The sequence below is a fragment of the Vigna angularis genome, chromosome 1 (assembly GCF_016808095.1).
Source record: "Vigna angularis cultivar LongXiaoDou No.4 chromosome 1, ASM1680809v1, whole genome shotgun sequence".
Taxonomy (NCBI): domain Eukaryota; kingdom Viridiplantae; phylum Streptophyta; class Magnoliopsida; order Fabales; family Fabaceae; genus Vigna; species Vigna angularis.
Window position 1 is genome coordinate 10,514,245 of NC_068970.1, and position 144,179 is coordinate 10,658,423.

General features: G+C 33.3%; 12 protein-coding genes across 20 annotated transcripts; 5 read left to right on the top strand and 7 right to left on the bottom strand.

Annotated features, from left to right (window-relative positions):
• Positions 1–11,651: 11,651 nt before the first annotated feature.
• Positions 11,652–13,830, bottom strand: LOC108331921 (uncharacterized). The gene is made up of 4 exons (XM_017566939.2): positions 13,241–13,830; positions 13,025–13,139; positions 12,809–12,923; positions 11,652–12,658 (listed from the first exon to the last, which is right to left on the bottom strand). Exons 1-4 carry the CDS (start codon positions 13,339–13,341, stop codon positions 11,778–11,780), a joined length of 1,212 nt encoding a protein of 403 aa, XP_017422428.1. The 5' UTR covers positions 13,342–13,830; the 3' UTR covers positions 11,652–11,777.
• Positions 13,831–24,738: 10,908 nt separating this feature from the next.
• On the top strand, positions 24,739–40,594 carry LOC108345034 (uncharacterized). Of its 2 annotated transcripts, none has more exons than XM_017583592.2 (20): positions 24,739–25,893; positions 26,676–27,162; positions 30,743–30,830; positions 30,939–31,120; positions 31,350–31,486; positions 32,226–32,292; positions 33,242–33,374; positions 33,507–33,624; positions 34,557–34,632; positions 34,729–34,911; positions 35,421–35,581; positions 36,238–36,343; positions 36,847–37,051; positions 37,150–37,436; positions 37,572–37,693; positions 37,988–38,132; positions 38,246–38,338; positions 39,212–39,285; positions 39,665–39,718; positions 39,796–40,594. In XM_017583592.2, exons 1-20 carry the CDS (start codon positions 24,908–24,910, stop codon positions 40,094–40,096), a joined length of 4,005 nt encoding a protein of 1,334 aa, XP_017439081.1. In that variant the 5' UTR covers positions 24,739–24,907; the 3' UTR covers positions 40,097–40,594. The 2 variants fall into 2 exon arrangements, with proteins under 2 accessions (XP_017439081.1, XP_017439089.1); XM_017583600.2 differs by having other exon boundaries at positions 33,510–33,624.
• A 1,344-nt stretch (positions 40,595–41,938) lies between these two features.
• LOC108329604 (putative clathrin assembly protein At2g25430) lies at positions 41,939–44,259 on the bottom strand. Its single transcript, XM_052877038.1, has one exon. It carries the CDS (start codon positions 43,931–43,933, stop codon positions 42,095–42,097), a length of 1,839 nt encoding a protein of 612 aa, XP_052732998.1. The 5' UTR covers positions 43,934–44,259; the 3' UTR covers positions 41,939–42,094.
• A 1,302-nt stretch (positions 44,260–45,561) lies between these two features.
• LOC108328489 (BRAP2 RING ZnF UBP domain-containing protein 1) lies at positions 45,562–50,224 on the top strand. The gene is made up of 11 exons (XM_052877046.1): positions 45,562–45,982; positions 46,058–46,166; positions 46,247–46,361; positions 46,475–46,572; positions 47,843–47,949; positions 48,099–48,354; positions 48,936–48,989; positions 49,315–49,458; positions 49,538–49,602; positions 49,719–49,773; positions 49,861–50,224. Exons 1-11 carry the CDS (start codon positions 45,708–45,710, stop codon positions 50,014–50,016), a joined length of 1,434 nt encoding a protein of 477 aa, XP_052733006.1. The 5' UTR covers positions 45,562–45,707; the 3' UTR covers positions 50,017–50,224.
• A 703-nt stretch (positions 50,225–50,927) lies between these two features.
• On the bottom strand, positions 50,928–60,375 carry LOC108344666 (topless-related protein 4). The gene is made up of 26 exons (XM_017583112.2): positions 60,146–60,375; positions 59,848–59,986; positions 59,575–59,754; positions 59,360–59,473; positions 59,106–59,264; positions 58,832–59,009; positions 58,625–58,748; positions 58,276–58,391; positions 57,010–57,178; positions 56,775–56,884; positions 56,603–56,672; positions 56,433–56,506; positions 56,189–56,284; positions 56,017–56,112; positions 55,045–55,172; positions 54,724–54,958; positions 54,478–54,642; positions 54,318–54,410; positions 54,087–54,233; positions 53,662–53,772; positions 53,395–53,574; positions 52,742–52,870; positions 52,445–52,540; positions 51,964–52,152; positions 51,677–51,840; positions 50,928–51,595 (listed from the first exon to the last, which is right to left on the bottom strand). The coding sequence occupies exons 2-26, from the start codon at positions 59,925–59,927 to the stop codon at positions 51,397–51,399; spliced, it is 3,402 nt and encodes a 1,133-aa protein (XP_017438601.1). The 5' UTR covers positions 59,928–59,986; positions 60,146–60,375; the 3' UTR covers positions 50,928–51,396.
• Positions 60,376–71,873: 11,498 nt separating this feature from the next.
• LOC108324595 (mitotic-spindle organizing protein 1B) lies at positions 71,874–75,893 on the bottom strand. Of its 5 annotated transcripts, XM_017557550.2 has the most exons (5): positions 75,736–75,886; positions 75,521–75,579; positions 74,860–74,941; positions 74,700–74,772; positions 71,874–72,278 (listed from the first exon to the last, which is right to left on the bottom strand). In XM_017557550.2, the coding sequence occupies exon 5, from the start codon at positions 72,267–72,269 to the stop codon at positions 72,048–72,050; it is 222 nt and encodes a 73-aa protein (XP_017413039.1). In that variant the 5' UTR covers positions 72,270–72,278; positions 74,700–74,772; positions 74,860–74,941; positions 75,521–75,579; positions 75,736–75,886; the 3' UTR covers positions 71,874–72,047. The 5 variants fall into 5 exon arrangements, with proteins under 5 accessions (XP_017413039.1, XP_017413043.1, XP_017413032.1 ...); XM_017557554.2 differs by adding an exon at positions 72,789–72,907 and having other exon boundaries at positions 74,860–75,893; XM_017557543.2 differs by having other exon boundaries at positions 75,521–75,889.
• Positions 75,894–79,376: 3,483 nt separating this feature from the next.
• On the top strand, positions 79,377–80,879 carry LOC108329599 (protein RADIALIS-like 2). The gene is made up of 2 exons (XM_017563888.2): positions 79,377–79,731; positions 80,020–80,879. Exons 1-2 carry the CDS (start codon positions 79,475–79,477, stop codon positions 80,042–80,044), a joined length of 282 nt encoding a protein of 93 aa, XP_017419377.2. The 5' UTR covers positions 79,377–79,474; the 3' UTR covers positions 80,045–80,879.
• Positions 80,880–89,986: 9,107 nt separating this feature from the next.
• Positions 89,987–92,722, bottom strand: LOC108323892 (uncharacterized). 3 transcript variants are annotated; one of them, XM_052878545.1, is made up of 3 exons: positions 92,497–92,722; positions 92,281–92,390; positions 89,987–91,479 (listed from the first exon to the last, which is right to left on the bottom strand). In XM_052878545.1, the coding sequence occupies exon 3, from the start codon at positions 91,419–91,421 to the stop codon at positions 90,309–90,311; it is 1,113 nt and encodes a 370-aa protein (XP_052734505.1). In that variant the 5' UTR covers positions 91,422–91,479; positions 92,281–92,390; positions 92,497–92,722; the 3' UTR covers positions 89,987–90,308. The 3 variants fall into 3 exon arrangements, with proteins under 3 accessions (XP_052734505.1, XP_017412194.1, XP_052734508.1); XM_017556705.2 differs by lacking the exon at positions 92,281–92,390; XM_052878548.1 differs by lacking the exons at positions 92,281–92,390; positions 92,497–92,722 and having other exon boundaries at positions 89,987–91,210; positions 91,326–91,479.
• Positions 92,723–99,101: 6,379 nt separating this feature from the next.
• Positions 99,102–99,908, top strand: LOC108329592 (uncharacterized). Its single transcript, XM_017563876.1, has one exon. It carries the CDS (start codon positions 99,102–99,104, stop codon positions 99,906–99,908), a length of 807 nt encoding a protein of 268 aa, XP_017419365.1.
• Positions 99,909–100,344: 436 nt separating this feature from the next.
• Positions 100,345–103,710, top strand: LOC108329586 (uncharacterized). The gene is made up of 2 exons (XM_017563861.1): positions 100,345–102,675; positions 102,871–103,710. The coding sequence occupies exons 1-2, from the start codon at positions 100,345–100,347 to the stop codon at positions 103,708–103,710; spliced, it is 3,171 nt and encodes a 1,056-aa protein (XP_017419350.1).
• Positions 103,711–111,611: 7,901 nt separating this feature from the next.
• LOC108323893 (auxin-responsive protein IAA29) lies at positions 111,612–113,007 on the bottom strand. The gene is made up of 3 exons (XM_017556706.2): positions 112,650–113,007; positions 112,146–112,526; positions 111,612–111,907 (listed from the first exon to the last, which is right to left on the bottom strand). The coding sequence occupies exons 1-3, from the start codon at positions 112,898–112,900 to the stop codon at positions 111,853–111,855; spliced, it is 687 nt and encodes a 228-aa protein (XP_017412195.1). The 5' UTR covers positions 112,901–113,007; the 3' UTR covers positions 111,612–111,852.
• Positions 113,008–126,194: 13,187 nt separating this feature from the next.
• LOC108342794 (uncharacterized) lies at positions 126,195–143,132 on the bottom strand. Of its 2 annotated transcripts, XM_017580601.2 has the most exons (15): positions 142,900–143,132; positions 142,556–142,723; positions 142,421–142,472; positions 142,230–142,337; positions 139,249–139,333; positions 138,647–138,701; positions 137,927–138,319; positions 136,622–136,681; positions 131,594–131,692; positions 131,386–131,496; positions 130,667–130,738; positions 130,458–130,574; positions 129,701–129,850; positions 127,325–127,425; positions 126,195–126,628 (listed from the first exon to the last, which is right to left on the bottom strand). In XM_017580601.2, exons 1-15 carry the CDS (start codon positions 142,960–142,962, stop codon positions 126,304–126,306), a joined length of 1,959 nt encoding a protein of 652 aa, XP_017436090.1. In that variant the 5' UTR covers positions 142,963–143,132; the 3' UTR covers positions 126,195–126,303. The 2 variants fall into 2 exon arrangements, with proteins under 2 accessions (XP_017436090.1, XP_052727456.1); XM_052871496.1 differs by lacking the exon at positions 130,458–130,574.
• Positions 143,133–144,179: the final 1,047 nt, after the last annotated feature.

A 144,179-nucleotide genomic window follows, 5' to 3' on the forward strand; every position in this document is an offset into this window, starting at 1 on the left:
CATGTATAGATTCCTCAATGCACAAAACTAGTATTTGTATTTTTCTTTTTCTATTTTAATATTTTAGGGTTAAATAAGTTTTTTTCTTTAATTTCAAGTAAAGATTAGAATTAGTTTTCTTTTTTAATTTTAAATTAATTTAGTTTTTTATCTTTAGAATTACGTGAATTTAATATTTTAACTAAATTTTATTAACTTTGTTTAAGATTTTAAATACATTTTTTCAACTAATATTAGAAAAAATGTATTAAACAATATAAAAAAACTCAAATAAATACATTTAAAATTAACAAAATTTAATTAAAAAAATAAATTTATACATTTCTAAAATTAAGAAACTAAATTTGAATAAAGTTATAAAGAAAAAATAATTCCAATTTTTACTAAAAAAAATAAAAATAAAATACATATTTAATACTAAAATTTATTCTTAGTACATAGTAAGCACAAACATTACATTGTTTGATAGAAAATGTGACAGTTAATTTTGTATTACGATTGGACGAGTGTGAAAGGAGAAGTTGATGATTGTAGGGACTCTCAGACTACACCAAAAATATTAGACGTCAAACGTGAAATAATTATATATGCTTAAATATTCAAGGAAAATTTTCAATGTTACAAGTCATAAAAATTTAACATAATAATAATAATAATAAGGTTTAATCATTCACTAAGTCCCTATTTTCGCATGGAATCTCAATTTCGTCCCTTTCTTTCTGAAAATATCAATTGGGTCCCAATTTTATGAAAATTGCAACAAATGGATCCTTTCCGTTAAATAGTGTCAAACGGCGTTACGGTGTGTTTGACGTGGCACGCTGTTGTGGACGTGTTATCTGACGTGGTTGATTCAAGCAGGAGCAGTGGAACACGTGGAAATTGAATATTTTATAAGTAAGAAGAAAAGAATTTTTCTTCTCCTCTTTCGCCATGGTTCGAGCTCGTAAAGCAGGGAAGCTTCATTCCCTTTTCTCTTTGTCTCACGCTGAACCAAGAACTCAAGCAATGGGAGTTGTGGCATGCACGGGAAAGTTCTTTCCCTTACTCTTATGGGTTCAAGGCTCGAATCAAAATAGGGAACTTCCCTCTCTTCTTCTCTGATTCCAGCGATTTCTCTTTGGGAGTGGAGATCAGGTTTGGTGGCTTAGGCGCGGTGTTTCCGTGACGTGTGGGTTCGCTCTCTGGCGTCTCTGTGGCGGCGAAGGTCTCTGCTTGTTGGCATTCTCGTGGTGGAGCATGGCGTTCACGTTAGGGTTTCGATTCGGGGATTTTGAGGTTTCTAATTTTGTGATTTTGGGTTGAGTCACGAGGAAGTAGACTACTGCGTTTTGGGGATTTCTGATCATGTTCAAGAATTTTCTTTTAGGTGTTTTGTTCTTGTTTTTCAATCTGCATTTTGAGAAGTTCCATTCTTGTTTCCCAGTTTACTTTTTGAGTGTCAAAATTCTGGTGTGGGAAATCTTGTGCTCTTGATCTAGTCGCGTTTCATTTTGAGATTCCACGTGCCCACTGCTCCTGCTTGAATCAACCACGTCAGATAACACGTCCACAACAGCGTGCCACGTCAAACACACCGTAACGTCGTTTGACACTATTTAACGGAAAGGATCCATTTGTTGCAATTTTTATAAAATTGGGACCCAATTGATATTTTCAGAAAGAAAGGGACGAAATTGAGATTTCATGCGAAAATAGGGACTTAGTGAATGATTAAACCTAATAATAACTAGTGAGAGTGCACTCTTAAATATATAAATATATAAGTGAAAAAAATAAAAGCACCGGTGTTCATGATTAAGAGGCCCAAATAATAGAGAATTACTTCTAGAAGAAACGAATATTACTTTTTGGTCAACGAGTTTTTACTTTCCACTTGTTCAAAGTCAAAATGAAGCAGCTATGCGTGGAATTTGAGTAGTTTTGTTTTTCAGCAACTCAAAATATTCAGCAAAACACGCTTCTTCTTTTTCCTTTTTTTTTCCAACTAATTCTGTGTTGGATTTTTTTATACACGCAAAAACCCATCAATATTATTTTATTACAAACTTTTTTTAAAAATAAAATCTGTGAACGTGTAAAGCACCTTTACATATAATTTTAAACAAAAAATAATAATTTTGCAAGAGCAAGTAGACATTATCGGAGACCAAAATCAAATAACTAACAATTCATTTTTAAAAAATAAAACTAATTAAAATTTAGTCATTTACATGACGACGACTACTACTACTAATACTCTCCAAATGTTGAGCTAACGAAAATAGAAAAATAACAGTAGTCTTTCACATGGGCCTTTCGCGTCCACCAAAAAGGCTTAGAATTTGGCCCACCATTATGAATTTTTAAAGCGCATTCAATGGAAGAACGAGACACGTTTTGGGCCTTTCACATTTATTATATTAACTTTGTGGAGACCTAATTCAATTTATCATATTAATTAATTGTGGCGAGCGTCATATATTAATATTGGTTGTAGGCATACATAGAGAAACAAAAAGTTTATTACTAGTAATAAATTGTGGATGCACATGACATGCTATTGTATTCTTTCGCTTCATTTTATACAACTTTATTATTATTGAGAGAACAGTGAGAGAGACTATAAAAATAAATTATTCAATGTCATTTAATTGTTAGATGAATGTGCAAAGAAGCATGAAGAATATTTGAGAAAAACAAAACTGTTTAAATGCATAAAATACCATCAAATTTTTATTTAACTAATTATTTTTAATTTTAAAAGTAAAAGATAGACAACTACTTGAAAGAGAAAGTCATCATGAACAATATTACCTTGTATATATATATATATATATATATATATATATATATATATATAATACTTTAAATGATTAATTAATTAATTTATACTTTAAACAGAGAACTGAGAAAGTAAAAGTGTACTTCCGTGACCTCTCCATGTAATAATTAATAATCTTGCAACAAGTTGTCCCCTTTACACTTTGTAAACACGGTTGACAGACTTTAAACAGTTATTTGTTATTTTAGAGAGACTTTGACTAAAATTATTAAGAGACTTCTAGAAAAGTGTTAAAATACTTATTTTTTAAATAGTTATATATAAATAAACAATGAAATATTAAATAAGGTATCATCTACATTAAACAATATATTATCTAAATGACATATTAATCTATATGATTCATTGACTAAAATTAATTGTTTTTACCATATAAACATTATTTAATATTACTATTATTTAAAGTTTATTTTGATTTTTTAATATTAGGATAATTAATGTAAAATCCTCAAAATTGAAGAAATTGTATGGTTTTAAAAAAATATACTTCATTATTTTATTTAAAAAATATCAACCGTATAAATAAAACTTACTAATAAGGAGTATTATCTAAGAAATTTTATCGTTCTAAAACTTCTTTATTAAAATTTCATCTATTTTCTTTCTAGAATCTCTACCTCCTTACTTATTTATTGGAATATCAGAGATTACCTAAATGTTTCTTGAGGCGAGATTTTCACTTCTAGTCATTTGATTTCAGCTATACGGAGCAAATGGAGATCTTGAAGCAGTAGAAGAAATATTAGAATTCTTAAAATCATCGGATCGTTAACCAAGGGAAGCTAATTTGTTTGGTTTGGATTTGGTATGCATGTGATATTTGACGTTTGTATGATGATGTGATGATTGATTTATGAACTTTAATTAAATCGTCAAACTTGGTATGTTTGGTGGTTGAAAATGGTGGTATATTGAATTGAAAACTCATGTATGTTGGTGTGTTTGGTTTGTTGTTGTTAAAATTTGTTTATTGATGAATTTATGAATGTAGATTTAGTGAGTTTAAGCTTATGTGTTGTTACAAAACTTGGGTATGGAATAAATTAGAAGAAGAGTGAATTTTGGACATCAAAGTGGGGGGTTTTAACAGGTACTATTTTGAAATCATGGTTGTTGGGAAAGTTTGGAGTTTTAGGAACTGTCTGATGGAAGAAAGAGCCAAAAAATATAACAACTTGACAAAGAGTAATAATGCAGCAGAAATTCAATCCCCCTTCTTGTGAGAATCTGCGAGGAGTACCAAACAAATAGAACAAAAATAGAATCCAAAGCACAAAGAGACACCAACAATTTTTAATGTGGAAAACTCCTCAATGCAAGGTAAAAAGCACGAGTGGTCCAGACCAAAGAAAAATCCACTATAATCAATAATAGAGTACAAAAGAGTCTCCAATAATAACACCAAATGATGTTTTCAACAAGCCAATTTAAGTAAGCACAAATGCTAACAAATAAGAACAAAGAAGATAAAAATTCTCCAAAATAGGGTTGCTAGTGCGGGATTGATTTCTCCAAATCTAGACCTCCTATTGACGATCCGAACGGTCAGAATGAAGAACCGTATGTCTGAATCCCACTGTCCAAAAATCAGCTCGATCCAACGGTGAAAGACTTCACAGCAACAAAAACACGAATGTAGGTTTAGGGTTATGCAGGAATAGGCTTTCTCCCTTCCTTTTTCTATCACTTGACTTTTGCCTCTCTTCGAATGACTCTAGTGTGCTCTACTAATCTGACCCATCTCTATTTAACCTAGTGAGACCTAATGGTCCACATTATTTGGGCCTATTCTTCACATAGGAAGGGAACCCAATAACCCAACATTGTCTTGGGACCATTTAGGGTTTAGTTAGTCTCTTATTATACAAATATATGGTAGATCGTCTGAGTAAGGGGTCGTTTGGTAAGATATCGACTAGCAAGGAGTCGTCTGGTAAGAGATCATCTAGCAAGGAGTCATCTGGTAAGAGATTGTTTGGATATATATATTACTCGAGTCAACTATTTTGTAATATTAAAAATGTGATATATTTTACAATAATTAAATGCTATGAAAGTTTGGATGTTACATAAGACAAATCATTATTAATTTTTTTAATAAATTTAGATATTAATTTATATTTATGAAATAAGTAGTCTAAGTTATAATCTAATATCATGATTAATTATAAATGAACAAATAAATAGTCATTTTTCATTATAATTCTCATGAGTAAATTTTCAATATAAAGTTATATTTTATTTGTACAATTCAGTCACAAAAGCTAATTATCATATTTATAAGTTTGTTGATTGAAAAGTTTCACAGAATATGATATTAATTTCACATAACATAATATTAATGAGACTTGACTTTAACTTATATATAAGAAATTACATCATTTACAATTTAAAATCTAAAACCTTATTATGTTAACGAGTCTTATTTTTATATATATTATTTAACTTTTTTATTTTTAATCATTTTAATATATGTTATTTAACTTTTTATTTTAATTTAATATAAATCTTAGAGTCGAATTTTCAACAAAATTTTTAATAGTTTTTATATAATATATTAAATAAGAATGAGAACTAATTAATTTGAAAGTATATTAAGAAAATAATAATGATATTCAATTAGAAGGTGAGAAAGTAAAAGCTATTATTATAACTGAAAGAGCATTCAGTTAGAAAGAAAAAGAACACTAAAAAAAAAAAAAAAAACAAGAACCCTTCATGGATCCATGTGAAGCCTTTGTGGCTTGCAGGTGTCCCTCATCGCCTAAAATAGAATACAATAAAAATCACTGATTTTTTTAACAGTTTTTGTCTTTCTCTTTCTAATTTTATTTGTTCTCTCATTATTGGCACAAAACATAGACGCATTTATCAATAAATTTCAAACATTAACCTTCTCTGTTCTTTTTAATGTTATTTTTTATAAGTTGTAATCTTTGTTCCCACTAACAGTTTTTTCAAAATTAGATGCATGAATCACAATAACTTTATTCATGGGAAATCATAAATGAAAGTTGAGATTCAGTAGGTCTATTTAAAGCAATTTTTTTTTTAAAAATCTCATTTTGATTGAAGAAATAAATGTAGCAGAGTTGCTCATTTCAGTCTTTTGAAGGTGGGGTTACATCAGTCTGAAATACAGGATCCAGGAATATTATTTATATAGATGTATATTGTCTGCATAATAACTTCATTAAGTAACATATATCAATCAATGCCAGCTTCAGGCTAAGAAATATCAGTTTGCTAACAACTGTAACACTTAATACTACATAATGATGTTCACAAAATTAAAGATAATATTAAACTTGAATATTGGTGTGGTTAATTTGAGACTCCAAGAAGATAGAGTAAGAAAATACACAAAAAGTGAAAACTAAATAAAATAAGATACAACGGAATGTTAATATGTGTGTGGTTAAACCATGGATCGTCTTTGACTGTCAAACTATAAATTAATCACGTCCCATAAAATTATTTAATATTTGAAGACAAATTTGTATAAAGTATTTTATCTTTTATGAGCTTCTATCTTATGGATGTTAGACAAATGTTTTAGATGGACTCAAAAAAATATATTAAAATTAACTGTATTTTAATGTTTAATTTTTATGTAAAATTATTAAAATTTATTTCCAAACAGTTTTTTATTAGATTGTGTTTATTTTATATATAAACAAATAATATGAAATAAATAAATCATTTTTAATCACCAATAAAACTATCCAAACTCTGCTTTAAAAAGAAATTCATAAATGATAAATTTAAGTGAACTGGACGGCCAAAGTTACCTCCATTCCTTATAACTAACAATCAATTTATTTGTGCTTAAATATCATACTTCAAAGAAAGTGTGTTCTACTTACTTTTATTGATATCTTCCTTAATTACTCCCATATATTAATAAATATCTTTTATTTTTTAAAGACAATATTAATAATTATAAAGTATAATTAATAAACTTCAGAATAACACATACTTAATCTTGAATAACTGCTTTTTAAATTCACAATTATTAAGTGTAACATTCCAAAAATACAGTATAAACCATATAAGAGAATAATCACATTAATAATATGACAGATCAGTCTTACAAAAGTTTAGAAGCACAATTATGGCCGAACGACATTACAAAATACTACAAAATTTATAACTTTACAAATTCTACCGCCTAAAACGAACGGTTTCCAAAAACACCAATAACGAACGGTTCTACAGAACATAAGTAGCAATAATAACCGAACGTTCCTAAGGTTCGGCTTTCACTTCCACCTCTTCCAATGCTTCTTCTAACAACTCTTCTCCTTCTGCTCACATCCACACGGATGATCATTGCAACAGGACAAACAACCGAACGCACAACACAGACAAGACAATAAATAGAGTAAGCTTATGTAATTTAATTAATTCAATAAAACATACCATTTTCGTGATTAAATCAAACAACAACCAAATCATAAATCACACATCATGGCATGCAAAGACCGACCACTTGACTCTGACTGTCTGGACTGTATGAATCCTCTGTAGCTACGACGTTTGTGCACCCAGGTGATGTAGTAACTCGGATACCCTCAACAGCTGCCACCTGAGGTTAATCCGTTCCGTCCAAGATAACCTTATGGACTAGGACCTCCTGCCATTCCCACACACGACTTACCCCTCTCTACGTGAGAATGAGTAATCACGGAATATCAGGATAAACGCCCGCTAAGCTTTGCCCACATTCATACTTTACCATTCAATAACCATTTTCTGAGATATTCCTCCCTTGAATACTCTTTCATAACCAAACTATTTGATTCGCATCACATTTCAAATTCCCTTATACTTCATCATCAATATATTCAACTAAAATAAGATCACACTTTCTCATCATAGCACAAGTCTGAATGGAATAACACTTCTTAGAAACTAACATGACCGAGCGCTATTTACAAATTTATCCGCTTCAATGAACTGACCCTTAAGAGTTCAAACCGGACGCCACGAAGCCTCGGCCGAGTACTAAGACTCTAGGCCGAAAACCATTTATAGACCAATACTGTTTGACACCAAATACTAATAACTGATGAGATACTATGAAGAAACGAACGCTATTGAGTTTGGCCGAACGCTCTTATTTTAAAAACTGTAATAATAGATTACTGAAACGAGACCGAGCGCTTGGTTTAAGACCGAGCCCTGTAGAAACCGAACACTATTGAACGAGCGCTGGTCTAAGACCACGCACTTATCAAGAACGAGCGCTACTGAGACCGAACGCTCATTTACATATATCTAATAATATAAAACGATTTTCATTAACTAAATTCTCTACAGAATAAGAACTTAGTTTAGACGGACACTCAAAGGAAAACTGAACGGTCAATACTGACTCTCGGTTATAGTTTACATAATTCTGCAGTATATTACAGAGTGACTCTCAGACAATATCCCTAAAGCATGAGAATTCAGTTAAGACCCTACACTTTCATGAAGAATCGAACGATCACGAATGACGCTCGACCACAATTACATAGTTTACTCAAAATACTGCAGTTTGAAGATCAACCCTATTTCAACTCAGTTCACTCCAAACATGCAGTAACACGAATATTTCATATTTATCAAAAAATCAAACAAAGTATCATACAAACATACAACCATTCAAAACAAGAATCTTAATCAAATTATATAAGCTTCTCTTACCTCTAAACGTAACCGAACGCTCACAAATGCAGAATATAGCTCACCACTACCAAAGATCTTAGCGTTCGACAATCACGCTTTAAGAAACTAAACCAAACAGAAGACCAGAAATACTCAGAATAAGATGGTCCACTCATGCAGCCAGAAATCTAGGTTTGCATGTGAAATGAAACGAACGTGCTAAGGAGAAAGTAACTCAACAGTTTAGAACCACAACTCGATCAGTTTAAATGAAAGCCTTTGACGCCGGGAGAGTTCAAACGGTGCCTGAGGGGTGATCGGAAGAAGAAAAGATGAGATTTTCTTAGAGAGAAGGTGGAGATGGTAGAGAGAAGGAGGAGATTCAGAAGGTTGAAGATGAATGGTGCATGCAGAGAAATGACACGAAAATTTGAAAGTTTAAGTTTTACTCTTATCGTCAAAATTGTTCGTCCAATCTGCATCACACACCTTTCTTCCACTTTCTGAATTTCAAACACTCCTTTCACTTACACATGTACTCTACTAAGTTAGGGTTTTAAGGGTTCTGACATTAAGTGTATGAATATTAATATTAAAAACACATAATTAATAATAATTTAATTTTGTACGAATATTTTTATCTTTTTAAGAATATTTTTACTTTTTTAAAAATAATTTGTTGAATTGATGTTTATACTTTCTTGATTATTATATTTATTAATTAAAACAATAATTATTACCATTTCTTACTTTATATTTTTATTTTCAAATAATCAAATTCATTTATCTAATATTTTGCAAAAAATTAAACAAAAATTAAACTATAATTATTTTTAATCAAATTAACGTCTACCATTAAACAAAAATTAAATAACATCTAATAAATCTTACAGAATGTAGATTATAAAAAAGTGAAATATCTATAACAAATTCTTGCACTAAAGTGCATTCAGGAATTTTGTTTTTTTAAACCCCTAACTCTTCATTTTCTCTGTCTTTGCTGTCAAGTGATGATGATTTTTTCTGTCATTCCTGCTGCAACGTGAACCATGAAATAATTACACTTTTTCATGTTACATCTTTTTTATGCCCAAGGTTGCCACATCTATAAATTATTATTATAATAATAAATAATAAAAAAATAAAAGGGTTACTGCAAATTCACCACTAAAATGAAGTGATGGGAGTAAAAAAAAGGGTTAAATATGTTTTTGATTTTTTAACTTTCAGCGAAAATTGGAATTAGTTTTTTTTTTAAATTTTGAACTAATTTAGTCCCCAAACTTTAAAAATATGTAAATTTAGTCCTTTTAACCAAATTTTGTTAACTTTATTTGATGTTTCAAACGTATTTCTCAGTTAACATTGAAGTAAAAATGTGTCAAACGGTGTAAACAACTCAAATACTATCATGAAACGCACTTGAAACATCAAATAAACCTAACAAAATTTAGTTAAAAGAACTAAATTCACACATTTTTAAAGTTTAGAGACTAAATTAGACCAAAGTTTTGAAGAGGGACTAATTCCAATTTTCGCTGAAAGTTAAGGAACCAAAAACATATTTAACCCAAAAAAGAAAACATCACATTTTAAAAAAATAATCTTTTCAAACAGCTAAAATAGTTACCACATATACTCAAATCATTAAATAAATATCAGAATATTAATTAAGATAATCATTAAATAAATATCAGAATCTTAATTAATTGACCTCAGGTGCTATGCGGAGATTAATATTTCAAACTCTTTATGCCTTGTCTTGGCAAAAACTACTTTTTTATATCATTTTTTACAAAAATTACTTTTTGAAAAAAAAAATCTCAAGAAGAATTGTGTTTTAGTTTGGCTACTCAGTCTTTGACACAAATGTAAGACACCCCCAGTCATGTTCAGCCGAGATTCTGCTAATGAACCCCAGATACATCTCAGTTTATGATCCTTTATGAAATCTGGAAACTCACTCCCTAATACATTTGAACAGATAGACTTCAAACTGATTCCTTGTCCATATCCAAGGAATGCATGGAGATGGCTAATGTGGTCCCTATATCCGACAAGTACACAGGATCTTGAGAAAATCTTTAGGCGAGCAGTTCAATAGTTGACAGGTGTAAAGGCATTCTTAAGAAATAATTGTATTTCTGATCCAAACAGCAGAACGTAAATGATGGTGTGGATCTAGTTTATGGTAGGCAACAATGCCTCATTCCATCATCTCATCCATTCATTTGTACACAAAATTCGATCAGTTTCCTTCCACCCCGGTCACCAACCTCAATCTTCATAGTATATCATCTGGTTGATGTCAACAGTAGATTTATCCTTTTTTCTTGGAGTTCATTTTCTCTCTGAATTGCTTATTGTTGCGTAACTCACACCCAAAAATAATTACTCCTTTTTTCTTGTAGTTCATTTTCTCTCTGAATTGCTTATTGTTGTGTAACTCACACACCCAAAAATAATTATGTACATTGAATATGTTCCAAATAAGAGAAATCAACCCTCGCAGTCTTGAGATGCCCTTGACAAGAAAATCATAAGTTTCACCATTTCAGTGTTATAGTGACTTTATTATTTCTTTAGTTATCCACTTCCTTTCCAGGATTTTAAAACCAAGATTCTGGTATTTGCCTTAGGGGGCGGCATGCTGTTAAAGGAGGTTGTCTACAATGCATCTTCCAATTCCACTTCAAGATTAGGATGATATTTAAATTATCACACATGAAAACTTTAAAGTCAGTGGTCGTAGAAACAAGTGCATTGACAGTATTTTAATATTGTAGAACCACTTCTCAGTGGGTGTGGTGTCACAAGCTAGATCACAGTTTTACTTGTGAATAGATAATAAAGAACACACCTTCGGACATGTAGTAGCTTGATAGTATGCATAAATAGACACTGGTGAATGACTATTTGAGGAAACAGATATCCAGATTAGAAGGTCAGGAGTTTGAGACATCATGAACCAGGCATGGTCCAGGTAACAGACCCGTCATATCACAGACATGCATCCAATTTAAATTAGTCTTGTTTAAACTTTACCAGGAATTATATGATTCCTTTTATACAGCCCCCATCACTTAAGCTCGCATTTTATTTCCCCTTTTTAATTATTTCAGACCCTGGCGGAAATTAAACAAAGCAAGCAAAGATTTATATACAGTTCAATCAGTAACTCAACGCCAGATTCTAAAATTTTTTCACAAGCAGAGCTGCACATAGAGTCTATGTAGGAGGATTACACAACATTAAGGATCATCTAAAATTGCAAACGCATATATGATACAAGAAAGGCTGCCTACGAACCTGGCCTACCAGTAAACCGATGGGATGGGACTCCTAGATGCCGACAAAATTGCCCATCCTCCATGTTGTTACCTAAAGGTGCTTTGCGCTTCCGAAGAGTTGCCTCTAAGCTCCGATCGTCTCCCTCTACATAACATTTAGAACTAGATTCAATGTTGCCATAGCCCATTTCTCTAGGATAAAAACAGAATTCTTTGTTTCTCTGCAAAGACAGATGACCAAACTTGCTGCCCTCGGGTGAAGCTCCCAAACCAACATCGTCTATTTCATATGCTGAACTACTCTTGCTGCTTGAACATGGATGCAGGCATTGACCCAACCTCAAAGACAAATCACACTCCCTGCCTGGTGCCACCCCCTGAGTGACCAAAGCATTTTCTTCTGCCAGTCTGCTTGCAGCGTGACGGAACTTACCATCGGAATAGCTTTGCCACATACCAATTCCAGAAGGCTCCGGGACTTGAACGACTGGCCTTCCAACAAAGATTGTGTCGGAGCACGTTGTATCTCGATGAGTAGTCCTTGGCTGAGGTTCTCTGGCTTCATAACCGTAGTACAAGGGATAAACTGAACCCAAGTTCAACGAGGGTCTAGCTTCCATTGTCAATGGCTGGTGATGGGCAGAAGGGAGACCTTCCGAGAAGTGGTAGCTAGGTGAACCCATCAGCTTGCTACTTTGGTGGGTAGAATCTGGCAGGGGAATCGGTGACACCGCAGAAGCTGTGACTTTGCCATAGTTCAACGGATTTCCAACAACAGGTTTGAGAGGCATAGAAGGGGGTGGTTGATATTTAGGAGAGAGGTATGTCCTGGGGTTATTGTGCCGATCGCTTCTGGAAGTTCTCACAGGCTTGCAACCCAGGTTAAGTGCAGCTGTTTCAACACAGATAAACAACCCAAAAATCCAAAAAGAGAACATCACTAACGGTTCAAAATCACTAATTTTGACTCTACACAATGACATGTCTAAAATTTAAAACACTCAAAAGTGCAGAATCCACAGTAGATAAAAAATCGAAGTACCTTCAACACATGGGGGCAGGAGGTCTCCGGTCTCGGATGTCTCGTCTCTCCGTATGATTGTGTTAATGGCATCATTGAGGCGGTCCCAGAGAGTATCAGGATTCAAGTACTCTGCCTAAAGCAACAAAATCACAACAGATTAAAAAAAGGGTTTTACCCAACACAGTGAAGATCTAAGAATCCACATTCCGCGAGCATAAGAGAAACAAGAAAAACCTCGGAATTGGCTTTGGAGTACATGATTTCTTCGGCCCTGAGAACAACCGCCGGGAGCTTCTCCTGGCATTCCTTGTTTTTCATGGTCGCGGGACTGTGAGCGTCAACCACGACCCTAATCAAACAGATGGCGTGCAAAAGAGTAAGAGGAATGCATAGTAGCGAGAAAAGGGGCGAGAAAAAGAAAAAAGGGGGAAAAGGCAAATAACCCGAAACCTGAAAATCTGTTGAATGATGGAACCTCTCACTGGTTGGTGGCGGTCGCTGTGCCATGCCCTCCTCACGCACTCGTAAGGCCTTGGCCCTGGGCGTGGCATCTCAGAAATGGAAGTGTTGAACCGGACCAAACCACTCAACACGCCCTTTGTTTCTTTTTCTTTCTCTCTTTCTCTCTTTCTCCCTTTCTCTCACTCTCACTCTCACTCACACTCACACACACCAATAACACTGACACACAACACACGAGAACAATATGGGAAGTGGAAATGGACAGAAATAATTGAGAGGCGTGTATGTCTGGAGGGGGAGTTTACATACTCCTATATACACAGTGACAGTGCTCACTTACGCTACAAATACAATTACATTACATGGGGTTATGTTTGTTGTTTGTTGGTCGATGGGTCAATTACTTCTCACTTGTCTCGCTGTTGTTGCCATTGCACAAATTGTAATGGGACGGTTTTGTTTGGGGGTGAGAGTAGAGCAAGAAGGGCACCCCTTGTTTCTCATTCTTTTGTCTTCCCCAATAATTTAGAGGCTATACCATTAACACGGTCACTCTTTTATTTGATGATGTATGTTTGTGTTCAATCTTTTCTTTTGTGTAATAGGGGGTGGGGGTGGGGTCTGGTCACACACCTCTTGGGAAAAGGAGAGTGGGAGAGTTAGGTTACTATCAAAAAGTACCTCCATAATAAAGTCCATTAAAAATTCTCCCCTTCCCAATGCTATTCCCTCACCCATATTTAATATTTGGGTTGGTTGTTACATTCCATGCATCATATCATATCATATCTTTCCCCCCTCTATTTCACATTATTGCACATCCATCCATCCCCTATTCCACACAACAACACAACACAACCCTTCAATTCAACCGCACCATCACTGCAAGGAAAATGACAAAACATAACCAATACCAACTTCGATACAAAGTAAGAGTAGTAGTAATCCAAGAGAATCCAATAACATCAGTTCCGCCCTTATTCTTCCTAAATAAAGTCACTAAGATTCTTTCGTCTCTTTTAATTCTAAAAACAAACCCCTTTCCTTGTTTTACCTTGGGTTAATCTTTGTTTGACAGTCGTGCTTTTATTCCGGGGACAAACATCGTTATTTCGGTTGGGGTAAGCTCGTGTGTGCACCAACAACGTGCACATGGTGCTCTTTCAATTGTTGTTGGTAGGTCAGGCTTGAAGAAATTAATTTGTATTGACTACGTTACGTGAGTGACCTTGGACCGTGTCGTGTCTATCCAGTACAGTAAATAAATAAATAAATAAATAAATGTGTTGTTGCATTTGCATTGAATGTGCAGTGAAGACATTGATGGGTAAAGAGGTACATTCTGCAGCCTGGGCGCTGTAAATAATTCCCTTTATGTGATGAAAACAGCCTTTGGCATAAGACTGACGCCGCATGGGCCTTCCCCACTCTCTCATGTCACGTCCACTCTTGACAACGGCTGCACAAAGCCAAACTCCTTTTTCAGTTTTTATGTAAGCCTCGAGCATCCCACTTCCAACTTCAATCTTTTTTATTTTCTTTCGGTACAGTACTTCTCAAAACCCTCTTCTTCGTCTTCAACAACTCCTCCACAAACTTCAAACATCAAACATCAAACATCAAACATCAAATAAATCAACACGGGACACATTTTTCCTCCCTCTGTGATTGTTCCAGTAGGACCACCACCCATGTAGTTTCATTTCACCATAGGATCCGATCCACCCAAGTACTGTTATATTTTGGAAATGAGTAAATAAATAATTGTGATGATGGGTAGGAATTGAAAGGGATACGTGCCTAGTCTGTGGCAGGAAATGAGTATCCACACGCTCAAAGACAGAGAGACGCAATGGGAGGGAAGGGAAAGGAAAGAGTTGAGAAAACGAGAGTATTTATTGATTTTGTTAATTTCTGTGGGGTGATTGATTTACTTGGGCAGGATGAGAGCAGATGTAACAGATGCATCATGCATGTCATATCAGTGATGGTGTGGGTAGTAGTAGTAGGGATTGTACCAACTTTGTTGCCTTTCAATTCATTTTTATGCATTTATGGCGGGGGTATAAGCAAAATAGTACCATGGCTAAAGACAAATTGTGCCCAGGAAAGCTACTTCCCAAACCTCAAGATTCTCCACCCATACCTCCTTTTCCTTTCCCCTCAATCCCACTCCATTTTTCATTTCCATTTCCATTCAACTTTTACAACACCTTCTTATCAATTCAATAATCATCTCATATATTCTATTCTCTCCAAATTAACCCTCTAAATAATCTTCTCTACATTTCCAATTCAATTTTTCATTTACGAATATACCCATCTTTAATCTTCTCCACTTCCTTTTACTCTCACCACGCATTTCTCACAATATTGTTTTTTACCTAAATACTGATGTGATGTGATGATTTTTAAGTGAGAAACCTAAGAAACGTTTTCTTGATGTTTGTAATTTTCTGTGACTTTCAATAATTTCGTCCATGTCTTATTCTTCAAGTATTCCCTTTTATTTGTCAATTGATTAAGCATCACTAGCTTCATTCTTCTTCTCAGTCCCACTATTAAGGCTTTTCTTTTTCTTGTGTCCCACTCTCACTGCTTTCCTTTTCATTAGCTCTTCCCACATTTCCTTCAAACCATACCACAAAATCCGTTCCAGTTATCTTCTTCACCTCAACTCAAATAGATATCAGTAACTCTGTAATTTGAGCTACCATATTCTTCTGGACTCACTTCAAGTCCACTGAGGCCAAATCAGACCAAGCCCAATGCAAATCTACTTTTCTCTCTTTTCCATTTTTAAAATATCTCATGTTAATTACAGATGGAAGATATGCACTGATAAAAATATATGGCAACTCTAATGATAGAGTTGACTTAAGTTCAGTACATATAATCTCAACTCAAACATGGCCATTTATGTAAGAATTAGCAACTTTAATATCATATAAAATATGAAACTCTCTCCAGTAACATAGTTTATCTTTGAAATGAATTGGAAAGTTTATCTCTCGAGGAATGAAAACATAGTTCTTGTCGCCAAACAATTTGAAATAAATTTATCTCTTTTCTTTGCCTTGCACAATTTACCATCTCAACCCTCTCAATTCAAATTTTATCCAAATGACATATGTAACATGGAATTCAATTGACTTATTAACATTCACTGTAAAATAGTACACATGGGTAACTAAATTTAAGAACTTTATCAGTACAGTACAGTAGAAATATACATTACAATAGTTGTAAATGAAGAGAAGTAATAATATCAATAAAAACATGACATCTTCTTATTGATTTTCGTCTATATTTAGTTATCTGTTTTACTTTCTGAGACATTCAGTTTGACTTCAATTTTATTCTCTTGAAGTAAGCTATAACCTCTCCTTATGAAAATATTCTTCATGCTCAAAAATGGTTGACGTTAATCTACTAATAATCAATTATACCCAAAACAAGAACCACATAATCCATTCCATATCTTGTTTACCAGGTACTCTTCTGTCTGAATGGTGTTGATGGTCAATATAATGACTTATCCTTTTCGTATGAACGCTCCTTCAAAGATTGAAAGCCACTTTCCTAGGATTAGTTATACAATCTTGCTCTTGCAGTCTCATTTGCAACTACAAAAAATAAAATAAAAATCATCCAAGTATAAAAGAATCAAATGTCTAGACTTTATTTTATATGCAGTGATTCACGTGTTCCACTCTGCACTGCTTCTACAGCATTTACCATAAGCAATGAGTGGATGAACATTCTACCTTTCAGAATCATTATCTATTCACATGGTTCTTTGCATCAAGCTCCACCTCAAGTGGATTATTCTACATAGCACAGTAGCCCATCTGCAACACATCATGACTCGTCACTATATCCCTATAACTACCTATCTCCTTTATACGTCTTCACCCTTTTTCCAATCAATCATTTTCCTTCCACTCAAACATTCTATCAAGACATGCTTATAATTATTGAATCGCAAGTTATATACACACATTATATAATTGTTGTGTTCGTTTCTGTATATTTACTGTTACAAGGAAAGGAATTGCGGGTAATTATATGTTCGCATTTAATGATTTACGGGCGATGATTTGCAGGATAGGCAAAATATTTATCTTCGCTATTGAGAGAGGATTTGCGAGTGAAGTCTATCGATGATAGACACTTTTACAAAAATGTCCATATATTATTTCACATTGCAGGTGCATGAATTTGTAATATTGGTTCTATGGGTTGGAACAAAAGATTCTATTGTTTGGTGAACAAATTTCATGGTATGCATATTTTACCTATTCTGCATGATGCATATAATTATTATTATTTTTTTAAGTTGTGTGTTGTAGTTCATTAATATATTTTTCTTTTCTTTAAATTTAATTTAAACTAATTAAATATATATTTTACAATATATATCTATATATAATAAAAATAATATTATTATTAAATAATAATGATAACATATTACTTTTAAATATCATTTTATATTACTATTATTATTAAGGACAATTTGGTAATTCTCATTTTTTATCTATTAAAATATTTTTTTTATCTATCATATCAATCAAATTCTACACTAATTTTAATAAACTTTACTTCCAAATTCATTCTTATTTATCTTTAAATCCACTCAAACAAACAACACTTAATTTACCTTCAAATCTCTCCAAATTCATCCGGTTGACTCTCCCCCAATTTCTCTCAACACACCCTAAGTGTGCATAATATCTCATCAACTAAATCATAGCATCAAAATACTACGGATAATCTAATGTTCACAGATATATATATCTTTTCTGGTAGAAATATCCGAGCTGCTATTTTTTACATCTGGCAGAATAGTCCATGTTTTTTGTCCAAACTTCGTTGTGAAATCAGAGATAAATTTTTCATTAGTGTTGATGAATGTTTGTAGCAATTTTCAAGTATATTGAAGCTGCCCTATTCACTGTATCATTTCAGTGTAATTTTGGTTCGACTGAAGTGACATTGCCGATACGATAATGAAATGGCAGAGCACATGGTACAGGTAAAGCATAAATCTTAAACCCCACATTTGGTCAGTACCATCACCAAAACGGAAAACACAAACAGCGTTACTGAAAGAACGGACAAGATTATTGTTAACAAATACGGGTTGTTTGACTAAATTTTACTGACTGAATAAGCTTATTTGACTAGTATAACCATGTTTAGTGAAGAAAAGTACTATGTCAGTGTTTTCGAAATATTATTTTTTAACATTTTATATTTAATTTATTACTTATTTTATAAATAAGTAAATAATATAAATAATATTTTCTAAATTAATTTATGTAAAATTTAGTTAAAATTATATTTTAAATAACTTTATATTTTCCAAATATATATATAATTAGATTATTTTTTAAAAATGTTACACCTTTAAAAGTATTTAAAAGCCTATTAAAATTGGTAAATTAAATATTTGATGTATAAAACATGTTTTGTTAGTGGGGTTCTCTCACTTCTTTTTAAAACCTTTCTAATTAATCTTATATTTTTTAAATATTAGTGTGAAAATTTAAACCCACAACTTTTTTTTATTTTTTTTAGTTTTACTCTAAGTATTGAAATAATTAAATTTATATTTTTGTGAAAAAAAATGGAATGAAAGTGTAATTTTACTAACTTTTAACTATGATAATATACATATTAAAAAATATCATGTGTGATAATTTAAATATTAAATATTAAGATGTGACATTAACAATATTACATGACACAATATTAATAGACAACCATTTTTAAATTAAGAAAATCTATAAAAAAATTAAGAAAAATTAAAAAAAAAACACAAAGTAACATATGGTGGAAGACCCTGGTAGATGATGCTATTGGATATTTGATTAGTATGGAAATCTTGTCAGTTTTTAAATAAAATAAAATAATAATTAGTTAAGTTAAAGTGAGAAATGTGCAAACTGATATACTTGAAATATAGATATGAAATGAGTATTATATCAGAAAATCAACTCGGTTTAGTGGTTTTGAGATGTGTGCTTGTTTGTATGACTTGTTTACCTATGTTGGATTCTTGCTAGAACAAAACTGTAGTTTTTTTATATTTGCTTGCTCTTTTTAGAGGGTTACTCTCATCTCATTTTAATCGCTGTACCACCACATTTTTTTTAAATTTCAAAACTATCCTTTATATTTTAAAATATTTTACACTCCCATCTCTTTTTTTCAACGGATGTCAACATTCGTGGAAGAAAAAATTATTCAACGGATATGGCAACATCCATTGAGTTTCTTTTCTTTTTTTAATTTTTAGTTTTTTAATTTATTGTATTTTAAATTAATATATAAATATTATTTAATTTTTTTAAAATTATTACTTAATTATTTATAAATTAATTTTATTTTATTTAATAAAATAATTATTATTAATTTTAGTTTATTTATTATTATTTAAATAATAATTAAAATATTTTTTATATATATATTAAAACGGATGTGACAACATCCGTTGAGTTTTTTTTTTAAGTTTAGTTTTTTTATTTTAAATTAATATATAAATATTATTTAATTATTTTAAAATTATTACTTAATTATTTATAAATTAATTTTATTTTATTTAATAAAATAATTATTATTAATTTTAATTTATTTATTGTTATTTAAATAATAATTAAAATATTATATATATATATATATATATATATTAAAAATATTAAAATGGATGTGACGACATTCGTTGAATTTTTTTTTAAGTTTTTAGTTTTTTTATTTTAAATTAATATATAAATATTATTTAATTATTACTTAATTATTTATAAATTAATTTTATTTTATTTAATAAAATAATTATTATTAATTTTAATTTATTTATTTTTATTTAAATAATAATTAAAATATTTTTTATACATATATATTAAAACGGATGTGACACATCCATTAATGGATGTGGCGACATCCGTTGAATTTTTTTTATACACATATATATAACGAATGTGCCACATCCCGTTAGTTGAATTTTTTTTTTCTTAAGTAAACGGATGTCAACATCCGTTGAAGGTGAAACGGATGTTGACATCCGTTTTATAAAGGGGCAAATTAGGTATGGAGTGGTGCAGGGAGCGGTTGGTGGTGGTGGAGGGAGCAACTCTCCTTTTTTTATTTCAGAATTAGTTTTCTTGGGTTGGGCCATGAGGCCCATAAGCTGGTTTTTGCCTCTCCTTTTGCCCACTTTCTACAGGGTCAGGGTCAAAAATTTCGAAGACCCTTTCTGCCCCGTCCTTCTGTTTCTCGTCCACTCTCTATTCTCCTTGTCTTTTATTTTCGACATGAGGAAGGGAATCCTAAGGTAAAGAAAAAAAGAAAAACGGACGAGAGGGAATTTATGGAGAGCAGCTTCTTCCTTAACCCTATTCCCTCGTTAGTTTCTACAACAAACCCTAGTATAAGTGAATTCGAGAGAGAGGTGAGGAAGAATCCAATGCTTAGAAGATTAACGGACTAGAACGAAATTAAGGCCTTGTTCTTTTGAGGGGATTTGAGGGAGTGGATTTGAGAGGATTTGAAGATAATTTTGTTGTCGTTTATTTGAGTGAATTTGGAGGTAAATGAGAATGAATTTGGAAATAAAATTTGTGAGAATTAGTATAGAATTATATTAACGTGACAAATTAAAAAAAATTATTTACAAACTCATTTTCATTTACTTCCAAATTCACTCAAATAAACGACAAAAAAATTTATCTTCAAATCCTTTCAAATCCCTTCAAATTCACTCAAAAGAAGAAGGCCTAAGAGAGCGAATATCAGTTACAACGAGAAGAAGAATCCGAAGTTGGGGGCTTAATTTCTAGGGTTCGTGAATTTATTTTGGGTTGATGGAAAGAACCTATATATAGGGCCGTATGGGAGAGGTAGAGAGGCACCACAGCAAGTGAGTTTCGAGACTAAGAGTGAGTTACAAACCTGGGAGTATTCGGAGCTAAGGATTCTAGAGTTGGAAGAAGTGTTCTTGGAGAAGACGAGCTAATATTCCAGGTATGGGGGAGCTATTTTGTTTGATTGATTAAATTGATTCAACGATAGCGTAAATTTTTTTGTTTTTCGGGTATATTTTGGTGGGGAAAATGGTGTTAATATAGGTTGAGTAATTGAGAATATAATGGTGAATTGGTTCTGTTAGTAATCTAAGTGAAAATGGGTATAATAGGATTCTGGAAAAGTTTATGGATGATGGATATATGATTATGTGGTACGTAATGCATTTTCTTACAGCTTCACGATCCTATTACTGGCATGACCGGTTGATCAATATGCAGAAAAAAAGCACATAACTTTTTTTCACATAGACTAAATCACATTAAAGCTTCTTGCAAAGCACCACTAAATTATCACAGCCAGAAACTTACTAAATTATCCATCCATAGTAGCTATACGGACTATGAGATACATTCTTAAATTGCCCTAACAAGAAAAAATGAAACATGGACCTATATATATATATATTATTAAACAATAGTTGAAGTAAAGGAGCTTTTGATATTGTTATCTTTCATCAGTGAGCCCCCTTAACAAAAACTTTAGAAAATAAAAACTGTCTAGAATTAAAGACCTATAACTGGAATTCTAAAAGAAATAAATAAAAAAGACAAAATAAATAATCGCACAAATGAATGAGAACATTGTTCTACAACATAACTTTAGAGATCCAAGTAATGTATTATTTAGACAAATTTTTCTATATACAAATTAGACGAGTTTATTAATACACTTTAAAAAAGTTTGTTCATTCAATGATTAAATGAATCCTCTAATAGACATTAGACAAGTATATTTATACATTGATTTGATGAATATAGTAAAAATATTATATAAGTTTAACAATACATATTAGACGTGCCTGTTAATGTCCATGTACTAATTAGATGAGTGTAGCAAAAAATATTAGACCACTCATTTCATACATTGATTATACAAGTATGAAAATATACATTAGACGAATATGTTCATACACTTGTTAGACGAATCTTGCAACATATACATTAATTAGACACACATATTAATATACATTATATGATTCTATCCACTTTATGACTATACGAGTTTCGAGATACATTGCACAAGTTTATCCACGAACTAATTATATTGGTTTAACAATACACGTTATGTTCATATATTAACTAGAGGAGTTTAACAACGCATATTGAACAAGTTTGTTAATGTATTTACTAGATAAAACTAACAATACATATTACATCAGTTTATTCATTGATTTATACTTTTAGATAATTCAACTCTACATATACTTTATCTTTTAAGTTAGTCAACTTCATTGTTGCACATGTTTAATATTATTTATATTTTTATAAATATATTGACTTTCTAAACATATAAATTATTTTTGAAATTAATTATATTCAAAACTTAATTATAAATTTATAAATATTTATTATTATTTTTTCTCTAATCTTTCTAATAAACGCACAAACAAATATCATTTTGTGCTTAGTATTTATATATATAAAAAAAAGCATGAGTGGGTCTGAAATAGGATCTCACCATCCATGACAGATTATTAGGTTAATTTATAATTTTTCTTTTGTAATTTATTTTATATATTTATTATTATACAATAAAAATGGATTCACTCGATTTATTTTTTATAAAAGATTATCTAAATATTATTATAAAAATGATAGTTGAAAATTAAAGTATCAATATATAAAATTTAACAAATAAATAAATTAAATATTTATATTATTCAAATATTATTTAATAATATTTTAATATTAAAAGAAATCAAATTATAAACTTATATAATTAAAAATAATAAATAATTATAATAAAAAACTTATAAAAAAATTGGCAAAATATTTAATAAAGTATTGTTTATGATGAATAATGGGTAAATTCACCGTCAACTTGATTAATTCATGAGTTAAATTAAAAACTAAAACATTTTCAATCCAATATAGTTTGAACTTGTGATAAAATAGGTGGACTTTCAATCTATTTTGATATTTTTAATATAAGGATGGGTGATCGTATTATATGGCAAGCTTTAAGGTGAAATAAACGTTTAAAACATCGAAAAAAGAGGATGGTTCTTTATTCTTTTGGGCCTAAGTCTAGGACCAGCTCTGGTTAAATCAAACTACCACACTTATTCCTATGTTTTTAAATTATCATTATTTATTTATTTTTTCATTTGGACTTAGGTTGATTATTTTATTATGCTAAATTTTGTTCATATAATTTAAATGAAGAAATCCAAATCGGTATAAATTATAATCGATACTTTAAATTATGTTTTTTTTAAATAACAATAAAGTGTAGATAATATTTTTAAAAATAAATTGAATAAAAATAAGGAATAAAATAATATCAATACATATATTAAATTTATCTGATATTAATTAAAATTATTGATGAAATTTATTAAAATCTCTTTATTTAATTATTTGGGTTAAAATTAATTGAAACTTGTATGTATTTACTGCTTTGTCATATAAATTGAAAATGGGAAGCAAAACTAAATAAATTATGTTGCCGTCTAAATTAATTAAACACAGAAGAAAAATAAAACGGTACACTATATAAGACTTTCATTATCTATCTGTATAAACATTTTTACATTTTGACAATCAACTCAAACCAAAATTAAAACAATATTCAAGATTATTATCTAAAAAAAAATAATTGAGCATATCTTAAAAATAATTAATTATCCAAATATTATTTCTAAAAATAAAATTATTATAATTAAAATATGAATAATAAAAAATTCTAATAAGTTTTTAAGAATGAAGTCATGAATACATTAACGGATTCCTTAATCCTAATTCTTAAAATTTTATCCATAAACTAGAGACAAAATTACTCTACTGTTTTATGAATAAACCTTGTTATCTGGTCAAACTAATTTTTCATCTATTTCTCAGAACATAAATTTTGTTTGTCAAAACAAATTAAAACCACGATTCATGTTTTGACTTAGCAAAAATATATTAAACTAGAGAAGCGTTTGACTATTAAATTCTTATACGTACTATTTTTTTTTTACTTTTTTTTACTTTAAAATTCATACTAATAATCTTGTAATTAATTGACAATATTACAAAATTTGATAAGGAAAAATTAAATTAAAATAAATTCAAATTTAAATTTAGTTTTGAATAATTTTTTTTTACACTCTCACTTAATTGAAAGTAACTTTAAGAGCATCATAAACCATGTTATTTATAGATAAGCTATTTTGCTACCATAAAGTTTTATAAATTATAACTTATATAAACTTTCCAACCATGGTTTCTTTTTCATTTTAATGCATAATTTTTTCTTGCGTAAAAGATAATTTTGTTGTTATGTTCAAACGAAATTAATTATTTTGAAATTACTTTCCATAAACATATATGCACATACAAAATTATTATTATTAGTAATTTATAGTTGATGTTTTTATCTATTAAAGAAAATGGAAATGAGAATTTAATAATTTAATGTTAAAGGTACAGTTGAAAGTTTTGATTTCATCAGCAGGAAAGCAAAGCAACGGAAATCGGAAGGGAAGATCAAAGGAAAACCAGAACGACAGAAGACGTTTCAGCGTAGAAATAGTGGAGTGGGTGGTGGCACGGTGTGGATCGAAATCGGAGTGGAGAGAAGTGAATTATGCTGGCGAGTCCGAGAGCACCACCAACAGTAACTGCCCAGCCGCAAGAGTTATGGGAATCAATGCTCCCAGGCCCACCCAGCCGCAACAACTTTGGATCCGCAGATCTGAGCCTGCACGGTCTCTTGGCATTCCCCTCCGGCAGCTCCATCACCATCGTTGATACCCGTTCCATGCAGTTACTCACCTCCTTCCCCATCCCTCCCCCGCCTTCATCCGTCGCTCCCTTCGTCACCGCCCTCCGCTGGTCACCCCTCCCTCTCAGCCGCCACCTTCTCTCCTCTGAGCCCTCCTCCAACCACCTCCTTCTCGCCGCCGGAGACCGGCAGGGCCGCATTGGGCTCCTAGATTTCCGCCTCAAGTCCGCCATCCTCTGGTTCGACACCGGCTCTAAACAAGGAGTCCAAGACTTGTGTTGGGTCCAGGCGCGCCCCGATTCATACCTTCTCGCTGCTATTAACGGACCGTCCACTCTCTCCCTCTACAACGCCTCCACCGGACGCTGCGTTTGGAAATACGACGCGTCTCCCGAGTACTTCTCCTGCATTCGCCGTGATCCCTTCGATTCGCGCCGCATCTGCGCCGTCGGACTCCGAGGCTTTCTGCTGTCTATCGTTCTCCTAGGAGACACCGACGATGCCGTAGTCATCAAGGAGCTTCAGATTACGACCGACTCAAGCGAATTTGTTAAGCTCGAGAGAGACGCTACATCCGGATCGTCCGCCTCTGCCGTCGTGTCGCCTGCGGCGGCGGCGTTTCCTACCTACGTTGCGAGGTTGGCGTTCTCCCAGCAGTGGAGGCACATTCTGTTCGTCACGTTTCCGAGGGAGTTAGTTGTGTTTGACTTGGAGTATGAGACGGTGGTTTTTTCCACCGCGTTGCCGCGGGGTTGCGGCAAGTTTCTGGACGTGTTGCCTGATCCGAGTAACGAGTGGATCTACTGTGCTCATCGTGATGGCAAGCTCAGCACGTGGAGGAGGAAAACGTGAGCATTTTTCGTCTTCAATTAATTATTTACCTTTCCTCCGAACTCGGATGAGTATATATGTAAGTGAAATCACGCATTGACAAAAACACTGATTAGTAAGTTTAGCTGTGTTGGTGGTAGCAAGAGAGTAACAGAAACGTGCTTTGGCAAGACGTATATACTGGCTATTCGTTTGAAATAAGATTGCAAATCTTGTTTTGCAAATTTTGTTTAACTTTGGTTGTTGTAAGTGTGAAGAATCCTTTATTCCATGTGTTTGAGATAACTGCATGGAGATGCTGCCATTTGTAATGATATTCTCCTTTTTTGAAGCTGTTCTTCCCTGTCCATGAGATCTGAAAGTGAGGTGGTCAAATGATCAGGGGTGATCATGAGATTTTGATGATAGCTTCCTTTATTGGCACTACATGCCTATTGTTTTTCTACTTGTAATTTTCTGTTTTAGTTTTCAGACTGGAATAAGTCTATTAATCATTGTTACAAGCAACTATATATAATCAACTTTGATTTTAATCTCTATTTCCTTTTTTAACCGCTTCAGTAAAATATTGGGTTTGCTCTGTTATAAGAGGTTTGTGATCCTCAAATTTATAATCATCATTAGGGTTTGAAGAAATTTATGATATTTTTTATTTACGGCTTTTTTCCCTTTCTCTTGAGCTATTTTTCAGTTACTAGCTAAGCTGTAAAACAGTTTTTCTTTTATAACTTTATATCAAAATAGTGTTACATTCTTTTTTTTCTGAAACTAAGATGCACTTATCTGCTTGTTGTCACAGTGGGGAACAGGCACATTCTATGTACTCATTGGAAGAGTTGATGCCCTCAGTCGGTACCTCTGTCCCTTCTCCTTCAATACTCTCTGTCGTTTTGTGCCAATCAGATTCGACATTTCAGAACATTGACAAGGATTATTCTGATGTACCTAGTTCTCCTTACCTTCGCGAGGATTTTGATAATCCTTTTGATTTTTGTTATGAGTCTAATATTGTTTCTAAGATACATTTGATCTCCATTTCTGATGATGGAAAAATTTGGAACTGGCTCTTGGCTGCTGAAGGGCTTGCAGACATCCAAAAGGAGGATAAGAAGTTAGATTTGGTCAATGATGACCATAAAGTATCACATCGTGGGGCCAACTCTAATACCTCAGCATCTTCTGTGGGTGGACGGGACCTACATGTAGGCAGACAATGGGAGGGTTGCAACAATAATAGAAGCCATTTGCAGAGCTCAATCTCCGACCAGGAGGAATTTTCAATGAAGGCAAGTTCATACTTACAGACTTGCTTTGCTTTGTTATGTACAGTACATTGGTGATTGGTGGTTCATAACATGAAATGAAGTATTGAAGTTTCAAAATGTTAATAATAATGCGGCAGAAGTACTTTGTTATTCTGGACAAAGAGGGGATCAGCCAAAATTTATTGATTCTTGATATATTCTTATGTATCTGTAGTGAGAATTTGTAGGTAAGCTTATTAGGCTGTTTAGTATTATAATATAATGATGCACCCACTGCAACTTTGAAAGATTGTGAGGGAACAATTGTTTTTAGACAAGGTAAAATGCATGTATTTTACATTCCTCATTAGCTTTACACTTTTATGGGATAGAAAAGTTCTTATGGCTTCGCATTGTTGCTCAGACAATGACTCTTTCAAGGGAACCTTCATATCTGATGTGTCGATAGGTGTAGGCTTCCCCTCTTACACTGATGAGAAGTCTTTCTGAGGAGGATAACTTATTTTATTTTCCTTGCTATACACCTTTCCTTCTCTCTCTAATTTTCCTTGTGTCTTGGTTGGAGTTTGTGTACTATAGGTCATATGCAAGAGCCATATCTAGTTGATGACATAGAGCTGAATTAGAGGAGTGATGATGTACTATATAGAATTTCTTACATTGAATACATATGTTAGGGATTGGAAGGTGTATGAGAGGAAAAGGTTTAGGAGAGAAGGAGAAGGCCGAACATTGGAGGAAGGAAGACCAAGCCGAACTGTGGGAAGTAGGGAGAGGTCAGACCGAACGGTGGAAGGCGGGCAAGGTCAGGCCGAACGATGGAAGACGGGGAGGAGTCGAACCGAACGGCCGAAGGCAGTGAGAGCTCGAGCGGAGCGATGGGGAGCAACGAAGACCATGAGCCGATCGGTTGAAGAGTGACTATCCTAACTGTTGTCCCAGTTAGGATAGGCGGGAAATATTTAGTAGTAATTACAGTAATTAGAGCTATATCCTAAGGAAATATTCAGTATAAGTTAATTACAATAATATATCCTAGGGAAATATTCAGTACAAGTTAATTACAGTAATATATCCTAGGAAAATATTCAGTATAAGTTAAATACAATAATTAGAGTTATATTCTAGGGAGATATTCAGTATAAGTTAATTATAGTAAATAGAATTATATTCTAGGAAAATATTTAATATAAATAAAGCCTAACGCTATGGTGGAAGGCATGCTTTTGATTATTGAGTTTGTTGACAGGCAACTATAGTCCAATGAGGGAAGTTATGCTTCCAACTATCTTTGTTACTTTTGTTTATTCCATTACCATCAATAAAAGAAATTCATTCAGTTACCGTTCTTTCTATTTAATGTGAGAATTGAGTGTTATCTTTCTTCCTACTGTGATCGTGGTTAGTTACGTCGCACTTTCTGCCTACTGTGATCGTGGTTAGTTACGTCACACAAAATTCTTCAGGTGTTTTGAATGGTCGAATGTAAAATGAAACTAAAAAAGAAATAAGGAAAGTTAGTGTACCCGATGCTGAAGGCTCTTTGGAATGTGAATGTATGGAGGATAACTGAATATAACATGCAGCCTTATCCTTGCATGTGCAGTAGCTGTTTCTGCATTCAAACCCATGAAAAATAAAACTGAAGATGGATATATTGAAAACCCCTTTGATGATGTTGGATCTGCTACTAAAATGGTATAGGGTGGCTGGAGGTTTTAGGTGGTGTATATTTTATTAGGATACTAGTCAAACAACGGGGGATAATGTGTGAGATTAGATATCTCCACCAGTCTACCATAGCTTCCCTGACGATATTCTTGGAGGTAGTCTATCTAACTCCGTGGAGGAAGAAGCAGTTCTTTTTTTTGTGTTTAATCAGCTCCTGAAGTAGCTCAAGAAGTAACTTTTATGACCCATGGTTTTTTGAACATAAAATATGGTAATGCAATAGTTGTGATTTCCTTATGTTTGAACATTTGATTCTATTTTACTTAAATATCATTTAACAACATTTGATCGAGCAAATCTGTCAAGCATTGATGTTGATGAATCTGGGGAACAAAGCTGGAAAGAAATTCCAGTTCTTCAAATATTCCTACCACCTACTATATATGGTCTGGAAGATTTCTATTTAACAATAGAAGCTCGAGATTGAGTTTTCTTTTCAATTGGAGGATAACTAATGTAAGGCCGGTTCAATGATACTTATACACCAATTCTTGACTTTACACTCCTTTTGAGAAATGTTGGGGTTATTTTAGGTAATTGGAAGTTACCTACACTTATATAGTCAAATTAGGTGTTCCGATGGGCTATAATAGCTGCACAATAGCCTAATATATTTTTATCTACATATCATATGCATGCAAAGAATAATAAAAAAAGTTTAAGTGTAGAAGACATTTGTTATGGGCTGTATTAAATTATGCATGTATTAATTATCAAATGTTGATACATGTGGGAAACAATAATGCAAGAATATGTTAGGAAAAAAGTTGTTTTATATACTTGTTATATAATTATTATATGAAATAACTATTTTTAAAACTTGGGCTAGTGGCCCAGTTTGTGAAGGGCTGAGTGGGGCTGGGTGAGCTAATTGTCGGTGTGCATCTAAATTGAATTGGTGTAAGTCCGGTGTTAGCCAAATTAGGTGTCACAATGGGCTATAATAGCTGCACCATAGCCTTATATATTTTTATTTACATATCATATGCATGCAGAAAATGATAAAAAAAAGTTGAAGTGTAGCAGACATTTATTATGAGCTGTATTAAATTATGTATGTATTAATTATCAAATACTGATACATACAAGAAACAATAATGCAAGAATATGGTAGGAAAAAGTTATATTTTATATATGTTTTCTTTTTATATAATTATGGATAAATGTTTAGCACAATAAATATGGTAGGAAAAAGTAGTGATATATTTTATATTTAGTAAAATAAAAAAAATACAGTCTTAGTACAAAAATACAGTCTCAGTTATGAATTCCATTCCTAGGATATCCTTGTTTTTTTTGTTATCTCCAAAATTTCAACCTATTGTATTCTAGGGCAACTGTTCTGGATCAAGTTTGGGTACCACTGAGAAGTACATCAAACATGATAGGCAATTACAGTTCTATAATGACATCAGTGAACAATGGTACAGTACCTTCAATTTTGCATCTAGTTGAAGAGGAATCAATTTCTGCACCGAGTGGGACACACTGTAAATATTAATCTTGGTGCATAACTATTTTTCCCATTGTACTCTGTCTCCCAAGAAAATAAAGAAGCTATAGAAAGATGCAAAATATAATATTTGGTTAAATTGTAATTAAGTTCCTGTCATCATTTATCTTGCATGGAAGTAAACATTTCATTAGTGGAATCTTTTTGGGAGGGCGATAGTAGGGTCGAATTTTCCAAACCTATGGTTGGAGTTCTTATTGCTTGACTTATGACTTACATTTCGTGTATAATCTGAATCCCGACTTTTATTTGCTGATAAACAGCATCTAAGCGCGAAATAACACCTATTTGGATTTCCTGTTTTGGTAGTTGACTAAATCTGCCAGGCTTCGCTTTTTTTCTTATTTTCTAATGCAGATTAGCTTAGTTGGACAGCTTCAGCTTCTTTCCTCAACAGTGACTATGCTGGCAGTACCTACGCCTTCTCTTACAGCCACCCTGGCCCGTTAGTTTATCTTCCCACCAATTTGTAAATTTGTTTGAAACTTTAAATATAGTGGTAATTATACATACATGTTTCCTGTGTTGATTAATGAAATAACGTTATGTGAAGGTGGAGGAAATAATCCAGCAGCAGCTGTTCCCCTGGTTGCTTTGGGAACCCAGAGTGGGACAATAGATGTTGTTGATGTTTCAGCCAATGCTGTTGCTTCAAGTTTATCTGTTCATAATGGTACTGTTAGGGGACTACGATGGTTGGGAAATTCCAGGCTGGTTTCATTTTCTTATACTCTGGTATAAATTCAGTACTTATGTCTGAACAGATTTTTCTTTATGTTAATTGCTGCATAGTTTCATTCTTTCTATTGTGGTTATTTATTTTTTTAATTATTTTTAGATCTTATCTCCCTGTGAGATAAGCTTAATGATTTGATCTTACTGCTTAATGCCTCCTTCAATTTAGAATTTCATAGAGGTTTTTTTGGTTGTTGACCAATTGTTATGCACATTCTTTTGGACTCAGGCTAATGAAAAATCTGGAGGATATATTAACAAGGTAGTTGTTACCTGCCTTCGAAGCGGCCTTAACAGGATGGTCCGAGTTATGCAAAAGCCAGAACGCACACCTATTAGAGCTTTGAGAACATCTTCATCTGGAAGGTGAAATCTCGAAGCTAAAATTTTGTTATTATTTACTTTGCTGTCTTTGTCTTTGCTGTTTAGTTTCTGAATCATCTTTTGCTTGCAAGCTTTTCTGTTCTATTTTATATCTTGTAATAATAATGTTGACAACTTTCTACTAGGAATATAGAATTTAGTAATTTTATAAACGATAGAGTTTGTATGGAACCATACTTTGTTGAGGCATAATATATGCTTCGTTTGTGTATCTCAGCTTTGAGATCTTAGTATATGTTACACCTCCCTGGCTGACTGCAAAATGGTGTCCTACAGAATGCTTTAATCCTTGCTGTTGATGGGGCTGTTGGGACTGGCTCAAAACTTATCTTTTGTTGCTCAAATGCTGATATCTTTGTTGGTGTTAGTGAACAGTTTTGGTGTTTAAATTTTTTTAAGAAAAGGTTTGCTTCATTTATGTCCTTTTTTGTTTTTCACATCCAGCATTTTGATTGATTGTAACTGGTTTGTGAAGATTTTCTATCCATCAAATATTCTAAAATTTCTGTTTGATAGCAAAAGAAACAAGTTCCCCCCACGCTCTATCTTTTTGAAGGGGGTATCTATGCCAAAAGTATTAATTCAATTTTATCGAACTCTTGTACTAAATGTTTATATTTGCTTTCCATCCTGGATCTGTTATCTTTTTCCACCTTGTATTAATATATAGATTTGTGATTACATCATGGCTTTCAATAGTTGGATATCCTTATTATTTCAGGTATCTTCTAATTTTGTTTCGTGATGCACCTGTGGAAGTTTGGGCTATGACTAAAAATCCCCTCATGGTAAGTTGGTTTATGTACTTGAAGTCCCTGTGCTTTTGCTCTCTTCTAACCTGCTTTTTCCACCATTATCTCCCCTTCTTTTTCCAAGTTTTCCTTGACTGTTGTTCTATGGCACCTTTTTTCCTGTCTTTTACTGGAAATGTCTTTTTCCCCTTGATATATAAAGGAAAAATTTATTAAGAAGGAAGGGAGAGATAACAAAAGCTAGAGGTAAGAAATTATGATAATTATGCCAAGAAAGAGGATGGCTAAATCACAAAACATGTAAAACAGCTCATCAATCTCACTAAATATCTACAAAAGACCCATTCCCTAGAAAGACCATTAGCAAACACCAAGAAGCTAAGTAACACTCAAATGAACTTGATAGGAAACAATCGCCAAATAAAAAATCTAGCATTTCTTTCCAACCAGATACACCAAGAATCTGCAAATTGAAAACTTTGCCAACGCCCTTTATCATCTGTATTACTTCCAAAGCCTCTTAAAATTAACTCAATGGAACTTCTGAAGATCCTTGGTGCAAACCTATTCACTGCTAAAAAACAAACAATTTATTCCATAGAATGGAAAAACTACTGAGCAACGCAAAAACAAATGAGTTATTTTCAGAATTTGACTGCATATATCACAATAATTAGGATTCCTGAATTTGAAGTAAGACATTGGTAATATTCCTGGAGATCTACATACCTTCTTGCAGATCTACATTTTCCTCCTAATATTCCTGTTATGAATGCACGCAGAACTTGGTTTTCATGAATTAATTTCCTGCTTCCTTTATTTCAAAGCCCTGCTTTTGGAGTGTTTTCCTTTTAAATTAGGAAGGTTAATTTGGACTCTTCCAAATTCTACATTTTCCTTTGTTCTTTATCTGTAGAATAGTTATTTTCGTTGACACTACATTTTCTCTATCTAGATATTTATAATGCTTGCTCTATCTATGTAGCTTAGATCATTAGCTCTTCCATTTACTGTACTGGAATGGACTCTTCCAACAGTTTCACGTCCTTCTAAAGATCAAACATCTGGAACATCAGATGAAGCATCTAACCTCTCCAAAACTTCCTCTTCTGATTCCCGTAAGTTGTTTGCTTGAAGTTCCTAGATATTTATCAGCATAGCTGCTAATATAGAATTAATGATTCCTTTCTTTTTTGTCCATGCATGATTAAAGTAGCTTATGACTTATGAGTGATGTTGATTTCGTTCAGCAGAGGGTTCAAGTACTGAGGAATCTCAGGATGACGTGTCTGAAAGTTTTGCATTTGCTTTGGTGAATGGGGCACTTGGAGTTTTTGAAGTGCAAGGTCGAAGAATTCGTGATTTCAGGTGTGAACTTGTTCAATACTGAAAAAAAGTTTATTACTGCAGTGGTGTTGCTTTAAATGATATATGGGGCCGTTTATATGCATTGTTCATTATTTAATCATTGTCAAAGCACAGATAACTTTCCTTGTTTTGTCATTCTTTTTGGCAGGTCTTACTTATTAGTAGTTGATCTCTTTTATAATCTATTAATTTTTAGTGCTTTTTCTTTACTTCAGAATAGTAGTCATTAGTGTGCTATAGTGGGGTAGCGATGTCAAGGGGGGCTAGGCTGCTACATGATTCAAAGAGCAAAGCGATTTTCAATAGCAGCCCTTGTGGAGGCAAAAGTTGTTTTTTGCACACTAGTGCTGCCACTTATATAAAAGTTTTGAAAACCCATTTTTAGCCATTAAACAATGTCAATAAGGTTTTTGGGGGTAGTCTATTGCTTTCTTGCTGTAAAAACTTTGTAGAATTTCAAACCCTTCTTCCTTGGCCATTCTTACAACTAGTTACCTCTATTTTGACGACCCTTTTTCCTTTACACTTCACAGACCTATTTTTTTACTGTGTTCAGCTCTTTCTTCTTTTCCAACTCATTTTTATAATTTTATCAATTTTCTTGTGTTCCTTTTCTATTAGTTAAACATAGTTTATCAGTTCTTTAAGTTTATTACTTTGTTCTTAGCTTGATGGTCATTGAGAGTGTAAATTGTGACGTGACTTATTATATATCATAAATTTCTTTAATTTAGGGTTTTTCTTTTTGACTGTTTGTATTATAAGTATAAATTGTTGTATTATAAGTTATAATAGTAAAATAGTGACAACCTGGTTTTGCTATCCCCGCTATAGTGTTTTAAGAGCTGGCCGGTATGCCTGTTTCTGGGATTGATAGATATGCAATCCGTCCTTTATGCTCGCGTTCTCTGATTAAGTAACATTTTCCACAGACCAAAATGGCCTTCTTCTTCATTTGTATCATCAGAGGGATTGATAACAGCAATGGCCTACCGTTCGCCTCATGTGGTATGCATCATTACTTCAGAATTCATTCTCTATATCTCTGTTTAATTCAGTTTTGATATAAATTGAATGATGATTTTAACCAATTTAGTTTTACAGGTCATGGGAGACAGAACAGGGAACATAAGATGGTGGGATGTGGTGACTGGACATTCTTCTGCTTTCAACACTCACAGAGAAGGAATCCGGCGAATCAGATTTTCACCTTTTGTTCCAGGGGACCAGAGTCGGGGGCGAATTGCTGTTCTTTTTTATGATAATACTTTTTCTGTATTTGATTTGGTAAGATGGGAGTTCACATTTTTATTTCTGTTTTTATGGATCATTGGTGCAATTTAATTTTTCTTTCATGTTATATTTGGCATATATATTTGTACAGCTTATGCTTATGATTATTTAAATAGCTTTGGTTAACTTTTATGTAACATTGGCTTTTACGGGGGATCGAATACTGATAAACTTAATATTATTATGTGGCTTAAATATGTTTTTAGTTTCTAATAAATTACCGAATTCTTTTGTTGGTCCCAAAAATGTTATCTAAATCACTTTATTTCATTATTTAAAGTGCTATTTAATATGCTTTAGGTAGAAAAAACAAAGTAAAAATTTTAAGGACTCAAGCAAAATCTAATAATTTATTAGGGCCAAAAAGCTTGCTGGTTTTCATTTTTCATCAATCTTATCTGGGGCAGAAAAAATAAAGGTTGGAAAAAAAAATTCCCTTTTCGGAATGCTGGAAACATATATTGTAATTGTTTGATCATAAATCTCAACATGTTTTTTTGCAGGATTCGCCAGACCCCTTGGCCAATTCACTTTTGCAACCCCAATTTCCTGGAACCCTTGTATTGGAACTAGATTGGTTGCCCTTGCGAACGGATAAGAATGATCCACTGGTATTGTGCATTGCTGGAGCAGATGGTAGCTTTCGTCTTGTTGAAATTAATGCGTAAGTGCCACAAATCACTCTCGGATAAGAAAATGAATTTCTTTGTATTATTGTTATTATTGCTATTATTGCTATTATTTTTTTTATTATTACTATCATCAATGTAAACATATGATTGGTGGTTGTCATGGTGTTCTAGTGACCTGTACTAACTTTTAGCAATTATGAAATCGTTCATCTTGACGTTTATAAATGTCTTGATCAAAAACTATGTTTAGATAAATGATGTGATGCCACCTACTTGTTGTATTTAAATTTGTCTGTATTCAATCTATCCATTTATGTTTTTGACTATGTAGGGAGACATATCTTGTAATTGCACGACACGTGAGGGAGAGAGGAGTTAATCTAAGTCATATAATCACCCATGGATGGATAATTTTCAGTTAATCTAATCTTATCCTCCATTTTAAATATATAGCCTGGTATCCGTCCTCTGTGCATGCAATGTTTAAAATATTTGTGTTCACATGCAGTGCAACAGTGAGGGACATTTAGTTCATTATATTTCTAACCTTTTGGAGTTTTAGTATTCTTCTCAAGGTGAATGAATCACAAAGTATTTGTCATCATCCAGATGAGAGCTAATAATAGTTGTCCCAATTTCAGGGGTTTTAAAAATGGACTGACTGTGAATTACACGTCTTTTCCTGCAGAAATGATAAACGATCTGGTTATGCAGTCCACATCAGAAATACAAAGGAGAGATTCCGGTCAATGCCTATATGTTGTCCCATACTACTTCCTTCACCACATGCCCTGGTAGTGTACCGTAACTAAATTTACTAATTCTACAGAATGGACTAAAATATATTTTCTTTGCTACGAAAGTTCTATACCCAACACCCACAGTGAATGTCTGCATTTTATAGACAAAACACATTGTGAACACTAGATTTCATGTGCAATGATGGATATGAGAAGTAGCATGAAAATATTAAAGAATGAAATGAAAATGATTTCCTAGAAATATTTTTGAATTTCTCATCTCATGGCAATATGATATCTGTTTTCATTTAACATCAACAAATTTTCTTACTGGAAAAAAAAATTTAAATTGCATATTCCACTTTCCTTGAACTTAAGTTAACCATAGCCCACGTTTAGTCTGTCTGTATAATTTACTCAAATGGGTTTTCTTTTACTCTTCTTGCAATACTTATACAAATTTTACTAGTTTTGTACAAATTAGGATTGCATTGGTCATCAGCTCTTTGTGATTTATTTATAGTACTACATTTTAATATGTATTAATGTTGCTACAGGCGTTGCGCATGATCTTACAATTGGGTGTTAAACCTTCTTGGTTTAATACTTGTAGTACGACCATAGAAAAGAGGCCTCACTCACTTCCAGGAACTCCTACATCTACAGGGGATCTTCGCACATACATGATCAACATTCCACCTCTTGGCGACTCGGTGGTGCCAGAGATGCTTTTGAAAGTAATGGAACCATATAGAAAAGAAGGTATATATCTCTGTGGTGTTTAATAATGAAAACTATTCTGTTCGCCATTTTTATACTTTTTGTGTTTTAAAAAGTTACCAATATGTCCATTTCTGAAGGTTGCATTCTTGACGATGAGAGAGCAAAGTTCTATGCAAGTATTGTGGATAAAGGTTGTGCTGCAAGGTTTGCTTTTGCAGCTACTATATTTGGTGAATCCTCAGAAGCTCTGTTTTGGCTACAGTTGCCTCGTGCACTTAAACATTTCATGAACAAGTTATTGAGAAAGCATCCACCAAAAAATTCCACAGCGGCACCTATCTCTGATGTTGGTAATGAGACATCTCTACTATCTCGGATATCATCAAAAGGAAAACAGACAGAAGAAACAGGCAGAGATGTATTGGTATGATGTCTTACAGTTTCCTTTAAGTTTCTATCCTGTGATATATCTTGTAATGCCGCACGTTCCAATTGTTGAAAGTTGCTGTTAAAGTTGAGTGTCAGATTCTTTACCTGACTGTAGCTTTCTGGTTTGCAGAGTCGAGGACAACTACGGTTAATGGCTTTTGACAGAGAAGAGCTGTGGAAAACTGCTAGTGATCGAATTTCTTGGCATGAAAAATTAGAAGGTGAAGAGGCTATTCAGAAACGTATTCATGAGTGAGTAAATTCATCATTTCTTTTTATTGATTTCTTGAGAGTGTCAACATATTTCTTAGTGTGACATAATGTTAGAAGGTATTTTAGTTGTAGTCCAAATCCTTTGGTTTTTTAGGACTGCATAATTTGAAATTACAATATCCAGATATTGAATTTGTGGTCCTTCATTCCACAAATTGGTGTCTTGTTAACAGAAAAGGTACTGCTGTGATAGAAACCACTGAAGTTTCTTTTCTTTTACTATTTTCATGAGATTATACTCTAATTATAATACTTACTTTTTGGTGCTACCAGGCTTGTGTCTGTTGGAAACCTAGAAGCCGCAGTTAGTTTGTCACTTTCTACACCTCCAGAGAGCTCTTACTTCTATGTCAACGCTCTTCGAGCCGTTGCTCTCTCTTCTGCTGTCTCAAGGTCTCTTCATGAACTTGCAGTGAAGGTGAGTATAACTGTGGCATGCATGTGTTTAGACATCAAAATACAAATTCTGATTAGTATCCAAGAAAATATTTGATATATTCAGTGTATCATAACATCTGATGTATTTTTTAGGTTGTTGCAGCCAACATGGTGAGGGCTGACAGGTCACTCTCTGGCACGCATCTTCTATGCGCTGTTGGAAGATATCAAGAAGCATGTTCTCAGGTCAGGCTGCATTGATAATATTTTTTGTTTACTTTCCCTGCTTTATTAAATTCACCATCAAAGGGATACACATAATTTAAAAGGTCTCGAAGCTGGTTTCAGTTTGGAATTTTACCAACTTGTAAACAACAGCCTGGTTGCTTGATGGTTTCTCCATTTAGATAATAACCAGATGCATGATAAATAATTGTATCTATCATTAAAAAAAATTATGGGAAAGAGCGGCTGCTGAATTTTAGTGTTAAGAAGTGAAACATCTTATTGTAAGGTTGTTCCTTTTCTGTGTGTACTATATGCTCTACTCAGTAGCACATCTGTCTGAATTCAGTGTAAAATAGTCAAAACAACAAATGGTTAAACTGTTAACATTTGAATGTAACAGACTTCCTTGCATTGCATTCTCTTTTAATATGAATAATTTCTGGAAAATCATATAATGTTTGTTTAAGATATCTTAATGGATGCTTTTCAAAGTTGATGGATCACATTAACGACTGAAATCTGCAGAGGCCAACTTTCTTTGCGGCAGGAGCTGCTAAGCATGGTTCCAACATTAATTAAGGGGTTTTCTATCTTGTACCTATAGACACGTGATAGGAAATAAAAAATACAAAACTGAATCTTTTGTCAAGAAAGGATTTTCATTTTATGAAAAATACAAAAAGATAGATCTATGAACTTAAAAAATATACTCTTATTATGGAAGTTCAACTGAGGAAGCTTTCTGAAAATAGATCTTAGTAAGAAATCCTGGATTTTTTGGAAAATTCAATGAATGCTTAGATAGCTTTTGCAAATTAAAAATTAATAGTCAGGTTATCTCTATAATGGGCTTGATTTTCTAAGAGAAATGCAATGCCATATCTTATGCAGCTACAAGATGCTGGGTGCTGGACTGATGCTGCAACCTTGGCCGCTAGGCACTTGAAGGGGTCAGATTATGGAAGGTTCTTACTTGTTCATAATAACATAATATTTGTTCACATTAACTTCAATATGGGACCAAGCATAACGTTGACTGACTGAATAACCTACAATCCACAGGCTAAATGACAAAATTATCAATAGATAAATTTTGCACTAGTATTTATGATATCATACATACATCTCTAAGTATTCTGTTGTCTAATTTCGGTAAAAATCTGAATTCTCCCTCTAGGTTATTGATGACAGGCAAAAAAATTTCTAGAACCATTTTGAATTTTACAAAAAAATTAACTTTTACATTCCAGTGGCTGCTGACTCCCCCATTCATATTAAAAATAGCATTTCAATTGAATATCATCATGACTAGAAGATCTTCCCTACGTTTTGTTATTCTTTCAGGGTGTTGCAAAGATGGGCCGGACACGTGCTGCACACTGAACATAATATCTGGAGGTACCAGCGCTTTTCTTTCTATAAATTTGACTTCTTGCTGGACTTTTCTGTTTTTGATCTCAAATGACCCGATGCAGGGCCCTAATTTTGTATGTTGCTGCTGGTGCACTGCAAGAGGCTTTGGCTGCTCTTCGTGAGGCTCAGCTGCCTGACACAGCTGCAATGTTTATCCTTGCATGTCGTGAAACACATGCAGAAATAGTTTCTAACCTTGGTATTCCTGCCGAAGAATCAAGTTCATCAGTCAAGGATGAGCTACTGAACTTGCGCGCTTTAGATCCAAAGAATGAAGATGTCATTGCAGTTGATGAATATTTTGGACAATATCAAAGAAAATTGGTGCATCTATGCATGGATTCGCAGCCTTTCTCTGACTAAGTGTAGGAGGAGCTATCAAACTTGAGTGCTTTATGAAATGAATTCGATTTTCTCACTTATATTCATGGAAGAATTATTGGATTGATCAACTGTAGCCATGAAAAGAAGTATTGGGCTGATTCCCATTCCAGTACCACCTGGAGCCTGCATTTGTGTCAAAGGATGGATATTATTGCCTATGATGTTGTAAAAAGTGTGTATAATTGCGAGAGGGATGGCATAGAGCGACAAGGAGTCTTGGAGGGAGGCGGATACCAGAGTCCCCTACGAAACACATTGCTATTAATTGCAGTTAAAATGATTTACCTGAACTTTTTACTTAAAAGTTGGAATTACACGGGGTAATTGGCCCCTTTTAGCTCTTATATATAAAATTTTGTAGGCAACAAATCATTAAATTGTATTTGTATTTGATTAATAGGAGACTCAAAGGGTTGCATCTGTATCTGCTGCAACGTGAAAATAGTATGTTAATTCTATTGTGTTGATTAATTGTTATACTCAATTTTTTACTGTGTTTGATGAGTTTACGTGCTTCTCTCATTTATTTTGCTTACCGACGCTGATATGCTACCAATGTTATGTTGCCTTTAGACAACAAAAGAAGTATATTATACTAATAAAGGATAAAGTATATATACGCTATTGCAAGAGGAGAGTTTTAGTTTGTTTAATTTAACAAGATTTTGTATAAATATGATAGGTTTACCGATTTGAAAAATCCAAAAGAAGCTGAGCTTGCATGATTATTTTTTTCTTCAGTTCAAACAGAAAGTCACGCATAAAAGAATCTCATATTTATTAGCATTAGTGATTTTTATCACAAGTTATTTACAGAACTCTTCTATTTTGTGCTCAGATACTACGCTGAAATAAGTTAAGAAAAAGTTAGAAAATAAAAGCATTAAAGAATGTAAAACACGCAAAACGAAATAGAATTGTAATCGTGTTATGCGAGGAGAAAATGATTATATCAATATATCCTCTATTTAATTATTATTTTTATTTGTACAATTATTTATAATATAATTATAATTATTTTAATAACTGTGTTATTAATATATTATTATATTACAATAAAATGAATAATTAAATAAAACTATTAAAATAATTAATAAAACAAAATAAATAAATTAATATTTTTGTTAATATATTTTATATTATACAAATAAATAATTAAAATAAAATCTTGAAGTAATAAATAAAGAATTTAAATTTTAATATTTCGTAAAGAAATATATTTTAAAATATAACTTTTAATTTATTACGATTTAGTATTAATTTAAAATTTATTTTAGCTCTACTTTATATTTTAAACCTATTTTTGTATCAAATTATTTTTAAAAAAATTATATTTTAAATATTTATTCTATTCAAACATTCCCATTTACTGCAACTTTTTACTTATTTATCGTTATCTTTCACTTCTGCATCCTCTTCGCTTCCTTTCTTTTTGTGCTATGCTTTTATGCCCGGTACCCATCAAAGGGTTTTAATCCAAACACATAACTGAAAAAGAACATAAAATATCATATTCTTACCTCAGGAAGTCCATCATCCATTAGAGAGAACAATTATCGAAGTTAGGTCCTGGGAATAAGATAAAACAGACAGGTCTGTTTGAGTTTCAGAGAGCAAAAACATAATAAAACCACAATTCAGCTCCTCCCACCAAAAAGACAGTCAAATAAAAAAAATCACAGCGAAGAAACGTGTTTAGGTAGTGTGACATTGTCACACATTATATATGCTACGAGAATAAATTACACTTCATATTTGATACCAGAGCGTCAAAATCATCTTAGTGGCCATGTCAAAATTACATGGCAGGTAGAGAAGGAGTTATGGATTTAAATATTTGATTATACAACATATTTTTTATAACATGGCGAGCGAGTATGTAACTCTTCCAATAGTTTTTCAACATATATGTTATCCCAAACGCAAAGATAGAAAAATAGATTTCGATCGCACAAAACATCCCTCCCTCACTTGAATTCAATAAAAGGGTGCTTGGTAATAATAGCCTCCAGGTTGCCCAATCCCACCAAATTGTGGCATTCCATAAGGCATCAGAGGTTGTGGTGCAGTGACATAGTAACCAGGAGGAGCACCACCAACTCTAGTCAAACCCACTTGCCCTTGCATCCCATCCATCCCATATTGCTTCCACACCTGTTGCTCCTGCACAAGCAACTGCTGCTTCCTCTCCATGTCTGCCATTTGCACGTATGAAGGTGGCGGCACCGACAACGATGCTGCAAACGGATCCTGCGCTCCCACAGCTTTAACTGTTCCATCCGGAGCAGGCAATGCCAGAATTGGAGTGCCCCTCTTCCCAAGTCCAGGCAGTGCCACACTACTAGCACTGCCGCCACTTAGCTCACTTGTGCTAAGGTGTTGCCTCACAGCCCCTTGATCATACATCCCGTTCAGTAACAACGGATCAAATCCCCCTGCCAGTTCAGCCTTCTGCTTTGACAACTTACTACTATTCTCCACCAATGCCACTTCCCAATCTGCTTTACCAACTTCACCAGCTGCTGTTTCCCATGCAGATTTCACTTCTGATTCCTCATTTGAAGGAAACGCCTCCCAGGAACCTTCCCCCCTCACTGTTCCAGGCCCAGAGAACAATGCCAAAGCCATCTTATTCCCTTGCTCGTCAGCTGAAACCCCATCATCCCTGAGATCCACCAGATCACTCGTCTCCTTTTCAGAACCAACCACCTTATTCGGCTGTGCAACTGCAGGTGCTTCTGGAGCTCTGAAACTCTCACTTTCCGGTGCTGGAAGAGCCTTCACCTCGTTCATATCTGCCTCGGGCTCTGACTCATATACAGTTATTACCTTCATCTCTAATTTCCTCTCCGGGCTCTTTGACCTGTTACTCATCTCCTTCAAGAAACCCTCCAGCGTCCCCAGAAGCTTGTCAGTGATCCTCTGCACTTCAGGGTACTCAGAAGACCTTGCGATCCCCATATCCTTACACCAACTATAGAACCCCACCAACTCATCCATCATCTTGGCAGCACCCACATAAGAATCAAACGCCTTCACACAATGCACATACTCCATCTCCGTGAATCGATCCAACAACACCCCCAAAACATCACAAACCTCAATATACAACTTAAAACTATCCCTCACAACCTGGTAAAGCGCAACTAGCACCAACCTATTGTTCTTGGCAGCACCAATGGGCCTACAGCCCAAGACACGATCAAGCATCCTCAGCAAATGCTTCAACCTTTCCAAAACCCTCTCAGCTCTCATTTCCCTCACAGGAGTAACCTCACTCCTCTTATTACTCTCGTCCTCTCTTTCTTCCCTAAACTCCTCAGATTCAACACCGCCTCTGAGCTTCCTCCGATACGCCACAAACTCAACCTTCTCATCAAGATACAACGCGTAAAGCCTCACGAACCCCGCGTGATCCCAAGAACTAGAATGCGCCTCGTCTCTGAAATCAGACATGTTGAGAATCCTGGTCCCTCGGCCCGTGGCATGCACGATCTCCTCCTCAAACGCGGGATGGCCATCCACCAGGAGTCTATGAACAAGCATAAGAGCCTTAACAGCCACAATCCAATCACGAGTCTTTGTAAGCCTCTTGGAAATGGTGATCAGAGAAGCACTGATGTAGCCTCTGGAATGCGATGTCAAAGTGAGGATTTCTCTGATGTATTTGTCATCAGCAGGAACCTCTTCATGGCTTGTGGCTTTGACGATCAAGACTTCGAGGTCAGGGGCCAAATTACCTGCGACTTTGGCTATGCTGATGCTGGTTTGGTCCTTCACCACACCAATCGCCTTGCGGATTGTGCTCGATGCCATAATGGGTGCTTGATTCGCTTTGCGGAAGCGAAATTCAGATCAAATTTCAGATTTTTATTTTTGTGGGATTGGTCTTAAGGTTACCTGAGAGTGATGGAGACAGAGGGTGGAACAGTCTGCGAAGGGGACGGAGGATTTGTTGTCTTGTGTTAGTGGATGAAGTGGTGAGTTGTGTTTCTTTGTGTGCAGTGTGATCAAATCAATGCAGCGTGCGTATGTTTGTTTAACTTGTGACCTGTGAGTTGTAACAGAAACAAAGTGAAAGAGAAAGAGAAGAGAAAGGGAAGAGAGAAGCCCAAGACAAAGCGGAGATTGCGAAACCGCGTAATAAATGGGGGAAAGGATTTTGATTGTCTACGTTTTTTTATTATTTTCACTTTATTTAAAATTAAAGTGACCAATTACTTTATCAACCACTTAAATGATCTGGTATTATTCATATAATAAATAATTTAATTAAACCATTATTTAATATTGTGTGAGTCTCTATGTTTTGTATTAATAAATAATTAGGAGTAAATTTTTCATAACTAATGAAAATATGGTATATTGATAATATTTTATAAAAAATAGTGTTACGTGTTATTATTATAAAAGTAAGATAAAATACTAGTATTCTTGAATATTTACGGATAAAAATTAATATAGTTGAGATGTATGGATATTTATTATTTGTGATAATAAATATTTTAATATTTATTTATAAGCAGATATCATATTATTAGTAATTCGTAGTTATTTATTATTTGTAAAAAAATTAAAATAAAATTTAATGTGTATTTTATTAAGTTAAATTTAATTTATATTTTATTAAATTAAATTTAATTTAAATTATATTATAATTTTATTTAGATTTTCTCTTAAAAATTTATAAATATATTTTTAATTAGTTGTCGATATTTACATACATTCACTAATTTTAAAATATTTTTAAATGAATATATAAAAGGTTTGCGTCATGAAATTTAAGTTATTAAAGATTGTGTTTATTAATTTTCGTTATTATTATCTTAAAGTACTTGCTTATATAGTTACAACTTTATATATTCTAATTAAATTGTCTAATGATATGACGGTGTCGGCGAAACGGGTCGTGCTGACGTTGTTATCCACTTAACGGATGAAAAGTATAGTAAACACTTTTTTTTTTTAAATAGTAAAGACTTAAAATATCTTTTCCTTTACATGTATTTTTGCTGTGGGATCCTCCACTTTTTGCAAAATATCTGCATATAACTTATTTCATTAGTTTAATTCAACCTCCTAACTCTAAAACCTCAGTTATATATATAACATTGATTAATTTTTAACATACTGTACTGACGTTATGAAATGTTTGTTTAACATTTAAAATGATAGAATTATTATTTATAAAAAGATTATTTTAAAATTAAAAATTTGTGGAGAGTTTCATTTAGCATTTGTATAATGATTTTATTTGATCACATATCTTAGGCTATAAGAAATGTGGAACCATGACTCTGTTTCGTGTTATGATAGCATCTAATTGGGCATGGGAAAGCCTGTGGGACGTCCGATCAAAGTAAACGTCAATCGTCTTAAGATACTTTGAAAACAAATATTATAAATCTTTAAAAGAAAAAAAGACAAAAAATATAAATTTAAAGATAGAAATTAGTGAGAGTTCCTTTCAATTAATCTTCGTTTTTCAGACGAACCTATAAAAATGAAAATGATTGTAATCTGAAAAGCAATCTTCATCATCAGTGCACATTAACGGACCCGCCGTTGAAGTTTAGAATTCCGGCGAGCCATGTTTTTGCTCCGCGTCCACTCAGTGGACGCCGACCACCCTCTCGATCCCCAAACCATCTTCCGATCCCATTCCCAATCCAACAACCCTAAATTCAGCGAACGCAGAGGCGCACTCCACTTGTTCCGAACCTCTCCCCGCTCCTCCCTCCCAACCCAAACCTCCCCCTCCACTCTTCTTTTCATCCTCGCCGTCCCCAACTACCTCTCCTTCCACGACTTCATTCCCTTCTGCGGGCCCCACCTCGACAACTTTTACGACCTTCTCTTCGTCAGGTTCCCTTCATTTCCACTCTCTCACCCCCTTTCGTGTAAACCCTAACTAACCATTCACTTTCTTGTTTCATGCAGGAACGACGGGACGGAAGATCGCTATAGCGTGTTGATAAAATTTGCCGATCAGTTCGCCGCCGATGAATTTTACAGCTATTTCAATGGCAGGAAATTTTCTCCCGCCGAGGTGAATTAATCTTGATAACCTTTTCTCATTTCAATTTTGCTTTCTGTTTCCGAACATTTCAAATGATAATCAAAGTTTAGGCAGAGGTGTGCCATATTTTGTTTTTGCAATCCGTGGAGTATTCGGAGTATGCAGAAGTTGCTGGGACTCCTCCTCCTGGTTGTACGGAAATACCAACTTGCCCAGTTTGTCTTGGTGAGTTTAGAGACTTTTTTTCTCTCTCTCTCTCTCTGTTTTCTGTTTGTCCCTGGCAATGATGTGAGGAATTGGTTATGGGTTTATGTATTTTACTTCTATTTTAACGCTAGAGAGGTTGGACCCTGATACAAGTGGAATAATGACAACACTTTGTGATCACTCATTTCAATGCCCTTGTGTCTCCAAATGGACGTACTTGTCTTGCCAGGTATTTACGTTGTTCATACCTTTAAATCATTTTTCCACGTTTCTTTACACTTTTGGTTTCTCTTGGCGTAGGTGATTCTAAATTCTTAACGTGTTGGTTTAAAATCAATTCTAGACTTGATGAGAGGCTCCATCCATGTTGCTAAAGTTGTTTTTGGGTTGAATAGGCTAACTATGAAACATTCTGGAGGTTAATTACTAGTTGTGTTTTGGTAGAGCGGGATGAAATAGATGAAGTGAAAACAAGTAGGTAAGAAGAGAAAGAAAGAGAAGTAAATAAGAGATAGAGTAAAAAATACAGTTTGGTTTGAGAGAAATAGAGTAAAATAGGAAAAGGAGAAAAAAATTGCTTATTTTATGTTGTTTTACACAGCATAATTGATATGACTTTGTGAGGACGATTACCACGCATTTTTTTGCTTCCAAGCGAGGAAGTTTTTAACCATGAATCCCACATGTTTTTTTAAAGAATGCTTCAGCTTTTTAACTAGGGAAAGACATACAGACCCTCTCACTTATCTTCTCTTATTCTCATATCTGTGCAGAGTGCACAGATAACATGTTGTCATAAGCTCCTTATTGTGCAAGCTCCTTATTGTGCAACATAATATGCTTGATGGACTGTCTTTGGAGTTAAAAGTATCTTGTAAATTTGGTTAGATAACTCATCAGTTATCATCATAATATATCTGGATTTCACACTAAGTCCCAAACGAATGGTGTGAGGTGGGTGGAAACTCATAGCAAAAATGTTTTAATCTCGTCTTCTCAAATTCATGCATCAAGATGGACTGTTGACTCTTATTGATACACATTCGGGATATTAAGAATCCGGAGTTTATTGTTCGTTTTGATTTCTTAAAAATGAGGAAGTAGATGGTCGAAGAGTTATGCCTATGGGAAACCAAAATATTAGATTTTTAACTCTATAATTAAGTATACATATGCATGTATTTTTATATCAACAATCATAACTTCTCAGTCTTTTGTCTGAAGTGCACTTCACTATCTCAGATTAGTGAAGACAAATCCTTATGACCTTTTTACTTTGAAAAAATAATTTCTGTTTTTATTTCTTGTTTTTGCTTTTAATTTTAAGTACCACCCTGCTTTTGAATTGTATTCTATTGTTTTATGTCATGTTCGTTATGCTGTAATTTCCTGCACCAAAAGTCATATGAAAGCTGTGCTTTTATTTGAGGCGCAGTTGGAAGGATTGCCTTATTGATGAAGAATTCTATTGTAAGGAGCCTTTGCTGTTTATATTGTAGGTTTGTCAATTCTGTCAGCAACAGGATGAGAAACCAAATTGTTTCATTTGTGGAACTATAGATGATCTTTGGGTTTGTATGATTTGTGGGTTTGTTGGATGTGGAAGGTAAACATTAGATTTCTTATATTTTCACTGATAACTTGTGTATGAAAGCCCCTAAATATAATAAGCAATTCACAATTCATTGAACCTGATATGTCATACTTTTGTTTTGTCGGGGAAGACTTTAACACTGAATTTTCTCTTTTATCTAGATATAAAGAAGGGCATGCTATTCAGCATTGGAAAGATACTCAGCATTGCTATTCTCTTGATTTTAAAACACAACAAATTTGGGATTATGTGGGTGACAGTTATGTACACCGATTGAACCAGAATCAATCTAAAATTGATGGCAAGTTGGAGGAGATAAATTTTCGCTGTACGTCACTGGAAGGAGATTGTGATACGTGTGAATGTCCTGAAGATTCAGGAATTAACGGGGCCCTTTTCAAAAGCAAAGTTGAAACAGTATGTTTCTCATAAGTCATACATGGAACTCTTGTATTTCGTTTTTGTCTTCTATTCATGACTATTATATCCTCCTACATTTTCTCTCAACTAATGCTCCTACATTCTAAAAGGAAAAAAGTATCCAATAATTTTTATTTTTCTGAAGCATCAAGTGTGTTCTTTTTTGCATTCAACACTTCATAAAAGTATATCGAGAGAATTGGCAGGTGGATATACCATCATCTTTATTTATGCTAAAACCTGCTTCGACAAATTAACCTGAAACGGCAAACTTTGACATCTCTGGTATGCTTTCATATGATTACCACTAGACACCCATTGCACATAGCCCTTGGTGCAAATACTATCTTATAGACATAGGCTCAAATAGTTAATTCGAATAGATTATGAGGAAGAAATTTTAAAAGGCAAATTGTATGGAAGTTATAAAATCATTTAATGATCCCACATCTCAACAGCTTGTTGTTTATTATGTGGTACTTGATGTATCTTGTCTTCTTGCTGTTAGCATCTTACTCTTAATTTTTCACTTTTCACTGTCCTGCATGTCACTAATTGATTTTTAAATATGAGAACAGATTGTGGATGAATACAACCGTCTTCTTACGTCTCAGTTGGAGACACAAAGACAAGTGAGTTAACATTTTGTCCTTAAATTTCTTTCTTTGAGAAATATGAATAAAAAGGAGTCTTTGAATTGGATGTACAGAACTGTATATTATTTATGACTTCTACTTTGTCTGAAATTACATGTTCTTGGAGTGTCATTGGAGGGTGATGAACTTACTATTCGTGTGGGTTGGGATTAGGAACATTGAGGCCGGTTGCTTTGTCTTATGATGAATGGCTTTGGCACAATTGCTATTGATACTCTCCATATGTTGTTGGTCTTTGATGAAATAGTACTGGTGGTGGTGTTTGTGAGATCTAATAATGTTAATACTTTTTTCGTTTCAGTATTATGAATCTTTACTAGTAGAGGCAAGAAGTAAAATGGAAAGTTCCATGACTGAAGCAGTGGAGAAAGCTGCAGCTTCTGAAATGGAGGATATCCAAAATGAACTGGAAAAGTGGACAGAAGAAAGAAATGTCATTGCTGAGGTAAGTTCTCTGTTTTCTATTGCATTTGGTATGTTATTTACTTGAATTCAAGCTATTTAGCTATTCTTTCTGACCTTAGGTCAATCAGAAACTCATAAAAAATCAAGAGATTTGGCGAAAGAAAGTTAAAGAGGCTGAAGAGAGGTATATCTGCATTTATATTTTTCATATAGTTTAAATTTGTACTCTAGCAGTAAACAATACATTTTCACTTCACCAACACTTCATTCTGATACCTGTCTAAATATATGATCTTGTAGGGAAGCTACATCAACTAAAGCGATGAATGAGAGGATAATTGATTTGGAGGAACAGGTATTGCAATTAGCTATAATGATTCTTCGTACGGAAGTTCTCCAAAGATATTGTTCTTTGACGCGTTAAATTAAATATGATATACAGATTAGAGATATCAAGATCTTTCTGGAAGCGCAAAAAACAATTGATAAAATGTCAGATTCAAATGGAATCAAGGATGGAACAGTCCTACCTGTGGCTTATGAGTCTTCTCCAGGTCACAAAAAGAGAAATAAAAAGTCTGGTCGAAGGCGGAATTAGTTGCAACCTAAACCAGAAGACTTGTTCGTTCGAACTTATGGATCTTGGTTTTAGGAATAGAAACACGGTAGTACTTGTTGAGGCCGCAAAATCTTGATGGTATATAGAAGTAGAACCAATTCATGGCCTTGGGTGGTTGTTTGCATGTTTTAGATGTTGTACAGTTGATGCTTGTAGACAGTTAATTCAACGATTTTCGTAGTTCTAAGTCATACCAGCGATGCCCTTCGTGGTTATTATGGTAACTGACCTGCCTGAATATTTTTTTTACCGTTTTAAATTCATAAAGATTCACGAATGATATGAACCTTTACTCCATATTTTTAACGAATCAAAAATTATTTGTAAGTCTTCATAATTTTAACCCGCAATATAATGTATACTTTCCGTTAGATAGAGTGGCAGGTGATAGCTCTGCTCTTGACAATGATTGAATTCCCTCCATTTCCATCTCCATCGTTCTTTAGTCTCTACACTCCTCAACGAGAACAATGTTCGTTTTATGCTAGATACTAAATTTATGATATCCATTTAGAGCATAAATGGAAAGGTTAGTAGTTAAACATTTTTGCAAATGATTTTTATCGAATTCGATATTGTTGTGTAAAATTATTATAAATCCCTCATGGAATGTAGAAAGATAAACAAACAAAAGGGAACAAAGAATATAGAAGAAAACATGAAAATAGAAGAAAAAAAAATGTACGAACAGAGGAGCTCAACCTGAATTTCTTCCTTTAATTTTCTTTTTCAATGTAATTTCATCTATATTTGATTAAAGAGGGGGCCCTTCGTTACCGTAGTAGTCATCTGAATTCTGATAATTGTTATTGCTAAATCTGAATGAACCATAAACGAAAATCCATTAAGGAAGCCATGGTTGCCTGAAACATTCAACCAACTCATAAGGATGGTTCTAAAAGAATCTTTGCATAGAAGGCAAAAGTAAAACTGAATATAACAATAGGTTACTTTAGCTGGAAAAAAAACTATAACTAGTTCACTATATATATTATATATATATATATATATATATATATATTAAAAAAAATACTACACAAAGAAAGGTAGGACCAAAGGAAAAAAAATAATAAGAATGACCCTCCACTCTGCAACACCCCAGCCGAATTTACGCCAGTAATCCTATGTGTCTGTCAGTGCGAATGCCAATGCCAATGCCTATCCCAGGAGCATAAATTGGTCAGGAAAGGTGATTGGTTCAATTGATTTGTCCTAACCTACAAACAAACACCTAGGTTCCGCAGCTTCCCTTTGCAAACCCGAATAGAGGCACCAGGGAGCGGGATCATATGCAACCAAACACACACTCAAAGGTCCTTTTAGAGAAGAAAGTACTACATCATCTTAATGTGCCATCCATCATCTTTGGGGTTGCTCTGAAGCAGCGGCACCTGAAGTAGTGCTAGGACCAGCACCGTTCTCGTTTGGAGGTGGAGTACCCCATTTTCCTTCTGTCTCTAGGGGTTCAAGTACATGTACTCCCCCATCTGTAAGTCCTAAAGCAAATTGATTTGGTTCAGAGGGATGTGCAGCAATCACAACTGGATACACTCTCAAGCTGTCAAAAAGAATTTTATCAGCTATCAGAAAATCAAATATCAATAACAGATCTTTCATTGCAATTCATAATAAAACGCACCTTGGGTTGGGATGGAGATAAGCAGTTTGACTAATTCTACATCTTAATCTGAGCGCCGGGACAGTAAGAATGCCAACACTTCCATCCTCAAAGCTTACATATATTGACTGACTATCGCACGAGTATGTAGCATGTGTGATTGGATTATTTTCCCGCGACGAAAACTAAAAAAATAAAAAATGAAGCACAATGTTAAACTAACAGAGATCACGTTGAAATGAAGAAAGCCAAACAGAGCTAATAATTAAATAAGCATACAACATATATTATATATAAGTAGTCCACACCTGCTTTATACATTCCAACTTTGGTGCCTCGTATAAGGCTATCTGAGTTTCATGAACAGCCAGTAAATGTGTCTGGTCTTGATGAAATTGGACCCGAGTATCTGCAAGAGGTGCTGGAGGTCGCCCACTGGGCATCTGTAGGAACTTACTTGCTTGTTTTTCCCATCCATCTGTGCTCCAAACACACAACTGTTGACATAAAGAAAATAAGTGAATGCCTTAATGATTTCTATTCAATATAATGATTTTCAACATTTTTCCAAAAGCAGTCACTATAAGAAGTCTTTTTCACCCAGTCATATACCTTTAGAATTCCTATTAATAAAAAAGAAAAAAAAATAGCAAATGACTGCAGTGGAACAGAGAAGACACATAGCAAACATTTCTGACAGCCACGGAAAACAAAAAGCCCTTTCTTCCATGAAGGCCGCTTCAGCTATTAGTAACTACTGACAAAACAGCTAAAACTTAAATTCCTTACCTGAGAATCAGCTCCGGATGATACAAGCACATTGAGAACGTGAGAAAAGGCAAGACCAGTGATTCTCTTCTGATGACCTTTTAGCTTGGTTTTGACCTACATGGAAACAAAATTAAACAAGAAAAAAGGTAAATGCCAATTTTTTTATAATACCCACAGTGAATGAAACTAAAACTGATATCTTTAGGCAGAGTTTAGGAGGGTGGGGGGAAGAAGAGGCTAATATCGAATTTTAAAAATCACTAAATTATGAAACTTAACCAACAGCTCTAATCTCGATCATGAACAGAATAATACCTCATCCACTCGAACATTATATATTTGTATGGAAGAGTCATCCATGCCAATGGCAATAATATTGTTGTCTTGAGGATGAAATGCAAGAAATGTAGCAGCTGGTGGAGGCGGCATGAAAGTTGTCATTGTCTGTAGTTGATATTCACAGAAATTAATGTGACCGCAATATACAATTGCAACAAAAAATTAAAGAAAGAAGCAACGGTCAGGGAATGCTAAAATAAACCATCAAAAGGATGCTTGCCGAAATACTGGTATAGATTATAGTCTGTCCATTTTGGCAATATTGCTAAAAGGTCAAAGGATAGGGACTACTAAAAACATAAGCACCATTATGCCGTCTCACGAACACAGCGATACAAAAGTAGAAGCAAGGAGTAAGAAGACATATTAGGCTCCAAACTACTTTATAACCCACTGAAGTAGTCAAGTGGTTGGCAGACAGTTAGTTAAGAGTGAACTATTGTTGAAAAAAATTATATATATATATATATATATATATATATATATATATATATATATATATAGGACAGAATTATTGATATCAACTAAATTAACCACTTTCCTTGATTATGATGAATTAGGTAATTGAATCTTATAAATAAGAGTGGAGGAAGTATAATATAAGAACATGCAAAATGAAAGCTACATACCTTAAAGGTCATCATATTAAACAGGGAAATTTTCCCCCCTGAAGCAGACAGAACATATGAGTCATTCTTTGACAGCGCAAAGCATGACACAGCATCCTCTGGGTTAGTATCACTTATATCATTAGTCATCAACATTCCACTAGATGGTTGCCATAGTTGTGGTAGAATGTTTGCAGAGGCCTAAATTAGAAATACATGTTTTAACAATCTTATGGACATTAACACGTTGAAATGTAATCACAAACAAGTATAATAGATGCTCATTACCTTCCCGGAAGGATTCCGCTCATTTCTCTGCCATTTCCAAAGCTTGTGAACAGCATTTGTTGCCAAAGCCAAAATTGCAACCCCCTGATTTGTATAAATTAACCTAGAAACCTGAAACAATATTAAAAAATATTAAATGTATAACCAGTTGAACAACTATTTAAACTTGTAATTAGAAGTATGCAACCTAAAAGAAAAAAAAAAAGGAAGAGGACAATATCCCACTAAAACTTTGAACACAACATGCAAACAGAAAAGCTATATAGGCAAGATATCGAATAATATATTTATTTTGCTGATATGTTTGTGATTCAATAGGGAAGTGGAGGATGAAGTCATCGGTGATAATACAATACAAGTTTATGCATTGCCTTCACATGCCCCAAAAAAGATAATATATATGATTCTAGTATGTCTAACAATACCCTCATTGATGACAAACTATCAGGAAGTTTCAGGGAGCGGCACTGTGACGGTTCATTAATTTCTGTCAGCTTCCATATCCTAGATTTATCCACAGCTTCATCAACAATTCTTGGTTTCACATCAGCTAAACTTCGTGTATCATTATTCTACAAAGAAAAATAGAATAATATTAAACAACAAGAGAAACAGAATCCTCTTTCATTAACTGAGTTATGTGTGAAAAAACTCACAATCCCAACCATTGCTGCTACTGGAGGAGCTCTCTCGGCAAGGCTTGTTCCAACAGTTACATTGGTAGAAGGAAAAGCTCCAATAGTAGGTGCCTGAATTAACATGAAGGATTCAGAAGGATATGCTTGCAGAAGATTGACTAAATATTAATAGTTTTACCTTCACAACAGCCGCAGAAGCAACTCTAGAAGCATCAAATGTACGATTCTCCACTGTCCGAAGCAGCCTAATTCCTTCCGCATTGGCAAGAATTTTAACTCCATTGTCGTTTGTGGAGACAGCCAACAATATCCCATCTTTGTTAAATCTAATACAGGGAGATGCCTGCAGATTTCAAAGGCATGTATTATTAAATAATGAATTTACCACTAAATGAATACAACACAATGTTAGTCCTGTAATTACCTGTAATCCCCCATCCGCATCAACACTTGTCAACAAGTTTGTATTATCCATGTCCCAGAATTTGATCATAAACTCATCACCAGCAACCAAGAACCGATTCTTAGTAGTATCAAATTGAACAACACCTGCAGATCTCTTCCCAAGACCATGATATGTACGCTTCACAGCTCCTTCACTTTCATTCCATTCCACTAGATATGATTCTCCTTCTTTATTCGTGCCACATGAGAACAGTCTACAAACAGACATAAAATAATTAAACTAGTTCATGCATCAAACAGTGCAACTGAAAATATAAGAGGCAAACAATTATCTCCGAACCTTGTTCCATCAGCACTATATGCCATTGTAGTAGATGAATGACCAGGTGCATCATAGTCAACCCTAGAACCCATGTTATCATACAACCATGCCTTTATTTTTCCATCAGTTGCAGTTGAGAAGATGAACTACAGAGCCATATCAGAGTACAGATGAAATTTTTATAACAATCAAAAATATAAATATAAATAAATTAAAAGAAGTATTTTGTTATCAAGGCCACAACAATTTGAAAAAACAAGCACAAGTAGTCTTCCAGATAGAAAAAATATTTGTCCATGTTGTAATGCTATTATTGATCAAGCATAAACCAGTTGACCACTATATGGCTCACAGAGAACTAACATATACTATGAATTATATAACCTGAATAGAACATGAAATCATATTTTTGTTTTGGTTGTGGCAAAGAACTCTGTCAGCTAGAGAAACGTTGATTTGGAGAGGAAATTCGTTAAATTGAATTATAAGCATTTTATTTGAAAAGGGAATTCCATTTCTAAATGCATCCCCACTCCCCCAAATTCTGATTTTAGAGATGCAAATGTTCAAGACACATCCAAAAAATTAAAACATTCACTATTCCGCATTTCAGGAAAAACCTGCTGGAGCTAGAGTTGTGCCTGCACAAACATCATCCTCAATAAATTGAAAAGACATAACTTTGGATAAGAAATATTCCACATGTAAGCTCTCTGAAAACTAGAATATTAATAGACAAACATGTGAATATACAGAGGTTGACTAATTATAGGCGACAAGACTATGTTTGTCCTTTACAGTGAAGACATTTGAGCAAGATTACAACTTCAAAAGTATCTACAAAATTTCTCTTTTGTTTTAGTGTCTTTGTCTGACTGCTCCCTGCACATTTTTTTTTCTTTTTCAATTTTTCATTTGACTAAGTTCTCAATTTAGAAAAATGGACATGTGCACACACAAACATACATACACACTTGTATAAGTTATTACCTGAATACTTTCTTTGTGATGAGGGCATACAGAGTATACAGGAGCTTCATGACCCTCAAAAGTGTACTGTTTTGCACCAGTAACAGCATCCCATACCTGCAAAATCCTTGAATAGTTAAAACCGATTTCTACTGATATTGATTGCTATTACAAAATGCACCAACTAACTAACCTTAATGATCCTATCCTCTCCACAGGTCACAACACAGAGCTGTTTGTTTGGATAAGAAAAAGCAAGATCATTGACACTCCCAGTATGAGCTTCAATCTGAACCACAAAAACTTATCAAGCAGATTAGTGGCAGGTCCTTTGCTTTCAATGTATAGAATGGACAAAAACAGGAATAGAAAGAAATTTAATAGAAAAATAATGAGCTTATAAAAATTTTAATGGGAGTCAAAGGGACAAAACAAACCTCCAGGTGGTTTCTAAGATCATCCCCACCATGATATGAATATATGTGAACAATATGTTTAGAATAAGCAACACCTGAAATATCAGTGACGATAAATCAGACTTTAAGTCCTAGCAAATGTGTGCTCAAGAAAAAAAACAAAACATCACAACACATTCATTAGAACATACTGCAAAGTGTTCCATCAGGACTCCACACCACCCGGTTGACTGATGCTGAGTAATCATTAGAAAGAGATGCCTATAAAAAAAATCAGAGAAATAGCCATCACCACACGACAAGCAATCTTCAAAAAACAATTAAAAACTAAGCAGAATTGACAAATTTCATTTCGAGTCATACTTGTAAAGCTACAGAGCATGCTCCAAGTTCCCAGACTTTAAAATTTTTATGTGCAATCCTTTCACGGCTGCCTATATCCCACACCATGACATCACCCATGCTTGTTCCAACTAACAATCAACAGAAATTAATAAGCAAATATACAGAAATTAAAATCAAGGGATATTATAACATACAACAAACAGAAACAGAAGAAATTATCAGGACAAAACTGACACACCAAAAAGGGGCTTACCAAGAAGTAGAATTTGCTGAAGTGGGTGGAAATCCATACTTTTGACAATTGAACCTTGGCTGAGAGTCATCACAACAGTCTTGGGCAAGTCGTCAGAGGAATAAGAGCTCTGACCATGGCTCTGGCTCGAGTATGCAACAGGAAGCAAATTTACTGGTAGATTACTGACCTGGGAAAACATTGACCAGAGATTGATCATATACAATGAGCTATAACTCTAATAAGCTGGTAGACTTTTCATTGCAAAGAGTAAGGAGGATAAAACTCAGAACTCAGAATAGAAAAACAAGTTGCTGCATTAGATAACACAGCAACATAAATTACATGAATCACCTAAGCTGTACAGGAAAACTCTGTTCTCTACTTAATTATTTGTGGAATGAAAATATTGACAAAAAGATGAAAACCACTTGTTATTCAGTTGTGCTCTCGATCTGCTAACAAACATGACAAATGGTTCTCCAAAAAGCATTTTCGAACACATTTTGGATTTTGAAAACTAGAAGAAAAAAAGTCAATAGAACTCTGTTGTAAAAGTGGACCATATGAAAACACAAAACAAAGGACATTTCCAGACAAACGCTGATTAAATATTCCCTTCCCAATTCCGTTATTGAAGAATCAATATCTAACCAGTCCGCAAATAGGCTACAATTAATCCTGGTTAGAAATGACAACAATTAAGACGATTTTTCAGTAACACCACATTCCAGGTCTATGGACGTGGTGTGTGGTGATGCAAGTTGCCCAACAATGAATCTAGCAAATACTCTTGTACAATCTTAGAATTTAAACTTAGCAATTAACTTAATGCTATAAAACCTACTTATAAGGTGTGGTGGACAGCCTAAATATTATATGGACTACATTGGCCATATCTCTGTTGGCCTAACGATTATACACATAGGACAGCCTAAATACGTCTCCTCAAAGCTTCACTTAAGGCAGAAAACCCAGAGAGGATGCAATTAAACCGAGTTAGGGGCAAGCACATTTCAGGCAGCTTTGCAATAATTAGGACATGCAATGATGATAGTATATTAAGGTCAGGGTGCCAAATTTAGACACTACCACAAGGTAATTTGTAATGCCAAGTCTTCCTGTTACACAAACTTATAAAGTGTCAACCACCAAAACAGACACAAACAAGTGCCCAAGCACACAAACAACAATAAAACAAATGAATACTCGAGTATAAATTAGAACCAAACATTCATTTTTAAATTAAACATATAAAACAGATAAAATAGAAAGCAGCTACTGTACTTCATCTGATATTCCAAAAGGTCTTGTTCTCTTCAATACATGATCTGAATCTGCAGTTTGATAGTCCATAGCTGGGTTATTGGTAGGAGGGGTTCTGGGGCGCTTTAAAATAGCCGCTAGCATTATCACAAGTAGAAATCCAAAAAGAACAAAAAAAATCAGTCTGGTTATCTATGAAGTTTGCAATCCAGTTAAATGAGTGATGTAACATTAGCTGCAATTGAATACTGTTTTCTCCGTCATGATATAAGTGAATATACTATGGTTATTGACCAGATATTGTAATATATAGCTGATGTCTATTTTCTGGCCATGTGTTATAAGGAACACTGAGAAAACAGTTACTTACCTGCAGTATTAGCTGCGGCCAAACCTATGGGTCCGGCAGAAGCTGAAGGGTGTGGAACAGGAGAAGGGTTTGCCATCCAGCCAGCAAGGGATGTCGGAAGAGCAGCTGGCGTGGGCTGAAATGGCTGAAGATGTATACCGAGTCAGAAATAGAAAAAAGACTCTACTAGTAAAACAAAAATGAATCATGTCTTGTTGTTTTACTTACACCATGAGCACCAAGTGGTGGGAAACCTCCAGCCTTTGGGACAGCGCCCATTAATGGATTGGTAACAGGGGATGGGGCTCGCGCACCATTTGGTTGGCCACAACTATGGTCCACAAAAAGGGTCTTTATGTCAGGGTTAGGCCTTGGGTTCTTACAAAGTTGATGCTGCCAATTTAAACTGCAAGTCAATACAAATAAAAAAAATTAGTATCACCAGAGTTATCACCGAAAGGATTGATTAAATTGACACACACAAAATGAGTTCTTTAAGAACCTCTGATTAATTAGTGTCCGTAATCTGGAGTTCTTTAAGGTTGGAAATTGAAGTTTGTCACGAAACAGGGGGTTAGCTTCTATTAATTTCTTCAGTTCAGCCAGCATTATGCCTCTGGCAGATTTTGTATCTCCATACTTTGATAGTTGTTCATTATGTCTGCAAAATTATAATACCCACATTATAAACCAGGAAAAAAAACATTTATAAACCAGGTAAAAATGCAAGAAATCCAAGGTTAACCATCTTCATACCTAAAGTTATCCAAAGTCAACAACTGTGTGATTTCCTTAAAAAGCTCTTCATTAAATGCAGCAAATACTTTCAAGTCCTTCACTAAAATCTCAACAGCTTTTGCTCGATCTTGTCTGCGATAATATTGTTCCCATTCAATTTGTAAGTAAAAAATTGACTAAGCAGTAAGCAGATTGGAAGAGAATAACACAGCTAAACGCGGCAGACAACATACTTGTCCAATGCTTCTAAGTACTTCTGCTTCCGTATCTCAAAGAAAATCTTCATGGAGTATCTGTTGTCATCCACCTTGGTAAAACCAGACAAGTACTTCTCCACCTCATCCCACTCTCCATTCGTCACCATATCCTCAAAATACCTCATGTTGAAGAAAAATCCTGATTCTTGCTCCAATCTTCACGTTCACAAATTCACATATATATAAAATATAAATTGACAATTTAAATTAAAAAAACTAAAACATTTAAATGTTCGTAAACTAGCGTACTTGTGAACAGTCTCCTTAAATTTCTCTTCATCTAGAAACTGAAGTATGAGAAAAACAAGTTCTCTGCTGAGGGAAGACATGACGGTGCCTTCAACAAAAAACCGCACGAAAGATCTAGAACAGAACAGATCAACAATACCTGAACATCGAAAAACATAATTAAACCGACGATACATCAAAACCCACAAATTCATCAAAATACGTATATACAAGCACATCACAATCACAAGGAACTCTAAATTGGAGAGAAAAAAATCGTGCTAGAAGAGACAAAATGAGAGGGCGAAGGAGCTCTCACCTGCCAGAGAATCCCTGGCGCAGATCGAGAGGGTCGGAGCAGAACGAGAATGGCGAGGGAGGGTTTCAGTATTTTTCTCGCTCTACTTTCTCTCTCTAACTTTTCTTGTGTTGGAGCTGTTCTGGTTGAGTATTTATACAAGAACAAGAAAAGGGGGCTAGGGATTTGAAGAAGAAGGAAGAGAACACGGAGATAGACAAAGAGAGAAGAGAAGAATTGTTGTGAGCAACGAAATTATGGTATCAGACAGTTTAAATAGCGTGTGCGCGAGAACGAGATGAGATGGAATCATGACTTTATTATATCATAACTATAAGTAGTTAGATAAGTCAAAGTACTTATACGTGTCTTTGATAAGCACAATGGCTTATACAGCTGTTATATCGTATGTGCTTATCAAGAGTCCTAGATTTGGATTTATTTCCGGGTGGACTAGCCGTGTTTTCAACCTCGGTAACATTCATTACTATTTTCTAATTTTTGCTATGAGCCATAATGGTCATTTATTAAACATTAATTTAAAAATTGAAATTTCGAAAATAAAAATAAATAAAGAAATTTATTATGTTGGGGGCATATTTGTGTGGGTGAGAGTTTGCTCTATTTGGATGTTTTTGTGTGTAGGTAGGTGGTGTGTGTGGTCTGATTGGGGAGAGATTTTGAAGGTGTTTGTTATTAAAAGAAAGAAATGGAATTTGTTTTTGTTTGTTTTTTATTAATTGAAAAGGCAAGATATTCGTTATATTAATAGAGGAAAAATATTTGACCTTTTTTTGCCCTGTTGAGGAAGATTAGGACGTTATGGCAGAAGTAAAGTTAGTATTATTTGATGTATGGTGGGTCCCGTGTTATCATCTACTGGTTTAATTTGAAAAGGTCACCTCCAGTCACACCCACTTGCAAGTCACTAACAAGCAGTTATAACTGTTCAGGTAAAACTATAATAATAATAATAATAATAATAATAATAATAATAATAATAATAATAATAATAAATAGATGATACTTTTATTTAGTAAATTAACTGCATGTCTGTGTAAAACTGTCCTTATTTCTAAACGATTTTAGTAATTAATTTAAAATAAGAATAAAAACTAATGTATTTTACAATGTATTTATCCTACATTTATATTAATGAGTGTAATAATAGTTTTCTTTTTTATCATTAAATATTTATTATTTTCTTTCTTAGGTCATATAACTATATATAACAAGCAATCCGCATTGTCTTTATACTTTTTCTTTGTTTTTTATTTTATTATTTTGTTGACCTTAAAGTCGATTTTAATCATAAAAAATAATAAGAATTCACTAAAAAGGCACACATTAATTATGCCTGTATATTAATTAATATATAATACTTTTATTTTCCAACAATATCTTAAGATTTTAAAATATTTTCTTAAAATATTTTAAATTAATACATATTCAATTACTTTATTAAGTCATGTAACCTAATCTATTTCAATATAGTAAAAATTATATATATAATTAATTATTTGTATTGAATATCCATATAATACTGTATCTATAATGAAAAAAATATTCATTAAGTTCAAGAGTAATAATAAATTAATTAAAAATAAAATATATTACAATCTAATATAAACATTCCACAAATATAAATTATAGGTATAAAATCTGTTACAAATATAGTTAATAAAAATATTTACTTTTACATATAAATAATACTAAATTGTTAATAATTTGTAAATAACATAAAAACATACCAACTTAAAAAATTATTTTAAACAATAAATCTGAAAGATTATTCCAGATCTCTTATTACAATTAACTGTTAAAAAATTATATAATTATAAATAAATTAACAAAAACAATTTTTATAACATATAAAAATAATATATTTATATAAGATATATAATAATTTATAATATATATATATATATATATATTTGAAAGTTGTATATTTTTTTTCTAGTTACTTTATTTGTTAATATTGAGCTTAAATATTATTTTCCGCGTCTAGTCGTAATGAATGCTTATTAAAAAGAAAAATATTAAAATTCTATGATAATATTTCTTTTTCATCAGTATTTTATATGTTTAATTGTTTTAAATTAATATATTTATTTTCCCTTTATATTTTTTATTAATTTTATGCTGAAATTGGTTTTAAACATTTAATAAGTAGTAACATTTTTTGGTACAAAATTAAAAGAGTTTATAATTAAATAAAATATATTTTAAAATTTTCATTGTAAATATAATAACGATTCTATTTTTCAGCAAGACTGACATTTTAAAAATATTTAAAATTAATGTTATCGTTTTCTTTATTTTTTTGTAAAATAACTATTATTTTTTATATAACGAAAACTTATAATATTAAATACTTCTACATTTAAAAGAATAAATTTGTAATTAAATTTTATGATAAAAAAATACTTTTAACTGATAAATTGTATGTTAGATTTGTGATAAACAGACGAAATTATGATTAAAACATTATTTTAATAGGTGGTGTTTTCTTAAATATTAAAATCATATTTATAAATTGAAATACAAGTTGAAGACATAAGAGACGTTAAAATACTATTTACGTCCTTCCTTCGGGCAAAAGAATCTTACAATGTTATTGTTAAAAAATTATCCATAATTTTTTTATTTACTGCATTATAAAACAAGATCACTTGCTATATATTCTCTCAATGAAAAACCACCACTAGAAAACTATTCTCCTTTTTATCATAATTTATTTGCATTGTTTCAGCGTGCATCATTGAAACGATAATTAACTGAACAACCATTTATTAGTTTGATTTTCGAGTACCTATTTTATTCACGAAACAATTTATGTTGCCTTGAAAAAAGAATTATCTAACTATAACTAATTATCATAAAAACAATTAAATGTATTTTAAATGAGAAAATATTATAATATTTTTTAACTATTAATTGAGTGATATTTCCACTTTTTAATTAGTAATTAATTAATGCGATTATATAGCATGGCTAGCCTAAGATGTATTTACATTTTTTAGTATCTTACTGATGATTGCTCTTAATAAATTAACGATATAAAATTTTATTAATATTTTAGTTAAAAATGGTACTTTTTTATGTTTTGCTAGCTTGTAAGCCACGCTTTAGAAATTTATAAGTTTTAACTTGATATAGATTTAGTTTAATTAATTGTAATTTTATAAGTTAAAATCGGTTTTAGTCTTAGTGTGCATACACTTTTTTTTTTAAGATTTATATCCAATATTGTAGGGTATTTAAGTTTTATGTGTTCCACTCCATAATAAGATACCATGTATAAAAGGTAAGTATTATAATAATATATAAAATTGATATAGAAAAACATTACTTTCATGTAATAATAGCAATAGTATACATTTACCGTTTTTTAAGAAAGGTATATTAAGTTTGAATATATAAATATAATATTTATCATATTTATTATGATATGTTTTATTTGAATTATTTCTTAGTTTTGAATTTACCTCTAATAACTTATCTGTAATTCATTGTTTACTCATCAAATATTTGTAATTGCTTAATCTTAGATTAGTATCAACATTTTTCATCAATTTTCTATTTTCAAATACATTCATGCACCTAAAATAATTAAAGCTTAGACAATATTTAAATTTAGATATCTCTAAGAATTCTCTCTCTCTCTCTGTCTCTTTTTATCTATACGTAATATACATACATACATACATATATATATATATATATATATATATATATATATATATATATATATATATATATATATATATACCCACACATTTTTATAATTTTAGAAATCCAAATAACTATTTTAATAAGATAATTGTATTTTTTATATTTTAGTTATCCTATACAACAATTAATACTGATTTTAATCTTTTAATATCTAGATAATTATTTTGTGAGAATAAATGAAAAAATAATCTTCATTATGCAATTAATTATACATCGTAAAAGTTAAAGAGTAATTAAAATTATAAACATTATCACTTGACACAATCACCCTTTTTTTCAATATTTAGATATACATGCTAAACTCATTATTTTACATAATTAAATTTAGTTTATTTAATTATGTATTTAATGTAGGTACCTGATATATGTGAGTTAGTCTTAGATCCAAATATCCAAATAGAACTTAATAATTGTGTTTAAGTTGGGGTGAGAAAAGTAATCATAGGGAGTGTATATAGTAAAAACAAGGCCTTGACTTTTGAATACAAAAGAGAGTGAGCTTTGTAAAAGTGTGGGTGCAAATAAATTTTTTAAATTTCCTTTATAATTTTATAAAAGTCATTTCTTCTTCAATCCTTGTTTATAATTTATTTTTTAAAACACAAAAACATACATTTTGTTCTATCCTTGTGTTTTTTCAATGTATAAGCTATCTAAGAAATCAAGTAAAGCAACAAAAGAGTTATTGGTTTGGACAAATTACTCCTCCGTTGTTATGTTTTCAATTTCTACACTCTATTGCGTAATAGCTTACGCATGTTTAGGCTGTTAGGAAAAAGGATATTTTTTTTTAGTTTGAGTATAAATTTAGGGCGTGTTATAATTATAATTAGAATTTTTCAGGTCATATTTTATATTGTTTTTGTTTTTCCTCTTCAATGTCTGTTTTCCTAAAGACACGGAAAATTAAATGCGAAAGTTACTGTTGTTTAAAACTTCAATTCAAATCATAAGTGATCAATGAAAACACATGGGACTGCATTCACTCTTTTTTTATCATAAAAAAATAAAATTATTATTATTATAAAAATAAATATATATGATTTTTTTATAATTTATCTGAGATCATTTTTATTTATTTCAGAGATAATTTTTTTATTATAAAAATCTATTTTAGTTTTAAAAATAATTACATTTTTAAAAATAGATAAATTTATAAGAAAAGTTATTAAAACCTATATTTAAGGACAAATTTTGTATGTATACACAAAAATGAAAAATATATTTTATACTTTTTAGCTTTAGAAAATGATTAAATTTAAATAAAGAGTTATTTTTAAAAAAACAATATCACTTAAAATGGATATTTTATGACAAAATCGAAATAATATGTGTATACCAAAATGAATCTGTTTATATAATAGTATAAATAATTTTGTTGTAAAATGGGTTAGGATTCTTGCACGTGACTATTTTAATTTAGAGTCAAATTGGTGTTTTGTTAAATTGTTTGATTTAATGAACTAAGGCATAATTGCATATTGATTGAAACTTTTTTTTTCCCATGTTAATATTTCATGATTTTAGAATTAGTGAACTTTAGATAACGTTTAGAACAATTTCTTTTCCCCTTAGATTTTATATTGAATAGTATTTGGAGAAGATTTTTCAAAACTAAATTTGAAGCATTCTTATAGCCCTCTGTTGACTTGGGTCATCAGGCATATATTTGAAATATGATATTTAATATTTTTATAAAATTTTGAAATTGTAAAATGTTGATAACTATAATTCTTGTTTAATCAAAGGTTAATAAAACAGTTTACATAATTAATTTAAGCAAATAAACAATATAAGTAGCTCGGAAAAAGTCAATTTAATGCAAAATTTAAACTTTAAAGGTAATCAAGTGAACATTTGATTACAAAATAAAAAAACAAGGGAAATTTTAATATTTGTAAATTAAGGAGTTGTTTAAAAGATTTTAATCTAATATTATCTATTGCATTCATAATATAGTAAAAACACTGATATTTAATTTAGGGAGGTAAATATTACAATATTAAAATACTTTTCTTGAAGTTAAATGTAATCATAAAAGCAAAAGTTTACTATAAAAGAAAAGTTATTTTAGCATGGAATCATCATTATTATTAAACTAAAACATGATATTTCTATTTGTCAATATCACTATATTGTTTTTTAATTTAAAAGACATTTATTTTTCCGAGAAAGGAGAGAGACAGATAACTTAAAAGTGCAATTATGTGTGGAAGTCATTATTTTCTTTCAACACGTGAAGTCAGGAAGAGATGTCGACAATGAAAAGAGATATTGGTGATAATTTAAAGTTTTATTATTTTTCAAACAAGCATTCACATTTTAAGAATGTTTGTTTTATGTTACTTTCTATTTTTTTGTAAGAGAAGATGTAACGAATGTTTTTATGTTTGTTAAATGGTTATGAAAAATATTTTAATTAAATTTATTTTGAAAATAGACAACTTAATAAATTTTGGTATCCATGCCCGTTAAAGAAACTGTTATGACTCAAAAATGGTTTCTTATTTTTCTCTTAAGGGCAAGATTATGGTAATTAATTTGGATTTGGATATAAAATTTTAATATAGTGATAATAAAGCAACATGAACGCCAGTTTGCAGCAAGTTAGTATTTTTTTTTTTTAATTTGAAAAATTAGAAGAATGGATATATATACTGAAATCCCATCTGTTTTTGTTTGTTATATTAATTATTTTAAAACATCGATTATGTAAAAAAAATTAATATATATTATTAAATTAAAAAACTATATTAATCATTTTTTAAGTTTGAAATCAAAATATATTAAAGTATAAAATATAAACTAATTCTAATTTTTTGTTTAAACTTATGAACTAAAACATATATAATAATAAAAACAAAACAAAACATTGATATTCCATCATCACGCATAGTTGTTAGTACAATTAATCAAATCAATTTAGAGAAAAATTTTCCATATTATCACTATTCCATAAATTATCTTGATTCCATTATATCTACATTACGAGGACAATGGGAAAAATACAAAATGACAACTAATCAAAATGCTTGCACGACAAATAGTATGCCAAAACTATCAAAAGTAAATCCCATTGAAGTATGAATGAGATGTTTTTGTTTTTAATTAGTACCAGGCTATACTTATTATTGGTTTAGTGTCTATTTAAATAAAATTTTTGTACCGGCATTTATAAAAAAATATATTTTTTATAAATCCAAATTAGTTTATATGTAAATTAGAAGTTATGTCCTAAAAAAGTTAATATAGTTTTTTAACAAATTAACTTGTACATAAATTAACAATAAATAGTTACTTATAAAATTCACTAAATGTTGCTTTATTTTTAGTTTATCATATTTTAATGTTAGTTAATCAGGAATCACTAAAGAAATATATTTTGTGAAATTTTGTTTACAAATATTTCGTTAATTTTAATAGAAGTCACGTGAAAATATACAATTCCTTCTCTCTTTTTTAATTTATGAGGAAAAGTCTTACAAAATATAAAAAGTTAGTAGTGAATATGGATTTATATATATATATATATATATATATATATATATATATATATATATATATATAATATTATTATTATTACATAAGAAAAGAAACAAGATATATAAATACAAAAGATAAACTAATTTTCATAAAATAAATTTAAATAGAAGAAATCACATTGATAAAATTTATCAATTAATAAATATTTTCCATGGATAAATTATTTTTTCTTATAGTATTTATTTATAAACGAGAAGACTGAATTTAACCAGAAAATCATTATAAAATTTAGGGTTAAATATGTCTTTCGTCCCTTAAGTATCACACAATTTTGGGTTTAGTTCCTACTCAAAACTTTGATGGTTTTTAATCCTTATAGTTTTAAAACTATTACTACTAATCCCTAAAATTGGATGGCGTTAAATTGTCTTTCATGTGGCAAACGACAAACCACGTTTCATGCCACCTCCCGTGCCACGTTTAGTGCTTTTTTCTGTCTTCGTCAATGGACCAGTTTCTCTTCAAACCATAGAAAGTCAACGGCATTCAAACACAAAACCTCTTCGTCGCCATTTCCAAAACCTTTTCCATAAAGAAAGTCGAAACGTTTCTCTGAGTTGGATTCCATAGATTGTTCATGTAAAGTGGTTCAGCTTTAGCTATGAGGATGCCATTCGAGCACCCCACATAATTTTCCCATGGGCACCTTGGCAGTTTTCTGAAGAAGGGTCTACATTAGCACCCAAAGGGCATGTATGCATATGAAGTTTCGATGGAGCCACTTCGAGCAACGTGTCTACGGTATTTCTCAGCGTTTTGGTTAAACCTCCCCCATCTCATTCACAATTCCTCTCAGTGGTTTTGATTTGGTGTGATAATTACCCCATGCTCCTCTTCTATCTCTTCTTATTGTTATCTCTTCAACTTCAACCTTCACGGATATCCACAAAAAAATAAACTTTTTGGTTGGAAATAGCTTAAAGTACCAACTGGGTTTTGTGCAACTTTTCTCTTTTGCCTAGTGGAAATAACTTAAAGTACCAAACTTTATGCGCCCTGAGGGGTGGACTGGTGAGAGAAATTTTGGGGTTTGCTTCAATTTCGCTTTACAGTTGAAGATTCATGGTGGGTGCTTGGTGCTTCAGTTTTTTGAATCTTCTGTTCAAGGTCGGGCTTGCCTTGAATCCTCAAGAAGCACTAAACGTGGCACGGGTGGTGGCATGAAACGTGAGTTTGCCGTTTGCCACGTAACGCCATCCAATTTTAGGGATTAGTAGTAATAGTTTCAAAACTATAAGGACTAAAAGCCATCAAAGTTTCGAGTCGGGACTAAACCCAAAATCGTGTGATACTTAAGGGACGAAAAACATATTTAACTCTAAAATTTACGTTCGTTGGCGATGTATAAATTTTACCACACTTTTTATATAAATCATATTTACATTATTTATATAATATAAAATATCATTTATATAATAGTATCAAAGCTTTCAACTTTTTTTTAAGCTCTAAAATAAAAGAAATAATTTACTTTATTTTTCATTGAAAATTTAACCTACATATATCTTTCATGTTAATAGCTTTTCGGTAGACGATTTAAGAAACATTAAGCCCTTAGTCATTTGAATGGATTTAGAGGAGAGTGATTCAATGAATTTGAGAGGATTTGAAGATAAATTTTGTTGTTGTTTATTTGAGTCGATTTTGAAGCTAAGTGAGAATTTTGGAAGTAAATTTTTTTAATTTGTCACATCAATCAAATTCTACACTAATTCTCATCAACTTTACTTTCAAATCCACTTTCACTTACCTCTAAAATCCACTCAAATAAATAACAAAAAATTTACCTTCAAATCCTCTCAAATTCATTCAATTACTCTCCCCCAAATCCATTCAAGCCTAAGTAACAACTTCAACTTTTGAGGTATCCAGTTAACCTTCTACTTCTTGTTTTTCACATGTAACCATAGAAGCATACACTTGATTAAGAATTTTCTTATTTTTTAAATATATTTTAAATTCACACAATGACTTTGAATTCTTCTTACTTTTATTCTTAAAATTACTCTTTTTTTCCCCTTTTTCTTTTCATCTTTCCTTTTGTACTAAATTCTTCGTCTTCTTCCTTCCATAATTCTCCTTCATCTGCATTTTTCTTTCTTTTTTATAGTTAAACATTATAAAGTCTTCGTCTTCTTTTTCTTTTTGAAAGGATATTAAATAGTCTATACTTTAAACCCATGAGAGTAAATGTTTAGCAAATTTTAGTTTTACTTCTAATATTGTGTTTCACGAAAGATATTAATTAGGAAGATAAAAAAAATATGGAAAGTTAGATGTGACACACAAGAATTCCCTTTTTGTGACAAAAAATAATTTTGTTCTTCATACATTTCTCTCCTTGTATTTCTAAAAAACAAACCTAACTCGTCTTATTCTGACTGTGTCCGTCAATGTAACCAAAAAAAGATACTAATAAGTGCTAACTTGCCTTTTAAATTTAATAATTATAATAACCAGCTCACATGTAAAAGTTATACAATAGAAAAATATAGAACCAACTAAAAATGTTTCTACTATTTACTTTTCAAAACATAATCACTTTGAACATTTTCTAAAATAATTTTATAAATATTATTTTCAGAAACTATACTTTTCCATAAAAAGTAACCAATACATAATTTTTATGGTGGAAAAGTTACACCATTCACCCGTGCACAAGGGGTTTAATTCTTGCGCAGAGGGTCCATCATACATACTGGAAACACTGAAGAATTATATGAAAGAAAATGTAAAATGATGGAATATTTTTAAAGATAAATTTCTGACAAAATTGACACATAAACATCCATACTTGACTTCAAAAACCTTCAATTTCCTATGCTGCTAGGCCTGGTTTTTTATTTAAAAATTTGTAACATAAGCCAATTGAATTTCAACATGATTTAAAAAATCTTTTGATAAACTTTTACCCTTTTTTACAAAAGATAAATAAATAATAAAATCAGTGGCATTACATCCAAAAAAAGTTTGGAGAATTTTCACTTAATATATAAAATACTGCATATTTCTTTCTTTCCTTTCATCATCACCTTATACAAAACTTCCATTACAAGCTGATATGAGGTCCATGATGTTAATTATGTGTGTGCGTGTACGTGGAAGATATCAGATAAAGAGAGACACAAAAATATATAAGTGATTTCGTGTGTAGGAAGTGGAGAGAAGGAGCTAGAGAAAGGTATATATAGAATGAGGTTATGCAACTTCGTGTGTGAAAAACAAAGGTAAACGTCATGATTCCATTCTATGTAAGAGTGGAATCATAATGCATGGATTAAAGAAAGAAAAAAAAGTGATGCTGCTAGTTGTTATTATTTCAAGGGCTAGTTAATTATGTTCCTGACTTCAGTTTTCATGCTCTACTGCATGATTTGCAATATATTGTTGCTCTCTGAAATATTGAAAACATGCATTGATATTTGAAAGAGCAGTGGTTTGGTTTGTACAAAAAGGGTTGAAGATGGACCAAAAATGAAGAAAAAATGGTGATTTGATTAAGCAACATAAATAGTTTTACGGTGTTGGTGGTGTAAAATCTTTTTGGGTTTGTTTTTATTAGGGTTAAGACCCACCAAGAGGTGGTCATTTTGGGTGGTAGCTAAGAGGGAGGGTCTGATGAGCTAAAAAGATGGGGATTGAGAAATGTTATTGAGTGGGATCTACTTTGGGTTGAAAGAAGCAAAGATGAAATGCATAGATGGGGAATGTCGTTATGAGCACAAACGATCTGATTAGAGAAAAGAATTCTTTGCTCAGCAAGCAAACTAGAATTTCCCACTTTTTGGTGTACATTTTACATTTTAGCTCTGTTGCACCTTGCTCTTCAGTCAAACGCATGCTCATACCATCATTGGCACATAACTGCTACATGAAACTTATCATTACGCACTAAAATTCTATACACCCTACTTTCTTCATTAACTATTAAGCATATTTAAATCGATTGGCTAAATCACAAGAGAATAATTCCTAATCTATCAATGGCACCAAAGAGGATGATGATTTGGAGGTTGGGTTTTCCGAACTGGATACACCTGATGACGATGGAAAGGAAATTGACAATATTGTAGCTTTTGATGCTGACCAATCGGATGACAACGGTGACAAGGAGAATGTCGAGGAGCACGAGGTTGAATTTGAACTACTCAATGAGACCATGAATGCGCAGGTGTATCTCAGTGCACCTCTAGATAAGTGGTTAAGGGAATGTGCTAAGCAGAAGTGAAGTGTCTAATGCCATGGTTCTTAGAAGGCGAAAGATGTTTTCGAGAGCTGTGGAAGTATTTGAGCTGAGTTTGAATTGTTTGTTCGTTATGTCTTTTAAGCTTAATTATACATTTGATCTCCGTATTTGTTAAGTTGGTTAAATTTCGGCTTCATATTTCTTTTGTTTAAAGATTTGTGAAACGATCAAGGCTTCTCCAGAAAATGGAATGTGTCAAGATATGCGCATGAATGGAGGTCACTATTTTGGCCAAGTGAAAATTTAATCTCAAAGATATAAACCTTCAAATGAGTTTCTATTTGCAACGCATCAACCTTGTACTAAAGCAATGCCACTACACCAAATGAAGGTCATATAACAGAACAATCAAAGAACTTCAGCACACATCGAAGAGATCTAACAAAAAAATCTATTTATTTATGGAAAAGAAGGAGCCTCAGGAAGTGATGATGATAACGAGGGCTTCTCTTTTCTTAGTTCCTTGACAACAGCAGCAAGTGCTTCTGGATTGACTCCAAGATCACAAAGTGCAATTAGAACCGAAAGTGTGTGGCGGTCTAGACCCGTGTCAAGTATATTGGACATATGGAACGCCAGGTCTAGAGATTCTCGTGCAGCTCGAGCAGCTTCCGAATCCATACTTTTAAGCTGAGAAATGGGCAGAGTATATCCAATTCATTAGTATTACAAAAATTAAATCACCTGAACACATGTCACAGATTCAGATATATAACAAAAGTTAACAGATTGTTAGGATCAAGCATTTGAAAAAGTTGTGATTAGAAAAAACAAGGTTCTTCACTTTACAAATTTATAGTATGAGCATAGTTATAATTTCCGTTTTTAAAATTCTCTACTTGGATGATAAAATTTGACAATTACCATGAAAATAAGGAGAGAAATTAGAGCTCAACAGATTTGAACTTTAACAATGCAAATTCGTGTGCACACGCTCACACACACATACTAAAATCTTATGAAATGCATGGAGAGCGTGATTAGAAGCCAATCTTGAAATAATAATGATCTTCAAGATAGACATAATGTTAAAAAAGTATACTCCTTGATTGCCTCAATTCTAAAGCTGAGGCAATTCTTTAACTCCACTGGGCATGCGAAAAGGCTTGACATAAAAAGAAAAATCCCAACATTCCATACCTGGTAGAATTATTTAAATTTTCTTCAATCTAGAGAAACAGAAAATATCACTTCGGTAGTTTTGAGGTTGGTTTTCTTCTATGTTGAAATCTTTAAGCTTTCACACCATTTTGCAGTTCCTATAGTGTGCCAATTTCCAACTTTCAAATTGCTAAGCTATAATAGCATTAAAATTCAAGTACAAGTCCCTTTGATAAAAATCATATTTTTTTAAAAAGAAACAAAACTTGAATTATTTTGTTAGATGTCAAATGACTATTTCTTCTTCCTCAGCCATTAGTTTGCAAACTAGTTTTAGCGAAATTTCAACCCTAGAATAATTAGAGATCGGAGAAAGTAACTTTTGAAATTTCTTATGGAGTGTCAATCAATTTCTTCCTCACACAGGTGTTCTTCCTTTTTTTTCTTCTTGTTTTTACAGCAGAGCGGAGGCAAAGCGTATTAGACTTTACCACATAGATCTGCTGCTCTGTTTGAATCCAAACAGCATAGCACGGCCCAAAAGTACAAAAGAACAAGCATTGGCATCACTGGCCCAAAAGAAAGATGGATGAAGTATGACTGTCTCAAAGGGTAGATGAGAATGCTCTTAAAAGGTTTTTGTGACACTACATAGTAAAAGAATTGCCTAGGTTATTGTCTTTCATTATAGTTCAGTCTGAACGTAGAAGATAAGTTACATATGATAAGATGTCTTCTAAGACTTACAAAGTGTTTGGATTTGCATCCTCAATCCATATTTTCACGTCAATGTAAAGATGCAGAAGCAACTTTCTGTTAGTTCACAGTTGACGCACATATGCAGAAGCAATTCTTAGGATTCACCAAATTATTTTGGATTTCAGTATTTTCTTAACTTGTCTCACGAGACTATGTAGGTATGTAATCTCATAATTTAGTTTTTTAATTATTCATGAGAAACTTTATGGTAATAATAGAACAATAATAAAAGCACTTAAACGGTATTTAGTCCTATATTTTTATATTAGTTAAAAAGCCTAAACACTCATGCAAGGAAACAATTGAAATTTCCATAGGAGAAATAAGGATGAACTACTACCATGCACCAAACCTGATTTTGTTATAGGTCCCATTCAGATGGAACTGACCTCACTGTGGTGCAACAAGGTAAGGGAGGCCCAATGGAATTTTAGATACTCAAGGACAATATATGGGTTCCTAATCAGACAATTCTAAACGGTCTTGTCATCAACATTAGAAACACAATTTTCAGTAAGACTCACTGTTTGTTATTCTAAATAGAAGGGAACAAAATCATTTTCTTAAGGGGAGGGTCTTATTCTTGGTGAGCAGAGCAATGGGAGCAGAACAAACATGTAACTGAACTTTACCCATCTACATACATATAGAATTAAGACATTTGGTTACGTTGTTTTTAAGTTCATGTATATTTAATTTCCCGAATTGTTTTAAGTTCATGTTTGATGGTTTCTCAGATAACCATAGATTTTGAGTTTAGTTTTGACTTTCTTGCGACACTGGTGGTGCAGACTCCTTTTTGGCAAAATCATGGGTAGTGAGACTTTGGGACTGGTTTTCACATGTTCCAAGTCACAGTGAATCTAGAATAGATGCAGGAAATTATTCTCAAATGCTATGAACTAAAAAAACCCAATGAACAGGGCTAATTGGGCATAATTAGGCAAAAAAATCTCTACAGAATCGGCAAAGAAACTGCAAGACAGTTGAGAAAACAGAAGTCAAGCAATGAAGATGGATAAAACAATGAACTTGAAGTAACATTGCAGCAATTACACCAAATTCAAATAAATTAAATTAACCCTAGATTATAAAAGTAACGAAATCAAACAATAAATTTAAATTCAAACAAATTAAACTAACCAAAAGCAAAACCTAAATTACATAGATAAAAGAATGTGATAGACTGACCTTGCAAGAACCACACACCAACACGTTCTTTAAAACGCAATACAGCAATCCAATGTTGAGCTTCAAAGACGCACTAGGGCAAGCAACCGAGAGTGGGTGTGAGAGATTGAGGCAATAAACAAAAAATTGGTAGAACGAGAGAGAAGAGCGAGAGACTTACAAGACCTAATCGCAACCACGGTGAGAAGGTGAGAGAGAGGGAGACGATGGCCGGTGAGAAAGGAGATAGAGGTGTGATGAGCCTTTTCAGTCACGTTTATGAGTAAATTGAAATAATTTATAATGCATCAGTAGTTGGAAAACTAATTGGTATTGGAATTAAACGAGGTCCTTCCTAATTTTTACTAGTCATACATGATTTTCCTTATAGGACTGGGAATTGGTTTATTTAACAAAAGAAACAGTTCCTACTTCTAAAGAATCCTAATATTCAAATAAATAGTATATTCTTTGCCTAAGTGCTTCAAATGCTATACTACATTCTAGTGAATAGAAATCGAAGATAAGGAAACAAGCTAAATTCAATATATATGTTACATGTCAAGTAGCTTTTTAAGTGCGTTATGTTTCCGCTACAATCAAAGAGGAGAAATAAGGCACACCCTAAAAAACTAAAACTTTTTTATTCCAATCCATTGATGAAATTAATTCTCGACCTTATGCACAAACAAAACCATTTTCAATCTCAACTATTTTTATCCCCTAATACCAGTACTTTACTAATTTTGTACCGCTATTTTTCCATATCAAAACAACAAATTGTATTTTACATTCACTTTCAAATTTAATTACACAAAATATGCAAGAGAACTTTGTCAAACCCTTAGATTGAAAGCTCAAAATCTTAGAAGCCTCAGCCAAATAATTTCCGTTCAAAGCCCTGCAAATGAAAGCAAGAAGTGATTATCACTTATAAAAAAAGGATTTATAACATCACCCATGAATTATGTAATACACAAATCCAAATTTCAAGTAGATAATAGTCAATGCAATGTCAACAAACACATCTAATTCTAATCCAAGTTTGAATAACAACCCATGAATTATAAAAATCACGAGAGAGAGAAAAAGGATAAAAGGGAAGTGGAGAAGAGAGGAAGAAAGGGAATAATGACGGTGGAAGGTAGACGGTGGGAAAGAGAGGATAAAGGGGAAAAGGGTGGTGGAAGGGGGAATAAGGTGAACCCAAAAAAAAAAATCAAAACGGGTTACAAAAATAAAAAATAAATTCTCACATATGTCATCTTGCAAACGACATTAACTAAAATCGTCTTATTAAGTTTTAAAAGAAAAATAAGAAGTAAATTAAGTCAAAAATAAATACAGTGAAATTATTGAATGAAAAAATCACTAAATAAGCCTAATTTAAAATTTTAAAATTGTTTTTAGTATTTACAAGATGTTTTATTTAGTCCCTATAAGGAATATTATTTAGATATTAAGTGACACATGGTAGTAAGATAAAAAAAAATCAATTTTAAGGATGAAAACCAAATATTCTCCTTTATAAATACTAAATTCAAAACATGCCCATTTAATAAGAATTAAAAACACATTGAAGTCTAGCTTAAAATAAAACAAGATTTAATTAACATTTAAAGGTAATAAAACACTCAGACTAATATACAGTTTAAATTTTAAAAAAATTAAATCTTAAGTAAGTTGTGTATGAAGATTATTTAGAGAAGTTAAACCAAAACGAAGCCTTCACATGCCTCCTCTCGTTACATTTAGCTGCAGAAAGTATGAAACTATTTCTCAAAATTACACCTATAAAGAGTTGGACACACAAATGTCTTATCCTTTTCAAGGGGTAACTATCCTTATCATTACAGCATCAAAAAGATCTTAAAAAGAATTGTGAACTATATAAAGTTAAGTACAAATTTCTTGGATGAACCATTATTGCAAGCAATCAATCTTGGGTTCTTCTGGGGAATATACTACACTCATGAGGCCAAAGCCTACTTGCAAGATGTTGCAAACAAAAATAATTCCATAGGGAGGGGGCACTCTAAACCAATTTGATACCTGTAGCCAGGCCATCACTACACCGACCTCTGAAAAATATGGTGTGCTTTTATATGCTTTACTCTTATTCCAAATTCCAAAATCCAAACGCACATTTAACCTTTCACTTTAATTCTTCATTCCAATGAATCAACGCGTACATATGCATTACATTCTTATTTAAACAATCATAAACCTAAATCAACTATGCTCAAAGTTGTGGTCTACAACGTTACTAATCACATTCATTGCACCTATCACACTCAACAATTTCTTATGTATGGAGTGATTTTTATTTTACACACTTCTCCCCACCACGTCTCTATAGTAGGGGTGGGAGCTTGGCGGATTAATCGAGCAGCTCGACAAAAAAAAAAAGGAAATAGGACAATAGTTAGAATTCTAAGTATGAGTTTAAGTTTTACATTGGAGAAAAATGAAAAAATACATCATATAAATGTGAAGATCCATTGATTCATTGTTTTAAGGTTTTAGGTAAAGAGTGGTGTCAATCTTTTATGTGATTTGGCTCAGATCTCATTGGTGTTATATCCAGTTAACCTCTTCCTTTATAAACCTAACAACGATCTCTCCAATTTTGTTACCTAGTATCGATCTCTTCAATTCGGTTAGTCTATCTGTCCGATATTATTAAAAAAAATTATGTGTATTGAAATAAGTGAAAAATTATTTAATGAAAAATTTAATTACAAAAAGAAATGTTATATTTAAGTAAGTAATAAATTATTCAAAAAATAATTTGATCTCAGCCTGACGAGTAACTTGATATGAATCCGTTTTCAGGATTGTAAAAGTCAACTTGTTTTTACATGAATGATAAATCTTGCTAAGTAGTACTTCAAAATTAACAAAATGAAACCAAATTTTGCTCTCTAGTTTCTTTTCCGCTTCTGTCATAAGTTGTTCTCTACCTACCAACTCTAATTTTACCAAGTGGACTTTGTAACCGATGCTTGCAACATATCATGCAGAGAAATGGTACTATAACACACTTTACGTCTATTTGACACAAGATACAAAGATAAAATAATTATAAAATTTTATATTTTTTCAAAATAAAAAATAAGGAAGAATAATATTAAATGAATGGAAAATATGAAGTTGGGTCAAAAAATCATTTTCGTATGTCATGTATACTCCTCCATCATGATACATTTTTTCTTATCTTTACTGTTATCAAAAGGCTACATCTTTATGTTATCCCCCACTCAACAAATAAGTGGGCCATAAATCTGACGATATTTTCCTCGTGTATCATGGCGTACAAATTAGCCTTTCAAGAACAAGGTTTTGGTTTGGTCATCTTGAAATGCAGAGTTATAACCATTTATAGAAACTAGGTTAATGATGGCTTCTGTCACCTTATTGTCTTGCTTTTGCCCAAGTCCAACATATATGAGTTAAAAAGATATGAGATGTTCTTTACTTAACAAGTGTAAAAGCATACCAATGAAAAGTCCTTCAAGACTCAACCCACGTGCTAATCCAAAACGGGTAAAACTCCAAAGTGTTCCTGTTGTTTTGGTGAGCCTTGGCCTATAACCTACAAGCTAAAGGTTATTATCCCTACGCTACAACTGGCCTTAAGGGTATGTGAGCAATTGCCGAAGATATATTTTGCTTGATGACATTGACCTAAAGTAACAGCAAAAGACAAAGTGTATCATCAAAGATATTTCGTATCATGTAACTGTAGTGCATTTGTTGGTATTTGATGCAGTGATATAATCTATGAAACTATTTTTTGACATAAGAACAATGGAAGAATAATAAACTTATAGTTTATTTTCCGGTTGTTGCATAATAATGATATGCTCATCTGTTTCCTACATGGCCATGAGCCTCTTACGAAATCAAGACACCTAAATGCTTAAGCTGCAACTTATGCAATCGTTGTTTAGGAAAACAGATTGATTATGTTATTACACAGTTTTTAATTTCATAACCGGCATTTAAATTTTGGCCACGTAACTAAAATAAAGCAAAATCTTGGTCATAAACCATCAATCAAGTAAAACAAAAGAGAGACCCCCAACAGCTAAAAATAGTGAGTCACCTATTTAATAAGCTTTCCTCGGAGTAAAAAAAAGTAGGAAAAACAGCAATAATTGTAGAACACAAGTGGCCAAGCAGGAGTGTTGGAATGTTGTTCAGGAAAAAAGTACAGATGCAAGATCACCACCAAGAAACATGAAAACACAAGAACTTTTCCTATGCAATCGAACTTTTCTGAACAAGATATTGTGGTTTTGTTTGTGGCATGCGTGGAAGTTTTTACACCAATTAATTATCATGCACACGGACTTACATAGTCATCACATACTCACATGCAAGCCGTTGGATAAGACTTTGCCCTACTTTAACTTTTTTTTTCAAGCGGTCCAAATTATGCACATATCTCACATAATTTGTTTCCATTTTGTACCCGCTTTGATTAAGTGGATCTGGACCCACTGAAGACCCTGCGAGTAAGAGAATAAAATAAAGATAGGCATTAGCTGACCTATCAAATAGAGTGTTCTACATCTGCATACGTTCTTATGTTTTCAACCACAGCCCAACTTTGTTGTCTAAAACAAATCATATAATAATTCTGTTTCATTTCGGCAAGATTTTGATGCCAACTGGCTTATAAAAGGAGGATACATTGCTACCTTCAACATATCAGCTCTTCCTTGAGTCTGATCATTACACACTCTTCAACCTTTTCTACCAACTTATTCTCTTTGCTCTTCCTGAAAGAAATGGCATCCAGTTCAATGTCAGCCTCAGGCTCATGGAGTGTCAAGGACAACAAGGCCTTTGAGAAGGCTCTAGCTGTTTACGACAAGGACACCCCTGACCGTTGGTACAATGTTGCTCATGCTGTTGGTGGCAAAACTCTAGAGGAAGTGAAGAGACAATATGAACTCCTTGTCCAGGATGTTAAACATATTGAATCAGGACGAGTGGCATTCCCAAATTACAAGAAAACTTCAGCCTCTGATCAGGAGGAGAATAGGTACCATTCCCTTTCATTATAAATACTTTAATCACTGAGATTAGTACATCATCTAATAAATCAAGAGAAACTTGTTTTACTTATCAGTTACACAATCAAATTATCTGACTTACGAAAAACTTGTGTGAGAAAAAACAATGATTGCACAACAAATACTCATCTAAGAGGGCAAAGAATAATCTCTCAATCAAGAAGGAAGAAGTTTATATGCAATAGTTATAAAATCATACCCACCATCCAACAACTTTTTAGATTTTATTGACTCTAATATTTTATTTTCCTTGTCAGGCTGAGGAATTTGAACCTCCAGTGACCCCAAACATCCGCAACAACATCAACTAATTGATTTTCTAATTTTCATCAACCAACATCTTCATCATCCCTGGTAGTACTACCTGGTGCTATGCACACATATTTGCTACTGCAATGACATTTTATGCTGTTTTAGTCATAAGAATCATATGTCCCGTGATTCCATCTTGTATTTTCTTGTTGTTGAAGCTGCCTCTAAAAGAGTCAGTGATCGTTTCAGTTCCTAGTCCTAAAGGTTGGAGATCAGACAAACCACACAAACATATGTAACTAAAATAAATATGAGAAAAATACCGACAAATGACAAAAATGATAATTTATACTAATTGAAGAAATCATAACTCTCTCCCGTTACATTGAAAGAACTTCTCAAATATTAAGAGAAGAAAAGATAGAAGAGAATGAGATTTTGAAATATATGTAAAGGGATTCCGATAATGCTCCTTCCAAGACTTTTCACATTCTTTCAGTCGAAGATTTTGATGAAACTAATCAAATCTTCACACCATAATTTATCATCATGTTGCAGTACTTTAACGCTTTCCATCTTGATTTTATCATGAATCTACTCACCACTCTCACTCCTTGATGTATGATTTTGTACAAAACATAGCATACTTAAGACTATTGACCACTCATGCACATGTACTTGAGACATTTCCATCTTTTCCACTTCACTGTTAGGATTCATTTTAGGATAACCTACAATTGATAGAAAATGGGTAGAAATTGACTTGCAATGTTACATGTTCAAGTGCCAAAGATCTTCAATAAGTACTTCTTCTGAGAACAAGGTTCCTCTAGGGAACAATTTTCTCTGTTATTGAAGAACAAGGTAACTGACGTACGTTATGATAATTAAACATATAATAAAATTATAAATTTATTTAGTGTGAGAAGTCCTACGTTGGAAGGTCACACATGAACTCTATGAAACCATTGCGCTTAACACTCAAATGACAAGAAGCGGGAAAAGTTGTTTTGAAGGTTTAATACAGACCTAGTTAAGGTTTAAACTCTTTGAATAAAAACATGATTAGTAAGGACAGTTTCTCATTGTTTTAAGATAACAGTTCAGTTCTTTGTAAGAAGTGAAGTAAGATGAATTTAAGACAATGAAATATTTTATGAAAAAAAAATTTTAACCACTTTTTTTCACAACTTGTTATAATAGTCTATATGGTAGTATGTATTAGTCTATTTTAAATATACGAATTAATAAAATAGTAACACATAATTTCTTGTTAAAAAGTTATTAAAAAAGAGTTATTAATGATACTTAAAAAAGTTATTAATGATCCATGTTTTATAATAAATACTGTAGAAAGTTTGTTCACAGCACACAATCATTGCTTGAAGGGGCTTTCTAACAGTGGACAAAAGATGAGAAAATGAAAAGAAAAAAAATATTTCGTCAAAAGTAAATAAAAAAATAATATAAATTATAAGTAAATTAAATTTAAAAAGCCCATGTTTCAGTAATGTAAATTATTGTCTATTTTAAAAAACACAACCTTCGCTTTCCTTTTTCCTCTCTATTGTGTAAAATTGAACTTAGTATAAGTGTCTGTAAAATTTAATTGAATTATATAAATGTTTAAATAAACTTAACTGTATTATATAATTACAGTGATTCGAATTAAATTGATTAATTTAATACATTGGTTTTAGCTACGTGAAAAATCCTTTTTCTAAATATATTTTCAAATACGATGAGTCATAATTTTTTAAGTTTAAATTAGTCCATTTATGAACAATTTAATTTTAAAAGACTAAAATTTAACAATTAAGTCAAGTTTTCGTGGAATACTTTAGTTCTTCTTTTTCATACAAGTCAGTATTAATATACTTCAGTTCTAGGTGGTGTGGAAGTTTGGTTTGTTGGCAAGGTTGAACACCAAGTTAAGTGATTGCACCAGAAAAAAATAATATTAGAATAGAAGTAAAAAAAATATTACAGATTTTGTTACCGGTTTTTCTGTTTACATAAAACTTATCAAAGTAATAATTGATCGATTGCACATTTTATTTTAGTAAAAACTATTTTTTTTATGGGTCTCTGTGTTTAAATATTCATAGATCAGATTGTTAAATTGTACATAATTCTCATTTATGTAATTTCTATTTGTAATCTTTAATTTAAATCGAAACATTTAGATGTAAAAGGATATAGTTCATACACACTAGAAAGATAATCCACCTTATGAGAATATGGTCAAACCGATTGAAATACCAAAAAGAAAAGATTACAAGACTCATTTAAAGATTATTGCAATAAACACTATTAGAATACTATTAGACCCTAATTAGACCTCCTAACAAGTAAAAATCCATTAAGGACGCTATAAATAAAGTATGTAGATAAAATATTTAATATGTTTGAATTATCTACATTTATTATATATCTTGATATCAATCACTTACTTAAGTTTCAGAAATGCCTTTTATAAGTTCTTAATCTAACGATGTTACACTTAATGATTAGACAAGAGTACCAAGTAACTATTAAGAGTAAGAAGACTAAGAAGACACTAAGACTAAAATATATTCAATTGTACAAGAAGTGACATGTTATGAGTTAGATTTTTAAGGTAGTAGGAATACACATTTTTCAGTCATATATTTATCTTTAAGATGATAGTCATGAACCAAATATCCAAATAACATATTTTATAGAAGAAACTGTATATCATGAATTGCTTGAATTACTAGAGATTGAGTTTGTAATGGTCAAATTTGGTCACAAAGTCTTTAGAAAATGTAAGAGAAAGGTAAGTTGATAGCTTATAGTAGGAAAAATAAAAACCTATATATGTGTTGTCATCACCGAGGGTTACAGTTCAAGTAAAAAAGTAAGTATTTTTGTAAGTCATCCTTATGAAAGTAGTCACAGGGCTTGGTATTTCAATATGCTTGTTCATTTGAGATTCAATTGGATCTTGTAGTGGAGTTTGGATTCATTCATCCAATTTTTCATGTGTTTTTGTTAAAAAAGTATGAATTAGGTCCATCCCATATTATCACATCATAATCAATTCACATACAATGAGATATCTATCCTATGAAAACAACCTCTAAAAAAGAATTACTATTTAATAGAGATTATATATTGAGGTTCATATAATTTCAGGAATAGATTTAAATTAACAGAGGTTTTTTATCCTTGGTTTAATTTCAAAAATTTATTTCAAAACCTCAACAAAATAGTTCATGTTTATTTCAAACCTTAATAAATGAATATAATTGAATAATTTTTAATTACTTTTATAAACAAATAATTAAAAACTATACAGTTTAATTTTTTGTTATCATTATTTTTCTCTTATGTTTTCATGTTTCCCTCTCTTTCTTCCCTTTAATCCTATTTCCTCAATTGTATTCACTCTCTTTACACACCTTAAATCCTAATTCCTCAATTCCTATCACTTTCGTGTTCATTGCATATCTTATAGCAGTGCACTTTATCTCATGCTAGTGGACCTAAAGTTTATACCTCAATCCATAACCATGCTAGAACATTACTTTATTGTTTGTGACCGTGTTTGTACTGAAGAGATGATTTGAGAAGAATTGAGTGGATGAATTTAAGGGGATGAGGAGGGAATTATAGTGTTATTTAGATTAAGGAAAAATGTTGTATTGTTTACATATTTTATGAGAGCTAAACCTCTTTAGTGTTATCTTTATATATGGGGTTTGCTAACCTAGTTTTTTTTTGTTGGATATTTTAACAAAGTATATGAAGTTATTTTAATACACAAAAAAAATTATCATTCATAAAAAAAAACATACTTTAAATATAAGAGTATTTTAATAATTTTTATTTTTAATTTAAAAAAGAAATAACACTCATCTAATCCTAACCCACATCCTTCACTTATTCAATTTGTTTTTCTTTCATCTACATCCTCTCTCTCACCCGTTCATAGTAACTCACAACATTGTAATTTGATGTTCACGTTGATTTCTTATTGGAAGAATGTATTATATCTTTTTTCTTCTTATTATTATTTAATTTCGTTTTTAAATTTTTGAAACAGTAGTTCATCTTGAGGATTTTTGATACTTTTGCATACTTTTTATTTTAAAACAGTAGTTTGACAATAACTTAACTTAAAATCTTAAAACCTTAAAACCTTAAAATAATAACTTTGCATACTTTTTATTTTACTAGATAAAACTTTCAACTTATATATATCCAAAATGAAAAAGTGTTTTACTAATAAATTGTCAAAATTAAGTATATAAAAAGTCTCTGTTGAAAAGGAAATGTAATAAATTCAACCATTAATATATGTAAAAGAAAACTCTACGTCTCATAGTAATAAGAAAAAAAAATCTATTCATATAGCATAATTTTCCATGTGATAAGAATTTATAAACTGGAGGTAGCATACTAATAAAACATTATGATAAAATTGTCTGATTGTGGTATTTTTGATTCATCTAAAGAAACATGCTTATATTGAAAAAGTGTAAAACTGTTTTAAGAATGGTATGCACAGGAAAAGCATAACATGGATTGAACGGTGGAGGGGAATCAAAGTCTGGAATATAAACCACGTAAAAAGTGGACCCAACCAACAACCATAATAAAGACCTTTGGAGTCACCAAAACATTAACAACACGCACGCACACACATCGCGAGTAACCCTTCAACCCTAGTCGCGTACGTAACAACCCCGACATCAATTGTTCATTTCACATCAATAGGTTTCATAATTTTATTATTTTTATTAATTTATTTATTTATACATGCGTGTGACAGACGTCTATTTAATTTGGATAAAGCAGTAGAGAGAGCGAAACGAAGAAAACAAAAGCAAGGAAAAGTCACCCTCAAATTATCGCGGCTTCTCGTACCGGTGGCGATATATCGAAGGAAGCGTGTGAAGTGAAAAATGATTATCTCGTGTGAAGAAAAAAGCGCACGTCGATTCACTGTGACGCAAGACATTTTAAAGGGTTCCAATCAGGTCGCTTTTGTATTTATCTAGAAAGAAGGAGTGCCATTCACATGTAAAGCTCCCCATTATAATAAATATAAGTGCGACTTTCTCTCCACTTTTTTTTTAATTATTTAATTAATTTTTATTTTTTCCTTTTCTTCTGCATAAATATCTAATCTTATTGTAGATAATTTTATGAAATTATTATTACTATTATTATGAGTTTATCGTTGAGAGTCCACGTGATTGATGTTAGTATGATGATAAAGTGCCACTTGTCGTGTTTATGGGAATAAATACGGAGTGATGTATCCTCCTTCCTGGCACCTGGACAGCATTAAGAGTCAGAAACTCAGAATTGCTAAGTTACAGTACACTACTCCTTTTTAGACCGTCAATATTCCAACATAAATATTCTTCTTCTTTCCTAATCCATTTACTTATAATTATTCCTATTTTTATGTGTATTTTATTAATAATTAAATATTAAATATTATTTATTCATGAAAGAGAGAAAGCATTAATAGTAATTGATAGGTGTCTTCAGCAACACATGTCGCTTTCTATGGACCACTTCCACCTCTCTCTTTTCTTTCCTTTATCTCACATTCTCCCTTCAACCAATCCTCTTTGCCTCTCCACTTTTAACAAACATACTAAACTCATCTCTTTCTTACCTTCTTTTATCACATCTCCCTTCATCAAATATTTTCAACTCAAAACATTAATTAAAAAATAACTTTATATATTTTCGTCATTGTATAATATTTAATTTTTTTTACTTTTACTTAATATAAAACTTATATTCTTGAATTTACAATAAATATTCATTTTCTTTCTTAATTTCTTCGATTACTACCTAACACGTTCTTTATTTGTTTAATTTAGCTTTAAAAAAATGAAAAGAATTTACAAATAATTGCATTTATGTAACTATTTTTTATTAATTGCGAGGAAACCAACTTAGAAACTATTTTGTATTGTTTCATTATCTTTAATGTTTTCTTGAAAAGATCTTAACATCCGTGTGTTACTTCCCATTGCAAGTTGCAACACATCTTTGCATCTTTGCTCTTCTCGTTACGCCACTGCAACTTATAGCATAGTTCAAAGCTGCTGTTACTCCTTGTTATCTTGTTGTCACTCACATCCACTTTCGTCGCTACTATCCCTATCTCCCAATTTTAATAATTCAATTTTATGATATAATTGTATCATATAGGTTAATAATGTGTTAATTTGAATAAATATCATTATATTGCTTAAATAACATGTTTTTCCCCCAAAAGTTATGGTTAAGTTTAATAATTTCTTTTTATGCAAAACACATAATCTTTAACTTTCTTCCAAAAGCTCAAGTTAACATATATCAAATCGGGATTCTCTTCTTTGTTCATTTTTATCACCAAACAAAAAAGTTACATTAAAATAGATATTATGAATTTGTTTTTATTTAAGGTTTTAGATATTAAAAGAAATTCTTTTTCTAAAATGAAACAAAAATTGATAAAGAGAAAAGTCAAATTTATAAGAAAGATTTATATAAACTTCACGACTGACAATACCAAATTTAATATAAATTTAGCCGTACAGTTTTTATGCGTCATAAGTTAAAAAAAACTTGCATAAATTATCTTGGTTGTGCTAGTGTTCACTTACTGATTTGTTAATAAATAATAATTCTTTTGTAAAAAAAATAATGTAAGTAAAAATAACTATTAATAAAGTATTGACAATTTTATCTGTAAAAGACGAACATATTGTATTATTTTTGTCTTTGTCGTAAGAAAAGTAAATAGACAGCCGACTGCCGCAAGAAGCCAAGCAGGAGCGTCTGCCTCCTATATGTGGGTCCCTCTGTACAAATATTTAATAAATAATATTGAAAAAACTAATATATAATAAATTAACTTTTCGTGACAAAGTAAAATCAACTCGTATATTTATAAAGAATCTCTTGTTAAAGTTTTCTAAAACTAACTTCTAATTACAAAAGACTTATCTGTATTTTCCTATATTTTACTCATAATAAAAGTTAACGTTTCCTTGATAGTGCTTAAATTAAATTCACTAATTTACAGTTAATTATACAGGCTATTCATCGTGTTTGCCCTACATCATCCCATATAAAAAATAGTAAATATCTATTTCCTTAAGAAAATGTCATAAAGTGAGTTTAATTTATTTTATTCACAGATAATGTTTTACCCTCTTAATATTAATATTGATTAATACTTATTACAAGTAATTCTGAAAAAATATATTCTCTATTTTACTAAACTTGACGTGTTTATATATATATATATATATATATATATATATATATATATATATATATATATATAATTTTTTATATTTATTAATTACAGTTAAATAAGCATTGATATATGTAAAAAAGTTAATTATGTTTTATTTTTTTAAAATTTTGAAACGCAATTAAAATTGGTGTCTATTTTAATTTTAATATAATTTAATCTTTAAATTTATAAATAAATAGATATTTTTTAAAATTTAATTAAAAGTTCATTATTTTAAATATCAAAATAAAATTTTTACATGTTCAAGTTTACATATTTGTCTGAAATATTATTTAATACTTAAAAAGGTTTAATTTTTAAATTAAAATTTAAAATAAAAAATTCAATTTTATATAAAAAATATAAATATATTTAATCTTGTAGAAAAAAATCCAGAATAATATCTATGAAGAGAAGGTTGCAGTCAGAGACAGGTGCAGAGGGGCCTAACACCACGATATGAGTTCCACTGCAGTTTCCTATATTGTTAGCATGCCTTTAAATAATTTCAATTATTTGTTTCACTTATTTTTCCTTTGGCATTACTTTATTAATTGTTAATATTTTTTTTATCTTGCATAAAAATATAATTCTTATCTTTATTTATATTGAAATTATTTTAAGCCCTAATTATTTCTTTCTTCCTTTCATTTATGATAAGTAACAAGCATATAGAATAATCTATAATTAAGTATATTTAATAAGTTTGAACTTTTAAAACAATGGACAAGATTTTTCCCTTTGAGAGTCTTAACAATTTTGAACTTTTAAAACAATGGACAACATTTTCCCCGTTTGAGAGTATGTACATTAAAACGAACCAATTAAAATATTTGAAAAAGATAAAAATTGAATAAAATTTTCAGCTTTAACTTTTAAAAAATGTATTTTTTTTAAATTATTCTAACATTTAAAATTTAACATATATGTACTATGTTAATTTTTCTATTGCATAGCCAAATGAATCTTAATCCAAAAGTAATTGAATCTATTATAAACATACAATTATTATTTTAGAACACTTGATATTATTTTCAACTTTTTTTTTAATTTAAACCAAATTCAAGGTGAGATTTAACACTTTGGACAAAAGCTTATTTATCATTTATTTTATAATTTATTTAATAAATGTTTTTTTTAAATAAAGAATGAATTACTACAAAAATTCACAATAATCTCTAATCCAACTCACATTTAAATAATAAGTCTTTAGTTAAGTAGTAAAATATTAGGTTAAAGACAACATTAGGTGTAATACTTCATGTTTTGAGTATAGGGATCGAAGTCAACGATGTAATATCTTATACGTTATAAAAGGGTCCAAATGCTAAGTCAAATTATTTGTCTTCATACTATTATTTGTTGGTAGCGTTTATCCATTATGCTTGAAGATTACCTGCATAAAGTACTCTAGTGTCAAAATCGGTAAAAACTCAACGGCTTAAGCATTAATGGGACAGTAAATACAAAATCACCTACCTATATTTATAGATTTTAGTGTAAGTTATTAATTAATAATAACTTAATTATGACCCAATTGAAAAGATAATCACTCTTTAACAAGACAGTTCGATTTGATTTTATTATCGCTCAATGATAAGTAACTCGTTTGGTTTCATCTAACTAATAATTAAGCGTCCGATCTATTTCTGACCAGTCGATCATATGATACACTTTATAATTATCTTAATGATTAAAGTAAATAGTTACTATAGATTGAATTCATAAACAAACGAACAAGGGTTGATTTTGATATTTAGAGAAAAGTTTATTTTTATTTAATACAATTTAAATTTTATTCACAAGGACCCTTATTTATTTATTTTAAAGATTTTTTAATATTTTAAAAAATTTATGTGTTTAGAGGTTTTTTATTATATTCTTGGTTTTAATACATAGAAAGTATAAAAGGAAAATTATCAATTTATAAAAGCACAGCATTGACATTATCATGTGTTTTGAAATTTGAAGATGAAGGACATTAACTTTGTTTATATTACATGATGAAGGGAGGAAGTTGCACCCAAAACCTTGTCACTGATGGGGACAAATTAAGTCTATATATTTATTTTTCATCCACATCTTTCAAAACATTTTGTAGATGTTTTTTTCATTGCTTTTTGTACTCTTAAATTATTTCTATCTGTTGCATATCAATCAACCAACAAGTAAGAGAGAGAAGAATGTTTCAACTCATACTCAATCTACTCACTGTTCTGATTTAAGGAGATGATTCCATGAACAGAAAAAGTCAAATAACTGTAAGATTCACTTACGTATTAAATATACTTTTCTTGTTATTCTTTTACATCTGAAATGCATCAAATATGGAAAGAGAAGGAATATCATATGTTAGTCTGTTTGATTCTCCTTATGGCAACCAAAGAAGGGTAATATCATCGCCAAAAACAGTGTTATATGGTTCTGTAGTCCAATTTCTTCTTTGGATAATACTGTTCTTACAAGGACTACTCAAAAATATTGAATTTGTGGCATTCATACTATCTCTAGACAAAGAAAACATACGTTGTAATCAATAACTGTACCCTCTGCTATACCTTTATGTATCAAAATGGAGAAAAACATAAAGATAAAAGTTCTCTTCAGACAAAGAAATAACGACTGATGAAATTTATTTAAGTTCCATTTGTTCAAAGAAACCACTTGAATAAGGAAACACATGCAGAAAAGTATTATTTTTCTTTTATCACCATTTATGTCAGTTGAAGCTCTCTGTACTTTAACCAAGTTCCTAGTTCTCTCCTGCACTTAACAAAGGGATTTTCTGCATTACCAAAATGGTACACGAGCAGGATGAATTTCTACAGCTACAAAATGTGTAGTAATAGTTTCTACAGCTACAAAATGTGTAGTAACTGATTTATCGCGCCCCATTCTCCAATGCTGCCTAATTTTCAAGAACAATGATAAAAGTAGGAATGTAGGTGCTGTCTAAGGTATCCTGCCCGAAAAGTAGCTAGCAAATATATATACATGTTACGTTGATAAAAGGAGCATTTATTCTGGTGGTCTTAAGCAACCTCCAGGAAGAAGGAACTTAAATTTATCTGCATTCTCTATCAAGTATGCAGGAAGATGAACTGCAGAAGCTGAACGGGGTATAGACCCCATCTTTTTAATCAACTCTTTGAAAGAGTATTCCTCAGGGAGCATATCAAAAAGGTCATCTCCCTTGCAAATGTTGTTCTGAATTCTTGAGTGACTTAAGAAAGACTTCCGTTTCACACGGTCTGCATGGCTATAGGCAGTCATCTTGAACACAAACTCTGAAATATACCGAAAGCAGAAGCTGCAGTGCCATCCTGCATCGGAGAAGATTAAGTCTGTCTGGCGTGAGTGGCGGTATTGTGTCCGGGGACCAAAGATGTGGGCAGTGGAACGCCAGCTGCTGTAGTCCACCGGAAACTCAAATGAGTACATGTAATGCCTCAACTCAAGATGCATTACGGGAGGAATCCCTTCACACCACTGAAGTAGCTTCAAAGTATGAGGACTTGGAATTTCATCTGTATCTGACATGAGAAGAATATCACCGTAGGAAATGCCTGCACGGCGTAACAATGAGTTCATAGCCCCCCGTTGTTTTGATTCAAGCATGAATGGGTCCTCATATGATCCAGGGACTGCAACTCTGCCAGGATAAATGTCATGGACAGTCTTATGCATGGCAAAGGCAAATCTTGAAAGATTGGACGCAAAGAAGAGTCTCTTTGGAATGCCTGTAAACGTTGTATTGGACTCAAGGATCACGAATTTTGATACATAGGGAAAAAGTTCGCGCCATCTGATCTCTAGCAGGTCTAACTCATTGCTGAAAATGACAGCATCAAAAATGCGGCGAGGCTCAGAGCGAAGGGACCAACCATGAAGATTGCAAAGGTGGTCCATGGAGACATTTTCTGCATAATAGTGAGGCATACGTTTGAAAGGAGAAGGCGGGTTGTCCCAAAGGGGACGGAAGAAATAAGAAATCTTCTGGCCATGGACAAAAATTCCAAACAAAAAAATTGGCACCAGTAATAGAAGTAACAAACAAAAGAACATGGGAGGTTTTCTCCTAGAAATGAGGCGTGGTCGAGGAACCAGGCCTTGCACTTGAAGGGGAAACATTGAATGTTCTAATTGATTTCCCCAGCTTGACAATCAAATTCAGAAATATCATGTTCGCCTGCACCAGTTTTAACGTAAGGGATCAGAAACAGCAACAAAAAGTGATCATATTCTACAATTCATGAGATATATGAATACTAAGGTTAAGAAAAAAGTGCGGCATAAGTCCTCATAAAAATGATGAAAACTCTCGAAATTTTTTACCAAGGAGAGTGAATCTCTTAGCATAGACATACCGCACGCTAAAACATAGCAAGGCTACAATTGCAGCTAAACAGGGGATTTTCCAAAAAAGATGTTGTGCTTGTTGTTAACAGAAGATACCAAAATTTCCAAACAGTTAAGTATTCTCACATTGAAGTCACATTTCGATAGACACCAACCAAATATGAACAAAGGATATTCGGTATGCATAGAAAAGTGCAGACATTTGTAATGAAAAAGAAATCTCAGAACCAACTAGTTTCTGACTTTTGGAAAACAGTTTTTGAACAAGAAGTTTGGCAAGAGAATTAAGACAACAATGCGGCCAAAATTGAAACAAATGACCTAACTCTTCCCCTTATATCACCAATGCCAATAAATTACAAAATAGTTAAGCCTATCTATCACAAAGATTTCAGACTTTTACGGTTTATCATGACATTCCTTTACAAGTGATGATTTTAAGTTTGACACAGCAATTAATAATCCACTCCTAAACCCGACAATAAACCATAAAGGAACGGAATCAGAAACTTGGAATCAAACCGTTCGGTAATAATCTACGAGGAATCATTCGAATCGATTCCCCTTCTCCCGAACAAAAGACAAACGAAATATTCACCCTTCTCAGAACCCATATTGAAAGGAAAACCACCTTAAATTGGCAAACCTAAGTTTCAGAAACGAGACAAAAAAAATTGGCCTCTGGGAATCGTGAAGAACACATTTTTGGCCCCCCACACCGCAATGAAACACCCATGCAAACTGCAAACCCGCGCACTAAATAAAGAATTGTAAAGAAAAACAACAATAACAATAAAAAGGGCTATAAATGCATGAAGAAGAAGAAGAACGAAGAATAGAAGAGTACCTTAGAGAAGTTGCAGAAGGTAAGAAAGAGATAGGAATAGAGGGTCGAAATGGATTGCGAAAATCCATTGAAAGGTAGCGAAGAGCGACAGAAGGGGAGAGGATAAGAGCGAAAATAGGTGTTCTTAATATCCCAATCCTAGCTCCCAATTGTATCCTTTTCTCGTAAAATTGGACTCTGGGTAGTAAGAAAGAGAGAAAGAGCCAGAGGAAGTGAAGGTACCAGAAAAAACAAAACAGCAAATTAACCTTTTATCGACTTCACACGCGAGAATTAATACGAGAGAAAAATAAATTTTTTTATTATTTTTATTTTAAGATAAATTTTTTATTATTTTTAATTTTTATTTAAGTAAATTTAAAAATAATTAAAAATAAATTTGAAAATAATTTTTATAAAAATTAGTATAAGATTAGATTGATGTGACAAATTAAAAAAAATTATTTTTAAATTTACATTTCAAAATCATTCAAATAAATAATAAAAATTTTATTTTTAAATCCTAAAATCACTTTTCTCAGAGTGAACAAATCATAAACTTTTCTCAAACCTCCTTAACGACAACATTAACGTTAGTATCAACATCATACATTAACACCTTCGTCTTCTACTAATTATTGCTCGATAGCAACACCAGTGAACAAATATAGTGTTTTATTTATGCAAATAAAATATTTAATTTTATTATACACGCCTAAAGAACCTTTCGTTAAGAACACGAATAAATAAAAATAAAATATAAATTTATTAAAGAATATTTTTAAAGTAACTAAAAAATAGTTAATATATCTAAAAAAATAGGGATAAACAATTACTGGTTCACCTTCCACTGAACAGTAAACTGAAGTAGTCCTTTGTTTTTTTTCCTTTTCTTTATCTGTGGGGGTTATAGTTTTAGGGTTTATCTATTAAAAAAAGCGTTGTTAGATTTGGATATTGGGAATATTGGAAGGTTCAAAGTGCCATGCGTCTAGTAAGGAACAGGGCGATGAATTCGGAAGGTTTAGTTCAGAGTCTGTTTCTTAAGGGTTAAAAATGGCTTTTAATATTTGATGGCATAAAATAAATTATATTCTTATTCCATGAATCTTAGTGCATTTTAATATTAGGATATGTGATTCAGTGTATTCCAGTTAACAAATCCACTCTAACCTATCATAACCGACATCTTAATGGTCCACTCTAATCTTTTTTCTCTTTCACCTCTCATCCTTCAATCCATATTATCACGCCATAAAACAAAATTCAGATATTTCCAACTTTTTTTCAAAAAAACCTTACTTTGTGCTTGTAAGGTATTTAAAAAACTTAATGCTTTAGAGACTAGCTTACTAAGCTCAAGAACACAGTAAATAATTCTCAGTTTTTTTTTTTTTTAATTTCAATCCTCATAGGTTAAGCTTTTTACATGGCGAGCTTTATTCATAGAATAAGATAAATTTAAATTCTAAATAATCTTCAGAATGTTTCAATCATATATAATATACTTGTGTTTATTCAATAATATTTATAGTTGTTGTAGTAACATGTTTGCACCCATATTTATATTTATATTTAAGATGAAGAAATTGAATAATGATAAATAAGAGTTTAATCTATTTTTCAAAATTCTTATTGCATATATGAAAAAGTCCTATTGCTCAAAACTAACTAGAAATAATAACATATGAATGGAATATATGAGTCAACAAATAAATCCAAGTATATTTATTTAGTATAAATATAGAAGAATTTAATTATAATCAAACTAAAATAATTTGAAAGAAATGTGACGGGTGTGAGGACCCAATTTATATATATAAAATAAAAATAAAAACTTCTCAAAATTGTATTTTGGGATTTTATTTTATATATTATACATACATAGCATAAAATATAATTTTATAATGTTTTCTAAGTTGATACCCCTCTATTTATTGATATACAAGTTTACTTGAATTGTTTATTTTATGTATCCTCCGTTGTTTCACTATTATCTATTTTGAAAAAGTAAATAATTTTAATTCTATGATATGATATTTACAACAAATTGAAAATTTAGTTTTACATATATTTATATTTATAAATATAAGACAAATAAAATCAATGATCAAATGCTATTTAGTCATACAACACATTAATTTTAAAATCATAAAATAAAACAATGATGTTAACCTCTTTGTAAAAATAATATAAAATAATGTCAGGATTATTTAGTTATATTAAAAAAATTGGCTCCTTCTATAGGGTGTATTTACTCAGAGGGATGAATTTGAGAGAGAAGTTGATGGATTTGAGAATATTAAAGAGTAAATTGGGTGTTTTTTTAAGGAATTTGGGATGAATGAGAATGAATTTGAAAATAAATTTGTAACATCCCAAAATATAGTAATTACCATAGATTAGAATTAATTACAATTAATAGTTAAACGTGCAGTTTTACACTAAACACAAAAATTCCAAAACCGAACGTAATAACATACAGGGATAAAATACCATACAGCAGTATTTCAAAGTTTAAAGACGAACGGTTTTACAAACTTTAACCGAACGTTCAAAAGCTAACCGCAAAGATAAAAACTACAGCTTAACGAGCGCTCTAGGGCTCGGCTTTAACCTCTACTTCAACCAGACTGGCGTCCTCCAAATTTTCTTCTTCTAGCGCTTCTTCAAGCAACGCCTCTCCGTCTGCTCACATCCACACGGATGATCATTGCATAGACAAGACGAACGTTCATGGACGAACGACAACACAAGGAAAACAACACAGGGTAAGCTTATTGAATTTAATTCACAAATAATTCATACACATAACATTTCAACATTCATAAAGATATCACAACACATATAATCAGTTCAAACTCTCCTAAGACAGACCGTCCGGACTGTATGAATCCATGTACCTACAGGCGTTCGTGCACCCGGGTGATGTGATAACTGTACACATTCAACAGCTGCCACCCGAGGTTAGCCCTATCAGTCCAAAGTACTCAGTAGGACTAGGACCTCCTGCCATTCCCACACATGACCTACTCCCCTCTAATTGAGGACGAGCACTCACGGAATATCAGGATGAACTGCCATCAGTAAATTTACCATGGTCATACTACACAACTTCTCATATTCAAATCATAGAGACGTTCCTCCTTGGAACGCTCGTTCAAATTCCATAATCATAATTTCATCTCATATACGGTTCGCACATTATATAATTCCCTCTAAATCTCATTCTCATTCTTAGTTCCACTTTCATAAAAAGACGAGCGTTCAACCCCCTTCATAATGAGGACGAACGTTAATATGATACCGAGAGACACTCATTTCTGATAGAAGGAAAACGAACGTCTTTCCAAGGACGAACGTTAATATGATACCGAGAGACACTCATTTCTGATAGAAGGAAAACGAACGTCTTTCCAAGGACGAACGTTGTGACCACTTGAATCAATTATATGGACTGACTCTATAGTGATTCAACTGATACTTAAAATAATTTAAATTCAAGGACTTTAGATTGAATTCAAATGAATAAAGACATCATAAGAAGTTTAGATATTGAAACAGATACGAATTTATAAAAGGTACTAACCGCCAGTCAATGACCGAGCGCGGTAGCGGATATAAATTTATTGTTTGGACGAACGCTATTTAATTTTATGGACGAACGCTATTTCAATTCAGGACGAACGCTATTTGTTAATTACGGAAAGAGCGAGCGTTCGGTATAGAACCGAGCGCTACTTATCATTTACACTTTTAGGGCGAGCGTTCGGTATAAGACCGAGCGCTACTTAGGACGTACGCTCTGGGTCGAGACCCATTGCTGAGGCAAAATATTAATAGAAAGGGAATTTGTATAAGATATTCATAGTGAAGGGAATTATTTAGGAATGACTAAGTATATAAGATGGTATTTATCTAAGCTTCTCACTTTCTCGCTTAATACTCAGAGTATCTCTGTTTGGCCGAACGCTCAAACGTAAGACTAATAGAAGAGGGCGTTCGTCCTAACACAGTATTCTTTCCAAATGAAAGAATTCTGTTTTCAAGTAAAGTACAAAATACCGAACGGTCAAAGACCGTTCGATAACGAACGTTCATTTTCTTAGTATTTCATATTTCCAGTCTCAATTACAGTAACTCATTTTTCAGTATAAACCTTCATACCTTTAACTACTCATATCCTAGCACATCTCATAAATTTCATATATCATCACATCATCCAGATCATACATCAAGGATCAAAAATACACATTTCATACTTTATAATTTCATACAGTTCATACGGCACAACACATACACATGAATTAAACTTAATAAGCTTCCCTTACCTGGTTCAGCAGTGAACGCCCTAAGCGAATGCTTTTTAACTTGCCCAAATACAGTTTCCTACCCTCAACGTGCTTCTCAAGTGTTTCACTAAATCTAATCACAAGAAACGTAGAAGAACTTAGCTTATATTCTAATATGCAGTTGTACCAGGGTTCGCATACAACTCAGAAAAGGGTGTTTAGAGTTTGAAAACTTACCGGTCACAGAACTCTAAAGCGTTCGGTTCCAGTGAAAGCTCACGATGCCGTGAATGGTCCTACGGTTTCTGAAATGGGATCGGAGGATATGATGATGAGTTATCTTAGAGAGAAGATGAAGGAGTTTTAGAGAGAAGCTGAAGAAGAAGAAAATCCAGAGTTTCGTGAGGGAGAAGGTGAATGCAGGGAATGAGGGGAAGTGTTTTCAGAGAAATCATTTTCCCTTCCCACGCAGGACGAACGTCCATTCTCCTGATGCCACTTGTTCTCCACTATCTATTTTCAAATGTTCCAGTCGTGACACTTGGCAGATGCATGCAGAGTGAGTGTGAGTGCGTTTTGACGTGGCACGGTGCAATTAATGAAGATCAGAGTGTGGGGATTTGGGTGCGTTTCTTAATACAAATTTTGGACTGGATTTTAGAGCATTAATGACGTGATTTGACAGGTGGCAGTGATTTAAATTTTCAAGACCTTACAAAATTATACGAAAGTTTATATAAAATTTAACTGATATAATAAACAAAAAACTGTTTTCATAAATAAAAATTTAAATTACCAAAATATCTTTAGTGAAAAAATAATATAAACTGATATTTTGTTAATAATATAATTATTTGTAAATAATAACAAGAAAAAAAATAAAAAATAATTTTGAAAATAAAATAAATTTGTCAAGTAAAATTAATAAGTAAGAAATATACTGAGAATGTTGGTAAAAACCTAGGCACGTGACGTAACAATGTCTTTATTTACAAATAATTACTTAGCACTCCATACCCATGCAAACAACAATCTTTCTCCACCTGTCTCCTCCACCATATTGTTTTAATTGCTTCTGTACCATAGGATATCTGAATGTACCAGCAGTCGACCTTTAACGTCATGAGTGTCTACAGTTTGATGTCGAGCACCTGGTAATCGACAGTCAGTAACATTCGCATGTTAATGTTGATCACCAGATGATCGACAGTTAAAGACATTCGCAGGATGATGTCGATCATCTAACGGTCGACAGTCAGTGATGTCGCGACACATAGCGCTCGCACGACAACCAAGCGATTTAGCATATACAAACGGACAGTTTCGAATGTTAGTCAAATACCACGAATCACGGGAATAACTGACCCAGTATCAAACACGATCTAACAGTTACAACTCCCGGGTAGTCAACTTCGGTAACTGACCGAACTTTCAGGTAAACGGTTTATTTTACTGTTTTAAATACACAAAACAGAGCAGAAAAAAGGTACGTTTTTTCCCTTATAGAAATTAAGAGAGAGAAATTATTCTTCTTCTTCTTGATCATCTTGAACTGAAAATATTGAGGAAAATCCCCTCTTCTGACTTGAGCGTCGGAGTGCCTTTGCAGGTACCCAACCCATTTTCCCCTCGGAGAACATAGCACTGGAAGAGAAACATCATAGTAACAGCGTCACAGGAGGAAGCAGTTCAGAGTTGTTCGGTGTATATCTTGGCTTCCACATCCCTACTGAAACATTTTGGTGCCCACCGTGGGGCCGAGATTTGATATCCCAACGACGACCACCGGAGCTATGGAAGACTTCAACACTCGCGAGTTGATCCAACAACTGCAGACCCAGATCGAGGCACAGGCGCAAACTATACGGGAGCAACAAGAACTTCAGCGCAAGCAGGCGGAGGAGCTGGCGGCACTGAGAGCGCAACACCCACCGCCAGAAGTATCTGCCTCTAATCGGCAGGATAACAATGAAGCGAGCCACCATGGAGGACCATCTGACCCCTTCGACGGAGGAAGGAAGGGGCCTAATTCCATGCGCCTCACTAACCTGCTCCCATTCACAGAGGCCATCATGCAGGCGCATATGCCGGATAAACCTCCCCCAGCGCTGGAACGTTATGATGGCATCGCCGATCCTGACAATCACTTGCGCAATTTTGTAGATGCCATGACGTTCTACACGGATAATGACCCTTTCATCTGCAGAGCTTTCTCTTTATCCCTCAAGGATGAGGCCTTGGAGTGGTTCCACACTCTTCCATGTAATTCGGTAGATTGCTTTGCAGCTTGAAACTCTGTTCAGAAAACAATACGCAACCAATAGAAAACCGGAGATGACTGCTGCTGAGCTTGTGAATACCAAGCAGGAAAAAGATGAAACGTTACGCGCGTTCATGCAACGATACAACGAGACGGCCCGGCGTGTGAAAGATATCAATCACACCTTTATCATCAGCAATCTACCCTCGTGCTTAAGGCCAGGATATTTTGCGGAACAATTATACGCTGACCCTCCAGCATCCATGGAAGAACTGCAATCCACAGTTGCGAAGTTCATCCACATCGAGGATCTCCGCAATTCTCGGAAGAAACAGAAACAGGATACCTCCAGCCATGATGTAAAGAAAACCGCAAAGCGATCAACCAACGACTATAAATCAGACCGACCGCCCCGAAAAGAGTCAAGGTGGACGCCTAAGTACGATCGCTACGCGACCCTCAACGCACCCAGAGCAAAGGTGCTTGAGGAGGCCTTGCACGCCGAACTCCTAACTGTGCGGCGACGAGCTACTCCCAAGAACGCGAATAGCAGCAAGGCCTGCCGTCTCCACATGAATCATGGACATGACACAGAAGAATGCAACTTGGTGAAGGACGAGCTGGAGCGACTCATCCGAGCAGGCTACCTCCAGAACTACGTTAAAGACAGAATCTCTACCCGAGCCACAACTCCTCACCGTAAGGATCCCTCCAGACGGAGCCCTGAGCGATCTCCTCCCAGGGATGACCGACGCCGCAGGCGGTCGCGCAGCCCACCCCGACGGACGGAAAGAGAGCGTTCAGTCCGAGGTCGAATTGACACTATATCGGGTGGATTCGCCGGGGGGGAGTGTTGTCCTCTGCCAGAAAACGGCATCTAAGACAGTTAAAGTCAGTACACATGGTGGATCGACAGCCTCGGTCGATTCCTGATATTACATTCACTAATGCAGATTTTCACGCGCCCGATCACGATGATCCCATGGTCATCACGGCTGAAATAGCTCGGTACGACGTCAGCAAGGTACTCGTTGATCAGGGGAGCTCGGTCAACATCTTAGACTGGTCCACCTTCAAAAAGATGGACCTGTCCGAGGACCTTATTGCTCCTTTCAACGAGCAAATTGTCGGCTTTGCAGGGGAAAGAGTTGACACCCGGGGGTACCTTGACCTACGAACGCGACTTGGAACTGGTCGGGAGACACCGAAACTTAGAATTCGCTTTCTGTTGGTCGAGGCCAACACATGTACAACGCCTTGTTAGGGCGACCCTGTCTGAATGCATTTGGAGCCATTGTTTCCACCCCTCACCTGGCCATGAAGATTCCCACGGAACGTGGCACCATTTGCACCGTTAGAGCCGATCAGCGAACGACTCGACAGTGCTATGTGGCCGGGCTTAAGGTCACCCCTTTTGTCCCAACCAAAAGGGCTAGAGGAGCTGAGACCGCGGCGATCGACTTGGACCCCCGAACCAATATAGATGAGCGTCTCCATCCACAAGGCGATGTCAAATTCCTTTCATTATCAGCGGATGCCTCCAAAAACACAAACATTGGCGCGGACCTCACTTTGAAGGATGAACAGGATCTGAGACATAGGCTCCGAGCCAACGCGGATTTGTTCGCGTGGACGGCCTCCGACATGCCAGGAATCCACCCCGGAGTCATGGCCCATAAGTTGTCAATCTTCAGAGAGGCACGCCCTGTCGCGCAAAAGAAGCGAAGGTTCGGAGAAGAGAAGCGAAAGGCCATTCAGGTCGAGGTCGAGAAGCTGATGAACGCCCAGTTCATCAGAGAGTTAAACTACACTACGTGGTTGTCGAACGTAGTCATGGTCAAGAAGTCGAACGGCCAGTGGAGAATGTGTGTCGACTTCACCGACCTCAACAAAGCGTGTCCTAAAGATTCATATCCCTTGCCTAGCATTGATCGGTTGGTAGACGGGGCTTCCGGACATGTCGTGCTCAGCTTCCTCGACGCTTACTCGGGCTACAACCAAATCCCCATGTACGCACCTGATCAAAGCAAGACAGCTTTCATTACCGAGCGCGCCAATTATTGTTGCGAAGTAATGCCGTTCGGTTTGAAGAATGCCGGGGCGACATACCAGCGCCTCATGGATAAAGTTTTCCATCATCAGATAGGTCGATGCATGGATGTTTACGTCGACGACATGGTCATTCGGAGCCATTCCATGGAGCAACATTGGCAAGATTTAGAAGAGGTGTTTAGCCAAATCAGAAGGTACAGCATGCGCCTCAACCCTTCTAAGTGTACCTTCGGAGTCCCTGCGGGCAAGTTTTTAGGCTTCATGCTCACTCGTCGAGGTATCGAGGCCAACCCAGATAAATGCAAGGCTGTACTCGACATGACAGCCCCAACAACTCTCAGGGAGGTACAACGACTGGTTGGTAGACTCACGGCCCTCTCTCGCTTCATTCCGAAGCTAGCCGAACACATCAAACCCATCCTGAAGAACATGAAGAAGGGCACCACACAACACTGGGATGATGACTGTGAAACAACATTCAACACTGTCAAGCGCATCCTCACTAGTCCCCCAATTATGGCTAGACCGGACACTGGGTCTGACTTACAACTGTATATCGCAGCATCCCACCACGCCGTCAGTGTTGCCCTAATACAAGAAGCACCGTCCCTCAAGTTAATATATTTCATCAGCCGTACGCTGCAGGGGGTGGAAGAAAGATATTCTCGCATTGAGAAAATCGCACTGGCTCTACTCACAGCGTCGCGTCGACTCCGACCCTATTTTCAGAGCCACCAAGTAGTGGTCCGTACCGATCACTCGATAGCCAAGATCCTCCGCAAGCCCGACTTAGCAGGAAGGATGGTTTGTTGGTCAGTAGAGCTTTCCGAGTTCGGTTTACGCTATAAGCCGCGGGGTTCCGTCAAGGGTCAGCATTTGGCAGATTTTGCAGCTGAATTAATTCACACATCCGACGACTCGACACCAAAGTGGCTCCTCAGCGTAGATGGCTCCTCCGACAAAAGGGGGGGAGGATCCGTGGTTGTCCTAGAAGGACCAGATGGTTTCATTGTCGAACAAGCCATCACATTCAAATTTTCTGCTAGCAACAACCAGGCAGAATACGAAGCCTTGATTGCTGGTCTGTCCTTAGCCAAAGAGTTCACGATCACTCGTCTAGAATGTCGGATGGATTCAAAGTTGGTGGTCGGCCACGTGAACGGAACTTATCAGGTTAAGGATAATCAGTTACTGCGCTATTTCCACAAAGCTCAGACTCTACTTCAACATTTCACCGAAGTCAACATCATCCATGTACCCAGGGAGAAAAACACGAAAGCAGATCTCCTGTCCAAGTTAACTCACTCTAAGGAGAGAGCACAACTGTCATCAATCATCAAGATGACGCTCGACCATCCTGTTGTGGAAGCGTTCGTCACCGATGTGTCGACTCCTGCAGCAGACTGGCGACAAAAGATCAAGGATCTAATGACGCGACAGGAGCAGGGAGAGAGCATTAGTTTGGCTGATTCAAAGCGAATTGCACGTTTCTTGTACATAGGCGACGACTTATACCGCCGCAACCACAGTACTCCTCTATTGAAGTGCATATCAGAGGAAGAAGCCGACTACGTCTTGCGTGAGCTGCATACAGGCGTATGCGGATTTCATTCGGGTAAGCGAACGCTCAGAGCACGCGTACTCCGTGCCGGATATTACTGGCCTACGCTCGACCAAGATTGTGAGACGTTTGTCAAAAAGTGTATCTCCTGTCAAGCCCACGGTCACGACATCCACGCACCTCCCGAGGATTTGCATGGTATCATTTCTCCCTGGCCTTTCGCTCAATAGGGTCTCGACATAGTTGGACCTTTACCCCTTGCCAAAGGGCAGAACAAGTTCCTCCTCGTGGCGGTCGACTATTTCACAAAATGGATAGAGGCTGAGCCGTTGTCCGTCATCAGTGCTCAGCGAGTGCAGAAGTTCATCTGGCACCTGATATGTCGATTCGGTCTACCACAGAAGATCATTACCGACAACGGTCGCCAGTTCGTCGAGCGCAAACTAGAGACATTCCTCAACAGTTTGGGCATCAAACATGTCAGCTCCTCGGTCGAGCACCCTCAAACGAACGGCCAAGCCGAGGTCGCAAACAAAGCCATACTTACGGAGTTAAAAAAGCGACTCGGCGAAGCCAAAGGTTTGTGGGTAGAAGAACTACCAGAGGTTTTGTGGGCATATAGATGCACTCCACACGGATCTACAGGGGACACACCATTCAACCTGACCTATGGCACTAATGCCATGCTCCCGGTCGAGGTCGGCGAACCCTCGTTGAGACGACATATCACCGATATGACGCTGAATGACAAGCAGATACGGGTGAATCTCGACATTCTTCCTGAACGTCGAGAGGTTGCAACCATCCGCGCGGAAGCACAAAAACGAATGTTGTCTCGCCGTTACAACACCAAAGTCAAACCCAGAGCGTTCAAAAGTGGCGATCTGGTTTGGAGAAAACGAGGGGAGGCTAGGAAGAATCGAGCGCACGGCAAACTCGCTGCCAACTGGGAAGGCCCATTCCGCATCGCCGAAGACATGACGAATGGTGCATATCGCCTCCAACTCCTCGACGGACAGCCCATTCCCAACACGTGGAATGCTACTCATCTTAAATATTATTTCAGTTAGCATTTATTTTTTGCTGAAACATTACTCATTACAGTTTCAAATGAGAAGTATACTTCATTATTATCATTATTTCAGTTCATGTATAATTTCTCGCATGTCGAGTCCCAGGGTCATCGCCCATTCCCGCACAACTTGGAGGTACTCCAGCTGGTAACTGTTCACCCTCGAACACCCAGTCCAATCGGGATACACTCTCACGGGTAACTGTTCACCCTTGAACACCCAATCCAATCGGGATACACTCCCACGGGTAACTGTTCACCCTTGAACACCCACTATTCCCCTACTCGACCCGCACCGGTCACACACACGACGCTATTTACATGCTCGACATCGACACTTAAGCGCATCTTCTTAGTCGACCATCGTATTCGACATTTATTTATGCAGACAAATATTCAGCGCATAAGTCATTACGGAGGAAGTTCAACATCCAAGAATGCTTAAGCAAGTTTCAAAGTTCACCATTCACAATCGTCAAAATTTTCAATAAAATCAAGTTCAACAGTCAGACGAATATCTATGTTTGCATTTACATCCCCATGTATGATCCTAATCTATTACAATATTAGGTGTGCCGTTAACAACATCTCCGACAGTCTCCAGGGCCGGCTCATCGTTAACGACCGCCTCTTCACCTTCTCCCAAGAAGGCATCTTCAGGAATTTCATTCAGAGGTTTCAGTTGACCCTCGTGCACGTCCTTCTGAATGTCAAATTGTATTCCCTCGATTGACACCTCGCTCAAATGTCCGACCTGCCTCAGAGCCTTCCGAAAACCTCTGGTATGTTCAATCACCACAACATCTTTTAGTTCTTCTATTAGCTCTTTATCCTCCACGTCCGCCGCCCGCAAGTCGTCCCTCTCCCTGATCAGCACCGCCATTTCCTTCTTGGCCTGTTCTAACTTAGACGACATTTGGTCGCGCTCCTTTTTCAAAGTTCGGCCAGCATCCCGAGCATCATTCAACAACACTTCAGCCTCTTTCAGGAGTTGCTCCGACCGCTTCTGCTTTGACTCACATAGAGCACGAGCCTCAATAAGTTCTTTGCGTTCAGCTCGTACCTTCTCCAACTCGACCCGGAGCGTACCTCTATCAGAAGCATAGGCCATGTGCCAAGCTAACATTTGAGCCCGAGTCGTCATCTCCAGCATGGCATCGGCAATCTGTTGCTCGCTCATATTCTCTATGATTTTCTTCTCTGAGTTATCCAGGTTGAGCTCCACTTTGTGACCCAAAGTAAAGGAAGAATCCCACACGCCGAGGGGGATAGGACGCTCTGGCTCATCCGCTTTCTCTTTCTGCTTCTTCGACGCCACTCCGCTAACGTCGACCGCCTTCACTTTCCTTTTTCGCACCAGCTGCTCTTCAACAGCTATCGTTTCGTCAGTCGGCACCGACAGTACAGTTGGACCCGTTGGTGACACTTGTATACGTGGTTGACCAACGGCATGTCCGGAGGATGACCCGGGGCGACTAACTTCCGCCCTCTCATTGCCGATGGACTGGAACCAATTTCTGCCACTGCCTTTTCTCCCCATTATCTCTGCAAAGCAAAGGTCAACCAAGAACAATCAGCAACAACAAAGAAATTTACAAAAACAATGAGCAAAGACACATACCAAACACCCTCGCCTCCGCGTCATCGAATTCGAGGCAATTTATAAGCTGACGGGAAGAAAAGGGGCGTGGTAAAGAGGTCAACACACTCAGAGCCTCTAACTCTTCAATCGTCATCTTATCTTCAGACCAAGAGGTGAACCTCAGCGGATCTTGCGTCCAATACAAGGGGAATTTGGGGTTCCCCTCACCATCGAAAAAGTATCTCTGCCCCGCATCGGTGATCGACACCTAAAAGAACTTCTCTTTAAAACCCCTATACGACTGTAAGTAAAGTTCTAAAAGACCATTACCCGGCTCCGACATCAACGACACCCATCCCTTCTTCGCGACCGGTCGACATCTAAAGAAAAACAGAAACAATCCTACGGTGGGCCTAATCGCTAACGCCCGACACAACACCGCAAACGCTTGCACATACCCCCAACTGTTGGGATGCAACTGACTAGGAGCGACATTCAGGGTGCGCAACACATCCATTTGAAAGTTTGTAAACGGGAATCTCAGGTACAAATCATAGAACGGCGCAGCATAACAGTAGAAAAAGTCACTAGAAGCATTCTCCCTACCGTAACACACTCTCTCATCATCCCGGCAAGCTATTAACTTAATACATGTTCGATACCCTAGGGTCCTCAGGATGCAACTATTCTCAATTCAGTTATCTATAACTGCCCTACTCCTGAACTGACTTCTAAGTTCCTTCACCTCACGCGCCGCCCAGGCGTACTCATCCCCGCTAATCGGAGCCATTACACGTCCCTCTGGACCCTCACCACATACATTTCCATACACAAAAGCGTCCTCACCATAAGGTATAGTGGTAACTTCGGGGCACTCCGCCGTTGATAACGGCCCCGGCATATCGCCACCAGTGTTATGCCCCTTTTCTTCCATTGACAGCACTAAACACACTAAGACGAAGGAGATATGAGGGTTACCTGGTAAATTCTTGTAGCAGCGTGAGCGATGACGAAGAAGAGGAGACGATTTGGCTCACAATACACGCTATCAACTTCTGTTCTTCCGCAAAAATGAAAAACCCCTTTCTGAATCGTGCTGAAGAAGGAAATAAGTTTAATCGTCAGGCACCGTAGGATCCTTTTTAATCCAACGGCTGTCAATTTGCGTCTCTTCGTTTCCCCAAAAAAGCGGGAAACTCGTAGACATTAAATACTGGGTCAGTTATTTCCCTCATCACAACCCACTCAACGTCCTTTAGTAAACTCGTAGACACAACTCTGTGCTCGTTTACTTGGACTCGGGGGGCATGTACCATAGGATATCTGAATGTACCAGTAGTCGACCTTTAACGTCATGAGTGTCTACAGTTTGATGTCGAGCACCTGGTAATCGACAGTCAGTAACATTCGCATGTTAATGTCGATCACCAGGTGATCAACAGTTAAAGACATTCGCAGGATGATGTCGATCATCTGACGGTCGACAGTCAGTGATGTCGCGACACATAGCGCTCGCACGACAACCAAGCGATTTAGCATATACAAACGGACAGTTTCGAATGTTAGTCAAATACCACGAATCACGGAAATAACTGACCCAGTATCAAACACGATCTAACAGTTACAACTCCCAGGTAGTCAACTTCGGTAACTGACCGAACTTTCAGGTAAACGGTTTATTTTACTGTTTTAAATACACAAAACAGAGCAGAAAAAATGTATGTTTTTTCCCTTATAGAAATTAAGAGAGAGAAATTATTCTTCTTCTTCTTGATCATCTTGAACTGAAAATATTGAGGAAAATCCCCTCTTCTGACTTGAGCGTCGGAGTGCCTTTGCAGGTACCCAGCCCATTTTCCCCTCGGAGAACATAGCACTGGAAGAGAAACATCATAGTAACAGCGTCACAGGAGGAAGCAGTTCAGAGTTGGTCGGTGTATATCTTGGCTTCCACATCCCTACTGAAACAGCTTCCAAACAGTGTTAGAAGCCTCAAAACCACACCATCACTTTAACAGGTTCCCCCCTGGCCACCCTTTCCTCCGCCGTGCCTACCACCATCCTTTTGGCATGGGCCACGCAATTATTGGACGTTGTAGCCAGAAGCCCCTGAAGCTGGTCAATCGAGGACCATGTCTTTGTCATCTTCGTCTCCACCCGCAATGGTGTCGTGGCTTCCGGTGTGAGAGCTGGTGAAACATTACGCATGGTGGCGGTAGGGTGTTTCGCTTTGGCGTAGGGTGTGACGGCAAAATGGGTTTGAAGAGGTAAGGTAACGTGGAACGTGGTACTGAAAAAGTGAAGAGGAGTTTTCACAGCGGTGGGACGCGAGGGAAAGGTGAGGCTGGTGGGTGGTGGAGAGGGGTGATTCTGATGGACCAAGTTGAAATCGTTTATTTTAATATTTGAAATCGATTTCACGTATTCTTCAAAGTACATAATACACGTTAGATTTGGGTTGGTCATTTCAGAAATGACAATGGTTAAAATAACATTTTGAAATAATTTCTTCCAAATCATAGCACTTCCGCGGATTAAAAAAGAGAGCAATGCATCTCGCAATTCTTTGCTCTCTTCTTTTCATATTTACTAAAGCAAACTTACAAATCTGTCGTCGTCACCATTATTCGTGCATGCGAACACAACATTATAATGTTTAAGATTCAAGCTTATATTTATGATTTTTTCTAAACTTCTTATGACATTGACTTGGGCTTAAAAATCAATTATAATCACAAATAAAAGTATTTTTTTTCTTATAAAATTCAAATATTTTTTAATCCTTTTCTCAAGCTCTTAATTAAGTTCTTTACTTTTGTTATCTTATTTTAACTATATCAACAAAATTCAATGTTAAGAATAATTTTGAATACAATTTAGTAAAAAAGAGAGTGCTTTGGTATTTCTGGTCCATAAATAATTAAGTTAATACTATTATCTTTTAGATATCTTAATTATATACTCATAAATAATCGAATTTATCAACTATGTAATTATATATACTTTAATACGATCAGTATTTTACAAGCTTCAGTTGACACAGAACCATGTACTTATGTCGGCTTTTCCTTGTATTTAAAAAAATTAAATTAAAATCAATAAATTTAAAAAATTTAACCATTCATATATATATATATATATATATATATATATATATATATATATATATATATATATAAATTAACCAGGACACTGTTCAAATATCCAATCGTGATAGAACAAAGAAAGACAAGCTCATTATGTCAGGAACGCTGCTGCGTTGAGGTTGAAGAAAATCTTGAACCTTACATGTTGGCTTGGGCCAAATTGGGCTTTAGAATCATTCACAAGACAGAGAACAACGACATGGGAGAAAAAAAAAATACGTGTTTACAATAGTTAAATAAGTTTTTTAATCTTTTAAAATTAATCTATATTCAAATTGATACTTTTTAAAAATATTATTTTATATGAATTTGGTTTTCATATTTATTTATTATTTTTAAATTATCGGTGATATGTTCATTTTAAAGTGTTACATGTTAACACAATGCAAATATCATACTAGTATAAACTACTGTCGGAATTAAATTTATATATTTATTGAATATTAAATAGTAAGATCACTATTTAATCCCTGTAATTATTCAGCATTTATTTTGGCGCTATTATTTTTCTTCTGCATCTCGATAATAGACCACTGGATTTGTTTATATGGTGGTGTAAAAAAAATAAATCAACAATTGGAGTACTAAATATTTTCTTAAATAATCATGTTTGTCGTTTAATTTCTGACACTTTTGAGCTATTCTTGACGTGAAATCAGTTTTAAAGATGGATATATTTCTATAATGATTCTTTGAGCTTAATGCAATACTAGTGCAAATTGTTCACAAGTAAACGACAATCAGATTCATGTTAAAGGGTTGAAGTTTGAAAAGAGAATTGCATTAATGAGAATTTTGAGTAAAGTAAGACCACGTTCATTAGAGATAGACACTTGTATAATGTACAGTAGTCAAAGAGATTTATTAATGTGTTTGATTTTATTATTGTTTTTTAACTTTCGAAAACTGTCATATAAGTTTAAAGTAACCGTGTGAAACCAGTAATAATTAATTTTGATTTTAATTTGTGTTTAAAATATGTATGTAATGTATGTCAACTAGCTTTTGTTTTGGATCGAGGGAGTTAAATGTGTTTAGTTTGAAGGTGAAAAACATAATATTAGAAATTATGTTTATATAGAAATCGTAATGAACTTTGATTTGTTTGACTGAAATAAATTATTAGAATTAAAATTTAATAACATCAGGGTGATAATACGAGTATTTAATTGTAAGTTGAACTTAAACTAGATTTAAATATGATAGACGCCGAGTTTAAAGACTACGAGTGTTAATATATGAATAGAAATTTCTTTTCATTACAAGAGTCGTAGATCTCCATTCGTATCAATTATTTCTTTTTTTTCACAAATGTGAAATGAGTTTTTAATGTCTAACATTCAACATAAATCCAAAAAATAACCAATTTCAAAAATAACTAGTGATATTTTTTTAAATACAACAAAAAAAATTAGAAATTGGAGTACCTCATTAGCCGATGTCATATACATTTTAGACATCGATTCTATGAGTTTGTCGAAATCATATATGGTTTCGACGTTTAATCATGTTTAAATTATTAAGAAATGTAATATGAAAGTCATTTTTTAGTAACCATTAGACGTTATCTCTCTACTTGTCCAGCATCTAATTAGATATGATGTCGGTTTTCCAGGACGTCTGACATCATATGTTGTTTTATGAAAAAACAGTGTGAGAGACCATTTCTCTTCCACTGTTTTTTTCATGTTCTTTATTCTTTAGCCTCCTAGTGACTTCTACTACCACTACTGAAGTAACTTTTCAACCATTTAATGCAAATGCATGTTTGAAGGTTGCTCTAAGTATGATTTTGTAATGTTTTCACCGAGTGTTTTCGTGTAATTTCTATGTTTTGAATATTTTTAAGTGCGACATGGGTTCTTTTTTCTCCTTCTCTGATGACCCGATAATACCATCCTTCAACTTCGTTAAGGTTTTTTGGTTGGATACATGGTTAGTTTTTTGTTTCCAATATACAATGTATGATATTTGTCTCTTAATTGGTTATTAGATGTGATTTTGGTGTTTCACTTGTACTTAGCCAAATTTAAAGATACAATGATTTTCATATACTATTTGATAATTATGTTTTTAGTTTCCATTGCACTTTGTTTTTTGTTTCTTGTACGTGACATTGATTGTCTTGTTTGTACTTTAAGAATTTATCAACTATAACGAATGATATAATGAGAAAAATACAATAAAAGTGGACAATGTAGCTTCTTGATTGATGTCACAATAACAATTGTATTTTAGTTTAAAACTTTGATTAGTTTAGTTTTAATATTAGTTTAGATAGTTTTAGTATTAGTTTTGATTAGTTAACAATTTTAGTTTTGAATCTATGCATTTGAAACATTCAAAATTCTTAAGCAATTTTTCTATTTTTTAAGTTTGAAAAAATTATAGAAAAAAAAATAAAATAAAAAAAGCAATTACTGTCCGCTAATAGACACAAATGACATAAATAAATAATAACAAAAAAAAATAATCATTAAAAATATTAGTACTCAATATAATATTTTCAAAATTGTCTAATCTTAAAATATATGAGGTTTGATTCCTTAATATTATATTTGTGGTGAGGTAAGGAATGCATGTGTATAACTTTGTCATTATTTTATTGAGATTTTATATCTTGTTTAATTTATACAAACTTAGACTTTATAACTTATTTATAATTAGTGTATATATATATATATATATATATATATAATATGATAGACAAATAGTAAAATAAAACAAGAATTATCAGGAACTTAAGATTTATAAACTATGTGTAATTCTATTTATTTTTTTCAGAATTTTTTTTATTTTATGCTCTTTCTCAAATATAATTTTTCCCCTTTAAATTAAGTCGAGCTAAAGTATGTGTAAACAGGTACCCACCAAAGTTGAAGCATAAATTTTTCATTTGCGTCATGCATTCTACTTAAAATTCACATATATTATGCAGAAAACAAACCTCGTTTATCACGTATACTCATGTCAAATGTTAATACGCAACATACCAAACACATTGTTACGATGAAAAAAAAACTAAAACTAAAACTTAGATTGAGATCCTACCTTATAAAATATTATGCAGTATAGTTTTAAACTTTAAATTGAATGTAAAAATATAACACTTTCATAAGAAAGAGTAAAAGAAATTAAATAAGATAGAGTATGAATGAAAATACACGCATGTCACAAACTTTTACTATGTTTTTATCATTCATATTACCAACCAACTGTGAGAAACGTTCATAGTGTTTCATACAAAAACTACATATTAATACTGTCAGGCAAATACTAAGATGTTTTTTATACTTGCACGCAAGTTAAGCTAGATTAGATACAGTTAACCAAAAGAAAAAAAGGCCATCTTATCTCCCTTTTCAATTAAGGTTTGGCAAACAAAGTTGACAAGCTCATTTTTTATCCTCATTCATCTGTTACTCTTCTTCATCAATTTCAGTCTTTGTGCACATCCAACAAAACTCCTGCAAAATCCAAAAATTCTATTTAGTTACACATCTTAATTGGAATTTTTAGGCATATCAGTGTTCTTTCTGTGAAAGATGTTTCTTCTTACTCCGTACATTTTGGAACAGAGACATTGATTCTAAGTTCAAATTAATTATTTTTATCATGGATGGAACAAGTTGAATTGACAAATGAATGAATTGAGTTTTTGATTTGGTGAAGAATGAGAAAGATATTAATTAGATATACACTTGCCTCCAAGGTACATCTTGTGCCAGAAGCCAGTCACCTTCTTTATCCTGATAAGCCAATTCATAGCTGTTTGATTCTTGATGGCCTGTTCCAAACATGTCCATCAAGGTTTCCGTCAGCGTCTTAAAGGATTGGTGCATGCCAAGATCAACCTTCCGTGCAATTCCAACACCCTCCATCTTCACCTTCACATACAGAGACTTTGAAGAATTGGATCTTCCCGTGGTCAAACAACCATGGCCGTGACACCGGTCAACCCATACCACGTGATTGTTTTTTCCTACAACCTCGTCACGGTCTCCAATGTTATCGACACGAAGTTTCTTTCTCCAATAGTTTACCGGTGGCCAACCCACAATATCTTCGGCATCCTCTTCATCCTTTCTGATTAAACAAAAACAAAAGTCAAAAAAAGAGTTTTGCAATGGATGATCACATCATCTGTTATCTTGCCCAAATGAAAAACACAAAAAGAGTTAAAATTTTGTAAAATTTAGTAGTACTCACTTGGTGATGCTAGAGCATTGGCTATGTTGATCGTGATCATCTTTATGGTGGCTTGGCGTCAAAGGAAGGAGAGACAGAGTGGGAAGTACAAGGTCGGTGTGGAGAGTTTGTGGTGCATGATCAAAGAGTTGAAAGAAGGTACGTTTTTTATTGGAATTATTTTGATGGAAGATAGAGTCGTAGGCATGAGAATTGAGGTCAAGTGATTGAGATTGATTGGTTGAGAGAGCAAGACCAAGTTGAAGCTCCATTGCATGCAATGTTATGGTAGTGGTAGTATGAAGAATAAGAAGAGAAAGAGAAAATCTAAGGGATATATATATATATATATATATATATATATATATATAGATGATGAGAGACAGAGTAAGAGCTAGGGATGAGGGTTTTAATTTGTAAGAGAGAAAGAAGAGAGTAGGGTAGGAGAGTCAGGGCTGGCGGTATGGGACAAGGTGTTGGGAAGAAAGGGTAAAATGTCGGAATCAATGTTTGCCTTTTTGCCGACCCGAATGCCTCCTTGTTTATTTGTATTTCTTTTTTCAGATCCCACCTTAACCCCACCAACCCACTCCTGTTGCTATTATTACCATCACTGTTATTCACGCGCATTCCGTTCAAATCTCATCTCCACTCGCTTACTTTCTCACGGACATGCAACCCTAAAAATAAACCTTTCAATGGAACTCCACTCACTCACTACTTACTGTTTAGATTCTGTTCTCTCCGCATCATATCATCGGATCACTACTTTCAATGCCTTTTGTTTCTTCAATCCTTTTTTTAACCCACTTTTCAATTAAAAATTAAAAATACACTTTATTTTAATTACTTCATATTGTGTATTTTTATTTATCAAGACTTAATTAAATATCCAATCCCTACTTCAAACATAGCATCTACTATATATTTATGATATTATATATAATTTTGTACAACTATTAAGCAATTAAAAATAAAAAACTGAAAAACTTTTACTCAATTCTTAATAATAATAATAATAATAATAATAATAATAATAATATTAATATTAATAAGAAAATAGATAGGTTAAACATATGATGAGATTCTTATTCTTGGTTAGACAGATAAGAGGTTTCATTATACAACTTGGACTTAATATTTAAATGTTTTAATCTTGATTTACTTGGATAAAATATATTAGTTAGATGTAGATAGATCACCAAGCAATACATTAAGATTTCCACCAAAATTTTAAAGTTTTTTTTTTTATAAATATGAGTTTGACTTGAAGGTGTATATGTACTGTAGGACAATTCTTCTTTGAATTGGCTTTCTTTAATTATTTTGAGATTAATGATAACTGTGATGACATAAATATGCTACACCTCACATTTATATCACTACTTCCATAAACCATATGACTTATGTTTTTTTTAAAGTGACTACTTTTATATGTTATAATTTAGTCTATATTAATATTATCAATTAATTAATTATAAAAATTTAAGTATAACTTCAATTATATAAGTAAATATCTAACCTATGTAATCTGATTATAATATCTACATATCACTAGAGTATATTTTAATTGTTTAAACATAAATCGATTTTGTTATTTTATTTGGATTCAATACATCAAATACAAAAAATGTTTAAATTAGAAAAAATGAAAATAAGCAAAAAGAAAAAGTTTTTTATAATAAAATTATTTAATTCATGTTTATGATATTCCTATATTATGATTTTTATTATTTTATTAATTCATTAGGTTTCAACGCTAAAAAAGTTGGTTGTAATCAATTCTGTGCAAAAATTTACAATACAAAAGTTCTATGCTCGATACTTTTATTTAAATCCAATTTCTACCATGATTAATTATTTCATCAAAAGGTTATTTTTCTATTTGTTTTCTAAGTTCTAAAATCAGTTACTTAAATAAAATAAGTTAAAAAAACAAATTCTTTTTAAGAGATTAATAAAATAAATAGATATTCCTTAAAAAAATAAAAAGTAGACACTAGTATATAAGAGGGAGACTATTACATAAAAACTAAAATTGAAAGAAATAACTGGTGATGCAATAATATTTATTTTTATATATCTTTTTAATTTATTATTGTCTTATTAATTTTTCTTTCACTTTTGTTTACGCCAGTGACTACAACAAATACTTCAAACAATATTTTGCATCACATCCTTCAAACAATATTTGTTCATGGATTTTAATTCACTCTATCAAGCTCTAACATCTAATTATGAATTTTAGTTTCATATATTAATTAGAAATGAGAACATTAATAATATATATATATATATATATATATATAATATTCATAAATTCCTTATTTTTTGAATTGTTGGAAGTGAGTGTTAACATCTTGAATGAACTTGGTGCACTGTATCATTGTTGCTGAATTTGAATCCAGATTCCTTCTTGAATTTTTTTGGTGTTGTTCCTCTAATATTATATCTTCAAAATAAAATTAAAAACTTAACTAACAGATACATCAAACATACATGTTCTTCTTTCACATGTTGTTGAAAAATACTAGAAACAATTGCAATCAATATTCTCTAGACAAGTTAGTGAAAAACATTAAATGCAAATACAACAAAATTTCTTCAATTTTTCTCTAAACTGAGTTTAGTTGTAAAAAGAGATCGTTATATGAAAGTCTCCATGTAGAGAGGTCTTTACTTAAAAAAATTGAATAAAATGAGGAAAAATTGATCTTACAATTCATATGAAAAGAAGCCTAGATAGACTTGACAGACAAATAAAAAAAATTTCAATGAAATAATTAGTTATTGTCAAAATTCTATTTAAATAAATGTACTAAACCTGTAACTCTGAATTTGTTCTCTATATTAAAAAATGTTGAACTGATTAATTTTACAAAAAATAAAATTAATTTTAAATCAATGATTTAAAGTAGATCAAAATTAGTCTACTAAGAATATTTTTTTTTTCAAACTATTATGAAAAAATGTATTTAGTTTTTATCTAAATTATAAAATATTTAGTCATTATATTTTATAAAATTAATATAAAACATCCTTTCCATGAAATTTTCATTAAAAATTTAATTTAATAATTTTTATAATAATTTATGGAGAGAAAAAAACATATTCAATTTTTAAAAAAATATAATTAGGTTTGCAACAACAACAACAAAAAAAAAGTAACCGGTAATTAAATCATTTTTCTTATAAAAGATAAATTTACATTGTGTGGAGTTAGGATATATTTACTTTAAAATTGACTAAATTAATTTTTTAGATAAGTAAGGTTCAACTGTTGGGCATGTCACATGCAAGCTCCATAGAAGTAAAGTTGAAAAAATGAGTGTTGTGAGGAGAGAAGCTGCTTTGATTGAGGGGCTTTGATTAAGGGGTTGATAGAGATGGAAAGCAAATCTGAAGGTACACTTCTCAGCTGTATCCAACACTTTTAGCTATCACATGCTTAACCACCCTAATCCCAATTTTCCTTTTTTATTCTTCTGACTTTCAAATTCCCTTTCCTCATGATATTCTTTACTACTCATTTGTTTTGTTTTATTTTATTTTTTTAATTTTTTCTTTATCTCTCTAAAATCTCAAGAAATAAATTATATTCTTGGATGGACAATTTTTTTATTACAATCAAAATATTTTTAATTCTGCCTGAACAACAATATTATAGCACAGTTTAGGTTGGAGTGTTTTCAGTCTAAGATATCATTGATCTATTTATCTATTATTGCATGTCATACCTTATGTTACGTAACTCCATCTATACAAAATAAAACATAAACAATACAAAAAAGAATAATACAGAAAACTTCAATTTTAGAATATAGAGTTTTTAATCATTATATATGATTCCAAAATTAATAATTTAACATTGAAAAGACATTTTATTCCTTTAATAAAAAATAATAATTAAATTAATTTAAATAAAAATAATATTTAAATTTATATTATTCGATATTCTTGATCTTAATTATATTTATTCAAATTAATTAGGTTATGTAATATAACTTTAAATCCAAAATTATATCTAAATTTAATTTAAATTAAAAATTTTCTAATCAAATTAATCCAATAAATTTGCTTCAAAATCTATTTTATTATAATTTAATTAGATATAAATTTGTAACTAATTATTATAGAAGTTTTTTGGCATTAAAATCCACGTGGTTAATTATTTAGACAATTCAAGAATTGTATTCAACTGTAGTGCTTATCACACTAGACCTTTGATACTATTTCCGGAAGATCCACTATAATTTAATATTCCTTAGCTTTCTTTTTTATCTATTTTAAATCTTGGAAAGATGTTGTTAATTTTATTTATCCTTTTAGAATTTCAAAATTTCAGAAAATAATAATGCAGTTCTTATCTTCTTCTTTTTATACCATAAGCTTTTAAATAATATAAGACTTCAGTTGATTGGATTAGATAGAGAAAGAAGTATACGAAATAAAAAAATTGTACCCCAATTTTATTAAAATATGATTTCTTTTTGCAAAAATAATTTTTAAAAACATAATAAAAAATAAGTGAGAGTATTTAATTTAATAGAGGGAGCCTTATCTTAGTGTATAATCAAGTATCATAATTCTCTGTTGGAATCTACATCCATATGCAATAAACTTACATTTTTTTAGTTAAGAAACATAAAAATAAACAAATATTGTAGAAGCTGATTCTGTTCTCGCATCAGAGCAAGACACGGATGCATAAATCAATAAAAGACCGACAAACGAAGAGACAGGGAATTTATGATTCAAAATACGCGGAATCTTTCACTAAAGAAGATGATGAATGAAAAGCAATTAACAAATTATTGATAGCATTATACAGAGAGAGAAACTAACCAAAAATGTGTTCCCTTCCCTACAAACGTTAGTAACATATTCAGATGCGTAATCATGGAGAAAATGGAAGAAATTGAATATTGTTGTTTTATGGTCTGTGTTTGAAGCAGAGTCCCAACAATTCAAACTTAGAAGCATTGCCTCCTGCACTACCTTCACAAAATTACTATAGCAGTTGCTGTCAGCTATTGCTAGAACCATGTAAAGAGGTTTCACATGATGTCCCAACATGCACACGAGACATCTGGACCACTGTACCCACGTGCCCTCCTTACAATAATACTAAAAGAAAATGCAGCTTCAGAAGGATTTGGCCCCTACAGTTATTTTCTTTGTAGATATCAGATCAAATCCTTTTTCAGATCTTATTATGTATTTAAAAACCAGTTGAATATTTTTAATCAGGTAAAAAAACTGTCTGCATAATATTATTTTTTTAGTAGTTTCAAAACAAAGCGTCTTTGAATTCTGACTCTTTATTTTTTAAATCACATTAGAATCTTCCAGAAGGAGTCTGTGTCAGTTTCTTGTGAAAGAAAAAACCATGCAGAGTCTAAGAGCATAGAGACCATGTGTTTCAATGGTCCAACCCAACAACAATAGGAAGGAGGACCACTTTGGAATGGAAGCATCAAAGTTGAAATGATGAAATCCAAACTCAAAAGTTACATCATAGATAGCCAAGTTTGGATGACAAGGTAAGAATATATAGTGGTTTTGTCCTTTGGATAGGGCTGTTGGGTGGTGTGGAATAGGAGGGAGAAGGTTTGATGTGTTGACATATTGCATGGGCTAGGGTTAGGGTGAGGGACCCCTAGGGTTCGTAGGGTATGGAGTGGTTCAAAGTGTGTCTCCTCATAGACTCCATTGATTTGTGACGTGAGAGGGGTTTTGGATTTGCTTGTCTTGAATGGGAGCTTCATGGTTGTGGTGGTTCGACATGCATTGATGAATGTCTTAATTCATTGTTTGTGTTTGTGGGCGCGTGCTGGTTGTCCTTGCATTTGCATTTGTATTTACTGTTGAGTGGTTACTGAACAAGGCAAGCAGAAGTAGTAGGAGATTTCAGTGGGAAACACCCACATCAGCCAAAAATTTAACACTCATTTATTGATTATTAGTAATAGTAACTTAAATTGTTTTGTATTTGGTGTGGTTATAAAGCATGGAATAATGAATTGAATGGCTTGGGTGTTGGACGACACTGATTGAAAATGGTGATGTTAGTTAATTTTTCGGAAGACATGAGGTACTACAGTGCAGAACGTACACACATGATTGTCTGTGGGCAGATATACTGACCAAGAAGGTTAAATGCATCTTTAGATATGTACTTTTATACTTCATTTTAAATGAACTTTATTTTATAAATTTAATTTTATACAAATGTTAAATAATTTTATGATCGCAGACAATACTTTAGGTTTATAGTTGTTAAAATGACTTGAGCTTAACTAGAACAAATATATAACTAACACAGACTATAATAACATTAATATATATATATATGTAGAGAGAGAGAGATAATCATATATGTATGAAAAGAAACATATATAATTCGATAGAAAGTACAAATTAAAAACGTTTTTATTCAAAAGTGAAAACTTAAAATTATAAGGAGACAAAACGGGGGTATGTATTGGCACAATAAATACTTAAATACTATTTAATGAATTATTTTTAACATCTTTTTGGTAGAATGATGGGGAAAAAATATTAGATGTTTGATTTTATAGAGAGAGAACAAAATGGTTGAACTTACTTTATTATTTCTTACTTATTTCTATTGATTTTTTTCTTAGTTTTGTAATATCAAAATAAATTACACATTTCAAAACATTTTATCTCTATTTCTAATATATCTTTAGTTTATCAGAAGACTATAAGTTTCAATTTTATTTCTTATTCCTTATTTTCATCTTATATACTTTTATGATAGTTAAGTATTATGATGCATAATCTAACTAATCGTATTGTAATATTCACGTTTCCAATATCTGTGAGAATAGAAATGGTTTAAATGAAAGATGTATGAATATTTTATTAGTTAAGTTAAAAATATTATAAATAAGAAGAGCTACTATTCAAGTTTTTTTTTATAAAAGTCACTATTTTCTTAAAATATTTTTTCTTTATATTTTTTATATATATTTCTGAAATAACTATTATTTTTTTTCTTAAATTTTGATTTCATCTTAGAGATATTGGTATAGAATAAAACACTTTTATCCTACCATAAATTAATTGAGTGGGTTTTTTTTTTTTATTTGAGTTGGTTTTATGAAAATGGTTGCTTGTTTAAGAATAAGGTTTTACATGCGTTGTTTTTGAGACAAAGATTAATCTTTGTAAGTTTAAGAGCATGATAACATGTTTATATTATTAATCAAAGTATGTACTTTATAAGTTGAATTTTTCCCGATAGAGAAGTTGAAAGGTTAGACTTGATGAAAAAAGTTATATTTTATCAATATATTATGCTTGAATATTATTATAAGCAAAATAATGATGAATTTATAATTTATTAGTATTAAATTGAGTTGGAGTGTAAATGAATTAAAGTATGAGTGTAATATGATTTATGATGTTTGTAAATACACTTATTTTCAACGAGGAAATAACATGTTGGGATATTCATGTTATATATTGAAATTGATATTATGAAAAAAATGATCGTAATTCTAGTAATATTGAACCTGCATAGAGAAAAATATTAAGTTATGATAGTTAAGAAAAGTTTTTATAACTTAATTTGTATAATGAAAAGAAAACGTCTTATAAGTCATAAATATTTACATTATCACACAAGTGGATATGTCTAATTATATATAGCTTTGTTGTGTAAGATAACTTAGTGAAAATAATTATACATATTTTAAGTATAATTTAACGCATGTGCTTATCTTTAATAACTGGAGTCAAGTGTTATGTAATATTAAGAGTAAAACATTTGATTTTAATAAATGTTTATTAATGAATCAATTATGTATCATGAGAGCATACTAATGAGACGAGACGTGAGAGATCATTTTGAAATGTGAAAATATATATGTATATGCATGAATAAAAATTTCTATTAATTTTTCAATAAATATCTTAATTATATGTTTTTCAAACATGGAAAATACTTATTAGTATTTTCTTCTCCTTTTTAAATATTTAAGGTTGATAAACGTAAATTAATAAACGTAAAACGCTACTTTGATGTTTAAATTAGAATATTTTAATTATCACTTAATCTTTTTTATACCCACACCAGTAATACATTAAAACAGGAATATATTTTTTCAAAAAAACGTTAATAAAAAATCTTTTTTAAAACGGTGTGAAATAAAAAAAAATGCTGAAATATTTAAAAATACGAGAAAGCAGACTTTACATTACGATGTCTATAACTAAAATTGGTTTTAAATTTAAATATGTTTTAATTGAAGGTATTTTATTTTAAAGTTTAAAGAACTCCTAAGAACCTTTGAGATTGATTTTTGAAGTTTGAAAATTGAAGACATAAAAGTGGCATCCAAAAGTGTTTTACACCATAACGCATGTTCCATTCTTTGTCGGAGTTGGGTCTGGTTAATGTATCTATTTTCAGTTCATTACGTAATGCTGCGCAAAGTGACCACTTTATGGCTGAAAAAGCAAGAGAAAGAAAGTAACCTTTGAATAGTAAATCATTTCAAAATGTGCTACATATCTATTTGTTTCAAGAGTAAAAATATATTTTTATTTTAGATTATAGTATTTATCTCTTATACTTCATTTGTTTATACGTATTTACTCTAGACACAAATGAGAAATTGAAAAAAAAAAACTATGTTTGTGTTTACTGATTTTAAAAATAAAAAAACAACAATAGATTTACAAAGATAATTACTTTCACTTTCCACCTCCATATATAAGAAAATAAGCAAATTAAAAACAACATAAATACTTCATAATTACATATTTAGTGAAAGAATATAAAACGTATTATGTTAGATTATATAACATAATATACCTAATTATATTTATAATATAATAAAATAATAATAAAAAAAATATAAAATTCAAAAGAATAATAATAAAGTTATAAAATAACAATGATAATAAACTATTAAAAATAAAAAAAATTACGTATTTTTACTTTTTTCAAATTTTTTAAATACTAACATACATGATGATGACAAGATAACTCTTTATTTATAATGTATACGTAAGGTTTCCTCAATTACATTAGTAGAATACCTAATTTTAACTTATTGAATCGACATAAATTTGAAATGTATTTATTCAACTAGGACTATATCATATCAATTACCTTCTATTAACTAATCAATAATTAACTATAAAACAAGTTGGTGGACCACGTAGTTTAAATCCATTCAGATAAGAGTCAATAAACAATATTATAAATAACACATTTTATGAGATATGTAATTTATGTTATTATTATTGTAATTATGGTTAGCTGATGCACTTGATTAATTTAAATATCAGAGTGTCTTTTACATACATAATCAACGTCTAGTTTGAAAAACACTAATATTCTTAGGCAAAACAAATACTCTTAAGATTGAAGGCTTCAAATGTTGAAATATTTTTGAAGTTTTTGTTAGATATACATTCGATTCTATAAGAATAGTTGACTTTTGTTTTCTCCATTTAGTTCAATAATCCACCAATGATACATTTGTTTATATGATTTAAATTATTAATAAAACTTGAATAATATATCATACAACCAAATTTAACTGATTTTATTATAAATATTGTTATTATAAACTAATTAAAAATATACGTAACCTCGACGAAGCTCCTACGGCAATGACCATTATCATGCCCAGAAAGTTTATCCTTAAGAATAAGGATATGTAATTTCTTTTATTTTCCTTAATATGATCTTGGACCAAAATAAGAGTGAGGATAATAACAACAATTAACAAAAAGATTTGCGTCCATATGATTTACGAGATTTAGTGAGGAGTGAATATTCCTCTTCACAGTTTCTACGCTCTGTTAACTGTCTTAAAAGAAAACATATAGATGTATTTAAATATCATTTCAAAGGTCTACTTTGTAGTTTGTTATTCATAATTTATTATATTTTTTATTTTTCTGAAAACATTTTTAACAATAATTAGAAAAAATAAAGAGAAAAGTTCGGGTGTAGGAGTGGGACAAAGGGCCTTGTTTGATGGGGGAGACAGTCGTGTAAGGAAGTCGTACGAGCCGTTTTATGGAGCAACGTTTTACCACGATGCATTGTATTGCTTCCCGACCATCACTGGAACAAACCATAAAGATGTAGACCTCCCACATAGAAAAGGAAAAACAACGAAAAAGACCTTCCCAACTTTTTCTAACTTTTTAAAAATACATCAACAACTCATTTAATTTAAGTAGTCTTTTCAAACTGAAACATTATAGATAAAAGAAATATAATTGAAATGAAATACCTAACTAAGACGTTTCAACGATGATTAATTACAGGTTAAATATTTTGATAAAGATTAGTTATCAATAAAACTAGTGATGCTCCTGTTGAGAATAAAAGCTAAACTTTAACTGTTTTGACTGTTTGATACATTTTATTCTCTATTATACATATATACATTGTTTTGTTGATGAGAAATCACTCTCGTTGTCTCCTATCTCTCTCTATTGCATTCTCTCAACTCCTACCATCTCTAATAATGGTATCAAGAGCAAGGTTAGAAAACCTAGTGAATCAGTAACCGATCAAGAAGAAATGACTGACGTGATAACAGTAATCTTTTGGTGTTTGACGGAAAGGGATTCGACGACTGGTGTGCTAAGATGGACGCCATTCTTGGATTTCAAGAAGTAGACGAGGTAGTCAAGAAGGGTTTTAAAGAGCCATTCAAGGAAGACTCTGAAGAGACAAAGCGACAATGTAAAGAGAACAAGAAATTAGACTGCAAGGCCCGAATGTTGTTGCACCAATGCGTGTCAGCCACCATCTTCTAGAAGGTATCAAAGGCAGACATGACGAAGGAGATCTGGAACATTCTTCAAGAAGGCTACGACAACACAGGCAAAGTCAAGAAGATCAAACTACAGTCGCTTCAACGACAATACGAACTCTTAGGCATGGAAGAACAAGAATATGTTGTTGACTATATCGGAAGAATCCAAATGGTAGTGAACGCCATGAGAGCGTGCGACAAAGTGGTGAAAGATAAGAAGATCATGGAGAAAATCTTGAGAACGCTAACCCCGCAGTACGATCATATTGTTGTAGCAATTGAAGAAAGAAAAAGCGTGGAAGACATGAAAGTGGAAGAGTTGCAGAACTCGCTGGAAGCCCATGAACAACGTCTGCTTGAAAGAAAGAAAACCAAAAATGAAACGGGTTTGAATCAGGCCTTACAAGTTTGAAGCAATTTCAAACCCAGAGAAAAAGACAGAGGCAGATCTTAGGAAGGTAGATCTGAAGGAAGAAACTTAAGCATTTCTGATCAAAACGTCGGAGAAGAATGCATCGAAAGCAAAAGAGGCGGATAGCCAACAAGAGGAAGAAAGGACAAAAGAAGTGTTCAATGCTACACCTATAACAAGTTTGGGCATTACTCTACAGAATGTTGACACAATGAAATGGCGAAGAACACCAAGAATGACGAGACAACGAATCTTGTTCAAGATGCATGCGATTCAGAGACTGACCATGTTATTTTGATGTGCACGACTAAACGATTTTCACCTTTCGATCACTGAACGGATGTAGATGATGGAGAAAACGAACGGGTGTCATCTTCAAATGTAACAGAAGAAGAAAACGAACGACTGTCATATTCAAGTGCAGCTAGTTAAGAAATCGAGCGGATGCTGTCTTCTAATGCAGCTGATGACGAAACCGAACGGTCTTCAAATGTAACAGAAGACGAAATCGAGCGGCTGTCGTCTTCAAAAGCAGTGGATGATGAAGAAACTGGATGGTTGTTGCTTTCAACCCGAACGATTTATGATGAAAAGGTGATGTCTCCAAACCGAGCGAGCGTTGAAGAAGAGATGTTGTTTTTTAACCAAACGAGTGTCGATGTTGTCGTCTAAGAGATTTTGTCATCAAACCAAACGGTTACTGTAGAAGAGATGTTGTCATCAGACCGAGCGGTTACTAAAGAAGAGGTGTTGCCTTCAAACCGAACGGGTGTTGAAGAAGTGGTGATGTTCTCAAACCGAACAGGTGGTAATGAAGAAACTGAATGACAGATGTCTTCAGACCGAACCTGCGTTGATGACGGACGATTAGCGTCTTCAGACCGAATGGGAGTCGATGATGAAACTGGAAGCTGTTTTCATTCAACCGAATGAAAGCTGATGGAAGACGGTTGTTAAACCGAACGGATGAGGGTTGCTGTTTAGAGACTGAACGATCCGTTCGATTGTCGTTTAACGAACGGGAGTTGACGGTCAGGTGTTGTCTTCATACGGAACGAATGCGCTGTAGAACACATGTTGCAATCAAGAGCAGCACGACATACAGATGACCATGCGTCACATTCAAAAGAGGATGAATCATTGTGGTACTTGGACACGGGGTGTTCTAACCACATGATAGGAAAGAAAGAGTGCTTGGTGAATCTTATCCAAGTATAAGAAGCAATGTGAGATTCGCAGATGATAGCACAATTACAGCGGAAGGAATTGGCAAAGTCTTAATCGCGGACAAAAATGACAGAGTTGCATATATGAATGATGTATTGTATGTTTCAACAATAAAAAACAGTTTATTAAGTCTTGGACAATTCCTAGAGAAGGGATACATGGTGACTATGCAGCAAGGACACATCGAAGTGTTTGATGAAAGACAGCGACTGGTGCTCAAAACCTCTCTTACCAGAAACCGAACGTTCAAGGTGAATCTAAGTGCTGTTAACGTTCATTGTTTTGCTACTATTAACACTAAGAATGAAGGATAATTATGGAACTATAGAGTCGGTGATGACAAACGGAAGAAGAGGAGATCTAGAAAATATGAGTATAGGCATGGTAAAAAGAGAAACAAACATTGAAAAAAAAGATAAAGGAAACCAGATAAAAAAAATCAAGTCAAAAAGGAAATTGATCAATGATACTGACTCAGATAGAGAAAGTAAGAGTGACAATAGCAATAGTCAATCCCAAAAATTTGCAGAAGACACTAGAATCAACTATAGTTTTGACATAAGTTTAGTTTTAGAGAAGTGTGTTGAGAATAAAAGCTAAACTCTAATTATTTGATAACAGTCTATTCTCTGTTGTAAATATATACATTGTTTTATTAATGAAAAATCAGTCTAGTTTTCTCCCATCTCTCTCTGTTGCATTCTCTCAACTCCTACCATCTCTAACAGCTCCGTCCTAATGATAGCAAGATTTGCATTGGCTTTATTAATTTTAATTCTATCGGGAGATCATCCGATAACTTTTGGGCAGTAACTCTCGAATTAATTCGACGTAGCCTAAAAATATAGAATTCAATGATCCAGGTCAATTGCACTAACCCAGAAGAATAAATACAGCCCCGGTTTGATCATGGATGGGTGTTCTTGCTCGGCCATTAGTTATAGTCACATCTGTCTCGAATATTAATACCACATGCACATAAATCTAATATAAATGATGTTCATTTTAATGTGAATTGTTTTTCTTGTATTTGAGACATGTATTCCACTCTTGGGCAACGATAAATAAATTGGGCAATTGATAAATGACGTGCTTTGAATCAAAGGCAGAATATGGCTAAAGAAATGCATTTAATATGCTAACAACATATTTGAAACGAATCAGGAAATACACAATGAGGTTGATACATTCAGGTATCACAAAAAGATTTATGGAAGTGAATTTACAATATTTCATCTTGTAGGGCGTAAAAAGAACCATCATCTACAGGTAACGACGGTGGGGTTCCAGGGGGTATACAAGCAGCACCGTTCTCACCAGCACATATACATAGAGCCTCAGCATCTCTGAGATTTGCATCAAGGTCGATGTGACCACTTAGCTCATTAATAAACTTCAACAGCGTGTCAAAGTCCATTTCCTCTCGAATTATCTTACCACGATACCGATTCAAGATTGCCACACACAAATACAGGTGCAGATGCTCAGACGGATAATGTGTCCATAAAACTTCCCACAAGCGCATTGTTTTCTCGTACTCAAACTCCCTGAAATATCAATCGATATCCTTTAGTTGTCAAAAGCATTTATATAAAATCCTCTACGCAAGGCTATACCAGCCAGCAAATTAGCAAACCTATAACACTAACAAACTCACATCAAAGTCAATTTGTATATATTTTCCACGAGTAAAATCACCTACCATGTAACCTTTGAACTAAACTTATATAATTCCCCCCAACATTCTCTGTAACTGTCGAGGACACAACTACCAAGATAAAAAGAGACCAGACTTAGTGATCCTAAGAAATGTTGTTCATCATGGATAACACAATAAAACTATTGGTCACTCTAATCAGACAGAGTGGGTGCTTCTTCTCTCTGTCTGAAATGCTCTCAAGAATATGGTATCCTTCTGGCAAATCTTAGAACTAAAACACGATAATTCCAAAGTGTAAGAGAGCATTGGCCACAAAAAGAAAGCGGCACAAACTGAGATTAATTACTAGCAGCAACCGAAAGAGTAAATTTCAGATGTATGTTTGATCTTTTGGATCTATCCAGAAAACTTTTAGTTATAGTCAACTGCCTTCGGTTGTGCTGATATATCCAAACTATTTTCAGAAGGTAAGTAGAAAATAACTACACTTGAAACACACTCCGAAGCATTAACATCATATGCAATATAACATGCACCAAAAGTTACTGAATTGTGACAAACATAACAATTTAAGTAATCCAACCTTTTAAATTGAATCAAAATCCACCGGAAGCAAAAGAAATAATTCAAGCAGTCACGTTGCTTAAAATAGTTATGCAATGGACTATCAAGCAGCTCCACCAACTGCAACAACGAATAAATGTATCAGTTCTGAATGCTAAAGCAACAGTAATAAATCTCAGTTTCAAATTTCATATAAAGAGTGTAGAGACCAAGTTACTCAATGCAGCATTATAAAGGTGGGATGTGACTGCTAGATACCATACCATCAGACATTGGCTGTAGAAAGCTCAAGTCAAAATACGATTGCATAAAATTCCTATTCTGCTATCTAGTTACATGAATCGATATGAAGCAAAGAAATATTTTGGGTTTACAATGGCCAACACAATCACCAATAAAAACCTTGAAGAAACATCCAACAAAAGCTAGTTATTGTAGATGAAAAGCCCCAGGCAATATAAACCCCACACCAAATCTCATTTCCAGTGTTGCATACCCCTCGCAATTAGATTACTAATTTCTCAACATGATTCGTGGCCCATGGGCCTGACACACCCAAGCAGGCTAACTCTGCATTAACACACTCATTCGCAATTGAGAGACATGACAGTAAGCTTCATATCCATTGATAAGAACATTGGGTAAACCATAACAAAAAACTTAATACTTAAGGCCTTTATAAACCCTGCACTAGAATCTCAAATTTCAAATGTTGGACTCAAGTCCAGACTTTATAATTGGATCGTAATATCACAAGCCAAGCCTAGAGACCTCAGTCTAGTATAAGAACATTCTGTCAAAGGAATAGAACATAATTTGACCTTCACAATAAAGAAGATATTCACCTACAGTGTATTTAATGGAAAGACTTGAAAAGAAAGCACAGACGCATACAAGTCATTTGGAGTCAAACAAATAATTGCTGATTATATTAGGAATACATGTGATAGATTCCACAGGTGAGTGAAGTTATACAACCTAAGACCAGAGAGGAACAAGGAAGGTAAAGGTCTTGTTATGGACAAAATAAAGTACAAAGTTTGATTATTGAGGATAGTCAAGGGCATGCAATTGATCAAGATGTAATAGGAAGCACATCACCTCAAAAAACAAGAGGAACATTGTAGTGAAAATAAATAACGGAAGGCACTATTTCAACTAGGTGACAACTTTTGCATTAGTGGCACCATTGTCTCATGGCCCTGCAATTTGAGAGAAGACTGAAATTGGGAAGACATAAATGTGGGCATTAATGTGCAAAATTTTGATGGATGACCCGAATCGAGAAATAGTTTCATACAAAAAATTTGTAAAGTAGAAAAGATATCAGAACAATTTTTCATTGAAAGACCCAAGATCAGTTGAAAAGTCATGACTAAACGTCATACTAAGGTTACTAGGCCCCCAAATATTGAAGTGAACAAAAACAAAAGGTCACATTTATTGACTTGAGGACTATGTAAATGAACATTGTTTCCTAACTAACAGTCTAGACTTTAAGTGAAGAGAGACTGGGAACTAAATAAGCAGCTTCTCTAAATTGCAATATCCGGGGCATTGATGAGCGAGATCAGCAGGGGTAGAACAGACAGAAGCAACTGATGGTGAAAGATGATACAATCCCTCATACTTGTGTTTTGCCCAAGTCATTCTTTTATAAACTAATCTAGAACAAGAAAAAAATTATTCAGACGGGAGCAAGTTTGCAAATGGAAATAAAATTGAAATGGAAACCAAGAACAAACAAGACAATTTAAAGTAAGATTTTGAAAAGGGTAAGTTCGACCAATGCCACAAATTTTAATGAGTCAATGCGAAAGTAACATAAGGCAAAGAAATTGATGTAGCATAGCCTTGACTTGGAACCATAACTTGACAGCAGCATCCCAAATGATGTAGTTGGCTGACCCAATGAGATTTTCACAAGGGATTATGATGGTGAAACTCACAGCAGAGTTATCACTAGCAACAAGAGATGCATTGTCAGCAGAAGAAGCAATGAAAAACGATGTCAAACTGTAGGGGTGGCCAAACAGGAGTAGAGGGGCTCGTCAAAGCAAAGGGGTACTCGAGGGCGTGGTTGTTGAAATCAGAAAAGTGGTTCTGCAGGATTAAGGACATGTCTGTGAACTATAAGTGGAGAGTGGCAACGTGTGGGGCAGTGTAAGGAGCTACTGCTGGTTCCATGGTCACAAAGGGAAGCAATGGTGGTTGGAGGCATGTGCTGGGGCATTGTCAACTGTATCACTATGATTGGCAGCAAAAACTTTGCAAAGTTGGACGAGAGTGTGAAAAGAATATAGTAGTGTAAAGTTAACCAATACAAACACAACAGCCTAATAAATAACGATTAATGATGCAGTGCTTGAATGATTTGTTAAGGGGAGAGAATAACCTTAGATAAAGCAAAAAGTTGAGAGTGCATGCCGTTTTGATCCCGATTAAAATTGGGTCCCAGACGTTCCATTAGAGCAACAAAACACCAAAATGCCTCTGACTCATCATCCATCACAAACAATATTGGAGATAGAAGATCACTCATTCCCTGTTAAAACAGCATGTAAATAAGATTCCCTACCTATAGGAGATAATAATCCAATTCTTGAATTGGAGGAAGGAAGAAGACGGCATATGGAAACAAAGATGCATGATGATTTATGGTTTCAAAATATAATTGATTCAAGATAGTAACTATTAAGATGCACCTCCTTGCTGTAGTGAATACATAACATATTCTTTATTAATCAAACAAGGGGAAGGAGTAAGACAGAATATGAAAACAATAAAGAGGCCTAACGATTCAAGGTTTCAATATATAATTGGTTCAAGAATATAATAGCCACAAAGATACTCCTCCTTGTTGTAGTGAATACATAACATATTATTTGCTTAATCTAACAAGAGGAGGAAGGGGGTAAGACAGCATATGAAAACTATAAGATGCATAATGATTCATAATTTCAAAACACACATAGTTCAAGAAGATAATAGCCATTAAGATACCCATCCCTGCTGTAGTGACTACATACATATTCTGTTTAAGGAAAAATGAGGACTCAACTTCCAAAAAGAATAAGATCAAAATTTTGGTAATCAAGATATATAATATTCACCGCAATTAAAATTAAGTCCGAAATGCACGGCATAGTTACCTGGCAATAACCAAGATCAAAGTTGTAAAATGAATAGGTCAACAGTATATCTCGTAGAATATTTACATTTGGATTATCATCCCCTTCATAGAAAGGGATCGATCTATCAGTTCTCACCTTCAAAAGTACAAGATAATTAAAACTGCATTAGCATCTTTTATCTGTTCATCTATAGTCATTCAAATTTAAAATCTGTTCCACTAGCTTACCACATCTTTCTCAATAAGCCCTTTCCTTTCCCTGAATTTTGTGAATCTTTTAGCCTGTGCAGAGGATATACTCTACAGAGAAAAAAAAAACATTACAAAATTATATTTTGAACTAAGCAGACAGCTTATAGAAATAAAGCAGAAAAACAATGTTACAAGAGATGGCAAATACATTATTAGAATTCATAATTAGAGGAAAAACAATATGACAAGGTCACCATATTTGAGTAACTGGTAGGGTTAGGGTATGTATGTAATAAATTGTAAGCTCCATATTTTCATTATGGTTGCATGTAAAATGTTCAACGTGGTAGCAATAACCAAGGAACTTTGGATCAAACATGGTTCCTGGACAAAAAAACTTTCACCTTATGAAAGCGCAATGTGGTCACAACTGGTTTTGCTATGTATGCTCGAAACCTAAGTCATTTACAACCATATTTGATTTTATATCATAAGTCGCATCAATATACTCAACACCTCATGGATGTTTAATTTACATATTTGGATGTTTAATTTACATATTTGGCAAACAAACAATGAAGTAAAGGTATTGCAGACTATATTGTAACATTGGGATCCAAAGTATAAAAAAGGACACAGACCTCCGTACAATTAGTTCCATCAAACTTTTGATAAATAAACATTTTTCAAGTGATTAATATCAAAGCAGAAAGAGAAATACATCAATTAAAAAGAATGTAGGAGCAAATGAAAACCTGCCACTGGTTCTTTATGTTCTCATATTCTGACTTTTTAACAGACTTCTGGAATTCTCTCTCAGCATATGTTGACTCATATGGATAATATCCCAAAAGCAAACTCCAAACCTATAATTTATATATAAGCTTTAGCCCATGAAGAACGGGTATTAATTTATAATCAAAATGCTTAGCTTCAAAATCATTACATACGTGATAAACCAACCTCATTTCGTAATTCATGGTCAAGTCCGCCATAAAATACTCTTTTTCTCAAAGCTTCTGAATCTGTGACTCGCCCTTCAGAATCCAAGAAGATAATCCACTGCAGATGTTTGATCCCAATACTAATTAGCAAACAACTGAAAACTTTGATAAATCTTTTACATAATAACACAAATGTTATCCCTCAACACTTGCAATCAGAATGGCTATAAGAAACAGGTGTCACTTCAATAATTGCAATGTGAAAGTATTGCATTTAAGATTGCATGAAGGGCATCACCAAAACTAACATATAAGCTGTAATCCCATCTCCAGAATGCTCCTTTAGTGGCACAGTATGCTAAAAATATAATTGGACGATATATTTGAGATGGAGGTATGGAAGGGAGAGAAGACACTAAAAATATTTCATTTCAAGTAATGAATTAATGAATTCAAAAATGAAAAGTTTACCCCCCAACTCTTTTCCCTTCCAAATCATCCACCCAAATAGAGTCTTATCCACAATGACATCAACTTTCAAAATTAACGAAATTAAAAGTATAACCCAGATCAAAACATGAACAAGTAACTTAATGGATTTTCAGACAGAAAAAATCCTGAAAGTAAAAAATTTGGCTTCCTCGGGTCAAAAAAACTAATACAAGAATGCAAACCATCCATGCACATGAACTAAAATGTGTTGAAGTTGCTTTCATTCCATTTCAAACTCTCCATTTCCAAGGATTAGAATCTCCCTCGTGATGCAGTTTAAATCCTTTAAGTTCCTTTATTTTCCCTTCCAACACAGTAAAAATTAAAAAGTTATCAAGATCAGCTACAAATAAACTCCTTGATGTTTCAGCCATTTTCAATTTTTCATGTAAAACTAATTTGTAACACAAATTCCTTAATGTTCAGATTAGAATGAAAATGTTAAATCTATTAGTTCTTTAATCCCGTAAATCACAAGGGAAGCAACAGCTTTCAGAAACAGAACATAGGGTACCTTGTAAACTGGCTCAACTACTGGGTGATGTCAAATCTTATAGAACTTCATGTTTTATTCTAACTCAAACTCCAAGAAGGTCATTTACAATTATCTGGTCTACCCTAATTTTTACTGAAAATATGTAAAGAAAATAAAAAAATATTAAAATTTGATTACATCAATATTTATTTTAATAACACTGAATTAAGGATAAAATAAACATCAACGAACATCATATCCAGCATCTGTGGGAGGGAGTAAAACCAAGAAATCTAACTGAGTGTTGCAAATGGTTAAACTAAATCCTTCTAGATTGCTAATAACAACTGGATCAGAACATGAAAACAGATTCTTCATTGCCTGCACATAAACTGAATTATCAGTTTTTACAAGATATGCACTCCCCACGACAATGATCAACTATCACACCCCTTCCTAACTCAACTAGCTTTTTATCATACCCATCCAATTAATAACCAACCACTTACAGGTAGCTTCTATCTGATAGAATTATTCAGAGTCTTATCCTGTGTCCCTCCTATTTTTCCTACTTTCGACACTCTTGATACGAGGCCTCAGCAATCAATCAATCCCCCCTAAAAACCCAACTTTGTCCTCAAGGTGAAATTCAATATCTTATGCTGACTCCCAACTAGTCCCGTCATCTGGTAGATCCTTCTGCATAATTAACACCTCCACAGTGGGTGCCATTCTCTCATAGTCTTCTCTACTGCTTATCTTGCAGACGTGGGTATGTCCAAACTTCTCATAAACCCTGAAACACTCCCCTTTTCTGACCTTGTCTCGTATTTCTGCTTCTAACAGTCTCTTGAAAGGCAGTACTCCTAAATACAAATCACTTTCAGATGCTAAAATTCCAGTGCCAATTGGATCTATTATTTGTAATGATCTGATAAGAACTAGCTCCCTTCCTCCAAGATGGCCTCCTGTGATAGCCACTGCAAATTTCTATTTTTGAGCTTTGCTCATCCTGTCTGACAGTCTTCTTGATTCAAAATGCTTCAACTCTTCACGCATCTTATCCTTCACGTTGTTCAAGAACATGTCCATCAGGTACTACTCTTCAAAAGCCTCCATTACCCCTAAATATAATTCAAATTGTGTGATAACAAGTTCACAGATCTGGCCTGTTCAGAGCTAACACCAATTCAAAATGACTTTTTATGATAGTGGGATGGAATCTTTGGATGAAAACATTCTTGATCCCTTGCCAGGATAGTTTGGTTAACAAGATTCCCCCCATTGGTACCATCATCCTAAGGCTTCTATGAAGATATAAGGTGATAGGATATAATGGGTTTAAGATAGAAGGAAGAAGAAATGAGAGGGCGGTTAGGAGGGAAAGGTTATTGACAGTTAGTTAGTGAGTGGGAAGGGGAAGGGAGAGTTTATAAATAGTGTGTGTTTTGTACAAGATTAGTTAGTCATTTTGTACATTTGGGTATAGATTGGATATTTGTTCCAGTGGAGGGAGAGAGGCTTCCTTCGGGAGGTGATTCTTTGTACTTTGTTTCACTCATACATCAATAATATACAGTTTTGTGTCTTTTCGTGTGTGTTTGAGAGTTGAGGAGTGTTGTTCGGCTTCTTGACAAAAGAAGCCTATCAAGTTTGGTTCGACTACCGGATTCCCTTAGGAGAGGACTATCGGATTCCCTTAGGAGAGGACTACCGGATTCCCTTAGGGAGGAGAATGTGATGGAAGGAAGAATCAATACTTTGGAAGGAAAAATCAATACTTTAGAAGGAAAAGTCAATACTGTGGAGAGGTGGGCCAACAAACAGAAAAGGGTGCTAGTAGAACGGAGAAGAAATATCCAAGAAATGATATTGGAAAACCAGAATCAAGAAAGGGACTCAAAAGGAAGGGAGAAATCTCTTGACAGAGCAAGAAGGGGAGGGAAAGAGGAATTTCTGCAAGACAACAAGAAAGGAAAGAAAGAAGTAACGGAGTAGTGAAAGATGGAGAAGAACTACCCAAGAAATAAAAGAAATGATGCAGAATATCAAGATTCAATAAAGGGCTTAGCAAGAAGTGATGAATCTGCCATGAAAGGAAAGAAAGAGGGAAAAATGGGGAGGGATGTTGTGAAAGGTAGTCTACTAGACATCAAGACATCCAATAAACCCTCATATGGAGGAGAAAATTCAACCAATGGGGAGAAGAAAAGAGAAAGGGATATCAGTGAAGAGGGGAATGTTGTTACCATTACAACAGGGAGTAGAGTGTCAGAAGCTGCTGTTTTGAGTGTTGATTGTTTAACAGGAATTAGAGGGCAAGACAGGAGAGAAAAAAATATATATGTGAAGGGGAAGGCAAAGACAAAAACTGTGATGGAGAAAATGTTGATGCTGCGGAGAAAATGGTAGAAGTTGTTGATGTAAGGGTGGATAATTCACAAATGTTGATAGGGAAAATACATCAGGTGAAGACCATGATGGGAAGGTTGTGACTCTTGCTTCTCCAAGTAAAGTTGCAAAAGCTACTGTTTTTAGTGAAGATAGAGTGGTAGGTTATGGTGGGTATGTCAAAACAATGAAGAAAGGGGAAGAATTGATGAAGTCTAGGGTTAAAACAGTGGTGTCAGGGAGTGACCCAGCTGTGGTCTAGGTGTCCATGGGTGCATCCACTAGGGCTGCTACAGATCCATTTCCTGAAATTACTGAGGTTATAACACCTGCAGATCTAGCTTCTAGCAATGGCCACAAAGGAATTTCCAAGTTTCTTGCAAAATCTTTATTAACTAGTCTCTTATATTACACACAGTGGTGAAAGGTAAAGATGGTCCAGGGGAATCTTGGAAAAGGAGCAGTTCTTATTAATGGAACAGAAGGTTCTTATTAATGGAACACAAGGAGACAATAATTCTTTCATATAGACCACCACCCAAGCCTCCAGACCTGAATTGGAGGACAGTAGCGAATGGGTTCCCTTCATATGATAACACAATGATGAAGAGGAGTCATGAGATCAAGCTTCACGGTTCCAACCTTGAGGACAAGGTTGTTCTACAGCAGACTGTAATGATAATAGGATATAAGGTGATAGGATATAATAGGTTTAAGATAGAAAGAAGAAGAAATGAGAGAGCGGTTAGGACAGAAAGGTTAGGACAGAAAGGTTGTTGACAGTTAGTTAGTAAGTGGGAAGGGGAAGGGAGAGTTTATAAATAGAGTGTGTGTTCTGTATAGGAGTAGTTAGTCATTTTGTACATTTGGGTATAGACTGGATAATTGTACCAGTGAAGGGAGAGAGGCTTCCTTGGGGGCTGATTCTTTGAACTTTGTTTCACTCATACACCAATAATATACATATCGTTTTGTTGTTCAGCTTCTTGACAAAAGAAGCCTATCTTTCTACCCCTAAAGCCACCTTAACAGCGTGCATCTTTTCCCCTTCTACCACTCCTCTCAATCTGAAATCCAGCTTGCTAACCCAACTACATGTTTCTTTCCCAACAAACAGGTATCTGCAATTTCCTCCGTCTATCACTTGACAGATTCATGATGGTGATCAGCATAAGCTTTCTTGGGTCACTTCATAGTGCTTGAGCAGAAGACCACCAAGAACTGGCATGACTCCTCCAATTAGAGTTTTCAAGAATCCCATCATGCATGACTTGACAATCTTTTAAGCAATACCTATAGCAGAAGAATTGCACAATTCATTTGTGTGATTCATTTCACACGCTTCTAGTGAAATTTGTGCGACCAAGCTGAAGATATTCTATTGTGATTAACCATGCATCCAACAAGTAACCAACTAACTGTTGTTAGCCAATATTTATTTTTGTTACAATTACTCAGGGGCTTATCCTCTGTTTCTCCAATTTATTCTACCGTTAAACACTCCTAATAGGAGGCCTTAGCTACCAACAGATTGCATCATTTGCAAAAGAAACAATAAGCAAAAATTGCACGTTTACAACGGCCATCATGCAAAAGACTACATGCAAAAGAAGATCATATACATAATATGATGATTTTAGCAGCCTGTATGAGAAATACTATCTATTATATCAAATATACATTTCATACCTCTCCAGAACCTAGAGGTGGTTGCCGTGGTTTTCCCCATACTAATGATAAATTATCAAACTGCCAGAAGAGAGACAAAAGACCATATAATTAATATTGTACAGTGGAAAAGGGAATCGGGGGAAAATACACTATATTTTATACAAATATAAGCAGAGTATCCAAAACCAAATCATAAAAATAGACACTAAATAGATATTACCTCCACAAACTTCAGATTATATGTAACAGCTATGGACAATCAATTTTTAAAAAATATCAGCAGTATTCTAAATCAATTCAAAACAGTAGAAATTAAATATAATATTTCTCCATAAAATTAAGATTATGCACAACAGCTATGGACAAGCAATTTTTTACAAATATAAGAAGTATGCCAAATCAATTCATAACAGTAGACACTATGATATTACCTCCACAATTTCAAATTATTCATCACAGATTTACAGAAGCCAACTTAACACATGGACAAGGAAATTGACTTTACTTGGTCATTTTTAATAAGTCAGTGTGACTGTTAGAAGTGGACTTTAAACCTAACTCAACCCCACAAAACTGGCTTGTAGAATGAGGTTTGCACCCACTCATAAACTATAAAATGGCCTTATCTCTAGTCGATGTGGGACTTCCAACACACCCCCCTCACGCCGAGGTATATACATCTCGAGCGTGGGATTAGACATTTTTAATGGGTGGTCCGATAGCGGGTGGAACAATATGCCCAGCAAACAACAAATATCGCTAGGATAGGCTCTAACCATGGCTCTGATACCATGTTAGAAGTAGACTTTAAGTCTAACTCAACCCCACAAAACCGGCTTGTAGGGTGAGGTTTGCACCCACTTATAAACTATGAAATGCCCTTATCTCTAGTCGATGTAGGACTTCCAACAATGACATTGAACAAATCCTAGCACCTTAAATATGAATGCAAAATAGTACAATACTTTTATTGTTTTATCCTTTTCTAATATTTGTTTCTTTCATCAACGAAGCACTTATTGATGCCTGTTACCTCAGCAAATTAAAAAACCTTGTACTTAATGAAATATCTTGAAAGTAGCCAATGGAACTATTAAAGTAACCCAGATCAGAAGCTTCACAACGGCCTCCATCTCACATCAGATCATTAGTCAATGCCATCGCACTGTTCATTGTAAGTTAATTATGTTCAGGGTAGAAGATACCAACAAAGTAGGCACACCAAACATTTCTAATTACAATAATTCTTGTGCCTGAAAAAACAAGTTTTCATGCAGATAGTAAACTAAAATTTACAGTTGTGATGCAAGAAAAATAGGTTACCTCCTGAGAATCCAAGGCAACACAACTTTCATCAGAAGTCTTTTCCTCAACGTGGGAAGACTTCCTAGGATGATGATCAAGATTAGTCTGGGCATGGGTCCTCCTCTCACTGAATCCATTACTATGGTTTTCCCTAAAAAGTTGTGATGTTGTCTCTCGGGCAAATTTTGTGACAAGCGAAAACTTCTCTAAAACATTAATAGAGAGGTCTCGAGCAGGATCTACTTTATGACTAGGTCTCCCATGGAACTGAGCAGCACTAAAACTTCCATTATTGACATCATTATCAGCCCTTCCTTGGTTCTCATTCAGAACGGACTCATCAACAGAGAGATTTGAAGGTCCACATGCAATGGGAACAGCTCTGGGCAGCTCCAAGGAAGACAAAGTCCTCTGGATGTCATTGCAAATGTTTAGAAAAAATATAGCAACCCAATTTAAATAGCTTGATATTTAACTATTATAAAAAAAGGGCTTCACAGACCTAAGGGAATTATAGACATAAGCACTTTCATTCATCTCATTTTTCTAGCAAGAACAATTTATTAACATTTGGACTGTGAGAATGAGAACAAAACAGGAACAAGTTGCTTATGATCTTCTATCACTGATGTAAATTCTCCTTTGCAAAATATTATTTTCAATCTACAAAGGATAGTATGAATCTATGATCGAGCAGGAAAACCAAACAAAGTCAATTGAATATTAAACCACTCATACCTGCAGTGTATTCTGAAAATCATTTACAAGGAATACGTTGGCATCCTCTTCAGATCTACATTAGGCATAAGAATAAGATTATACGAACAAACTTGCATGAAAAACTTGAATAAGAAATCTCAGAAACATGCTGCAAATATAATATCATTTGTCTTGCAAATATAATATATGAATAATGGTAGCATTAAAGAGTGATCTTGATGTGAACAAAGGAGGAAATGGCTTATGTAAATTTGTAAATTACAATCTGCAACTGTAGAAAATGCGCTTGATGATGATTCTCATCATCTAAAAAATCATTGCACTTATTAGGATGTCATGAATGTTGCACATACCTCATCACTTCTTCATGACTAAAAATGGTTAACTCTTGCATATAATACATAATGATATCATACGAAAATAATTTTTCTGAACAATAAAACACTGCCAAATTGTATGTTCATCATTTCATACACACATTGAAATAACATCATATAAATCCAGAGAAACAAATGCAGGATCAACAACTAGCTACATAAGTTTGGCTATGGCAATATTAATAATTCCAAATTAAAAAGAAAATTAAAAAAAAATCAGTAGAGGCATGATATGAGGCTAACCTCACAAGAAGAACATGCTGCTTTATTGTAGCAAGGAATTCTTTGACTCCTCCACTATAAAAATAGAGTGGAGGATAAGCAAGTCCTGCAAAATTTTATCCAGACAAGATTGAATTGTAGAACACATCATATAATAAGGAATAGACCGAGTCAAACATCTAGAGCTGCCAGGGATGTAAATAGTGTCACGAGAAACACAAACATCTTATTTACCAAATCATTGTTATTCAGAATACTACAACTAGATAAATTTAACAGAGATTACTTCAGAAATGAACCATAACAACCTTTCAAAGGGAAGTCATACGCCACTGAGCCAGCAATTAAGTTCAATAGCAGATAAATAAAAAGACAAGACAAAACAATTTAATCAATACAAATGAAGCATACAGATCAAGAAATCACAGCTTGGTACTCAAACACTTGGAAAAACAACTCATATTGAAGTTACAAGCATTGGTGCGCCAACATTGGCAAAAACAACTCATGATAGTATTGAAATGCAACAAAATACACCGACTGCTTAAAAAAGGAAGCATCAAAATGTATTGAGATTGAAAAAATCATCAAAAACAAATGGACGTAATTGTATTTTCTGACATGTATTATTGAAAACATACTCAATCTTAGAAAGTGGCACGAATCAGCTAAAAAATGATAGCAGGAGGCAGAATAATTGCTATTTTAAATGCATACAAAATAACTTATACTACATATATAAATACTAAAAAAGTTCATAATAAACAATAAGTCACAATAATCACCATCAAACTGTGAGCAATAAAAACATTGTAATGAAGCCAAAAAAAAGTAAAAGATGATGATGAAATTAATAAAAAAGTCATAATAAAGTACATAAAAAATTATCAGAAAGTAAACTCGGTGTGAAGTCTAAAGAAAGAAGGATAAGAAGTACTCCAATAATGTCGGAAGTAATCAAGGTCAAAACAAATGTAACAGTCATGAATACATTACCCCCCAACAACAATAAACAATACTTCAAGGGTAAAAATGGAATTTTGAACCTTATACCAGAGTAGGGAAAGCATGTACTGTTTTGCCTTCTATAGGCATTATAGAAAACAACTCCCACTGCTCCTCTATTTGAATCCCATATTGACCAAGACCACTATGAATAAAAAGGAAAGATATGACATTTTTTAAATTTTATTTAACATTTTTAAATACACTAAACTTTATTTTTCAACTATCATATTACAAGACTGATGAGTCCCAAACCCCTATCAAGGATGGAGGAAAGTGTTTAAGGAAAATAAGCAAGATTGGAGGGAGGTTTCTTGACCTTTCTTCTATTAGTGTGCTTAGTTTTTGTCTTAAATAAATTCTAGACTCATGTTTGTGTCTTGGGTTTTGCAGATTTGATAGTAGCACCTCCCCTTTTAAGGTTGTCACCTTTTAGAGGAATGAAGGGCTTAGGAGGACGCTAGACCAAGGGAGTGTACTCACCACACCCATAGTTTTGCTAAGAAGACACCCTTAGAAGTGGAGAAGAGGGCTTCATGAAAGTGGAGAAGAGAGCATCTTGGAGTGAGGGCTATGCACACTTGAAGGAGAGAGAATGCGCTTTTTGAAGATTTTACAAATGATTGGAGAATTATCACCTTCCCTCATCATTAGGCTTCTAGAAAGATACTTTGTGATTTTGCTAGTGTATCCCTCATCTTTGTATTATTGCTAGGAGGTCCCTCTCTAAGCCTATTTAAAAGGATCTCCTCCCCACTTGTAAAGTGTTGGTGAATGAAGAAGTTATTATAGCCATTTTTGGTTGTGGGTGCCTCTCTTTGAGAGTGAGCTCATCCTTTGATCTTATCTTAAACTTTGGTTCATGTGGTTTCTTTATTTCAAATCCCTTTATGTTATGTTCATTGCTTCTGCTCCTTTATGATTATGTCTTGTCATTTTGTTCATTTTATTTGCTTATCTTGAATCAATCTTCTCTTATTTCTTATGATTATCGAGTATATTAAAGTGAATCTTCACATCTAGATAACCTTGTTATCTTAATATCCAATGGGGATCTTCTTGATACTTTCTTAAGCAACATAACACAAACTCCTTGTCCTCTAAAAACAAGAGACTCTCGCAGGAACCCCTTCCTAAACTTTTCAAAAGTTACTGAGCCTACATCCATGCATCACAGATTGAGATGCATTCATTTATGTTGGAAATATAGCATTTACAGTTTATCAACCTTCCAATTAGCTTTGTTCCATACACCTATCTTAGGAAATTGCCACATTTTAACCGTTCTCTTGAAAATAATAGTAGTTGCATAGTATTTTTGTAACCATTTATGTTATAAACTGATCAAGTACATTAAAAAAAAAATCTGTCCTTTTCTCACATTCTATCACCAACTTAAAGAAACCTTCTATTAACTTTTCCAGTGCTAGACACGGCTAGACCAATTAGACAACACTTGAAATGTTCACATATAGTTAGCTTTTTATTCAATCAGGCTGGCATGCTTAGACTAGGTTCCCTTCTGGTTTTTGTTAGGCATATAGAAGTCAGTGCTGGCTGATGGGTTTTCAGCGTAAATTTTGATAACCCCAATTCTTAAACTTTAATAACCAATTTTGAGTTCTATGGAAGGGTATCCACTTATGCACTGTCTGCAGATTAAAATCCAGATGAATTGTACACCAGCACATCAGTTAGCTTACCAGAAAAGGGCAGAACACATGTAGAAATTTTAAGTCACCTACCCTACAAAAGAATTATTTATCATCCATCCAAGATATTGAACTTATGCCCAGAATAACTGGAATTAACACCCTGTGACCAATTTGTTATTACATTATCAAGTCATGTGTACCTCTTGATTTCATATAAGATATGGGTAAATACACCTAAAAAATAAACTACCTGGTTTATAGAAGGCCAGAAGTGTAATATAGAACAAAACAATTATAAAAAAAAACATATAACACCCACCGTATTCATAAAGAGTAATTCACCTGATGATAGAACAACGATGATATATGGCCACGCAAGAGCAGGAGTATGCCTCCGGATGGACCTGATTTCAGTGAAGGAGACCGCCTTTATGGTATATAGGTTTCTTTCTGAGCATGAAATGGAAAAAAATAAAAATAAACGTATTGATCGCGTTGCACGGAGCAAGAAAGTCATACAGAATGTAAACTACCATCATCAGACAGCCTGGCCTCTGAGCTATTCCCTTTGTAAGGTATCCAAGTCTAGAAGCGGCAAGAAGACATTTGCTTTAATTAATAATTAATAGTACAAGACCACAAAGAAACAAAAATAATTTAATGATCACCATAAACAAAGACGAGTTTTGCTTAATCAATTTCAATCTTCCACTGATTCTTTCAGACGCAAACTGAGTCGGATGAATTGCGACATTTTCTTTCGTAAATACAATTTCGGCATCTTCCCGAAGGGAGTTCTTGGTACTGTCACTCCGCAGCATCATGCTAGCAGATCCCTAATCCCAATCAATCCGAGAAGAAAAATGGAAAAGTCAGTCAAATTTAAGAATAAAAGGCAGTGCATGAGTGGAGTATTCAATTGAATCGCCGAAAACCCTGATTGAAACGCAAATTGATCGAAAAAAGCAAAAGGTCACGACAAATCGTGAAGTTAGAAGGGCGACGGTCTTACTTGTTGCTGCGACGCGGCGTAATCGGCGTCGTCGGATAAATCGTGAACCTCTGATTCTAACATGGAGGATTTCGCAGACAACTAAAAGCTACAAGAACGAAATAGAGATATCTTGGTGGCGAAGGAAAACCCGTTGTGCGGGGAAATTAGAGAATGAAGAGAACGTAATGGCTGTTACTCGTTTCGTTTGTCTTCGACGCGGGTACGGAATCGTTTCGAGAAAATGGTTTAAGTATCCGAGATAAACGGCTGGGATGGATCGATTTATTTTCCATTTAATAATATGTTTATCCTTTGGGCCCACCGGCCCGGTGTTCTTGAACTTTCATTTATTCACCTTTTTTTCTATTCACCGCCTTGTGGACATTACAAAGAAACTTCTCTCATTTTTAATTTAATTTTATGCCTAAGAATTTAAGGATCTTGACTAACCTTGTTTGCTTCCCTCTCCTTGAGAAAGTTAAGGGGTGAATTTGTATGGAAAGCTAGTGGTATTGATTGGATGATTGAAGGAAAAATACACAAATAATTTGTGGGCTAGTCTTGATTGTATATCTTGATTGAAGAAAAAAACACGAAAATCAAGATAATTTTTTAAAACTTTCCTATCTCATGAAAAGAGAAAAACGAAGTGTAAAAAAAACAAACATAATTAAATTTTTATTATATTTAATCGATTAATCTTATTACATACTTTTAAATTAATATGTAACATATAATAATTAAATGTTTATAGATATATTTTATTATTATATTAAAACGAATAATTAAAATAATTAATGAAATAAATATAATACTTTTGTTAACATATATTTTATATTAAAATAATTAATTAATTAAAATAAAATTATTTTAAAAAATATTTTTACAAATTATACTTTTAAACATATATCAAAATATTTTTAGAAATTAATTTTATGATTTTTTTTTAAATGTATTGAAAATTTATTCTATCACATTAATCAAATTCACTACGAAAAATTTCTAATTTTAATTCATACAACCTCACTTTTGACTGACTTTTCTTTCATTTTCTTCTTGTTCCACTATTTTAAATTCACTATCTAATCCAAAAACATGCTTTGTGAGAATTTTAGTTTATTTGAACAGAAGACAATGTTTCCAAAGTATATGTTGATTTGATGGTCACTTTTGTGATACCAATAAATTTATTCTCTATTTTTCTCTTTCAAAGGTTGCGAAATTTATATTATCTATTATTCCATAAGACACTTTTTCACTTAGGTTAAGTGAGAGAAAGAAATTGAGATTAACTAAGT

Bases quoted from the DNA above. Each gene is read 5' to 3' on its own strand.
- LOC108328489 (XM_052877046.1), top strand. From the start codon at position 45,708: ATGTTTTTGCTCCGCGTCCACTCAGTGGACGCCGACCACCCTCTCGAT. The intron at 46,167-46,246 runs GTGAATTAATCT...ATCAAAGTTTAG, and splicing joins GGAAATTTTCTCCCGCCGAG to GCAGAGGTGTGCCATATTTT. The intron at 46,573-47,842 runs GTATTTACGTTG...TTTATATTGTAG, and splicing joins GGACGTACTTGTCTTGCCAG to GTTTGTCAATTCTGTCAGCA.
- LOC108345034 (XM_017583592.2), top strand. From the start codon at position 24,908: ATGCTGGCGAGTCCGAGAGCACCACCAACAGTAACTGCCCAGCCGCAA. The intron at 30,831-30,938 runs GTTAGTTTATCT...CGTTATGTGAAG, and splicing joins TCTTACAGCCACCCTGGCCC to GTGGAGGAAATAATCCAGCA. The intron at 38,339-39,211 runs GTCAGGCTGCAT...TATCTTATGCAG, and splicing joins ATCAAGAAGCATGTTCTCAG to CTACAAGATGCTGGGTGCTG.
- LOC108329592 (XM_017563876.1), top strand. From the start codon at position 99,102: ATGACTGCTGCTGAGCTTGTGAATACCAAGCAGGAAAAAGATGAAACG.
- LOC108323892 (XM_017556705.2), bottom strand. From the start codon at position 91,421: ATGTTTCCCCTTCAAGTGCAAGGCCTGGTTCCTCGACCACGCCTCATT.
- LOC108329599 (XM_017563888.2), top strand. From the start codon at position 79,475: ATGGCATCCAGTTCAATGTCAGCCTCAGGCTCATGGAGTGTCAAGGAC. The intron at 79,732-80,019 runs GTACCATTCCCT...TTTCCTTGTCAG, and splicing joins TCTGATCAGGAGGAGAATAG to GCTGAGGAATTTGAACCTCC.
- LOC108324595 (XM_017557554.2), bottom strand. From the start codon at position 72,269: ATGGATTCGGAAGCTGCTCGAGCTGCACGAGAATCTCTAGACCTGGCG.
- LOC108323893 (XM_017556706.2), bottom strand. From the start codon at position 112,900: ATGGAGCTTCAACTTGGTCTTGCTCTCTCAACCAATCAATCTCAATCA. The intron at 112,527-112,649 runs GTGAGTACTACT...TTGTTTAATCAG, and splicing joins CAATGCTCTAGCATCACCAA to AAAGGATGAAGAGGATGCCG. The intron at 111,908-112,145 runs GCAAGTGTATAT...TGGATTTTGCAG, and splicing joins GCACAAGATGTACCTTGGAG to GAGTTTTGTTGGATGTGCAC.
- LOC108329586 (XM_017563861.1), top strand. From the start codon at position 100,345: ATGAAGATTCCCACGGAACGTGGCACCATTTGCACCGTTAGAGCCGAT. The intron at 102,676-102,870 runs GTATGCGGATTT...TTCGCTCAATAG, and splicing joins TGCGTGAGCTGCATACAGGC to GGTCTCGACATAGTTGGACC.
- LOC108331921 (XM_017566939.2), bottom strand. From the start codon at position 13,341: ATGCCACGCCCAGGGCCAAGGCCTTACGAGTGCGTGAGGAGGGCATGG. The intron at 13,140-13,240 runs GTTTCGGGTTAT...CTGTTTGATTAG, and splicing joins ATCATTCAACAGATTTTCAG to GGTCGTGGTTGACGCTCACA. The intron at 12,924-13,024 runs GTTTTTCTTGTT...TTGTTGCTTTAG, and splicing joins ACTCCAAAGCCAATTCCGAG to GCAGAGTACTTGAATCCTGA.
- LOC108342794 (XM_017580601.2), bottom strand. From the start codon at position 142,962: ATGTTAGAATCAGAGGTTCACGATTTATCCGACGACGCCGATTACGCC. The intron at 142,338-142,420 runs GTAGTTTACATT...TTTCATGCTCAG, and splicing joins GGCCAGGCTGTCTGATGATG to AAAGAAACCTATATACCATA. The intron at 136,682-137,926 runs GTAACCTATTTT...CTCTTCTGGCAG, and splicing joins TTGCCTTGGATTCTCAGGAG to TTTGATAATTTATCATTAGT.
- LOC108344666 (XM_017583112.2), bottom strand. From the start codon at position 59,927: ATGTCTTCCCTCAGCAGAGAACTTGTTTTTCTCATACTTCAGTTTCTA. The intron at 58,749-58,831 runs GTAAGTAAAACA...ATACATCTTCAG, and splicing joins CACCACTTGGTGCTCATGGT to CCATTTCAGCCCACGCCAGC. The intron at 51,841-51,963 runs GTGTGGACTACT...TTATTTTTTTAG, and splicing joins AGTTGGAATGTATAAAGCAG to TTTTCGTCGCGGGAAAATAA.
- LOC108329604 (XM_052877038.1), bottom strand. From the start codon at position 43,933: ATGGCATCGAGCACAATCCGCAAGGCGATTGGTGTGGTGAAGGACCAA.